We start from the raw sequence: 143,775 nt of genomic DNA on the forward strand, positions 1-143,775 counted from the left end.
TATTTATCCAAGTAATTAAAATGATGCTGTTAGCTAGGCATATTTGGTTTAAATCATCGTGACAGTATAACAAGTGAACTTTTTTTTTTTTTTTAACTATCAAAAGTAACCGCTTGTAATGAGTCGAACAATGTATCTAGGAAAGTTAAACAGGTAAAATCCTAGTATGATTACGAAGAGGTAGGTGGAATAGCATGGTCCATATAATGGTTCTTTTATCTTTCCTCTAACTTTGGAACAGGCAACTCCTGCTAAGCACGCTTTCGAGGACCTCCCCCCCCCCCCCCCCCGCCCCCCCTGCTACTTCGATCATCGACTCTCTGTAGTACGTGTTGGATCCTAGTAATTAGTTACCCCACAAATGTTATAGTATTATTTTTGATTTATAATTTTGGTGTCCAATTCGGTTTAACGACTAATTTTATGGAATATCTATTACGTTTCACAAGTTTATGCTCCAAGACTTAGACAGACACAAAGAATATAGTATGGCCCTATTTACGAGAGATGATCAAACGAAAGTAAAGCTGGAGATTTGTAAATAAAGAAACACAAATAATCTCTGCATGATTTGTTTGCTTACATTTAAATTATAAACGGACACGAGAGATTATTTTCTCTATATATATGGACCATCTCCAAGAGAGAAAATAGGGAAAGGGCAGTTGTGGTCACTAGCTGAGGCAGAAATTCGAATAAGGGAATCTAAAAAAAAATAAAAAATTACTGTACTTGAAATTCAAACTTGCATACTAAAGCAATTTTTTTACCATCTTTTGAGACACCAATAAGAACTTCTCTAATATGAGAGTAATTCAAAATTTATGTGTATATACACCGAAATTTTTATTTTCCTTCTTTGTAAGTGTATGATAAGCTACTACAGTATAATTTTTTTTATTTTTTTTTATAACTAATGAGATTCAAGTGAACTCCTGGTTGTGGTTGTGGTTATAGTTGTGGTCCTCACAAGCTTTTTTCACCTTTTGTCCTAGCATGCCTAGCTAGGCTACATTCATTATGTATTCTTTAAGCAAACTTCATCTCTCTTCTTGGGCTATTGGAATCTTCATAATTCAAGGAAAATATGGCAACCCAAATCCATGGTAGGCCATTGAAGAACACAGCAATTGCCACAAAGGATTTGGTTGAAAAAGACACTGAATTTGAGGAGGAGGATGAAGCAGAGGGTGAAGATGAAAGTGTTCTAATTGGAGAGAGTAATCACTTGAAGAGAAAAAGATTGAATCTTGAAAAGAAGAAAGGATCAATTAGTGATGGTGGCATTGATGGAGGGGTGGTGATGCAAGTGCAACACAGTTGTCAGGTGGAGAAATGTGGGGTTGATTTGAGTGGTGCTAAGAAGTACTATAAAAGGCACAAAGTTTGTCAAGTTCATGCCAAAGCTCCTATTGTTCTGGTTGCTGGTTTAAGGCAGAGGTTCTGTCAACAATGCAGCAGGTACCTTCTTCAAAACTCTTATCTCAATTTTGTATTTCTAGCCAATTTGGAGTGCATTTTGCTATGTCTCATGCCATTTTCATTGCTTAATCTCTCAATAATGTTAGGTCTTAGCCATGTGCAAGAGAAAATTTCTAGTAGCTTATGAGTATAATAATGAAAGGGGGTTCAATAGTTTAAAACAAAATCACTCATGTATAGATAATTTGTCAATTCTATTGACACCAAGTAAACTTATAGTGTAGTGCCAGAAGGTGTTGGGGTCACATGTTCAAATTAGCTTTCTTTAATTCTTCCCCTTGTTAGAATTCAACAAGGAAATGTTTCAACGTAACCCCTAAAAATTTGAATAAAAGGAAATGATCCTGCAAAAATGTCTGGTTCTCTTTTGAGATTTTTTAGATCTGTTGAAAGGTTTAACATAAAACTAGATTTTAATGAGCCAGAAAGCCAGTTGACCTGAAATCTGGTTATCTTCATCCTCTGATACTAAGGTAAAATGCAAATTTGAAGCTCAGGGTTCAGTCTCCGATGTCCTCTGCTCGAGATAGTACACTATTAACCTTACAAACTAATTACTACTCAGAATCCTTATGAAATTCACACGCATACAGGAGGCAGGCAAACGTACAATCCGTGATCTGATATGCTTATTCATGTCTCAACTTTAAGTGATCTTCCCTATAGCATAGTATATTTTTCTGTAGCTACTCCTGTATCAGCATTTTGAAAGACTAGCTTTTTGCAACTTACCAATTACCACATAACACGTGGGATACACGAGCATGGACTGAGAATGAAACTTCACGTCAATGCAACTTACCAATTACCATAACATCGTTTCACATCTCAAAGTGCTCAACCTCTTGCTAACCGAATTTCTATTCAAAAACCTCCTCAGAAAAAAGGATTTCCCGCGGCACAGCAGCTTAGCATTTGAAGCTCAGCCAAACACTGCGTGAATAAGAGAAATGCTCAAACGAAAAATCACAACCCCCCCCCCCCCCCCCCCCCACACCAATATTACCAATTTGCTTGGAATTTTAAGCAAAATACCACTATAATTTCTGCTTGACTATTCATTATGTGACAGGTTCCATGAGCTCTCAGAATTTGATGGCACTAAAAGGAGTTGTCGCCGGCGTTTGGCTGGACATAATGAGCGGCGTCGCAAAACACCACTGGCCATTAAGCTGGAAGAAAACCAATGCAGGCAGATCAATGGGGAACCCAGGCCACAGATGGAGACCTTGTCCAGCAGAGATACCTCTTTCAACAATTATCACATCCACTAAGATGAATGCTTACTCTCTTCTGTCAAACCGTGGGATCTTTCTTATCCCTTTGTGTTGTTAATTTGTAGTCAGACCTAACGCTAGATGTATGTTCAGTTACTACTACAACTGCAGCTGTCACAAGAGCTCCTATCTTTGAGTTCTCATGGATGAATTCCAAATATGTATGGTACGATATCAGTGTATTACGCCTTCAATGCTTGTAATGGAACTTTCTTGCATGCATTGTCATACGAATAGTGCTAGTAGAACATGTATTCACTACTTTATTTGCAGGATTCAGATAATGTTAATACTACACCGGAGAAGCAAGATGATTGTAGCAACAACATTCCCTTTATTTGCAGTTTGCAAACAGACCTAGATGGTGGAACATAAATGTGTATTTAGTAACATAACCATTGACAAAAGCAAGAACTACATTTTAAACAAACTCTATGTCGCACAGACATCTACTTGGTTTTCAGCAATCCAAGTTTTAAGTTGCGCAGGTTTCTTCATTTCCCAAGAGTCCACACAAGCTAAACTTACTGGAATCTTACAACTATACAGGATATATCATCAGTACTTCCGTTTGCAAGGGCTTGTTCAATGAGGTGCTTTGCAGCTGACCTTGCATCCTTGATATTCTTTATGCACTCCGCAGCTTCCTCATTTGACAGTACCTGTCATTTCACTCACAAGTTAGAACAAGTTACACAAATAAAACTAGCAATCATGTCATGCGCGTCAGATTATAAAGGGACAGTAATAAAAATTATGCCCTGTTAATATTTGTCACAAAGATTGCATTCATAAGCTGTATTGCAATGGATCTCATTTATGAACAAGCCAACATATGTACTCCAGTCTTGGTAACTAACTTTTCTGAAGAGAATATTATATTTCTTCTGTCTAAGGCGACCTCCTATTTTGAACCTGTTCATATAGTTAAACAAGACGATCGGCCATAATTCACATAACGAGGGGTCTGGAAATGGAAGTAGCTAACCTTCCATACGCCATCACTGGCCAAGATGAGAAACTCCGTATTATCATCTATGAGCTCTACCACCACATCTGGCTCCGAACTAAGATGAACTTTCAAGCTCTTGTCACCAAATGCTCTTGCTACTGCTAACTGCCCATCAACCCGGGGAACATCACCTGAAGAGAGGAATGTTTAATGAAAAACAGAAAAACAAAAATTCAAGCACAATAGAAAAGAAGCACCGGCACTCATGCCCCTGCTTCCATCTCCACTTCTGGTTATCAAACGAGGACATGGTCCAGAACCACTTGCAAACTTTCAAATGTCAACCGGAAAAAACCTGTCATCCAAATACTAAATAGTTGAAATTTCTCAACAAAGTTCAAGGAAAGAAGTTCCACATGCTATTTGCCCTTTTTCCTAAGCAACCAACCCTGTATTTGCAAACATACTACGCCATTAACTCCTCTAAAATGACAGTATTATTGTATTAATATGTTCGAAACAACATTCACATTTGCATCACCAACTTAATGTCGATAAGATATTGGATTCAGCAGATCTCCACATTCTCTACATCCAAAGCTATTTGCAGAGCTTTCTAATCGAAGTAGTCTACAAACGTAACCCTTCGCCCAATAAGTACATAAGTAAGGTTTTTTCTCTCAGAAATGTTTCTCCCAGGCACATTTTTTGAGGAAATGTCTTAAAGACACTTTTAGACTCCCCCCTCCATCTCCAGTGATCCCTCTGATCACCGGAAACCTCTTCTCTCTCACCTCTCTCATCTTTTCTCTCTTTCTTCTCTTTCCTTTTCTTTTTATTCTCTCTTGATTGCTAACAATGGATGATACCATTTACTTTGCAATAGGTTACAAGTCTTATGATATCACAAAAACCACTGGTATGACAGGAGAATGGTACGACTGGACTGAAAGAAGCAGAAATGCTATAACAAGAACAACTTTCAACAAGAAGACTATGGAATGGATCACTATGACTCTGCGGGAAGCATCCAAGATGAAAGGGAATAGGGTGAGAAGATGGAAGAAAAAGGACAACTTCTCAGAAGTCTTTTGTGCTAGGAACTTCAACAAGTATGGGAGATATATCAGTCTGATTAATGTAAGGGAAAAAAGGAGGTCGGTCATAATTATTCCTGAATTGACATTTAATTCAGGTTGGGTATTCATTGCGGAGAAAGTCGACAGATTCATCTACAGTCACACAGACAGGAGAAAGATGGAAGAAAGCAGACTGGCTGATAGAAACATTCCTTATGCAGAAGTGATAAAGAGCAGTAAATGGACTAACAGGCAGGACAATGTCACAAAAGCAGATTCTACATTGAAGAAGGGAAAAAGAATTTGCATTAATGACAGCCCAACAAACCACAGTGTAACATTAAAGAGGAGCTTAGTAGGCCTATTCGAATTTAAAGCAGGTGATCCACCAACTTTATCAGAGATTAGAAGATGGGCTAGCAGCTTATGGAAGCAAAGCCATGGTTTGAATATATATGAAATGGGTAATGGGTCTTCTCTTCGAGTTTGCTTCAAGAGAGATTGCAGAGCAAGTTATTGTAGGAGAATGGGCTTGGAGAAATTTTAAGGTCAAGCTACAAGGGTGGAACCCAAGAATAGGTGCAGTGGAGAAAAATAATAGACCGAGCTCAATTTGGATCAGAATAGTAGGTTTACCCCTACATTTCTGGTCTCAGAAAGTATTTAGAACCATCGGCGATCACTGCGGAGGCTGGATGGAGACAGAAGAAGAAACACAGCCAAGGAATCACCTTAAATGGGCTCGGATAAAAGTCAAGGGTGATGGGTCTGACATTCCAAAGGAGATGAGTATTGAAGATGATGATTTTTGCTATACCATGCAGATTTGGACTGAAGCACCAGTAATGGTGATTACCGGAGCTGGAGGTTCAAATCATTTTGCACATCAGTCAAAAAATAAATATCCAGTGGATAAAGAGGTGGGTGACTGCACCTTTGAACAATTGACAGATGGAAGTGATGGGAGCCCATGTGAGAGCACAGGGGCACGTGAACAGAGAGAGAAAGCTGGCAAAAAGCAAGTGGGCCTGGGGTTTTTGGGTGCAGTCCCTTCACAGAAACCAAGCCCAAACTTTCTTGTAGGCCAATCATCCACAGCCTAAGCCAATGTTCCATTTAAACCAACAGGAAAGACATGTGAGAGGCATGAGGAAGCTGTTAAAGGATTAAAAGAGATCCAAACACTGGCCTCAAAATTTCTACTGGCTTTCAATGAATGGGAAAGCACTGCTGCTCCCAACTCTTTAACTGAAACTCAGTTGAGAGAGGAAAATAAGTCACATTCCATGGAATGGAGCAAAGAAGAGAGGAGAGAATTGATCCTGCTCCCTTACAAGAGAGTGAAGATGCCTCAGACAAAGGTGAGTGCCAAACAGAGGATTTCAACTTACAACTCCAACAAATTCATGATGTTGTACCTGTAGCAATGCAAGTTCCAAATTATCAGGAAAGTAATGAAATCAAAGCTACAAATTGGGTGAGAGGGGAAATTCTGGATATAAGCAGCAACTATGGAGTAACCATAGAAGGGCTGAGGGAGAAAACTCAAGCCTTGCACATGAAACTTGATGCAAGGAAGGCTGCAAGTGAAAAAGATCAAGAAAGGAGGAAGAAAATAATTGTCTCCCCAAAAAGCAGAGGAATAGGGAAAAATGAACTGAAAAACCTACAATTCAGCCTGAATGAAGAGGTAGAGGGAGTTAGAAGTAGAGGGAGAGTACTTGCCTTGTCTTTCAGATGAATGTCAAAATAATCACTTGGAATGTGAGGGGACTTAACAAGATATCCAACAGAAATCTTGTTAAGACTGCTATGCAAAAATAGAAGGCAGATGTTTATTGCTTTCAAGAAACAAAGGTGGAGGCTATTGCTAAACAAGTGCGGCCTTGCAGGTGGATGAAGTGTGGTTTCATTGAAGCTATTGGTAGTAGTGGTGGGATCCTGATTATGTGGGATAGCAGGGTTGGAGCGGGAAACATATAGAATCTGGGCAATACACTATTTCTTATAAATTTGAATCAGTCCAGAGTGCCTTCAGTTGGCACCTAACAGGGATTTATGCTCCACATACAAGAATGGAAAAACTGGAATGCTGGGAAGAAATTGCAGCTGTCAGAGAGTTTTGTGAAGGGCCTTGGGTAACCTGTGAAGACTTCAACACTGTCCGATTCATGGTGAAAAGAAGAGGCTGTAGCAGGATCACAAATGTGATGAATGATTTTTCCAGCTGGATAGAAGAACTGGTACTGCATGATCCCCACTTAAATAGTGGGAGCTTTACTTGGTTTAGGGGAATTAATCACCGCAGTGCAGCAAGAATAGACAGATTCCTATATTCTATGGAATGGGAGGAAAGCTTCAAGAACATCAGACAGAGAATTCTGCCTAGAATTGTATCTGACCACAGTCCCATTGTCCTTGAATGTGGGAACTGGGAACAGAAGAAAGCAAGTCTCAAGTTTGAAAACTGGTGGCTAAAGGTGGAGGAATTTAATGAGTTGATCCAGAACTGGTGGAATGATTTCCTGGTAGAAGGGTGCCCTGATTATATTTTTTGTTCAAAGTTAAAGATGCTCAAACAGAAACTCAAGGACTGGAGCAAAAAAAAACCTTTGGGGAACTCACAAACAGGAAGAATAGTCTTCTCAATGAACTATCCGAGATTGACTTGGCTCAGGACCAAAGAGAGTTGTCTGAAGATGAGATGATGATAAGGGCAACAGTTCTTGCTGAATTGGAAGAATTGGCTAAGAATGAGGAAAGCAGTTGGAGGCAGAAGTCTAGAATACAATGGCTAAAGCAGGGGGATAACAATACAAAGTTTTTTCAGAGAATAGCAACGGCTCACAGGAGATAAAATAACATAGACAGATTGGTGGTAAGGGGGGAGGAAATAACAGAACCAGCAGAAATCAAAATGGAAATGATAGAGTTCTACAAGAAACTTTATTCAGAAACTGAAGAATGGAGGCCATCTTTTGAACTTGTAGACTGCCCAAAGATTTCAACTGAAGAGAAAAACTGGCTCCAAAGGCCATTTACAGAAGCAGAAGTTTTGCAAATTGTAGACCACTGTGATGGTGACAAAGCACCTGGGCCTGATGGTTTCACTATGAGTTTCTTCAAAGCATGCTGTACAACAATAAAAGATGAACTGATGTTGACTATCCAAAACTTCCATCAGAATGAGTTTTTTGAGAAATCCCTTAATGCTACATTTTTAGCTCTTATCCCCAAGAAGCATGGAGCAAAGGAACTAAAAGATTTTAGACTTATTAGTCTGATTGGGGGGGTGTACAAAATAATCTCCAAGTTGCTTACTGAGAGGCTGAAAACAGTGATGGATAAATTGGTGGATGTCCACCAAATGGCTTTCTTGAAAGGAAGACAAATTTTGGATGCAGCTTTGCTAGCAAATGAGCTGATGGACTCTAGGGTGAGGCAGAATACTCCAGAAATTCTATGTAAACTGGATATAGAGAAGGCTTATGACCATGTAAACTGGAGATATCTCTTGAAGATTCTCAAGGATATGGGATTTGGCAACAAGTGGTTGAATTGGATTAAATTCTGCATATCCAATGTTAAATTTTCACTTACCATCAATGGAAATACTGAAGGATTTTTTAATTCTCAAAGAGGACTGAGACAGGGAGATCCTCTCTCCCCTTCCTCTTCATTTTAGCCATGGAGGGGCTCAATCACATGATCAAGAAAGCTAAGACAAATGGTTGGATGAAGGGTTTCAAGGCTCTAACAAATAGGGGTCATGCCATGGAAGTAACTCATCTGCTGTATGCAGATGATGCTCTGGTCTTTTGTGAAGGTATTACAAGTCAGGCATCTGAGGGTTATTCTTACCATTTTTGAAGGTATTTCTGGGCTGCATGTAAACTGGCACAAAAGCCATCTTTTTCCAGTGAATCAAGTTGGGAACCTACAGGAAATAGCTGAGAACATAGGCTGCCAAGTGGGATCTCTGCCCACAAAATACCTGGGCCTGCCCTTGGGTGCTAAAAACAAAGAATTGAAAATTTGGTGTGAGGTGCTGGAAAAATGTGAAAGGAAGCTGGCTAGATGGAAGAGCCAGTATCTATCTTTGGGGGGTAGAGGACACTGATAAAATCTGTGATGGATGATCTTCCTTCTTACATGATGAGCCTATTCCCAGTCCCAAAAAGCATTGAAAAGAAGTTTAACCAACTGAGAAGAAATTTCCTCTGGCATGGTTACAAAGAAAAGAAAGGTCATAATCTGGTGAATTGGGATCATGTGACTCTTAGTAAAACTCAAGGAGGTTTGGGGATAAAGAACTTAAGTATACAGAATAATTGTCTACTACTTAAGTGGCTATGGAGATTTTGCTTTGAAGATAGGGCCCTCTGGAAAAGATTCATTGCACAGAAATATGATCTTCTAAATCAGTGGACCACTTTAGAAGTTGATGGAACCTTTGGGTGTAGTGTTTGGAAGACAATTAGAAGGTTGTGGCCCTTGCTAAATAGTAAAATGCACATAAAAGTGAGGAATGGACTAAAAACATTTTTGGAATGAAAACTAGTCTAAAAGAGATGTTCCCAGACTTATACATCATAAGCCTTCAGAAAAATGTCACTGTCTTTCAATTGTGGAGCAATCAAGGGTGAAACTTGATTTTTAGAAGAGCCTTGAACGATTGGGAAATAGACAGAGTAACAAACTTGCTCCAGATTTTAGGTACCTTCCAAGGCACCTCAATTGGCCCTGATAGACCTATCTGGGAGTTGCATAACAAGGGAGATTTCACAGTAAAATCTTGTTATTGGAACATGAATAGAAATCAGTTAATACTAGCAGAAGGCCTTGGAAACTAATTTGGAAGGTCAAAGTTCCTCATAAAGTAGCCTGGTTTACATGGTTGGTAATCAGAAGAGCATGCCTAACTCATGAAGCTTTACAAAGAAGAGGTACTCAGATTTGCTCAAGGTGTTTTATGTGTGGACAAGAAACAGAGATCAATGGTCACCTGTTCCTACATTGCAAAACAGTTGTAAATCTGTGGAGCATGTTCTTATGTTTACTTGGAGTGAGTTGGGTTATGCCAAAGACCACTTTTGAACTTTTGAACAGCTGGAAAGGAATTGGAAAAAGAAGATCTAAGGAGAACTGGTGGGAGAATATACCAACATGCATCTGGTGGACACTATGGAAAGAACGGAATGCAAGATGTTTTCATGATAATGGCAGCAGCACTCAAAAGATCAAGATGAAGTGCCTTAGTTTACTTTATTTTTGGTGTAAACAGGATATGGTGGGGGAAGTAGAATCTTTAGTTGACTTTATAGGACATCTGTAAGCTCTAATTTTTTTGTTGTTTCAGGGTAGTCTCAGCCTACCAAGGGATGTAAGATTATACCTCATCACCATATGATGAGTTTTTTGTGTGAATACAAAGCTACCTTTTACTCAAAAAAAAGTACATAAATAAGTCTAGTAAAGGAAAAACTCATTGGAACACTAGGGGAGCTTCCCTCCCACCATTGATGCATAAATGAAGGTACCAAATTGGTAGTGATTGAATTTCTTGTATTTCCTCCGGACTCTACAATAAAATTACCAACTCAATAATAAAACTACGAATTATAGTTTCGCACCTGGAAAATTGGTCACAAAACCACCTCTATCCTCGATGATCTTCCTTTCTCTGTCAGCATCATGGTCAATGGACAGCTGCTTGGCTACTCCATTCTTGTAAATGACAGCACGAGAATCTCCGACATTAGCTACAACTAGTTTCTGACCATTAATCAATATGGCTGTAACCGCAGTGGACCCTCCTTTACCCAAATCAGCAGCCTTATCCAAGATAGTTGTATCTGTTATGCGGTATGCTCTCTTGATTGCAGACGCCGGTTCAGCCCAGAAGTTAGGCTACATAAAGCAACAGAAAATACGATGAGAAAAATCACATTTTCTCAAAGGAAAGTAATACATATAAATTGAAACAGAGGGAGTAACATGAAAGCATTACCTCGTTCAGAATAGTGTTAAACAGGTGAGATCGGAGGTAATCAGGAATCTCATGGCTTAAATGGCCATCAAATATTGCAAATAGTCCAAGCTCGTTATCGTCAACTTGCTTAAACTGTGCAAAAACATAGTCTTCCATGGCGTGATGCGATTTTCCCTCAACCATGTGATACCCATGGGTTATGTGCTTTGACATTTTGCTCTTTCCTCTTCCGGTATCAGATGAACTTAAACCGACCTTTTCCTGCAGAACGAAAGAACCGTGTCACAGCACTTATATGCATCAGGAAATTCACGATACAATTTGGAATAATACACCACAATGGCAACATTCTGCATAAGCTGAGATATACTGAATAGGCACAAACCACAATCGAACAATCATATATAGGCAATGCCACTTAGGTTAAAAGGCATAAAGCTTAAGATAGATGGTTTGATACAAGAGGAATAAGTTCTTAATGCAACTATTCAGTCCCCCTCTTTTACCAACAGCAATTATGCCTCAATCTCAAACAAGTTGGTCCGCTATATGAATCCACACGTTTTCATTTAAACTCATACCATATCATCAGCGGCGGAGCTAGAGGAGTGGAAGGGCTCATCCGATCCCCCTTAAAGTCATTTTTTTAAAATTATAAAGTAGATGATGAAACCTTTATTAAAATTCCTGCCTCCGCTGCTGCATATCATCATCATACTAAATACATAGTCCCCCTCTTTTATCATCAAAAAAAAGATTCTACCTACTTTGTCTAAGCCTTAAGTTCTCATTATGAGATTTATTAAACTCCCATACAATTCCATTTCATCATCATATATGGCTGAGCAGTGGGCATAAACTTCTTCTTTTTTTTTCTGAACAAAATAACACCACATAACTGCTCTATACAAGGATTTCCATCTAGAGAGGGATATTTCAAATTTCAAGAGGCAAATTGTGACACTTGCTAGCCAACTGTTCAACTGCTAAGCTATTTGATTTTTAAGGAAGCCACAGATCATTTCAGTTGTGTGACAATTTGTGAAATTTACCCTAAGTTTGGATCACCAAGTTCAAAACGCACACTTTGATGGCTAAATTTATAAGTTATTTTGAAGGGAACATCATAACAAACGCAAATTATCTAATAACTCTAATTTAACAAAATTAATCACCGAACATAACTAATCAATCAAGATTCCCTCTTTAATTTTACATAACTAAAACTAATGAAAAAAAATAAAAAGATTCTCTATACGGATCACATCAAGCTAGTAACCAAAAAAAAAATCAAGATCATAGCCATTCTGAGTAATATCAATATCCAAAAACGAAATTAACTCTGTTGCTTCACCCTTAGGCTTTAAAAATACAACTGAATTAATTAAGATCGAGAGTAATATAGATATATCAGGGTATTAATTATGTTTAAGTACCTTAAATTAGATAAAAGTACCTTAATTTTGTGCATGATGTCTGTCATGGTGCAAAATTACGCTGAATAAATACGTATAGTATTATAGCAATGGAGTAGAAAAGGTGGAATACGTAAGAGGAGAAAGAAAAAACACTGAAGACAAAAAGTATAGAAGAAGAAGATTAAAAAAGGAAAGTGACAAGTGTAGAGGAGAAAAAGGATGACAAGGTTCCTATGATTGACACGTACTTGTTTCTACAGTCACATTGGCTACAATTTTGCTGACTGTTCTCCATCCTTTGCTTTCTTTCTTCCAATTAGCTTTATCTGTTCGGGGAAAAAATGATAGTCATCTGTTATTGGTTGGAATTGTCGGTTACGGATATCAGCTTGTTACAATCGTATTCTGGTGTATTAGTCTGACAAATACAATATTTAGATAGATTATATTATTTTTAATCATTTTTTAATATCGTCAATAATAACCATATCCTCAACGTAATTTCATAAATGGGGTCTGGAAAGATTAGAGTGGAGAAAAGAACACACAGTGGCCTTTCAACCCGAAGTAATTTCACGTTTGGGCCTAATACCGCAAACTAGCCTTTCGGCCCAAAGTAATCCCACGCGCTAGCCAGTCCAACAGCCCAAACACTTTTTAAAAAAAAAAAAAAAATCAAACTTTAGTCGCCAAAAAGATAAAAAGAGTCGCCACTAAAGGGCTTGCTATAGAAAAATCAGACTGTATCATTCTTGTATAGAAAGTGTATATAAACTGTATCATTCTTGTATAGAAAGTGTATCATACGTATAAAAAATGTATCATACATATACAGTAGTGATACATATTCTATACAACATTGATTATATCCCAAAACATGTATAATATGTGTATAATCAACGTATGCTTACAAACTATACACATATTATACATGTTTTGGGATATTTCTTGAAGGCTCAATCGACATATAAATATACACATATTATATATGTTTTGGGATATTTCTTGAAAGCTCAATCGCTGTATAAGTATACACATATTATACGTGTTTTGAAATATTTTTCGAAGGCTCAATATGAATTTTGACATTTAGTGGTGACTTTTGATCTTTAGTTTCCACTAAAAAGTCTGATTTTTCTGTAGCAAGCCTTTAGTGGCGCTGATTTTTCTGTAGCAAGCCTTTAGAGGCGACTCCTTTTATATACTGTATATGTATGATAAATTGTCTAGACGTATGATACACTTTTTATACAAGAATGATACAGTTTATACATAAATTATACAACAACGATACATTTTCTATACTTATGTATGGAATATGTATAATATGTGAATCATTAGTGTATAATCAATGTATAATGTACATAGTAATGTATAATATATGTATAATTAGTGAGTATACATTGATGATATATTTATTATACACAAACTATAAAACAATGATACAAACCTATAATGCATTTTCTATACATATATAGTAGGTATACATATTCTATACAACAATAATACATTTTTTATATGTATGATACATTTTCTATACGTATTTGATCTTTAGTGGCGACTAAAGTTGCCACAATAAGTCCTTTGTTTTAAGGTCTTTTTTTTTGTAGTAAATGGGCTAGGGGTGGGCGTTCGGTTCTTCGGTTCGATTTTATCAAACTTCGGTTCGGCTATTTCGGTTTCGGTTTTTAAAGGTGGATACCGAACACCGAACCAAACTAGTTCGGTTGGGTTCTTTCGGTTTCGATTTTTTGAAGTTTGGTTCGGTTCGGTTTCGGTTTTTTCAATTCGGTTTTTTTGATATGATATTAGAAGCGATTCTATTTACACTAATAAATATTCTCAAAAACAATAAAACATAAAACTGATAAATTGAAATCAAAATCAAATAAACAGGATACACAAGAACAGAAAACCATAACCATGATATAGGATTAGCAGGTGCTATATACATACCGTAAGAATAATTAAGAAAACACATAAAGGACATACATTAATCCTAAAGACACATCCTAGTCACCTTCCTTTGTTAAGGATATTTGATTTTCTCAACTGAAGTGGAAAATTAGGGATATAAAAGCAAAAGAAAGCTTGTTACAATTAAGTTTTTTTAGGGGCTTAAACTTAATGGGTCTGGATTATTTTAAATTTTTGGGTAATGTATTAAATTTCAGTGGGCGTTCGGTTCTTCGGTTCGGCTATTTTAGTTTCGGTTTTTTTAAGGTGGACACCAAACACCGAATCAAACTAGTTCGGTTCGGTTTGGTTTTTTGAAGTTCTGTTCGGTCCGGTTTTTTGATTTTCGGTATTTATGCTCAGCCCTAAAATGGGCTGGGCGGGCTACAAATTGGATCTGGGGAAACTTGGGCCATGGGGTGGGATTAATTTCACCCGGTCGACCATTTCTGTCCTTTTCCCATTATAGTGTACGCAGACCTTACCGCTATCTTGAGAGATAGAGAGGCTATTTCTGAATGACCTTAAAACATAAGCTTATAATATTATTAAAAAAATACGAGTAGAGTTATTATAAAAAATGTAAGGTAAAAGCTAAACAAAATTATAAATAATAAATAAGGGCAAGATGAGCATAAATAAGCTAACGATGTGATAAGATCAAATCCATGCATATATAAAATGACACTTTTCAGTTTTCATTGTTACATGTCAACAGTTTTGACAATTCGATACAATAAAATTTAAATAAGAATCAAAACAAATATTTATATTTAAATAACAATACAATTAATGCAATACAATCTGTAACAACCATCCAAACAAGCAGTAAGGCTTCTTCTCTTACGGGTTGTTTGGTAGGAGTAAAGAACAACAATCCCGTATAGATCATTGGAATGTACTAAAAAGATGGAATTAGCTATCCATATAGAAGGTGAATAATTCCGTACAATTTTCAAATCCTGAAATATTCTTATCTATCCAATCCCATATGGCAAATGAGTTCTCTAAGAAGGTCAAATAAAATTTTAAATAAAAATTTGTCTAAGTTCACCCAATTTCAAACTAAACTGTTTTGGATTGTATAACATGCATCTCATTTTTAATTCAACCAATCAAAGAAAATACAAGTATTAAAAATTTCAAGATTAAATACGAGTGTTAAAAATTTCAAGATTCATTAATCTCCATATTACAATTCCTATATTATAATTTCAGTTTAATTTTATTTGTGAACAAAGCAAGCCAAAGTTTAAGCCTGACTCAATTCCATAAACTCCAAAAGAAATATTTTTGAAGAACTCAAACCTTCTTTCTTCTTCGAAATTCTACTATATAAAAGACTTTGAAATATTTGACTTTATTTTCTTTTTCCAATTTCCTCAGGTCGGATTCTTCTCTGCAACCCGGGAAGATGAAGAGGAGAGTCATCAAAAGGATCAATAGTTTTCCTCTAGTCTTCTTATCTGCGGTGGGGAATGCATTCCGGTGCGATGTCTCCGGTTTAGACACCAGGCGCCAACCTTCCTAAAGGACTCAATATATAGTCTTTGGAATAAAAATTAGGGAAAAGTACATCATAAGTCAACCTTTTAGAGTTAGGCACATAAATAGCACAACTTTTAACGTTCTTAAAAAATGACAGAGTTTATACCTTTAAGGAACATATTATACGAAAAGGAATTCCTCTAAATTAGGCATTCAATAATATTTACTTCTTATTTATTACCATTTATCTCCCTACTTTAGGGAATAAATCCATCTCTATTATATCATTTATCCCTCTTCTTCAACAGATAAACATCTATTTTTCTCACTTTTCTTTCTTATACGCTCCTCAATTGCTACTACATCTTCTTATTCATTTTCACTTTTTCATATTGATTGTTGAAAGTTTTCAAGGATACCTACCGGATGGTAGATAGTCACCACATTGCAACGCATATAAATATACAACTTTAATTAAGATAATTATAATTAATGATTCCATCGTGGTAACATTTAAGAGTAAATACAAGTCTCATTAATTATTATTAAATAAAGGTGCCCCCAAAACATAAAGTGGATTGGCATCGTCATCCTAACAATATATAGCTATAAGTTTGCAATTTATAAACTGTATCTATTTTTTATGTGGCTTCGGTTGTATTTTCGTATTTTTCAATACAGCGAAACACATGTATCATAAAAACATAGTGGAGTAAATTCTTTAAATACACGAAGGATTTGTGTATTTCATTGTATTTATATACTGATAATCCTTTTATTTCGGCTGTATTTAAATGTATCCGAGTTCAGATCAGTAAAGTCGCCGCCTGACGTCACATCAGTTGAATGTATTTACACTCAAAAAATGACGAAAATGAAGAATACAGTCAAATCTGGTCAGAACACCGGCGAAAATATAAAAATACACTGTATTTAAAAAGGAAGAATGCAATAACACCAATCGTATCTCCGATGAAATACAAAAATACAAGCAAATAAAAAGCATAAACTTTATTCAAAAAAATTCAAGCGAAATACAAAATACCATTGTATTTACACCAAAAGAATATGAATACATTCAAATTCTTTTAAAAAATACATTCTATTCGGGTGTATTTGATTATTCAAATACACATTTTCTCCTTCGAAATACAAGCGAACACAAAAAAATACTAGCGAAATACATAAATACCACTATATTTACATCGAAAAAAGATGAATACATTCAAATCCTTTTAAAAGCTACAGATCTAACAATGAATTTATGAATTGGGCATCAAATTGGACTAAGAGTTGAAAGTTGACAACACAACGAACTTTTCAAGGCAAAGGTTGCCGACGGGGAAAGCAATATAAAGACTAATTAATGTCTTCTATTACCCTTTTTAAGCACAAAAGAAAACGTAAAGGGGTATAGAGAGGTATAGAATAGAGATGCAAGTGGGCAAATCCCCTAATTGAGACCTCTTCAATCATCCTTATTATTTTATTTTTTACTCTTTTCTTACTTTTTCTTCAATTGATTACAGGTATGTAACATTTTCCTGCTTCACCCACTGTTTTTGGTACTAACGGCGGCATTGGTGGTGGAGATGGAGGAGGGAGGGAGGGAGGGGTAAGGGGAAACGAGATTTGGGGGTACCGATGTTTTTGGTGTTGACGGCGGTGTTGTGGTGGAGATGGAGAAGGGAGGGAGGGTTAAGGAGAAACGAGATCTGGGGTAGGAGAGGGAACGGAGAGAGAGAGAGGGGTGAGGGAGAAGATAGATTTTGTAGGTGAGGGAAAATCAATTTAAAAGAGAAACTTGTGAAATACAGCATACTAGTTATGATGTGTAATTTAAGAAAATATTTTAGTTAGAAAAAATAAATAAAATAAAAGATAGTTATTATTCATAAATAGGTCTTATAGATAGCTATGACAAGTAAATTTTCCTATAAAATATTGAGAATTTTACATAAATGACTAACATTTAGGGGTTTTAAATTGGGCATAGCTACATTTTAGCTAATTACATTTCGTAGCTACAGTCGCGTGCTACAATAGATTGTATTCAAAAATCAGATTGTATTCAAAATTCGGTTGAGTCAGATTTCGCTATATTCAATTCAAATTTCGTTGTATTCAAGTCAGATGTATTCAACTAAGTTGTATTCAAGTCAAATGTATTCAACTCAGTATTCATTTATAGCTACTTTTACACAATATTTACTTTATTATATTTAAAATCAGTTGAATACAAAAAAATATCATTCAAAATACAAAAAATAAAATACACCCCAAACAAAATTTTGCACTAAAATTTAACGGATACACTCAAATACTAAATACAATAAATAAAATACACCTCAAACAATGGATGTATGATAAAAAAAAATTAATGAATGCACTGGATTGTATGCTAAAAATTATTGAATACACTCATAAAGAAACATTATTTTCCAGATCCGGCAAAAATTAATGGATACACCGTATTAATGACCTTATGATCTGGATATGCCGTATTTTGAAGTTGTGGTCCTTTCAAGTACTATAGAAAGTCTTCAAATACTAAAGACCAAATCATTCGGAGGGCAAACCATGCACCGGATTAAAGGTCTTCAAAATACGGTGTATTCATTGACCTTCTAAATACACAGTTCTAAATACACTGACACCGGCAAAAACATGTAAGTTTTGCCTAAAGTTAAAGACCAGCCTATTTGAACGGAAAATATTAAAGACCAAATCATTTAGAGGGTAAACCGCGCAATTTCTTCAAAACTTGCTTTTTTTGGGTCAGATCTGTAGCAAAACGGGGAAGACGACTGACGTTGGTTAGATCTAGACGGTGAAGACGCCGAAGAAGACGACTGGGCAGTGGCGGTGGTGTGGTTTGGCGGTAGTGTGGAGTTGTATAGTTCGCCGGAGAAGACGGATGCTCCGGTTCACCGGAGCTGGAAGCTCCTCGCCGGAGGAGTGGGGGAAGAGGAGAGAGGGAGATGGGAGGGTTGGGTTAGAAGTCAATAATGGTTATTCTACCTTAAATATATATGCAGCTATTAATTGTATTTAACATATTACTTTTAGCTATAGGATGTAATTAATCTAAATTATAGCTACTAAATCTAAATATGTACTAGAGTTAGTTATGCCAGGTAATTATCCCTAAAATATTTAGAGGCCCAAACTACATTACTGACAAAGCATTATTTTGCGTGGATTGTCCTTCAAAAGCACTGGCTTTAATTTTTCCTCTCAAATTGCTGGTCTTTAAATTTTGTCCTTCGCCTAAAATACCTCGAGGTTCTGGATTCGAACCCCGACTCAATTAAAAAAAATTGCAAGGCAGAATTTTGTAGCAAAACTAGGCCTATTCGGGCAAAAATTAGGCCTATTCGAACAAAAGTGAAGTTTGCAAAATTCCAACTGAGTAAAACCAAAACAAAAAACAAAAAAAAAAAAAAAATTGAGGTAGAGGTTTGTCTGATGCTTGAAGGTAAAACTCTGCCTATAATGGAGAGTTTGTCTTATGCCTGAAGGCAAACTCTGTCTTAAGTAGAGTTTGCAGGCAAACTCTGCCTCGCAAACTTTTACAAAAAATTTTAACTGAGCGGGGGCTCGAACCCAGAACTCAAGAGTTTAAGGCGAAGGACAAAAATTAAAGACCACCCCGAATAAGGGAAATAGTGCAAATTTCATTGGACAAAGTGGCATGCTGATGGTCCCAAAAGATGGGCTGGTTTACGCAAATGTCCCTTTCTTAAGTGATTGTTTAGATTTATCTCTTTAAAAGTTTTGGAAATATAACTCTTGAGACTAATAAAACATTAGACGATACTCTAATGTCCATGCATGGTTTAAGTTTTCTCATAAGCTTTTCAGATTTCTCAAAGAGATATCTAGATCAGTTTCAAAGGTCCATGAGTTAAAAAAAAAAAAAAAAACAGCATCTACTATTAAGTTGGCGTTTGGCCATAAAAATTATTCACTTTTTTCCGGAGTTGTATTCCGGAATACTAAAAACAAGAAAAACTTGTTTTTCAAATTTTTTCAACTTTTTTCACCTTTTTACACTACATTTCACCAAAAACTGCAATTTCAAAAACTATGGCCAAACACAACTCCAACTTCAAAAATTCCAAAAAAAGTGAAAAAGTTTTTGGTATTTATGGCCAAACGGGCCCTAACTAGCTGTCCCAGAGAGGGACAAATGATTTTTTTAATAACTGGACGTTTTGATCTGTAACACCTCGTAGCTTCGGGCGAAGGTTTGACTCATAAGATGATAATATAATGGAACCAATATGAGGGTTATAGGAAGTGTTTGAAAACTAATCAAGTCATAAGAAATGTCTTTGGGCAAAGCAAAGTTGGAAGCCACTCTACGAGGCATGTTTGCAAGTGAGTTTGTAGAAAGTCTTACTTCCTACGACCATAACCCCGTTATTAATTTGGAATTTGGGAAAACTTCCTGAATGAAAGTTATAGCCCTTTGAAGTACCTTTCCAAAGGTATATTATGGGGGTCAAGGGGACATCTGTACAAAAAGTTATGGCCATTTTACTGAAGGAGTACAGAGCAGTCCGTTCACTGGTCATGTTATACGATCTACTTATACGGCCCATATAATTTTATACGGACCGTATAAGTCGTCCGTACTTCATGATGCTCCAAATCGACGTTCTGTTCAGCCATGATGAAATATGGTCATATTATACGGACCGTATAACTTTATACGGACCGTATAATACGTCCATATAACTTCCGTCTCACTTTTGTATAAATTCAAGTCTTGAGTTGTTTTATTTCATTATTCACAATTCCAAGTCCTAACAACAATCCAAAACATCAAGGTAAGTCAATCCAAACTCTTCCAACTCAATTCTAACATATATTCTAATAATCTAAGTAATAAATTATTGTTCCTAATCTAGGGTTTTCAAGAAAACCCATCTCAAGGTTCAAGAATCAAGATTTAGGAAATCTTCTCCAAAACTCAAGTCTTTAATTCAAGTTTTGGAGCAATTAAGGTATGTAGAACTTCCATCCACATGTGGGAATCCTTACGTTCTTCCCCATGCTCCGTTTCTTGATATTCATGAAGTTCAAATCCTAGGGCATTAAACCCAACATATTGGTAGCCCGTATTTATGTACATGAATTTTGTATCTATATTCGTTATTGTATTCCTAATCTTCCATTATTGTTATTAAGAACCCTAGCTTAATCCATGAATCATGAATTCTTCCTCATGTGTTCTCATTATGTTTATATGAAACTTTATGATTTTATCTAGCAAGTTACAAGCATGTTTTCAAGTCAATTATATATATAATTATGAACTAGTGTTATTACTCATGAATCAAGAACATGTTTGCAAGACTTTGACAACGTATCTCAAGAAACCATATTACAAGATATTTCATGAAACCATGTTACAAGTTATTTCGTGAAATCATGATTACAAGTTATTTCACGAAAATTATGGGCTTCTTAGCCAACTATATCATGTTCATGTTTTTGGGAATTGCTTAGTTAACCGAGAAGGCTCAGATAGCCTGAAACTACGTTGCCACCGTAGGATAAGGGTTGTCAGCAAGGAGGCAACACCTTCATTATGCAATTTGGATCCTTACATGCTTATTATTACTTAAATCTCATATCCCTGGCAAGGTGTGAGTGTTCTGCTGGTAGGACGCAAGTACCAGATCATGTTGTCGGTTATACTATAGCATTCCCCACGTTACAAGCAGTTTTACATACATGTATTTCCATTGATTTCATGTTTTCAGACTTTACTCACGTTTCATGCTCATGTTCAAGTTACATTCAGTTTCAATTCATGTCCTATACCTATGTTGTGCCATGTTCTTTATTTCAGCAGGTTTTACATACTAGTACTATTCACCATGTACTAACGCCCCTTTTGCCCGGGGCCTGCACTTCACGGTGCAGATACCGGTTTTCAGGAGCATACATCTGCGCAGTAGGATCACTTCAGTTATCAGCTTATTGGTGAGCCCCACTCCTCTCGGAGTTCAACATGGAGTCTGCATTAGTATTCAGTTTATGGTAGTCCAGGGCCATGTCTTGGTAGTTAGTATTCAGACATGTTTTAGAGGTTTCATAGACAAATGTTAGTCCACAGAGTCAGTTATGCTTTCATGTTTGCAGACTGTTATGTTTTCATGATATTTCATGCTACGAGATAATTTCAAGACTTTATTCCGCAAATTACATTTCCATGATTCATTTAAATTGCATCCTATAGATTATATTGTTTTGATGCCCATGTTGACAAGCAAGCCATGTGGTTCGCTCGGACACATGCAAGCAAGGCCCGAGTGCTGTATTACGCCCAAGCCATGGTTCGGGGCATGACATGATCTTTGGAATAACTCAATGAATTTAGTAGATCATCGAAACATTTGATGTATATAAATAAGGGCAAAAACATATATGTACATGGTAAGAGGGTATATTTACAAAACATGACGATATTTTTCAGTTTACAAAATATATCAATAGACTTGTTACAAAATCTATACGAATTAGGTAAATTAAAAAGATGCAAATAAAACACATTAAATAAGGTAAGGAAATCATTTTACTTATTTTATCCACTTTTCTCTCTCCATTCAAAATTTAGAAATATAGTTCCCTGATTTTCTCCAACTTTTGCTTCGTTATTTCATCCATTTTTCTCTCCCCCTTCAAAATTAAGAGATATTGTTACCTAATTTTCTCCAACTTTTACTCAAAAAATCCATTAGAATCGGTAATTTTTATGTCAATATTTCTTTTACCAAAAAATATATATGTATAATTTTCGTATTCAATATGTATAACTGTATAGATTCTTATAATTTTTATATATGAAATGTGTATACAAATTTTATGTGTATTTTGATTATCATAAAGTACATATAAATAGTATAAAATCTAATCAAAGTATGTTAAATTTTGAGAAAAATATGTATAATAAACTTGTAATTGATACAAATCAGATTCCATACAAAGTTCATACACCAGAAAATAAATATATATTAGTTTTTGCATACAATATGTATAAATGTATAAATTCGTTATAATTTCTACGTATGAAATATGTATAAAAGTTGTATGTATATTGTGATTATGATAAAGAACATATAAATTGTATAAAATCTAATCAAAGTATGTATAGATTATGAGAAAATATATATGTATAATAAGTTTTCTGATTGATACAAACCAAATTCCATCCACATTTCATACATTTATTAGTTTTCTACATTTTTAAGACTAATTGATATCGAATTTGTTCGCATTTCATACACATTGTGCCGCATATATCTAAAAAATGGCATATAGCAAACTCCATACACACTTCATACATATATTAGTTTTCAACATTTTTTAAAACTATAGTTTATATAATTTATACAGATTTTCAAAACACACAATGATCATATATATATCTCAAAACGATACAAATCAATTTTTATATACAATTAATACACAAGTTAGTAATCAAAAATACTTTGTAATATTGGTTTGAAAATTTATACTAGGAGAGAAGATGAATTTTAGGTATGAAAATGGTGTCTATCATAGAGCGAGAAAGAGAGAGAAATGTGAAAAGAAGAAGAAGTTGAATGGTAAGTATTCTAAAATTAAGTCCATATTTAAAATCATATTTTCTTCCTTAAAAAATGCCTAAAATCGTTAGTACCCCATTAAGCTCAAATCTGGTATACTTTGTAATTTTGTTAGTATATTTTGTAAATAAGAAAAAGCATCTTTATATTTTATAATATGAAGTCTTAAATAAGTATTATTAGGTCATTTTCTCTATAAATAAAGCTTTGGAACAAAAAGTATATAAAAATAGCCCTTCCGTGTACCTTTTTTTTTCAAGTGGGCTCCAATCCAGGTCAAAAATAGAATTAACTGACCGAATTTTCTTCAAAGTAGCCGTACTACGAAGACTGAAGCACACTTAAAGGCCCAGATCCAAATCGTATTAAAATATTTAGAGGCCCAAATTAAATTACTGGACAAAGTTGCACACTGGTGGTCCCAAAAGAAGCCATGAGGTGGAATTGGTTCCCTAAGTGGTCGTTTCGAAAACAGAAATTTCGGCCGATTATCAATTTCGGGATAATTATTAGGTAAATAAATGCCCTTTTAAAAAAAAAAAAAAAAATCATGTGATTTATGAGCCTTTTAGATCGTGGTTTAAACTTATTTTGAGCAAATTGAAAATTTTATGAAAGAAATACTAGATTATAATTTAAAATGTATAGACGTTAAACGATAGTCAAATATTTGTCGGTCCCTACACTATATTTGCATAATTTTTAAAATAAAACAAAATCTAAAAGATGAACTGAAGCAACACAAGTGGGACACACTGAAAATTTCAAATAACTTTCATTGTATCTTGGTTTTGGATTTTTTAATGCTATGATCCAAGTGGAAGTCCTCAGTAGTTGCTTTTTTGCTTCGTTAATCAAAGAGACCAATGTTGAACTCATCATTGTATTTGTCTTGGGATTCTAAGACATCCCCAATATGTTATCACTTGAGTTTTTTGGGTCCCCTCTTACTTTACTCTCTCCCTTTGATATCTGCTTTGCTTAAAATCTTCTTTTACTTTACGTGAAAGTGTGCTCATAGAGTCTCCTATTCTTTCAGGTATAAAGCAACAAAAGCAATAACATAAAGTTAGTCTATCGACCATAGAGTAAGAGAGTACTGTTCTTTTTTCGGATAACTGTGGCGATCTGGTCAGTTTGCTGCACCTCGACTAAGTTTACAGGGTATTTGCTCTTTCAGGTAGCATAAATATCAGAAAACTCTGTCCATCAAGACTTGGTCAACAACAACATACCCAGTGTAATCCCACAAGTGGTGTATGGGGAGGGCCGGATGTAGCCGACCTTACCTCTACCTTTGTGGGGTAGAGAGACTGTTTCCAATAAACCGTCGACTCAAAAGAAACCACCAATACTTGGTCAAATGAGAAAAAATCACAATATTATCTGATTTTAACCTAAGACCGATTTTTAAGTTTCAACCCACTTTAGATGCTCAACCGGAGAATATTCATTCGAGGAAGCAAATAGTTACTCCACTATATAAGATTAGTTGTTCCATCTTAGGGTTACTAAATATGCTCTTCATATAACAATTAGAATTGGCTAACTCAAAAACGCAACATGCTACAATATGTTAGATTACACCAATAGTATGAACGTCTCTTTCAAGTCGGTGCATAAAAGTTAGTAAATTTCTTCATTTGCAAATTTAAGTTAAATCCCCACTATGTTGTGTACCATGCTTGTCGAGTTTCCTTTATTGATCCAAAACCTTTAATCTTGTAATGCTACAGCATGATCCTACTTTTTCTTCTTCTTTTTTTTTTGTAATGAAAAGGAATATAATTGTATTTCACTGTCAAAGTCTTGAGAATCGAAGTTCTTAAATCCTCCAGTTAGAGTAGAGTAGGTGGTAAATCTCAATCTCTTTTCATTGACTTTTAAGCCGTAGGACATTGATCTTGATTATGATCTGTATCAAATTAATAGTGGCAGTAAACTAGGTATTATATAATATACACTACATATCAACATAATTTGATACACTAATATTCGGGAAATATACACGCTCCTAGTATGATTACTTATCCCTATAACTAATTAATCAATCTATAGTTGGCAGCTTAAAGTATTCAAAAAATATCACATGATTTTAGTCATTTAGACCACTATGCTTCACTAGCAAGTCCCAAACAAGGGGTCCATTTAACCCCTCTTTAGGGGGAAAAAGCCAACTCCTTACACCTTATTCATATCAACAAACACTTTTATGACTTAGTATATAACCATTCATCCATCTACCAATTCTCAGATCATCGCTTCCCTGAATCTAACAAATTACAACAAAAATTCCGATGGAAAATCGTCGTAGAAAGAGCAATTCAGGTGACAAATTTTCATTTCCAATCATAATGCCAGTTCAAGAAGGACAAGAACTAGAATTTGAATTCTCAGGTAGTGTTTCACCAGGATCACCAAAATCACCAGCTGATCATTTATTCTTCAATGGACGTTTATTACCGCATTATTTTCCATGTCAACCTGCTAGTAATATCAGTAGTCCAATTTCATACTCGCGATCAACGAGCAGAACAAGTAGTGTTAGCAGCAAGGATTCGCTCTGGTCCTCGCGCAGCAACAGCACGAATAGTCGTAGCAGTTGCAGTAGCAGCGCGAGGACCAGCACCAGCGAATCCTCTGAAAGGAAATTGATAAGTCAAGGAAAAATATCAGCTTTCACCATGTATATGAACTCGTCGAATAATATGAATTCTTCGAGTACTCAAAAGTGGCAGTTTATTGTGACACCAACACCAGTTATGAAGAAAAACAAACATCAACTTTCAGCACCAGTTATGAAGAAAAAGGGTCAATTTGTTTGTAAATCAAAGAAACAGAGTGCTAAAGGAAGTAAAGATTTTAATAAGTCGAGGAAACAGAGGAAGGAAAATGGTAAGAGGCAAGTGAGATTTTGGTTTTTGAGAAGAGTTTTCAGGAAGTTTATGTCTGCATGCAGAGAGTGTCATGCCATGGAACCAACAAGAAGAGAGAGGTTTTCTTGTCATTAAAAGATTGACATTGATTACTAATTTCCTTCGAATAATTACTGGCTAGTTGTTAAATGTGGCTAGTGTGGTGATAATTGGCTAAATTTTTAACTTTGGTAATTATTGATTTATGATTTTGGGGGAGAACATTTTCCTCAAGTCACATAGTGACTAAGCTTATGCTTTGATTGTGCAAGGATTTTTCCATCCTATTTCTATCAAATAGATTGATCATGTTTGGTATCCTGGTCTCATTATTTGTTGGCCGAAGAACCATAGAACTCAATTAACCTGTTATAAAAGTCTACCTGCAAAACAAAAATATATACTCCTTTTTTAATCATCTGGTAGCTGATACTCGCTGACTCGATTAATTTAGATTCACGTCGTTAAATGTGGCTAGTGTGGTGATTGACTAAATTTTTAACTTTGGTAATTATTGATTTATGATTTTGGGGCAGAACATTTTCCTTAAGTCACATAGTGATTGAGCAAGGATTTTTCCTTCCTATTTCTATCAAATAGATTGATCATTTTTTTTTTTTTAATAAAAGTCCACTAGGCTTTTGGCCTAGGGCTAATTTTATAAATTTTATCAAAAAATCCAGAAGTTTGTACAACTCTAGCCAAAAGGCTAATGAAAATACAAAATTTAAACTAATGATCAAATTAAGACTTATAACTTGTCTTAATTTGATATTACAAATTGTTAAAAAAATTACTAATAGAATGAAATTTGAAATAATTGCTCCATAAAGAACTTCTGTTTCTATATCTCACATGCTCTATATTTGGCCTTCTCTATGCACCAAGGCAGTACATTTTCTAACTAATGACCAGTTCTCAGTAGGATGAGCATCCCGGGGTGCTAATACCACCAACTAAGAAACAACCACTAACTAGAAACTGTATGCCCATGTGTACTCAAGAGGTCTGTTGTGTTCCATGTGCTCAATCATTTGGAGCAGTAATTCCACTTCATGTCATTTGTCAAAAGTGCCTCCAACCAGTTGCAATTTATGCTGGTAAAACTTCTCAACATCCTGATTACATTGTGTTTCGCTGCTTGTTGGTATTCCTTCAGTGTGGTTGTTCTGTGGTACCTGTTGAATTAAAATCCTCCATTTATGTTAGTTTGTGTACCTGCAACCATTAGCAAACAATTAGTGTAAACCAAATCCTTCACATTCTCCTCCCAAAGGATTTGAGTGTGAGGACCTCCTTTTCTCCCACCTTCCCCCTATATTCAGTCTCCTTAACATGATCTAATTCTTAGACAGGGCAGCTGTAATTTGTCACTGTTCACAATTCTTTTACAGTGGCTCTCCATGTCATGAAAGGAATTGAATTGTATGTCCCCTGTGTCCAAAGCTAAATTAGCCAAGTGATCTGCTAATTTGTTTCCTTCCCTATAAATATGCTCTATCACCACCACTTTTTCCTCACTTATTCTCCAAATTTCTTCCACCATAGTAATGATTTGCCAAGGAATTTCCCATGTCCTTTGAATAGAGTTCTTCAGCAAAAGTGAATCTGTCTCTATCCTTATTTGATCCCATTGACTGTCTTTTAAATACCTGAGAGCCTGTAAAATGGCTAGGGCCTCTGCCTCGGTGTTGGTGCTTTGAAGATCCTCTATTTCTCTAGCCTGTGCTTGTATCACATCTCCCCTTTCATCCCTTACACAAAAGGCCCATGAACTCCTACACGGGTTTCCTCTTGAGGCTCCATCAGTATTGACTTTTATCCATCCAATATCTGGAGTTCTCCAAGTCACCGGTGTTACTCTTATCTTTGGAGAATATCTCTGTAATGCCTCAACAATCACACTCCAACTATATGGTGCATACCTAAAATTTCTCCTTCTCACCTTCATGAATTGAATCAAAGTATGCATCACCTGGTAAATGAGTTTTGTGATTGACACCTTCCCTTCATGTCTCATAGTGTTTCTCCTCTTCCAGAGTTTCACAATAATAATAGCAGGGACAGCTTGGTTGATGCATTTGGCATGTAGTCTACTAGGCATATCCCACCATCTGTTAATTATTTGGGTAACTTGCAAATTCTCAGTATTTATTCCCACTGGTCCACAAAAAATGGCTTGAGCTGTTGGTGAGTGTAAAAAGACATGGGAGGTATCTTCCACTTTTGGATGTTGACAACAATAGCATCTGGAAGGGAATTGGTGTCCCCATTTCTTCAACTTATCATCCAATGGTAGCTTGAACTTCCAAAATCTCCACATAAAAAAAAATATCTTTATTGGTAGTCCTTTGATCCACATCTGCTTATACAAATTACTGGGGTCTTTTCTTTGTCTGAGCAATTGAAATGCAGACCCAACTGTGAATTTCCCCCTCGAATCTAATTTCCAGAAAGCCTTATCTGCTTGGCCATTTTCATTTGGTGGATTAATGTGCTGCACAATATGGTCTGCTAGATCCTCAGGAAGGATTCTTCTTAGCAACTGTTCATCCCATTGCCCCACTTCTGCAGTTTCTTTTACAAGGATGATTGTGGGATCACACTCAAAATCTGGTGGAGTAATATGGTATAGGGCTCCCAGTCCTGTCCAATTATCAAACCAAAAATAAGAATTACCTTGTTGAAGCTTCCACCATATCTCATGTTCCATCTCATCTCGGTATTTAATCATCTTCTTCCACACATAAGTACCTGATCCGCTAGGGGCTATCACAGCATGAAACTTCTTTAAGTACTTATTACTCATGAAAGTTCTCCATAAGGATTGTTTGGTTCTCATGTTCCACCACAGTTTAGCAAAGAGGGCTTTAGATATATCTTGTAGGCTTCTAAACCCCATGCCACCTTCTTCTTGTGGGTGACATAAGGTTGTCCAAGTTGCCCAGTGCTTACTTGAATTTCCCACAGAGTTGCTCCAAAAGAACTTAGCAAACAATCTATGAATCTGAGCAAGTATAGCACTAGGAGGGTCACAAGCGGATAGTAGGTGTATAGGCATGCTCTGTAAAACATGTTTAATCAGTGTTGTCCTTCCTCCAATAGATAACAGCTTACCAGTCCATGAACTCAGTCTATTTTGAATCTTTTCTATTATCTCCTTGTAGTGAATGTTCCTTCTTCTCCCATAGTAGATTGGTACACCCAAATATGTGAATGGAAAATCCTTTTTAGGAATCTGGGTGACAGAAAATACCAGCTCCTTAATGTTATGAGATGTCAAATGATGCATATAAACAGCACTTTTCTGCTTGTTGATCTTCTGACCACTCACCTTCTCATAATTACTCAAAGTCTTCATCACTAATCTCATAGACTGTTCATTAGCAGAGGTGAAAATGATAGTATCATCTGCATATGCCAAATGATTGACATATGGACTCCATTTTGGCATCCCATATTCCTTGTACTCATCCTCAGTATGCAGTGTATTGAGAGCCCTAGACAAACATTCTGCAGCCAAAATGAATAAAGTAGGGGACAGTGGATCTTCTTGCTTTACTCCTCTAGATGATTTGAAGAATCCATGAGGTTGCCCATTAATCAGAATGGAATACCAATTATTTGAGATAACTCTAAACACCAGATCAATAGTAAATTCACCAAACCCCGTTCTCCTCAGGACTTTAGTTAGAAATAACCATGATACTCTGTCATAAGCCTTTTCCATGTCAAGCTTAATGACAACATTTGCAGGCTTTCCTCTAATCCTAATATCATGTACAATTTCCTGAGCCAACAGAATGTTTTCTACAATACTCCTGCCTTTAACAAATCCTGATTGCTGAGGTGAAATGATCTCAGGTAGCAGATATATCAGTCTTTCATGAATGATTCTTGAAATAACTTTGCTAGTGATGTTACTCAAGCTGATTGGCCTCATATCAGAAAATGTATTAATTTCTTTCTTCTTTGGTATCAAAACCAAATTGGTACAAGTTACATACCTTGGGAGTTCATGCCCACAGAAGAATGATCTCACCATGGTCACCAAGTCATTTGCAATAATTTCCCAACAAGCTTGGAAAAATCTTCCTGTGAAACCATCAGGACCCCCTGCATTGTCTCCATTTAAACCAAAAACTGCTCTTTTCACCTCTGCTTCATCTGGCATTTCATAGAGTTGTTGATTTTGTTCTTCTGTAACCATTTTAGGAATCTTATCAAGCATAGAGAAATCTGTAGGGATATTTTCCTCTTTGAATTGGTCTGAGAAAAATCTGATTGCTTCCTGTGCAATCTCCTCTTCAGTGTCCAGCCATGTACCTGTATGATCTTGAATTCTTTGTAATTGTAGCTTTCTTCTCTTTCCATTGACATGAGCATGAAAGAATTTTGTGTTCCTATCTCCATCCTGAAACCACAGCATCCCTGCTTTTTGTCTCCAAAATTTTTCTTCAATAGCATAAAACCTTATCAGATCAGCTTGTACCCTTTGTAGCCTTTCCCTGTTAAGCCCTGTAGGATTCTGTTCAAATTCTTGCTCATGCACCTGTACCACTTCCTCCAGAGTTGCAATTTGCTTGAAGATATCACCATAAGTGTCCCTACTCCACTTAGAGAGAGCTCTTCCCACCTTTTTTAACTTATTATGGAAGTTAAAGAAGGGGTCTGAGCCATAAGATTCCACCCAATTTTCTTTGATTACATCTAGAAAAGATTCATGCTCCACCCAAAAATTAAGAAACCTGAAAGATTTCCTAATTGGTCTACTATCTGCTCTCATATTTACCAGCAAGGGTTAGTGGTCAGAACCTTGTTTAATGAGATGCTCTACCTCCAAATTAGGAAAACAATTCTGCAGAGCCTGATTTCCCAAACATCTGTCCAGTCTTTTAAATATACAAGCCTCATCCGATCTCCCATTCCACCATGTGAACATACTTCCAGTAAAACCAAGATCCATCAGTTGACAAATGTCTATACATTGTCTAAAATCCTCTGTTTCTGCAAACTGTACAGGAAGACCCCCAAATTTCTCAATGTCATCTGTAATGACATTAAAATCCCCACCCACAAGCCATGGGATGGTGATGTGTGAAGACATGTCATATAGATCCTCCCATAGAGCTATTCTCCCACTTCTATCAATACTCGCATAAACAACTGTAAGCACCAACTCTTGCCCATCACCCAAATGAGTGAATCTACAGGATAACAGTTGTTCTGTATCTCTCATTATTTCTACTTGAATTTCTGCATCCACAAAAATCCAAATCTTCCCATTCACATTATGCCATGATGTCCCCATATTTAACCACAATTTGTACATGTCAATATGTCTAACATGCTGGAAAGGCTCTAGTAAGGCAACATAATTAAAATGTTTCTGTCTATGCAATAGTACTACCCTCTCAAAGGCCTGTTGAGTGTTTACAGACCTTATATTCCATATTAATGAGCTATTCATTGAGAAACTCCTTTAGAACATGCCATCCTTGTTTGTACTCCTCCCATTGTCTTAGGAGGAACACTTTTATCTCTTGGCTTGTGACCTTTTTTAGTTTTTGTCAAGTGTTTAGGGGAAATATCTCCTTTATTGTTGCCCTCCATTAAATCAGAACTAATAGTTTCACCTGCTTCCTCCTCTCCAATATCTATTTTATTCTGATTCACTTCTTCTTGTGTTGTGTTTTCATGATCTTTGGCTACCAGTTGATACTTATGATTTCCCGAAATTGCCTGCATTTCTATGGCTGTATCTCTGTTGTTTTGATCTCTCTGATCCCTTGCTTGTGTTTCCCTTTCATTATTTTGTTCCTTATTTGCAGATGATGCTGTATCTCCTTCACCCATATTGTTTGTATGAGGAGGCTCTTCCGGTAAGTCCTTCATTTGATCCACTTGTTGTCTAGCTGATTCCACTTGCTGATATGAGCTTGAATTAACACTGTCATGTACTTCTATGGGTTGAAGTACGTCTTGGCCTTCAGTAATCTGTTTGTTATCATTTTCCACGATATCTGTAATTGTTCTTTCTGAATCTTGTATGGCTATCTCCTCTGACTGATTATCCCCTACCCCTTTCTCATTCTTATTATCTTGCTCTTGTCTGCTATCTATCTTTCCCTGCTTTTTCATAACTTTGTTATTTTCTGTTTGTTTCCCAAAGGCAGCATCCACCCATGGCCTAGCTGTCTCTTTAACAGGATTACTACTATGTGTGCTTCCTTCTTGTGTTTCATTTTGTTTTTCTTGTTCCTCCTCCAAGTCCACCAAAGTGTTAAATTTGTTGCATGTATCAGTGACTGTTGTCTCTTTCTGTTTGCTATGATTTGCACTTCCCTTCTCAGCATTGAAGTTTCTGTTGTCTTTGATGGGATTCCAATTTCCCGAATTTCCTAACACTCTTCCACCTGCCAACACTCTAGCAGAATAATTGTATAAATTATTGTATCCTCTATAATTGTATTTTCCATAATTCTTTTTCCCTTCATATCCTTGTTGGTTTCCATCCTCTTGCTTTTGTTTGCCTTTGTCATTAGTCTGCTTTTTATTATGTTGTTCCTCTGCTTGTAATCTCTTGGCCTTTTTTGCTTCAATTTCTTTATCCTCTTGGAGATCTTTATTGCTTTCCTTACTATTGTGCACTTCATCAGAGCTTTTATGAGGTTTTGTCTTGCCATTCTCCTTTGGCATTTCCTCCCTTTCATTGTCATACTGAACACGCTCTGGATTTATAATTCTACAATCATATTCATCATGTCCCTGTAATTTACATTAACAGTCCTTATTGCTCCTGTTTTTTCATTTTCAATATCCATCCTCACCGTTTTGGGTAAATCCGCTACCAGATCTACTAAAACCTTGACCCTAGCACAACTAGGTCTAGTCTTGTTAATCGTAGCCATATCCAATTGTATAGGAATACCCACTGCAGATGCAATTGAAAAAAGAGTTTCCTTCACAAAGTATGTAGGCAATAACTTTGGGAAGGAAATCCATGCCATTGTCTTTGATGTTTCTTCATCAACCTTGAAATTCGAATCATAGATCAGTGTTCTCATTTGGTACGAGTATCCCTCTCTATCTTGAATGTAGTATACAGGCTTTGATGTGAAATTCACAAAGTCTTCAAAAAGACTTAATCTGATAAGCACATGGTGGTTTCTTAGAAAACCTGTTCTACACTCACCTTTTATTTCACATTGTGTAGGGATTATGAGACGAAGTTGTTCAATATCTGGTTGGCCATATGAGAACTTTCCTACCACAGCATACTGAAGATTTTCAATGATATTCATCTGATCAACTTCTACTTCAGTGTATTTAATGTATGGCACCCCATGTAGGTAAGTTACTGGTTTCATTGAAATTTGGGGCAGTGATTGGATCTGACTATGTAATGTATCATTCAAGGTTTTTGGTTTGAACAGATCTGAATATTGTAATGGATTAGGATTGGTTTTTGGAATAGTCGTATTTAGTGAGGGTTGGCCAGCCTCCATTGTGGACTGGCCACCGGCCATCACTTATTCCACAATTGAGACGGAAAGTGATGCAAAGTACCAATCTTTAAGGGTAAAATTGATTCAGATCTTGAGTAAATCTAAAAATAAAAATTGATTGCACAATAGAAGTAGCTAAAGAATTGTACCACTAAATAGAGAAAGAGTCAGATCTGATAAATTTGCAAATAATCTAAAAGAAAGAAGGTAGGTGTACCTTCAGATCTGCTTTTTCGGACAGTTTGAATTTTTAGTAATCCTGGTCTCTTTAACTTATTTGTTGGCCGAAGAACCATAGAACTCAGTTAACCAATTATAAAAGTCTACCTGCAAAACAAAAATATATACTCCTTTTTTTAATCATCTGGTATCCGATACTCGCTGACTCGATTAATTTAGATTCACGTCTTGTAAGACTGATTAAAAGGGAAAGCTTCTTACCTTCTGGAGATATTGATTCCATCCCACCACACTGCCTAGTGGTACAGACACGTTTATGCACTAACTTACATACACGTTTATGCACCAACTCATACTCGATTACCTCAAACAAATGAATGGAAGACACCTATAAGCTTTTATTAGTAGCATCTGAAGATAGTTTTTGCCCTTCCATCCAAGCATTGCTTTTATTACCATTTAAAGATGTTCTTTGCCCTTCGGCCCTTCCATGCAAGCATTGGATAGATAGAGAGAGGTTACAACTTTTGATTTTTTCATGATGCCAATGATTTGAACAATGAAAATAGACAGCGATCGATTGTCCGATCAAATTGATCAGCTCATATAGGAACAAGGTTCAAGTCTATCGGTTTATTAGAATGTCTTAGCTGCATATGTCACGGTACTTCAACTTGTCATCTATCGTAATGATAAACGACTCGTTTTGTCATGACCTTCTATTGAATTCTCAAAAGAACTTGTGTCGCTTCATCCACGCAGGGATAGAAAGTCCGACTACTGGTTCGACTATACCACCCAAGCTTCTGAGAAAGTTGGAATAGAAGAGAATAGTCAAGTATTCACAGTTTAACTTGTAACATTGTCGTTGAATTAATTAATTGATTTAGTGTAATATCTCAAGGTCGAATAAGTATTTTTCAAGTGAGAATGTCCAATCAAAATAGGCGTGAAAGAGGAATAGAATAAGTGAAAGTGATCGCTCGAATGAATTATCGTCCATTATTATATCTGGGGCAGGTGTCTTATCTTTTTCCAAAGGCAAGTAATTAAAAGGAAAGAAAAGACTTGCTGCTATGCTATTGCCGCCATAACAAGGATACGTTTCATTACAATCACCAATAAAGCGGCTATAAAGACGGACAAAGCTGGAGTTCTTCACAAAAACGATACCACTATTAAGATTATGAATGAAAGTCTAGATTTTCCAATTTTTCACGCCTGAAATGACCACTTTCGTATTTTGTTGCGTATCGTTTGGCGCTAATTGAGTCTGCTGATGTATAGTGCTCTCTTAATACTGGGCTCTGGCCTGAATATAATGAAGGTAACTTCCAGAAAAATCCAATTCATTTAGCAAACATACATTCACAATACAGGTAAAATATGTATTCAGCCATATACATGTATATAAATGCACATACAATTGTAATACATTCATAATACAATCAAAATATGTATTCATCCATATATATATATATATATGCATATAAATACACATACAATTGTATCCAGCTTTTACAGTACGTAAGCCAAATTCATTCAAATACATATATACAACTATATATAGCTACGAAATGAAAATTGTAGCTACCAAATGTAATTAACTTAACTAGTAGTTATTAACCATAAATACGTCTTAGAGTTAGTTATAGCAGGTTAGTTATGTCAGGTAAATTTTTCTATAATGAAATAAAAACAAATGATTTATATTATATACACCATCTCCAACTAGTTTAATAGAAATTTAATCAATTACTCTCTCTATTCTACTTTACGTGATCCTGTTTAATTTCTTTTTCAGTTTATTTCGAAAGGAATTCCTCTTTTCTAAATTTAAAAGACTTAGACTTTTCATTTATTTTTTTTTACCTTTAATGTCAGTTTTTTATAGCCGCACAAATGTTATGGCAAGTTTAAGATTATAAATTTTAAAATTTATAGCTACATAAACATTTATAGCATATTTAAAATCATAAAAACGAAGAACAAGATTAAACTATGAGCCTGTTTGGATGGGCTTATGCCTATAAGCTCCAAACAGCTTATAAGCTAAAAAAAATAAGTTGGGGTAGTCTAACTTATTTTTTTTGGTTTATAAGCTGTTTTCAAACCGCTTATAAGCTGCTTTAGATAAGCTAAGTCAAATAGGCTCAATTATTTTTTTAAGCTTATTTTAAACACAAAATAACTTTAAGCTAGTCAGTTAAAACTCAAAAAAAACTGAAAGTAATTTATAAGTCAATCCAAACGAACTCTATGTACATTCACATAAATTGATATTGAGGAAAAAGAAGGTCGAGTTCTTTTCTTTGGATTCTTGTAAACTCGTCCTCCGTGCCCATGCAAAAATTAAGGAATAAAGAAGATTCAGTACCAATTCACGACCAAAAGCTACTCTCTTCTTCCCGCCTCCCAAAATATGCCCCCTGACAAGACACCAAAAGCAATCCTTCTGCCAAGCAGTTGAAAACAAAGAAAAAAGAAGACATCATTTACTTCTCTTTTTCTAAAATTTGATATTATAGACTTTAATAATTTGAATTCGCGCGTAAAATTCATTAAACGAAAAGATTTACTGAAAAGTCTCGCATTGAAGTTAAGTGACTCTCCATTATGCCTCATTGGGGTTAGCAAGTAAGGTTTAGCTCCCCTTGATTGTACTTTTTCATTTGAGTTTTGTTTTTATTATATAGATAAAAATCTAACCCTAGGTATCTCATCTAGGGGATTTGACGATTCCATACGCAAGAGTCGGACGCAAAATCTCAAGAATGAAAAAAGTGCTTACCTCCAACCAGAACACTTATTGGATCACATCATTTACTATCGAGTGTACATCTTTAAAACTTATCTTATAAATTCCTAATGATTTTGTTAAGGTATCGTACAAATGGGTCCTCGCTAAAAAGTCAAAGCATCACTGAGAGGAAAAGGATGGACTAACACAGTTCGTTTTGCCAACTAGAGATGTCATTTCACATTAAGTAGCTTCCCATCTACAAGTGTCCTATTCTTTTACTAATTTGATATGTAAAATATTTATTCTCTTCTGGATATCTAAATTTATATTTAGGAAATGAATATCTATTTTCGATTTTCCTTCTAAAATTGAATAACTTGACCCTTGGTAAGTTGTCGAACAATGTAACTTGGGACAAAGTTTGTACTAGACATATAGAGAGATCAAGACTAACAAAGGTTGTGGAGGAATAGATGTGATCCCTTCACCCTTAACGAAAGGTCTTGGCTTTACGTTGTGGGAATATGGATTAATCGAGCCTAATGTAGATACCGAACATCGGATGAGAAATAAAAAATATAGATGGAGAGAGCCCAAGCAGTATTGTTATTGTAGATCTTTACATAGTACTATTCTAGATATTTTTGGGCTCCTTAATTGCGTAATGTCAACTGACCAAATGTCAATAGGACACGATCTATTTGTCTTCATACCCTAATTTTCAAAAGTTGATCCACAATAGTAGTAGTTACACTAAGTTAGCACAAAAGACTCCTCAACTTGACCCTTGAACTAACTTTTATGTTGCACGGATTCTACAATAAAGCCGTTAAACCATGCTAGATCCTCCAAAAATGCATGATATTTGAAGGATGCGATATGGGTGTGACAACATTCTTGAACACACTAATTTTATATCTACTAGACATTCATATTCTTCCTAGAAAAATCCAGAGAGAAGCATAAATTTTCCTTCATTTCTACATGAACTGGTCAAAAAGACTACAAGAAACTGTGGAAACGTTCAAAGGTCCAAACGATGAAGGAAAACCAAACTATTAAAAGAGCACTAAATTAACCAAAGCACAGACACACCTTCTCTTAAGTACAACTTCTCCACCATAACCCTAGAAAGATCATTCCAGGAATCGCTCCATGACATCAGGGTACATACCTCCTTCATTCCTATATTCTCCTGGATTATTTTGGTGCTGATCGAGTGAAGTCGATGAATTAGAAGACGACGCCATCCTGGCAGGAAGCGTGTAGCTCCTCTTGAACTTGTCCATCTTCCGAACACTATCAGGGTGGCTGTCCAAGCTCAAGAAATCGTTCGGATTAGCACCTCCATTATTGTGCAAGCTAGAAGCATCTGAATTATTCGGATTTGAACTCTTCCCATCCGGTTTGGTTCCTAAGCTATCAGGATTGAACAGAATCCTGGAATCATCATTCCTACCAGTCAGAGCACTGAAGAAAGTCAATCCATTAGGCCACTTGATATCATTCTCATGATCAGCAGTACCTCCCATCATGTCTTCCATTCGAGGTTCGGATGAATGAGGAAGCTGGAGGAACATATGTGATTCATCTTTGGACTGTGGAATACCGAGTCTTGCAGAGTTTTGGAAGTTGGGAGAGGATAGCAGCGAAGATGCTGAAGGCATTGGCCTCGGTCCCCAGTTGAAAAGGGGAGGAGGAGCGCGAATTGGCATAGTTGGCTGCTTCAGAGGCATCGTGGACGAAGGTGAACTAGTCCTCGTTGAAGAAAATAGCTGTGACAGATAGAAGCCGGATTGATAGCCTAGAGACTCGAACGTGTGCCTCATTCTTAACACGAAATGGAGATCTTCCGGTATCTGAGAAAGATACAACATTCTCATCCAAATTAGATCATAGCGCTTAAGTCGTTTTAAGTGATCAGCTATGTGGCTCGGACTCCCCAAAAATATTGTCGCACCCGTGTCAGATCCTCCAAAAATGCACTACTTTTGGAGGATTAGACACGTACCTATTAACATTTTTGAAGAGTCTGGGCAACATAGGTGATCAGTATTTGAAAAAGTTCATGAATAATTGTTTTGGTTGCAAGTCTTTACTCTGCATTCTACAGCAGTAATCACATGTCCATACAGAAACAAATACAATTAAAATAAACAAGACTTTAGTATTTTTTAAGGCAAAGAGAAAATGAGTCTTACAATCTTGCAGGATCCCAATTGCAGAAGGCCATGTCCAGCTTGAATTACAGCAATAGTCTGCAAGATAAAAGCAGAACACGGTCACACCACACATAAAGCTAAGCAAATAATGGCATACAAAACAAGCCAAGAACCACAGGAAATTGATTTTTTTTTTAATATAAATAAATAAGAAACAGAGACAATTATTGTTCTAGAGTTTTGAATCTGACCTGAATCCCTGACTCAAACTGGTCAGTCCACTCAGGTGGGAGCTGCAGAAATTTAGGTCAAAGGAAGAAGAATCATCAAACCATTCAATCATTTCCTAATATAACCAAATATAAAGGCAAGTAAACTTCTGGTTATTATACATACAGCATCAAATGAACTCTGCCAGTAGTTGGATATGTTTGGTTCACATTCAGTAGGCTCTTTGAAAACCCATTTATGACACTTATCAGAGGCAACTTTCCCCATCAACCTGCAAACCAAAACCCAACCAATCAAAATAGAAAAATAGTAGTTACAAATCTTTGTCTACTCCACCTTTTTTTGGTTCTCTATTTATACTAATACTCATTAACTACTACTATATCAGTGGTGAGAGAGTGTGGAATCCAATACCAACCAAATTCACCTACCCAGTACCCACCCTTCTCCATAATTATATAACTGAATGGACATTTTGCTGAAGGCCTTTCTCACAAGATCTTCACCATCCATCTCTTCCAAGCAATCTGCACTTCTACCTCTGCAGAATCCATCTTCCCACATCAACATCCTTCATAAATCAACACAAAAAGAAACCAAAGTTACAATCTTTCAGCTAAAAAGGAGCTTTTAAAAAAAAAATTGCTTTCTTGACAACAAGAGCAACTATGTCTCCGTCTCAATCAAGTTTGGTGAGCTATATGAATCCTCACTTCTTGGTTTATCCTTACAAAGCTAAATAAAAGAGAGAGAGAGAGAGATTGAAGTCCATTCTATTGAACAATAATAACTACGCCTCAGTCTCAAACACGTTGGGTTGACTATATGAATCTTCATTTAAGCTAGTTTCTTTCCTTATTGAAGTCCATTTTCTTGAACAATAATAACCACGTCTCAGTCCCAAACAAGTTGAGTCCCCGATTTAAGCTCATGTCTTTGATGACACAGCTAAAAAACAAAGAGATTGAAGTTCATTTCCTGTTTCCTTTTAGTGTGAAAATGGCAAAATACTTACAAGCTACCATTGTCATCTCCAACTTTGCAACCATTACCACCTCTAACTCTCCTGCAAAATAAATAAGAGACCACCAGACAAAAAGTTAAGCAAAACATGAGGACCCCAAAAAGACAGGAAAAAACAGGCAAGCACGGAGAGAAAGAAAGCAAGAAAGACAACATACGGGCGAGGACGAATAGTCCAGAAGACAGAGTAAGTCCAGTCTGTGTTAAGACAGACACTTCTAAGTGCTTCATGAAGGGCCATCATCCCAACTGCTTCTTTGCTCCTATCTGTTCCTGCTCCTGAGCCCACCATTTTCCTTTCTGTCTTTAACTCTCTCTCTCTTACCTTCTCCTTTAACTAAGCTAAAATTAACACCCCCTTTTTTTGATGAAGTTGTAGAAACACTAATTTTTTCTCTCTCAAGACTCTTATTTTTATCTTGTTGAGCAAAAGTATACAAATGCTTATGAACCACAAAGATAGAGACCCTTTTTCTTTACATTCCCACAGACCCCCTTGTGTGTTCTACTTTTTACCTTCCTCTGTATTAGATTACCAAATCTGACTACTTGGGTGAAACCAAGAAAAGGCCAAAAGAAAAAAAAATTGGAATGACTTTAGTAAGGAAAGTGGAGTAAGTTTTTCATTTAGTTATTATAAGAATCCAGTTCTCGGAGATAAGTATTCTTTTATTCTCAATTAGAAGTTTCTAACCCGTGGAGTACAAACTTATTTTTATTAGGGAGTATTTTATCTTAAATTTAAAAAAATTTAACACGAATCTAAATTAAGTAAATCCCAATATGAGTATTGCATACCGAATACTCTCTCCGTCTCAAAGTAACTGTTATCTTAATAAAAATCACTTATAGTAAGAAATCAATAAATATAATAATGAGTTTTCTAAACTACCCTTATTGGTATTTTTTTAGAATTGACCAATATTAAAGAGGATTATTTTTTTAATGTTAGGTCATAGTTGAAATACATGCTAATTATTATCTGGAATTTTTAATGTGACACTTACTTTGATTTTTTTTTTTTTTTTATCTTTATTTTGGGATAAAGGGAATTAAAAATTAACAATAATTATTTTGGGATGGGGTGAGAGCGTGCGTGCATGCGTGTGTGGGTGTGAGAGTGTGAAGGATTGGGTTTGGGTTTTGTTTGCTTTTGTATTTTGCCAGGAAAAAATGAGAGTGTGGGGGGACAGCTTTTATCTTCCCTCCCTAACAAAGCGCTTACATTGCACCAGGGCAGGCGAAAAGGAGGCTCGTGCCTTCAAATTTGAAATTACTACCTTAGCCTTCTCTGGCTATTCCAAAGAAAATAATTATTTTTTTTCATCTCCAATATTTAGGAGCCGTTTGGACATGGTTTGAAATCATGTTTGGATATATAATTTGGATATCTTAAGTTGTATTTTCTCGTATAGACATAAAAATCCCAAAACATCCTCAATTCTTATACAATCTTACCAAATGAGCAACTCATAGTTCATAACAAAATTAATACTCTACTAGAAGGTCTTTCTAAAAAATGCAACATCAATTGATCAAACTTTAGTTCAATAAAAACGAAAATTTAACATGAATAGTAATGAGGTTGGTAGACATAAATAAAGGCTGGTAGACATAAATAAAGGTTGGTAGAAATTAATGAGGTTGGTAAACGGTTGATGAGAGTAATTGTTAAAAATATCTACCAACTTATGTTTTTTTTTATAAAATATAAACTTATGGGTCAAATTTTATATTTAAAATTTTTGAAACCCCAAATCATGCCTTTTTGGATGATTTGGGGTTTCAAACCGTATGTCCAAACGCCTACTTATTGCACCTTACAACCCAATCCTATTATCGGGGAAATTATTATTTGAATTTATTTTGCACATGATTTTAAATAAAAATCTATGCATTCAACAGTGTTTGAAGTCCATTCATGTACCATAGGACAAAATAACTTAGAATTAACCTAAATAGTCACTTATTTAACCGCTTAAATTAAAAATAGTCACTCATCTAACTGCTTAAATTAAAAAAAGCTTGCATATATATATATAATCTATGTACACGACGAAAAGTAAATAATGGATACGATCGGCTATTTGTGAAAAAATCCAAAATAAACTCCTGAATTTACTTGCAATTTGGATAAGAATAATTTTTTAAAAGAAAATTTGTATTTTATTTACAAACTTTTGTGTTATTTTTTTTCAATAGTCTTTTGTGGGAAAAAAAATCATATAGCTAAAAGCATTTGTAATGAGATGTAAAATTAAATCTTTCGTCTTGTAGTAGCATCACATTTAATCTCTTTAAAATGCGAGAGTTAAATTTTCAAACTCACGGGAGACATTCATTCATCTTTTGATGTAAAACGAAAACAGTAATCTCACCTCTACACATTGATATCCTCCTTACTACTATATTTTATCGTTCTTTATGCTATTTCGTTTAATTTTTTTTGTCGAAAGATGGAAATCCAATAAACACGTCTAGATTCGTTTGGAAAACCATCACAGGTACGAACAAAATACATATGCACCTTTCTTTCAATTACTTCGAAAGTATACTTTGTTAACTAGAGCTTTCGGGTACGATCCGGAATGAAATCACTTCACTATTATTAATATATTCTCAGGGGTCATTTGGTACGCGGACTAATTTATCCCGGGATATTATAATTCAGGGACTAATTTATACCATTTAGGAGATGACATAAAATAATCCAAAGGTTAATGGGATAAGGTGAATATCCCATCCTTGAGGTTGAGCTTCATTTTATATCATGTTTGGCAGAAGGTGCAGAAGGTATAAATTTATCCCAAGATAAATTTATACCTTCTACCAAACATGGTACAAAATTAATCCCAAAGTTAGTGATGGAATATCCCACCTTATACCGTGTACCAAACGACGATCCCTTAGTGTGTCACTTTTTGATGAATCAGAGAACCCTAAATTGAAAACCAAACACCAAATGGAAAACAAAAAACAAGCAAAATGTTGAATGAATTGCATATGTACCTTCGTTATTTTGAAATGAACTCCAGACGTATAGTTTATTAGTTATAGTTTTCAGATTTGAGTCTTGGGAATAGAATCGTCTTTAGTATGGTAAGGAGTATTTTACTCCCTTCCTCCCAAAGCAGATACCAAACATCGAATAAAAACAACAACAACAAAAACAAGTAAAAGGTTGCCTACTTCTCCAACTTAGGCATTTTGCATGTAAGACCAAGCATCCAATTTCAAAATAACAAGTAAGCTCTCTATTTTTAACGTTCATACTTGTTTATTTAGAGCCCGTTTAGATTGGCTTATAAGTTGCTTATAAGCTGTTTTCAGTTTTTTTGAGTGTTTGGTTGGTCAGCTTAAAGTCATTTTGTGCTTAAAATAAGCTAAAAAAAATAATTGGGTCCATTTGACTTAGCTTATCTAAAGCAGCTTATAAGCTGAAAACAGCTTATAAGCCAAAAAAATAAGTTAGACTACCCCAACTTATTTTTTTTAGCTTATAAGTTGTTTGCAGCTTATAGGCATAAGCCCATCCAAACAGGCTCTTAATCAATGGTTCTATTACCCAGTGGGAAAATGAAGATTTGAAGGGCCACTGCCGACCTATTATACAAAGACAAATTTGTCATTGTATACTCTTCAAATGTAAAGGTCAATAAGCCAGTCAAACTAGAAATTGGAAGTTCAAATTAAAATGCCAAACTTGGAGGGGTGAGCACATGATATGTCTCTTGGAGTAGAAAATGTACTATTTAATACAAGAAAAAATTTCAAAAATTTGTGAAAACCTGGTGCTGTAATCAATTAATTGAAGGTTTCCATGATTTTCATGACATATAGAATAGGGAGAGAAGATATACCATAGGACAATTTTCTAATCCAGTGAACCGATACCCTAGCGATGTGGTCAAAAGGCATATTCACTGCACCCAAATGATAAAAAAATGTGTCATTTTCCTAATTTCTATGGCACAACAACTCCGATGACTTCTGTAACCCAAAAAATTGAAGTAGATATAACACTTCAGCATTCAATCAGCACTCTTGTTGATTAGACATGAACTACTCAAGACTTGGACCATGCAAAATGTATATGAAGATATTGATCACCTAAAGAATAACGTGGATGTAATTCGTTTTTGTCATTACAAAAGAATAAAAATAGGTGTAGTCCTCTTCTAGCTAGTTTCTCGAAAACTCTAGCACATGAGAATTTTTTTGAATGAACGGTTTCCCACATGACTCATACATGTAGCTTGTTTTGCTTATGCGTGAATGAGAGAGATTGATGTTTTGATGAGAAAAAAAAAACTACATGGCAGTGTCACAAATACATACAAACAATTTTTATTTTTTTAAAATATCACATTTAAAATTTGAACTAGCTAGTGACCTAAACTAATTTTTCGACTCTTTAATTACCACTACACTAAACATTTCCTCGTGTCAACCGTCGAAGGAAATCAATAATTCATATATAACAAAAAAAATATTTTATTTACATAATATAATTATTCATTGAAGAAAATTCAATTGAACCTTTTACTTATAACCTGTAGCTTCGCCCTTGGTTGGAAGAGAGTTGATCTAGACCGTTTCCACGAGTTAACAAGCGACTAAAATGACATTGTGTTTAGCTCTTGAGCACGTAATTCCTCGTAATTAATAAGTATATTTTCCATTAAAGGTTTGATGATTAAGAGCCTTTCCTAACTTTCTAAGTGTGATATCCACTAGAGATGGTCAAAATAAGAAAATGAGTAACATAGAAGACCGTTTCATAAATTAATAAGAAAAGCTCATATTTTATATAGTATATATAAGAGTGTTTTTGATGATGCGTGCTGTATAATTAAATGTTCTGCTCTCTCTTTCTGCCCACCTCTTCCATTATCCTGGTACTAATTAGGCTTAGGTGTCGAGCCAAGCGAGATGAGCTCGAGCTAAATTTAACCAATCGAGCTCAACTTAGCTAATTATAAAAGGTTTCTTTAGATATTTAAAGTTCATGACTTTTTCATTATAAAAAAATAATTCATTAATTTTGAGTTAAATACTAAAAAGTTGAGTGATCATTCATAAAATCAATCCGGAAAAAAATTATCACAGTGACAACTTTTGCTCATTTTTTCATTTCACTAGAACAAAGACCTTACTGTGATTAAAAAAAAAAATGTTCTAGTGAAATGGGAATTACACTATTTTCATCCCTTTATTAGAAAATTAACGTGTTCACATGATTTATGCAATAATACATGTAAGAATTGAGTATGTAGACAAATTATAAAATACAGTATCTAGAAAGAATTGTGCAATTGAGCCATAGACATCTTGATGTTTGATTTTTATTCAAATTTTATTTTCGTTTGTTTTAATTTTTTAAATTGGAATTTCCAAATTTTAAATTCATATTGGAGAATGTTTACACTACAAAAATGAGGAAAGCAATACTAATGCATCTGAAAAGCAAACATTTCCTTTGGTTATAGTGATCTGATCTCTATTACTTTGTGAAAGAAATGTTCAGTTTTTTTTTTTAACGTTCAATTTTATTTTCTTTTCAGTTTCATGAAGGGTATCTACGGAAATACAATGGTATACAGAATCTTTTTCCAGTCAAAAGCAAAACTGGTAAGTACTCTGACTCTCTGAGGGATTAGATTTGAAATCATTATAAAAATTGGATTCTCAGTTGGTAAATATAATAAATTAAGGGTCATTATGATAATAAAAAAGACCTTTCTTTACCACGAAGCAGTTATCTCCAGAGAAAAAAGAACTCGAAGTCTCCAATTTCTTTTATTTTTTTTTCTCTAATTACGTATTCTTCAACTCAACAGCGTCAGCTGCACGTGAAGGAATCTCAAAATAGTAAAAATAAATTTAAAATATTGGTACTCTAAATTTTGCTTTGAATAACTTATTAGTCTCATTCTAGTTGCCGAAAGTCATTTAAATTAACATTCCATTGAAATCAACTTTTGCTATTGAAGCTCAAAACAAAAACGATTGAGATAGTTTGAGAAAAGCAAACACTGCATATGTTTCTTTTTATTATGTGTCTAATTTAATTACATGTGTCAAAACATTCTTAAAATCTTGTGTCTTAACATGTCATTTGAATTGTTAGAATTAAAAAGTTACTTAATAGTGAAAGTAATATTTTCTTAAATAGACAAAAAATAAGTAAACTACATAAATTAAAATTATCTTTTGGACACATAATGCATACACCAGAGCATAAGCGCATGATATTTGGTTATATGAGTTTCTTCATGATTTAATTATAATTAGTTGGTAGTTTACTTTAACTATAACTTAACAACTGTTAATTAACATCATATACGTCTATTAGGATAATAATACACGAATTGTTTATTGTTTTTCACTAACTTCATTCTACATCTTATCAATATTTCATTTGTCAATATTGGTAAAACCATTTTGGACTCACAATCAATTATTTTGCACGGTTGTCGAGTTTCGAAAACGACGTGCATTTGAACAACAAAGTTTAGAAGGTAAGGATCTTTTAAGTTTTATGATTAAGGGGAAAACAGAATGATTAACCTTAAATAAGAGAGAAAAAGTAGACAACGTCTTTTAGGTTTAGAGATAATTTGATCTAAAAATTAAAGGGAAAGTTGTCAGTTCAATTTTGTAAAAGTATTTTAAAAACTCCATTTGTTGATCAACACCTCAGTAATGTATATGAATTCTTTAATATCTCTGTGTTTCGCAGCCTTAATCTTAATTTAATATTTTGAGAGGTTAGAAAAACTTGATTATGCCTTAGAGCCCGTTTGGATTGGCTTATAAGTTGGCTTATAAGTTGTTTTTAGCTTTTTTGAGTGTTTGGCTGACTAGCTTAAAGTCATTTTGTGCTTAAAATAAGCTCAAAAAAATAATTGAGTCCATTTGACTTAACTTATCTAAAGCAGCTTATAAGCCGAAAACAACTTATAAGCCAAAAAAAATAAGTTGGACTACCCCAACTTATTTTTTTTGGCTTATAAGCTGTTTTCAACTTAAAGGCAGAAGCCCATCCAAACAGGCTCTTAGTACTATTATCCGTTTGGCCATTAGAATTATTCACTTTTTTCCGGAAATTTTTTTCACTTTTTTCTTGAATCAACGTTTGATCATGAAAATTTCAAATACAACTTCAAGTTGTATTTGAAATTTGAAAAACAAGAAAAACTTGTTTTTCAAAATTTTCACTTTTTTCACAGCCAAAACAAGTACATTTCAACAAAAAAATACAATTTCAAAAACTATGGCCAAACACAACTCCAACTCCAAAATTTCAAAAAAAGTGAAAAAGTTTTTGGTTTGTATGGCCAAACGTCTAATTAGTTGATGGTGTGTGAATAAAGTCTCACATTGATAATAGAAAGGAAAAAAAAGTTACATACAGGGTTGAGAAGATGAAAGTAGCGAAGATGAGTAAGCTCAGGTGGATGTGCGGGCATACTAGGAGAGAAAAGATTAGGAACGAGATTATACAATATAAAGTGGGAGTGGCCTCTGTGGCGGACACGATGCGGGAGTAAGGCTGAGGTGGTTCGGGCATGTGAAGATGGGGTGTGCGGAGGCACCAGTTAGGAGGCATAAAAGTTTGACTATAGCAAGTTTTAGGAGAGGTAGAGGTACGCCTAAGAAGAACTGTGGAGGTGATTAGACAGGACAGGTCGCATCTTCAGTTTACAGAAGTCATGATCCTAGATAGGAAGGTTTGGAAGTCAAGATTTAAAGTAGAAGGGTAGCAAGTAGCTGGGGGTTGGAGCATTTTTACGAGAAATAGGCAGAGAGCTAGTCTCCTATTCTCACATTTTCGTTATATAGCAGTTGTACATAGTATACTAATCCTCAATTTTTTTACCATCTATTACTTTGTTTGCTTTGTTTATCTTGCTATGATGTTGCCGTTATTTTCCTGTCTATCCTGCTTTGGTTACACCTTTTTTGAGCTGGAGGTCTATCGGAAACAGCCTCTCCCCCCCCCCCCCCCCCCCCCCACACACAAAGGTAGTGGTAAGGTCTGCATACATCTTACCCTCCTCATACCCCACTCGTGAAATTACACTAGGTGTGTTATTATTGTTGTATATAAGGTTGATACGCTTAATGGGTGATATTTTTGAGGAAAACCATACGAGCTTGGCTCAAAGTGAGCAATATATCATGCTATATTAATAATGTCTTCGTGGTGTTTTAGTCCAATAACTGATATGAACGTTAATGATTTGGCAAGACGCGGTTTAGTGCCTTTGACAGTCTCTGTGGCTGGTTTACCACTTTTACCTGTAGGTTTAGATATTGTTGGTGATAATACAATGAAATTAAAATTACAACTGAAAAATAAAATGAAGAAATAAAAATATATTCGGCTGAGGCGCGGATATCTGGCTCTCTTTAAGGAGATTCAAGTTCACTGCAGCAAATCTACCGGTCCAGCAGTAATCTTTCTGACTTGTCCCCTCCAGGATACAACAGCCCGATCACGTTGTACAACTCAACAAACTCTGGACAAGATGTTGAGTCCAAAGCTCCACAAAAAAAAAAGAACACAATCCTTCAACTAATAAACTCTTTTTTTTTCTCACTTTTCAAGAACTCTCCAAAGTATATATTTTTCTCTCTACCCCCAAAAGCTAAGGAAGACTTCTATTTATAGCTTAGAAAATCATCCTAGAATTGAATAGGACATGAATGGAATAGTAAAATAGGTAGATAATGGAATTATTATTATATAGAGGTTACATGAGTTACAAAGGAAGAACATTGGACATATTCTTACCACTAACTGATGTGGTTTAAAGGAAAATTAAGGCCAAAAACGGAGAGGCCACTTCTGCCTATACGATACTAACTGAAAGGAGTAAATGTGATAAATGGATAAAGGAGTTTCAAAGGCATTAAACTCAACATTCTGCCATGAACTGAACGTGGTCATTGACCATTTCAAAGACACTTAAAAGCAGCACTTTAATCTATTAATTTGTAATATTAAAATGCTAAAAAACACTTACAGAAACTCATACACAAAAAAAAAAAAAAAAAAACAAATGACTTCATTAGTCATAAGTGTTGGGAATAGTAACAATATCAATTAGGAAATTGAATAAAATGATAGAATTGTTATAAATATCCCAAGTAGTGGATATCCATTAAGTTATAAATATCCCAAAATATCCCAAAATATCTCAAAATATCCCATGTCCTGTTGCTCCTATAAATAGGATGCACAGATGCAATGTTGAAAGAGCAGAAGGAATACAATCTGATACCTCTCTACATATATATTCAGTGTATTTACTTCATAGTTTTTATTTCATAACACGTTATCAGCACGATGCTCGCGATGAGGGGGTGTGTTGTGAACTTGAAGTTCCCACATCGCTCGCACACGGGATTGTGTGCGTGCTTATAAGTTGGGCCTGAAGCCTTTACTTATATACGCGTTTTAAAGCCGTGAGGTGCGCCAAAGCGGACAATATGTACAAGCAGTTTATAACAAGAATCAACTTATTGGATTAGATTGTTGCGTCGTGGCAAGTCACTGTCTTCAAAGCGATTTCGACCAGACTGTGGAGCAAATCGTTTAGACCGATTGCATCACTCCCAAACACTTATACTAGTGGCTGAAAGATTGTAGATTCCTCAAAACAATTGCCCAAAATAACTACGAAGAAGATGTTTTGGTGTGTTGTTACTCATAAAGAGAAGACAATCCAATATATAATCGTAGGAACTTGAAAGTTACCGTGAGGAATTAAACAACCTATCCATTATGAGTTGCATAATTTTCATTAAGGCAAAAAGTTACCCTATGTACAGTAACTTCCATTCTCATCTCAATGTTTTTTTTTTTTTTTTTTTTTTGCTTTGCATTCATCTAAAATTAAACGTCTATAATAAATACTCAATTTATGTGGGTAACACAAGTTAATCTCCAAATAAGCCCATGAGTTGATGAATAACGTGACACTTAATTTGAGGGTAGATTATTAGGAGCAGGAAAAAGTCTCACGTTAATACCGTTAACAAATTTTTGAAAAACATCGCGCGTGAATAACTTAAAGGGGATAATATTACACATACTTAAAAGTTTTAACACAATATTAACAACCAAAAGCTTTTTCCTTTTTGTGTTAATTTACTTGCACATAAATTAGGAGTAACTAAGAGGTGCAATATGCTATCTGACTCTGTAGAAGGCGCGTGTAATAGAACTATTTGCGTGTGTCAAATGTCAATCATTTAAGGATAAATGAAAAGGAAAATCGTATCACTAGTACTGGTTTCCTAAAGTTAATATTATATTAATAAAACAAAGCTGAAAATTAGTGATTAAGGAGTCACGTGTACACGTGCCATGGCAGTGAGTCGGTGCATCGTTTCTCATAAAGAAAAGAGCAGCGCACGAATTGCGGAGCAGTGTATATTTTCTCCTTCAACACGTCGCGCGCTACATACAGGCAAATCACAACTAGGCATTTGGACTTTGGATAATAGTAGTATTTGATTGAGGTTGAAAAAGTAGAGTAACCTATAGTTGAAATTGATTACTCTTTCCGTGCTAAAATAAGTGTTACTTTAGCAAAAAAAAAAATTATCTCAAAATAAATGTTATTTTAGAAATTCAACACAAAAATTGACAAGTATTTCCAAAGTAATCCTCTTTAAATATTGCTTAATTCTCAAAAAAACAAAAAAAAACATTTATTCCTTCTGGCCCAATTTACGTGATATAGTTTAGATTTCGAGAGTAAAATAGGAAAACAATTATCACGATTTATTCGTATGTTCTTTAAATACTTTAAATTATTGTTTATCGTGACTTATCGTACTTTTCATGTAATTTATATATATAAAAGTTATTTTACGGGAAAAAAACACAAAGATTGTATGCCTGAATTTACGATCAAAATAAAAAAGTTTGACTCTCGAAATCCGAACTGTACAACATAAATTGGACAAAGGGGGTAATAAATATAGATAGTTTAGTAAACTCCACATTGTATTTATTAATTTCTTAATGCTTGTGACTTTTAGTAAACTTCATATTGTATTTATTAATTTGTTAATGCTTGTGACTTTTATTAAGTAAAAAATAGTATTTGAAAGTTAATTTTAGCTGCGTGTGAATATAATTTTACCTTGAGAAGAAGTTGGATTTTAAGATTATAATGTAGTGTCAAATAATATTATTTAGTAACTCTGATTGGTTTTGCATATCAATGTTTCATTCATCGAATAAATGTCAACGATCGTATTTACACGTGTTCTCCTCTAAATAAGGGCAGACTAGTGTGGCATGTCTTCTCAAATTATAATTAGGTAATTCTCACCTTATAAATATATTTTTGATATTGAGTTAGGCTATAATTTTTTTGATCAAAGTTAGGCTAAAGTTTAATTTCTTTTTATCATGGTGTAAGAACTAAACTTATGTCTCTATTCTTGGTTTACTGAATATGGGCTCTCATATCATGTCATGATGCATGCTCCAATTGTTCATGTCACCACATCGGAAGAACGAGGGGTGTTAGATTGCTCATATTGATTGAGAGAATAAATTATTATTTCCTTGTATAAATTTTGAATATTCTTGAGTTAATTTTCATAATTGAGCTATATCCAAAATCTATTTTCTTCTCAAAATAAGATAAAAAGTTTGAATATTCTTGAGTTAATTTTCATAATTGAGCTATATCCAAAATCTATTTTCTTCTCAAAATAAGATAAAAAGTTATCTACTTATATTCTACATCACTTGGTTTTATCTAGTCACTATTTTGACTTCAAATGCAATAGAGTTGCCTACATCTGGAACTGAACCTTGGCCATCCACGTGGAGCGCATGGATGCTTCAAGGAATGAGGCAATAATTTCACAAGTGTTGGATATTGGTTTTGTGTTGGGTTGGGTCGTTCATATGGACTGGCCAAACCCAACACATTTTGAACGGTCATTTGCACGATTGTCCTTCTTTGGGATGGCCTTTAATTTTTGCCTTTTCGCCTAAAATACCTCAAAGTTTTGGGTTCAAATTTTCACTTAGTAAAAAAATTACAAGACAAAATTTCATAGTAAAATTAAGCCTATTCGAGCAAAAATGAGGCCTTAAGGCCTAATTCTGTAGAATCCTAGCAGAGTAAAAAACAACCGTAAAGCAAGTTATGTCTTAAGGCATAATTTCTATATAGAAGTTATGTCTTAACTCTTAGAGATCGTTTGGTTGGAGGATAAGTTATCCCATGTAGATGAAATTATGTGACGAAATTCAATTTGAATTTTTTAAGTTGCAGTTTTTTTATAAACATAAAAATTCGACAAGTTGTGAAAACCATTAAAAAAAATCAATTCTTATACAATTTTATCAAATGAGTAAATCATAGTTCATAATAAAATTAATACGCTACTAGAAAACCTTCCTAAAAAATACATCAATTGATCAAACTTTAGTTCAATAAAAAGGAAAATTCAACATGAATAGTAATGTAACTACTCTTTAATGTAATCCTTTCACATGGTACGAACAATCTCTTCGCGCCAATCATGTATTTCTCGGTTGGTGAACATGATTGGTAAATATATCTACCAATTTATGAATTTTTTTTTACAAAATATAAAACATATGGATCAAATTTTACATTTATATTTTTTAAAATCATGATTTCAAATCTCAAATCATATATTTTTAGATGATTTAAAATTTCATCTCATGAGATGAAACCGCATCTCCAAACGCCTTTTTAAAAAATATAAGAGTTAAGAGAGGTTACTTGGAGAAAGTAGTAGTTCAGTTTTTGTGGTAAGTTAACTCCCTCCCACATAACCTCTCACGTTTGCTGTTCTTTCTGAAAGAGAACGAGACCGTCTCTTCAGGTAAGTTTTTGGAATAGAAAAATTTCTCTTCTCCTTTCTTCTCAAAAGGAAAACACACAGGACTTTTAATTTGTGGAGTCAAATTTCAATTTCCTAGTGAAATAGAATTGGCAAATTTTCATTTTACAAATTTCAACGATCTTTCTTTGTTGTTAAAGGCCTCTAATTTGTTGTTTTGTTGTCGTCGTCATCGTAGTCTTAATTTTTGTTGCATTTGTCTTTGGTTTAAGTTAATGTTTTGAGTCCTTTAAGTGGTTTTAATATTCTGTCTGTTGTTCTTTCTTTTGGTGTCGAACATAATAGGTGGTGTTTACCATCTATGAAAAACATGTTCTCTTTTATTTTTATCTTGCAGTTTGTTAAATTCCATGTGGTGGTAACATTATTCTCTTTTGTAAATAAAATGGCTAATCTCTCTTGCATAAAAGATTGAATATGAAGAGGAACATGATTTTCGAGCCAATTACGGATTCTTTATTTTTAGTTTAAGGAGTTTTTTTTTTTTTTAAAATGTTTATGAAACTAATTACAAATATATGTTAATAAGGGTAAATTAGTCGATCACTATATTTTTGTATTAATAATAAACATATTAAATATTTTTTATAAATAAATTAAAATAAGGGAGGTAAGCGTAATATCGTAAACCACAAGAGAGGTCGGCGTTGTAAAGCGAAACCAAAGGTGAGGTCTCTGAAATTATCTCAACTTGATAAATCCTAATGTATATAATCCAGCTTTTTATTTTGATAGTTGCGTTTCAATAATTTCGAGCATGTTTATAAGTTGTTATAATTAATATATTATTTATGATTTCTTGGAGTGGTTTGGATTACGATCAAGGGAATTCAGATGCATTTTAAAACAAGTTGAAACTTGAAAATTGTTGCTAAGCGAAGCCCAAGATCCAATTGAAAATTAATTTAGACATCATTTAACAATTCAAAAATAAATATTTCATCTGATGAAACTTTTAAGGATGTATTTCTAAGTGTCGTAAAATTTTTTATCAGACATTTATCTAAATGTCAAAAAATTTATGACACTAAACTTTACGACATTTGCTTCAAATTTATCAAAAAATTTATGACACTAAAATTTACGACATTTGCTTCAAATTTAGATTAAATGTCATGGTAAACAAATTTGTGATATTTAAGCGGTATAAAACTCCATTTAGATAATGTCATCATATCTTCGCTTTCTTGCAATGACTACAACAATAGTGAAAACAACTTTGCATAGATACAAAAATCATAATAAAGGTCATGATGAGGACTAAAATAACATTTAAAAAATACTTTATATATATATATATGTACTTAATATACACACACTCACACACACACTCCTCCACTCTCTAAACATACAACACTTGAAAGTAACAACTAAAATTATTTTAATTTTTTCAAAATGTAGGGAAAATCTTGGCCTACCACTGTATCCATCACGGAGAAAGCTTACACTCAACCTAAGACCTAACAGACAATACAAAGGGTCATTTCAAGGATAGTTGGGTTAAGGGAACCATCAAAGAATGGTAACTTTGGCGTATCCGAATTATCAAGTACAACAGCAGGGTTCTGGTGCTGACTCATCAATTTTGCAGCAACAAGAGGTTGCATCAGACACTGACTCATCCTATTTCATCAAGTTGGTGCACAGAATTTTGAAAATCCGGTAGCGCAGCCTCCGTCGTCTCCAGCTTCATCTAGCAGACGATGATCACCGACCCGCCGTGAGATCGCTTGGGGGTTCGTGATATAAGATTCTAGCTAGGCTCATTGGTCACCTTACGAAAGAGGAGCAACATGTCGTGATGCGGCTTGTTGAATGTGCTAGGGAATCTGTTAGTTAATTAAGCATGCACTTGCTCGATCCTTTTAATTGGTTCATAACTTAAAAGATTGATATTTTTTTTCCTTCTGGGATTTCGAGTTTATGTCGATATCTTCTACAAATTCATGTATCGTAGCGATACAAGGAAAATAACCCGGGGGGGGGGGTGCACGTTTCCATATTTTTTTACTATTTTAGTTTTCAAAATATTTATACCTTTCTGGAAATTACTCTTGTACCCCTCCTCTAATTTTCTTAGGGATCATTTGATTCAAAACCAGGATATTCAAGATTATATAAATCTCATTTTTTATATGAGATAACTTATACTAAGATTATAAAAATAATATTGATGGTAGCTAATATCTTCAACAAACACGAGACAAATTTATATAGAATAACTCACTCTCGTGAACCAAACAACCCCTTAAAGATTTTTTTTTTAATACCTTACTCAAATGAATTGCCACCTCTTTGTAACTTTTGATTAATTTCCACCATGAATTATATTTACAATGTTGTAACGTTCAATTAATGTGTGATAAACTTTTTAGCCTTGCATATGCTCCAGACCCCATTTGTGGGTACAAGTAATTTAATGGTCGATATTATTTTGTTACAGGCAAAACAATCCAACACGAAGAGCACTGAATTGGTGGGGGTGATTTCAGATAATGATTCAGAAGTGGCACCCGCGATTGGAACTACCAACAAAGATATTGTCACCATTGAGGACTCGGATGATGAGTCCAAAAATATAAGCATATGATATAGTTTGATCTTGGTTGTTTTTTACTAGAGATTTTCTAAAGTTTGGTTTTCATCATGAGACATTTTCAAAGTTATGACTTTGTAGACTGTTATCAAATTATTGGTTAAGAGTTTGCACCATTGAGGACTCATTGTTTTTTACATCATCAGGAGTGTTAAATTAAATAAGGTGTATCCGTTATCCCCTTTTATTAAAAAGAAATGTTAAAAATATTATGATGAAAGGAATGAAATTCCACATCGGACCAAGTAAGAATGTTGAACTCTTTATATGTCTTAGGCAATCATTCTTCCTATGAGCTAGTTTTTTGGGTGTGAGTTGGGCCTAGTCCATATTTAACATGGTATCAGAGCCTGAGGCTGGGCCTCCAGACTACGTCGGGGGTGATGAAATATGTACCCCAGTTCATGAATATGCCCGCTTCAGACCGAACAGTAAAACTCTGAGTAAAAGCTTATCTGGAATTGGGAGTGATGCGTTTGGGGGGGGGGGGTGATGAACGGAACGAATCCCACATCAATAAAGGACAAGATCCCTAGGTTCCTTATATGGCTTGAGCAATCCTTCTCTCTTTAAGCTAACTTTTGGGTTGTGAGTTAGGTCCAAGACTTAATTTGACAAGGTACATTAAAAAAATGCATACACTATCTTTAATGTTTAATCCACATCTACTGAGAGACAAAAATAATACATGAATCAATGTTAGTTGAAAACTTAAATGGCTTCAATAGTTAGGAAGAAAGAAAGAAGGTTTTGGATTGGCACCTGATCCAGTAGAAGGAAAGCCCAGCATTACGATAACAATATAAGTTTGGGCTTTGGCTAATGAACACTGGAAAAGAACATTCTCAAAAAACGGTTCAATACCTTGTACCTGTGCAAGTTCAAGTCATTCACTTGTTCTGTGGAAAAAAATTATAAACACTAGGTGAGTAACGTTCGTTTTTCTCTATTAGAAATCAGAGTCATCTATTAGGATATACTATGAGTGGCAACAGAGCCAAGAATTTATATAGGGGATTTTAAAAAATACTCCCTCTGTTCACTTTTACTTGTCAACTATAAAATACATTTTCAATTTTACTTGTCACATTTAGCATGTCAAGAGAAAAATATTTTTATTTTCATGTTTTACCCTTGGTATAATTACTAATTCCCCAAATTATTTTTCAAGACCTAAGACTAAACATCAATAAATATGAATATTGTGGTAAAATACCATATCAATTATTATTTCTTAAATAGTATGCATAATTTAAACTGGACAAGTAAAAGTGAACGGAAGGAGTACTAGACGATCACACCTGGAATATGAACCTATAATCTAAGCTAAAACAATTTTTGAACTCCCTTTATAACTTTACTAGAATATCTCCTTATGTCAGTGTCATTACTTATATAATACGTACTGTGTACCTCGCAAATTAGCAACTGCCAATATGCTCTTACAGAAGCTTGACCTTTTAGTAGAGATGGATGTTATACAAGTGATTTCTCAAGGACTATTAATGGTTTAGAATAAAAACAGTTCTAAATGCTAAGTATTCCAAGTGACAATTACTCCCAAGTATTGATGGGAAACGGACTAAAGCCTTCCAGTCCACTTGGGTGATGGCCTGTATTTGAAAAATGGGCTTATTGATAGTCCACTATTCTATGTAAGAGGTTTTTTTTTTTTCCACGGATTGTCCTTCTTTTGGGATGGTTTTTAAATTTTGGCCCTCAAATTTGTGGTCTTTAAGTTTGTCCTTCGCTTGAAAAGGTGACTGAAAATACTGAGGTTCTGAGTTCAAATCCCTACTTAGACATAAAAATAAAAATAATTTCGCAAGGCAAGACTTTGAGAAAAGTTTGCCTTATGCGGCATAGGTTGCCTTAAGGAAGTTATGCCAGATCCAGCATAGATTGCCTTAAGGCATTACTAAAAGTTTGCCTTATAAGGCAATCTATGTTGGATTCGGCATAATTTTAGTTATGCCTTAAGACAAACTATGCTGTCTACGGCAGAGGTTGCCTTAAGGCATAACTAAAAGTCTGCCTTATAAGACAACCTTTGTCGGATCCGACATAACTTTAGTTATGCCTTGAGATAACTTATGCCGCATAAGGCATACTTTTTCAAAAGCCTCGCCTTGCAATTTTTTTAATTTTTTTTTATGCCTGAGTTAGGGTTCGAACCTAGAACCTCATGGTATTCTAGGCGAAAGGCGAGAATTAAAGACCATCAATTTGAGGGACAAAAATTAAAGACCACCCCGAATAGGGGTATTCTTGCGAATTGCCCCTGTAAGAGAGTACTGAGTTGTGCAATTGTGCCAGGTAACTTCTACTCCATATCAGCCCATATAGTCTTATTGGGAAACGTTGGTAAATCAATAGAATGTGTTGGTGAAAACATAATCACCTTTGAAAAATTAAATGAGGAAAAATATAACATTTTCAGGTTGACGCATGAATATCTCGCTATGCTTGAATAGATTCAAACCCACTGCAGTAAATCTTCACTGATCCAGTAGTAATTTGATTGGCTCGTCTCCTCCATGATACAACAATCCTATAACGTTGTATAACTCAAACAAACTCTGAATAAGTTGTTGAGTCCAGAGTTCCACAAAAATATACAGTTATTCAACTAATTAAACTTTCTTTTTCTCAACACCACAAGGTAAGAATGACTACTATCTATAGGTGAAGAATTTCTTTCACAGAGTAAATAACAAGGTAGTGAAAAATAAAATTGTAGAACGTGAATCGATAGCTATCAAATTTAAAATTTAGTGTATAATTAGTGGTAGATCATTATATGAGTTACACCAAAGAATAATGACCACTTTCTTGCCATTTACCTCCACTAACATGACAAGAAATAATTCACTTTAATAATATAAAAGAATGTACACTATCTTCCAACTAATTGTCAAAAATAAAAAAATGATACCATCTTCTTTCCTCTTGATCTGATAACATGTTCCAAATATCAAACTGAAGAACTTAGAAGTTCGTATATATGACTTCCTCTCTTTATAGGTTGCAAAATTTGTCCAAATTTTGCAACTCCCCATACCTATTCAAAGTTTGACGAGTTGATCAAGTTATAGTATGTTGACTACAAATTAATCCATCAAACTTTTTGGCTGAAGTGAGATTTGAATATATAAACACAAGTTATAAACTTCGTGTATTTACATTATCGGTGTAAGTTATAGTACTAGCATTTTAATTACTCTGTTAGCGACTAAACTTACTATGTATAGTCACGTTCAATTAGGTAACCTGAGAGCAAATCTCTTTTACGAAAAAAGAAAAGAAAAAGATTGATGTATACAACTTATATCTAATCTCTAAAAATCATAAACCAATAAATTGTTTCTTGAATTCCAAGCTAGAAATACAAAAAAAGTTAATTCTCCAGCCCAAAAAAATAAAAATAAAATGGTGACGAGAACATTTCAACCCAATTATTACTCAACACATATTTCTATTTAATCCATTTTGATCTGTCCATTGTTGACCTAACAAAAGGCGTGCAAGCAGTAACTCATTTTATCTATATTTATTCTTTGAGTCTGAGGTTGCAGAATGAATTCATCAAATTTTTTTTTATCAACATATCTTTGTTCTCGATATCTTTGATTAGTTTGGTGTTTACTTTTATGAACCAATGAAATACCTATGATTTAATACATAATAAATCGTCCATTATTTTTTACAGAGACAACTAAATAGGTTCGATAATCAATATATCCCCTATCTATATTACGAAATACAAAATACTAGTAGTACCTCCCTTACTACTTAATAAAGACTTCAATAAATCTAATCTTTTTTAAGAAACTAAAATCATTTTACTTATCATCACAAAAAAAAGTTTTCTTTTTTAAAAACTATCATCGCCAAACCCGCAAGAGTGGTTCAGTTGTTTGAGCATGAGGCTTTCATAATGGAGGTCTCAGGTTCGAAAACTCCTACTTACAACAGTAGGGGATTTACCTTCTAGGTCGTGCGTAGTGCGGGTTATCTCTCCTGTGTGGTTTGTGAGCTATTGCACACTGGGTTTACTCTGTGTGCACCCGAAGGATAGCGGTTGTAGTTCCGTGTCATTAAAAAAAAAAAACTACCATGGCCAACAGTAAAAAAGAACAAAAACTCAGAAGTCAGAAGCAACAAATCTGAATTCTCGTTGTGAAAATAGAGTCCAGTCCAGGTAGTACGAACGAATAAGAACAACCCGGCTGACCCAAAAACCCGGTCCAAACACAAAATAATTTTTTCCCCCAATAAATGAATTACAGAAAACAAAACAACACTCCTTCTTCTCGATCCCTTGTTGTACATAATAATAATTAGCCCAAAACAAGAGAAACCGAAAACAAGTGAGATCTATTTATTTACTGTTGAAATTAGTTATCAATCAACCGTTCTAATTTACATTTACAAAACGTTAGTCTTTTAGATTCGGTGAAAAAAACAAAAAGAAAAAAGAAAAATCCAAGCAGTTTTTTATTAGTATTTGTTTTTTTTTAAATTGTTCTTTGTTTGGCACCGTTTCGCTATCGATTTATTTTTGGAAACGTAGTATTTGATGAACTGTCATTATTATTACCTAACGAGTAATCTCTTTATATATGTATGTATATTTTGTGTTACTGAGTTACTTGCATTTTGGATTTAGTTATATTTATTGTAGTTTTTTTTATGCATTTCAGATCTCAAATTTTGCTTTATTTCGTGTATTTATGTGTTTAATAGTGTGAATATTATAATTTTGTGTTATTATTGGTTAATTGTGGTACTTAATGTTTTTCCAGATTGTTTTTCGGTGGAGAGAGTGAGATTAAGTGACTACATTTTATGAGTTGAATGAGAAGTGCAAGCTAGGTGATGTGGAGTGGTTGTATTTTAGTGGTTTCGCGGTATGAAATAGCTTTACTTCGACGTTTTCCAGTGTTCCTCGATAAGGACCAGTTCCTTTGAGCAGTTCATCTACTGTGAGTGTGTAAGGAAAAAAGATAGTTTTGTATATAAAAATGGCGGATGCAGCTGCGCTTATTGAAGCCTCAGGATCTAGATTTAGTGATTTGGAGCTTATTGGAAGAGGCTCGTTCGGGGATGTCTATAAAGGGTAAGGATGAGAATGTTTTATTTTGTTAATGTGTTTGCTTATTGGTTTTGTTACTATGCATTATCAATCAATGAATTACGCTTCAATCTCAAATTAGTTTGGGTAAATTATATGAATCTTACACGTCCATGCCACTCGATTCGGTCCTGTTTCATGCTACTAAATACTTTGCCTTTTAATGTTTTTATTGTGTTAGTATATTTACATCTTGCTTTCGCTACTAGGCATTATCGATCAATCAATTACACTTTAATTTCAAATTAGTTTGGGTAAATTATATGAATCTTCCACGTACATGCCACTTGATTCGGTCCTGTTTCGTGCCATTACATACTTTTTCTAATACAAAATTATGAGTTCTCTATAAGTAAAGATTCTCTTAGTCATACCTTTAATAGAATTGGATCTAGAATTTTAAATTTATCGGCAATTGGAATTCCACTTGGAAACTTTGAATTTAAGGGAGTTGAGATCTACATACAAAGCATTAACCACTCACTGTCTCAAAGAATGAACCTTTAGGGATGTTATACAAGTGATTTCTTAAAGACTAAATAGTTTAGAATTGGAGGTATCGGACTGAAGCCTTCCCACTCATTTGGGTGATGGAATGTATTTGGAAAATAGGCTTATTGATAGTCCATCAGTCTCTTTAACACTGATTTGTGCCAGAGAAACTTCTATCCATACCGGCCCATAAATTGTCCTACTGGATGTCGTTCATAAAATTTGGTAACCAAGTCATACTATGTCGAGTTCAATTTAATCTATCAAAACTTTTTGGCTGAATTGGGATAGAATAATATAGATATAAGTTATATACTTGACTGTATTTACAGAATCGGTGTAAATTAATAGGTACTAGCATTTCACTTACTTTGTTTTTTAATATACCTACCAATACCTGCTATGTTAAGTCACGTGCAAGTTGCGACTGGGTAACCTGGTAGTAAAATTCTACTTTACGATACCTATATAGACAACTTAAATCTAAAAATTATAAAGCAATAAATTGTTTCTTGATTTGCTAATTGAATTCTAAACTAGAAGGACATAAAAAAGTTAATTCTAACGGCAAAAAAAAAAAAATGTAAATAGGAGGAAGACAAGAACATTTCAACCCAATTGTTACACAACGCATATTTGGTATTCAGTAGTGACCCAAACAAATATTAGGTTGATTTTATCATAATACGTATTTCTACTTAGTCCGATTGATCCGTCCATTATTGAGTTAACGTGCACATTTGAGGTGAATTGAAAAACAGAGCGCGATATATTTAAAGGTTTGGACAAATGACAATATATACTCTTGGGAGACACTTAATTTAATGTACATTTAGTATAACAACTAAACCTTAATTATAACTAGTTGGTATTGCGTATATGAATCCCTTATTTTCATTTTTTAATGAAGATGAATCCCTTATTTTCATTACGCTTTGTTCTTTGCATCTGCATTAATTCTAAGAGATTGTAAGGTTTTTTAAACAACTTCCTTCCTTGTGAATTTAGATATACTATATCCCTTTTTAGCACCTTTAATCATTTTAGTTGTTGCACCTATGTACCGTTGCATTTAGAGATCGCCTTAGAACATGGACAAACCATTGGATATGACATTCTCGCAGCATATCTTAGCCAGTAGAAGAGTGCCGTCTGACAGTACAAAATTTGGTAAATCTATCAATGAGAGTTTTTTTCTTTGCATTTTTTTTTTCAAATAGCACTATAGAAATAGCACCGAATGATGTTAGATTTTTGAAGGACGAGCACGGGGAGAAGGGTGTGGGGCAGACACAGTAACTTAAAGATTGTCATTCGCTTCTTCCCTACCATGTTAAAACTGAGACGAAAAAGAATAAACCTGTTGGTAAATTATGTACTCCCTCCGTCCGAATTTATACGACACTCTTTCCTTTTTAGTCAGTCCCAAAAAGACTGACATCTTTCTATATTTAACAACAATTTATCTCTAAAATTCCCATTTTAATGAAATGATTTCTAGCCACAAAAATTTCTCTGACTTAACACCACAAGATTCAAAAGTCTTTCTTTATTTCTTAAACTTCTTGCCCAGTCAAACGCCGTGATATAAATTGGGACGGAGAGAGTATCCTGTTTCAACAGGTTGATAAATTGCTAGGCCAAGGATTTGGGTTCTTTTAAGCTGCTACCTCCTTATTTATGCAAATGGATATTAGATGTGCCATGCGGTTTAAATGCACTCTCTTTTACGTTTAACCTGAGCTGACGCTGGTAACGGCATTTATTTGATCTATTGCTACACAAGCTGATAAAGTATTTTTAGTGCATCTATAGATTTTAATTCTATATTTTTGGTAAGAAGCTCTCTAACAGCTCATGGGACTTGAATGCCGTTTTTTTTTTGATAGCGAACTTGAATGCCATTCTTTATCAGAAAGATAAGGAAAACCTAGTTGTTTTGCATGGTCCCTAATCTCAATCAGCGTCTTATTCTTTAGCTATGGAAAGTGGAAACAGGGAATAAGTGTAATAGGCCAGCCTTTGTCTAGTCTGGATTTGCATACTTATTAAGAGATATACAATAGTATGACAATAGCGATAAACACTTCTGTATCTGAGAAACCCATGTCTTGACTAAGCGAAAGCTATTCTATTTTTTTTTGAGTCAACTAAGCGAAAGCTATTCTAGCAATGAAAGGTTTAATTTTTTCTTTGTTATATCCACCTAAGTTGCTCGGACTCTTCACTTCCAGTGCCGGATATGGTCAACCGATTTTTGGTACTTTGACCAAAATCGATGGAGAAATTCAGACAGATACAATGATTTTTGTAATCAAAAGAAAAACTAAGGTGAAATTGAAGAAAATGGAATACCTTGTATATAGAAATTTCTATGTCATTCCTTCCTTATATCTCCTTCTGGGATTCTCCTCTTGATCAATAATTTCGCCTCGGGACATCTGGTAAGATTTGCACATATTGTCTCATCATAAATTTATTATTAGATATTTGAATTATTTTGCCGAATCCCCAGTGCGGTTTCTGGGAATTTAAAACCCGATATAGAAAGAAAGGACGGGGGGCAACCATGCACCATATCCCTTCCTAGATCCACACCCCGAATCTTAAAATTTAGATCATGTAGGATCCGACCTCCAGATCCGCACCCGTATCGGACACCTGCACCCTAGTCCGAGCTACTTTGAATTTTCCACCAGCTTGACATTAATTTTTTGTTCCTGAGATATCATCATGTTAATAAGTATTGTAATATATCTGGTTCGTATTTTTCTTGATTTGCAGGTTTGATAAGGAACTAAACAAAGAGGTTGCAATCAAGGTTATTGATCTAGAAGAATCGTGAGTATATGGCCTTGAGTACTTCTTTTGGAGTTTGATGTGTTGTTTAGCAGGAGCTGCTGTTCATTTACTCTCCTTTCCATGGAGAGAGAGTACAATGACAGCTTATATGGAAGCTGCAATGTTATATTTTACTCTTGTTCTGCTTATTTTGTATATCATCTGGGCAGTGCATCTTCTTTTATGTACTTTTAAGTTATGTTTCTATTGTGTGAATAATCAGTCAAGGATATAGAAATGAGACTAGACTCCCTTGGCAGAACTTCCAAATAGGTTGATAAACTATGAGCTGTATCATCTTTTGTCAATTTCGCGAAGTAGGTTGGAAATTAGATTAATCTTGTACAATCGATACAGCAGAAAATATGTTGATTCAATGGTTAGAACTGATACCAGGCACAATCAGTGCAATCTATAACTAGTGATTTCTGATTTTACTCCTTGCTGTTCTTATATGATTATCTTCAGGTCTCTACAAATTTGTATCAAGCTAGTTTAAGAGAAAGATGAGTTGAAAGCTTTCTTTTTCATATATTTGTTATGGAAGAGTGTTCCAAGAGTCTTTACTTTGATCTACTTGATTAGAGCTTGAATACATGTGGGCTTTGTGGCAGATAGAGTGATAGACTGACCAACTAAACATTTAGTCCCTATATGTTCTTAATTCACTTCATATACTTGTTTGATCAGGTAAAGGTAATTAATTTGCTTCGTATTTGAACTGTACCTTTTTTTTTTAATAAGTTTAAATGTTTGTACTGAAAGTCCATGAATTCTCTCAAATTTTTTTTGGTAGTTGAAGCACACTTTAACTTTTTGGTAAGTGGAGTTGGGCTATAACTTTCTGAATCATCACAACTGAGATATCGACAAAAATACTTTTGCCATTAGTACGACCTTTAAGAAAAAACTATTGTTTATAATTGGTTCTAGTTACGTAAAGCAGTCCAAGCTGGATGGAGAACATGGAAACTGTTGTTTCATACAATTAAATTGCTTCATTGTATATTTCTTGACTTTCTGTCACTGCCCTTGTTATAAATTGGTTACAGTTTTAGTTTATTCTAAATTGCCTTTTTGTCATTGTCATTCAGAGAGGATGAAGTTGAGGATATCCAAAAGGTATGCTCACGTTTTTATCGACTTATGTTATTTGTTGGTGATCATATTAGAACATTAACTGAGCAGGGTCTTATTGAATGACTTTTTCAGGAAATTGCAGTTTTATCACAATGTCGATCTCCCTATATTACAGAGTACTACGGGTCATACCTGCACCAGACTAAGCTATGGATAATAATGGAATACATGGCTGGTGGTTCAGTTGCTGATCTAGTAAGTGGAAAAATCTAAGATAATGCCAATCTTTCTGCCCTAACTAAACAATTATCCTGGATACGAAGTGAATATTCGTCATAAAATAACGGGATTAACTTTGAGTTTGAGGCGGTGAGTTTAGTACAGGATATAATATATACAAGTGTAAATTCCCCTGTAAATGATGTCATTCCCCTTTTAGATTTTATCAGCTCCCTCTCAGTGGCTTAGCAGCCTTGAGTTTTTGCTTCTGTTCTTAACTCCCAGCTCATACTAGTTTTTTTGCAGTATTTGGAGTTATAACCATATGAATTGTAATCATTCATGCATCTTCTTGATGCTTTTTTAATGCAACAGCTTCGTCAAAAAAAATATACAATGTGTAACTGCATCTTTGGTGACTTCCATACAAAGCATTTAAATGTGGCCCCAAAATTTTGAAGTCAAATCAGTCTAATATGTTGTTTCTACTTTCCTATGGCTATATGTATTATACAGCACGAGTAGCTCTAAATTTTGTGCTGGATATGTTGAGGTGAGAGGAAATCGGTGATATGAGATAGTTTAAGGTTATCTGTTACTTATCCCAGAAAAAAAGAGAGTTCTATGGTTTCTCCCATTCTGTCTGCATGTACCAGCAGTGGAGCTTTCCTGACTTTGATCTGACATTCGTTTGGAGTTTCTGAATCTTATTCTGCTTATTGAAGGAAAATCTATTTCACTATGTTAAAGCTTATAAAGGAAATAGTAATTTTAGGAACTCAAGGAAAATCCCGTGTTGACTGGTGGGGATGAACTTAAAATGCTTTATAGGTGCAGTTAACCAAATTCGGGACTTATGTAATTGAAGGATAGAATAATGGCCTCGAAACCTAAAAAATATCTCGATGATCAATTGAATAGAATTTAAATGTGGAACTAATTTAATTGAGGGATAGAATAACGGCCTCAAAAGCTTAAAGGTATCTTGATGATTAATTGAATGAAAGGGAATGTCTTTGTAGTGTAGTATAACGTCCTTCTCAACTCACTCTATGGACCTTAGCTATCACTAGCTCTTCCCAAACTCTGGTTGCTCACTGCTAAACATTTCTTGTTTTAGGGATCAGCTGGGCCATTGTGTCAAACGTAAAGCTTGACTTTCGACTTTCAAAACCAGGCTTAGCCAAATTGTTGAGTTAGTCTATGATACCCCACTGCCATAGCTATTTTGGTTATTTAACTTATACCTCCTCTGGGTTTGTTACTTATACTATTTGAATTGCCAAAACTAAAGGGACCCTCAGCTTCGTTTGGCTTATACTTGCACTACATACCTTTTTCGTTTGGTTGGGGTTTGAAGATAATAATGATTGCTTTGCCAACAAGAGAAGAGCCCATATACCAGGAGACAGGAGTACAGATAATATCCAGATATGACAACATTCCTGGCCAAGTTCATTTAATTATATATACGAGTGCAAAGATAGTTAGTGCCGGATAAATGGATAAAAGCTTGCTACATGCTCTGAATCTGGAATTTTGATTACTTCAAACACTATTATGTTCCGCTCTCTCCAAAGTTTCTACAACCAAAGTAACTTGCGCCAGACCTAATCATTTCGTAGTACTGGTTAGCATAGTGCGATTATCTTTTTTCTTATTAGGCTGAAATATCTGTTGATGTTCAACACCTCCAGCCACAACGTTACTACATTCCAGACCACGTATTATAGGCGCTTTAGTTTTGTTTCGCTAAGACATAGTGGTCCACCAGAAGCTAAATGTCTGTCATGTATTCGATGAACTTTTCTCTGGATACTTACCAGGATTCGTTTCTGCAGATTCAACCAAATCAGCCATTGGATGAAATGTCTATTGCATGTATTTTACGTGATTTGCTTCATGCTGTTGAATACCTCCACTCTGAAGGAAAAATTCATCGCGATATCAAAGGTTCATTGTTTTCTTTTGTAGCTAAATATTGATAACCTGGAGATATCTACACTGGTATTTTCTTTTATCTTCAGTTTTATTTGCTAAAAGGTTGGCCAGAGCTTTAGATTTTGAAACAACGGGTGGGTCAAACTTGATAATCAGTTCTTGCCGTGAGGTTACCACATTTTGAAATTAGATGCTTCTTGGTATTAAACTGCAGCAGCTGAGATCTACTTTATAAATTGTTAATTCTTCGGAAGTTGTCTTCATTTGTTAATTGCTTCTTCCCTTACTTTGCTAACAACTTATTTTTCAGTTTTGAGGCCCAATACCCACTTTTTATTGTGGAAATGACATAGTTCTATCGTTGTTTTTGCAGCGGCTAATATCTTGCTGTCTGAAAATGGTGATGTGAAGGTATACTAACATGATCCTTTGTTATGTTTCAAATTATATCTGAGAGGAAGATAACAATGTGGTTACTATCATGTCGGCGCGTTTCTTGTTTTCTGATCTGCTCTTCCACAGGTAGCAGATTTTGGTGTTTCTGCTCAGCTGACAAGGACGATCTCTAGGAGAAAGGTACAATTTGCTATACTTGTGGAATTGGTTTTTTGATAGCTCGATTTTCTTGCTCAATCACATTGCTGAATGCAGTATCATTTCTTGTTGAGTAGTTATAGAAGTCTTTGGGTTACATGTCACAGTTTTGCTGGAAGTTGCATTGGATATTGTTGGTTAGAAGTGGGATCAAGTCAGTAAAGTTTCGCTAATGTAATTAATATTTGCAGACATTTGTAGGAACACCGTTCTGGATGGCACCTGAAGTTATTCAGAACTCAGACGGATACAATGAGAAGGTATCTCTTGAACTGCAGCAATATATGGTGTCGATCCTTCATCTGATTGTTCCTTTTCCCAGTTCCTCCTTGTGTAGTTCTTAGTCTTAATTCCTTCTATTGCTGATTGAAATGATTCTTGTTGAAACTCCTGTATTGGTTTTTTTGCATACTTTTGCTTAAGGTTTCGGCCAAACACTAAGAGCTTTTTCTTCTGTACAGGCTGATATTTGGTCACTTGGTATAACTGCAATTGAGATGGCCAAAGGGGAACCCCCACTTGCTGATCTGCACCCTATGAGAGTACTTTTTATCATACCTCGAGAAAATCCTCCCCAGGTTATACTTTTTCCAGTTCAATGTTTCTGATTATTTTGTTTATCCGCTTCTGATTTACTAGTGTTTTTATTTGGTGATACTCTTTTGTTCTTTAAGAGGTAGCGTTTAATGTCTTTTCTGTTATTGTGCAGCTAGATGAACATTTTTCTCGTCCTCTCAAAGAAATTGTGTCCTTATGTTTGAAGAAGAGTGCTGCTGAGGTAGGTTCCACCTTTTGTGCTGCCAAGTCCTTTGTCTTTTTTTTTTTCTTCTCTCTCAACTTCTCTGTTCCTTTCTGTGCTTGATATCATCATGCTTCCATGCGCCTATAAGTGGTCCTCCGTCCATGCAAAGAAAAAGGTTGGAGTTAGATTCTTTTAAGTAGAAGTTGGTCCAAAAGGGGTAAGCGCTTTTAAACAACCAGGGCTTTCAGTATACAACAACTACACCTCGATCGCAAGCAAGTTGTGGTAAATTATATGGATCTTCACTGATTGTGTTTATCCATCTAAGTTAATCATAGACCAATATTATACAAAAAAAAAAAAAAACTAAAGAAGTTCTCTTATTTAGGTAAATATATAATGGGTAAAACTCCCTCATTACTACCCTTATGCCACAAAAAGTAGAGAACCTACGCAATCATATAATATGGTTATCTATAAATATCACCCAATAAGTAGACTCCACATTTTTTACGGGGATATAAATCTCTAAATGACTAAAAGGCTTCAAGAAAACATAACATTTAAAGTAGACTTATTAGCATGACTATGACACGTTCCTAACTAAGTCTTATCACCTTATAGATCATTTTCTTCTGTTGTGTCCTATTTTTCATTGAGCCTGTTGTAGATATTTGATATTTCGAGACAACTTCTTTCCGTGTGATTTTTTTCTACTTCGTCTTCATTAACTCCTTCACTCTTCATTAAACCATCTTGCTTTGATTGTTTTGTGTAACATCTTCATCTATCATACTATTCTCTTGGAAAATCGAGCATAAATTTCTGAATTTCTTGCATTTAGGCATTGTAATCCCATTTAATCTCACCTCAACATCACTCTTATGTTGATTAAACTTGCGGTGCACGTATTCAGTCTTACTTATACTTATGTTAAAACATTTACTCTTGAAAGTGCTTCTCTGCCGTTCCAGCTTCTGGTTGACACCCTGGTTTCGGCAATTAGCACTATGTCTTCCGTAGATAGCAACACTGTATGAACTCAATCTTAGTTCGCGTTATTTAGGTCATTCATAACTAAGGGTAAACAAGTACGAGCTCAATTCCAATCCCTAGCTGTGCATTCACAGTTATGAACTTCATCATATCTCCTACTATTCTCACTAGTGACGACTCTGTACATATCCTTTGACATCTATATATTTATTCTGAATTTCTTTCTTTCCCACTACCTACCTAAGGATTGTGTTGGTGCTTTATCTAGGTTAATAAACACCATGTATAGATCGTTTTTCATCTCGCAATAAATTTCTATCAATCTTCTTATTAAGAATCTCGCGTACATTACAGATCTACCAGTCATAAATCCAGACTGCTTGTTGGTTAAATCGTGTAGTGTCCCTAAGTCTATATACTCCATCATTCATTCCTAAAATTTCATCATATGGGTCATCAGTTGGAATGCCACGTTAGTTTGCACAACTTGAAATATCTCCTTTGTTCTTATATATTGAAATTGGGGTACTCTTTCTCACTTGTTGGGCATCTTACCACTTCTTATTATAGCATTAAGTAGCTTGATCAGATCAGCCATTCTACTCCAACTCTCCAAGACATATCCAAACCTCTATTATATACAATAGTGTGCCAGTTGGAATAAGCTGAAAAAAGTGGCGTGGGCAACCTTGGACGAGTCACTGTCTGCTGTAGTTTGATGTTTATATAATTTAATCTCCATTGTTGGTGCTTTATTTGTTGAATGAGCCATTGTACAAATGTTAAAGCACTTCAAGATGTGTTCATGATGGTCCATCTAATAAAGGTGCCTATATATCCTTAGATGCATAGATATAGTTACCAACTTGCTTGATACATTCTTATGAGTCACTCCAGCCTTATACTCTTAGAAGGAAAATGTTTGTCTATGACTCACTGGGTTACTAATAATCATTAATATTTGGAGTTTGGACATTTTACAAACGTAATTATTACAAGCACCTCAAAATTTGCACTCTAATGTAAGCCAATTGAAGACACTATGGATGGCTGCCAACAAAAAGAGAGTAGAAGCATGATCCTTCATGGATGATCTACATTTCTTAACCTCTGCCTTTATTCATCTTCTATCTTCTCTACGAACACTGAATTTATCAGGAAAAACGAAAATATGTGCAACGTTGGTTTTCCTGATGTTAGTTATCGAACTCTTATAGGTTTGGTTGATATATATATATATATATATATATATATATATATTGGTTTTCCTGATATTAGTTCTCTTATTCTATTCTTTTTATTATTCTATCCTTTTTATTGATCCTAGAGGCCAAGTGCGAAGGAACTGCTGAGGCATCGTTTTATAAGGAATGCAAGAAAAAGCCCCAGACTTTTAGAGAGAATCAGGTGCATCCTATTTCCTGACATCTTGTGCACCTACAGTTATTCTTTGCATGTTTGCTTTGGTAAAAGGAATTTAAGGTCTTGTGTGTTACCATACTCGGTATCATTTGATTCAGTGGTTCTCCTGTCTCCATGAATTAGATATATTTCCACTTTCCCAAAATAACTACTTCTAAGGTAGTAAGTCTTGTCTCATGTGGACAAAATTAATCGGGTCCCTCTTGTATACTTCACAAGATGACTTTAATACCAGAAAAGCAGAAAGAAACTTATGGTCGTCCTACATCTTTCCCTCTGTTAGCATAATATATTCACTGTTCAAATTTTCTTTCTCAACAATTGTTCCAAAGTCGAGTGCATGAAATTTTGTGACAAAAAGGAGAAAATGATAGATTTCCTGTTTAAAAAAAAAGAAGGGTGTAAATGATATATTGGCATACCATATTTTGACTAGTTATCAATTCTGAATCTTTATTACTGGTGTAGAATTTAAGGATTAGTTGCTTAATGATAGAGAGTCAACCATTGTGTATTCTTCCCAAAAAGATCAATATGTGTTTTCTTGTAGGGAGCGGCCCAAGTTTCAAATAAAGGATGATATGGATTCTCCTAGGAATGGCCAGAAACCTGTAGGGGAAGCATCCGGCACCATTAAGGTGACAAGAGATATCGGTTCTGAAGACACTGTTAAAGTCAGGTTAGTGAAACCTCTTGATGTGCTTTATTGCTATCTGTGATGATTCTTGGCTGAGTGTCATTGTTACAGTGGCCAGGGGAAAACCCTAAAAGCTGCTGGATGGGACTTCAGCATTGGAGGATCATCTAGTACTGGAACTGTCCGAAGTGTGAAACCACCGCAGGTTAGAGATAGGAAACCAGAAGTTCCATTGAATCAACCTGCTTCAAGAAAAATTATGGAGAGTGGTAACAATCGGTCCTCTGCTTCTGGAACTGTCCTTTATACTTCATCAGAGGGTTTCAACCAAAAAGATGGCGGAGATGCAAACAACAATGAGAAAAGAGATTATTCTCGTGAAGATGTATTGCTTTGTTCTCTATAAGTGTGTGTATTTTTCTCTATGCATGTGTGTACTTACATCTGTGTCTACTTCGATCCTTCTCCTGAAATTTAGAAGCTTGTATGAAGGAGAAAACTTGATTACAGATATGTTTACTCAGACATAATGATTCCCCAAAGATGAAGTAATTGATTCTGCAATGTGGCAGCATGTTAGGCTTTTACTGTCAGAACAATCTTATTTAGGTGGTTTTATAGTGCTCTTCATGCACTAAAATGTTGGAGTTCACTTTGGATAACCTGTCATCTTCAACAAGTTTTAGTGTATTGTCCAATGACAAATCAAATGCATCAAGCTCGTGCCAATTCTACCTTACAGATCTCCCAAAAGAAAACAATAAAAAAATTAAAAAGAAAAGTAAAAACCTCTGTTCTTTGCATTCTAGCATGTTTGTTCTTGATATTTGAAGTATCATAACTATTGGTGAAAACTGTTCAGCTATGTCGCCCTTTACATTTTTATTTTTTTCTGCGAGTATCTTCTTGTGACACAGTTCCTAACCTTCAATTTACAGGAGGAGTTGTCAGTTAGTGGTTCTGGAACAGTGGTTGTGAGATCTCCAAGAGGATTTCAGTCCTCTTCTCTGTTCAGCGACCAGAGTTCCCTGGTATTGTCAGCTTTTCTACCAAAATTTCCTTACAGGCATCTGCGAAAATCCCTTTGCTGTATTTGCCATTGACTACCGGTGTCAATTCACTTTGCAGTCCAGTAGCACACTTGCTTCTTTCGAGGATGCTTCTTCCAGTGGCACTGTAGTTTATCGTGGACGTCATGAGGACCCAGATTCTCCTCGAACGCCAAAATCTAGGTTAGGAATTCAAGAGAGATCTTCAAGTGCATCGCTTGAAGACAGCACAGCAAACCTTGCAGAGGTATCACACTTCAGAATTCTCCCACTTAATTCTGGTTTCCATTTATGGGAAATTTGTCTTGACTAAAATATGCTAAAATCTGTGGGTTGATTTTTGTAAGACTAGACTTTGAACTAGGTATAGTGACGACCATAAGGATAATAAAAACGGAATATATTTCCTAGAACTTTTATCAAGGAAGGATTATATAAGAAACCTCGGTCGTACATCTTTAATTCTTGCTAGCAATTGTTTATCCATTAGGCTGGGATTTGTTCTTACAATTAACAAACTTGCATTTTTTTATTCATTCATTGGTTCTGATTTATTATTCTAATTTTGTTAAAGTCCTTCCAATATGCCATCTCTCTATGTTTTGTTGCGTAAGGCTTATTAGCTGTGGACTTTTTTAGGCCAAGGTTGCCATGCTAGGAGGATCAAAGAAAGGAAACGTTAGAGACCGATCAAAATTGGGCGAGGTCCAACGTGATGGGCTAGGAAATAAAACAGAACAATCAACAATGAGCTCTGATACTTCTAGGTACGTAAGTTTTTGAAGCTGAAAGATGGTTTGAAGTTGGCTTATGCTAGTTCCATCATATCTTCCCTGAAAGCACCATAATTTTTCCAGGCACTCTCGGGACTATCTTGATGCACAGAAGGTGTTTTCGAGATCACGCCATACAAGTGATGACGAAGATAGTGCGAGAACACATGCTGCACCTTCATCTGCCACTTTATCTGTTCTCCTTATTCCTTCATTAAAAGAGGTATAACTTAAGCTTTAAGTTAACTTAGATATCTTATGGGTGATGTTTTATGGGAGTCGTGCTAGATGAACTTGAGGTCTGTTGAGCTATGCTTGTTTACATTGTGATACATTCTTATCTATCCATACAAGAGTATGTGCTGCTGATCCTTTTTCAGAAACATTTGTTGTAGGCCTGATTTCCAGCAATTTCTGGGGTTTAAACAGTGTATATTTGAAGCTGGAAGGGGTTCATACTATTTTGGGGTAAAGTGGTTTTCAGTAGGATAATGCCATTGAGTTGAATTAGAATGAAAGGGGCTGAAAAAAGATGAGAAAATAAGGTGGAAAGTGGTGGCAAAAATAAAACTTTAACTAACCATAAGTAGGCATCACCATTGCATTGAACAATTCTCAGTGTGTGTAACAATAATAGGACATCTGTAATTACTTATATTTTATAATTGAGAGCACTACAATGGCACTTGTAGACTTCAACGAACTCATCTCCACAAGAAGTTTTCGTAGATGAATTAGGAATCAAATACTAGCATGTATAAAGTCTAACTAAGATACTGATTTAAAAAAACTCCTGTCTGGACTAAGATAAGAAAGGGATTATCTTATCTAGACTAAGATAAGAAAGGGATGATCTCACTGCGAACTGCAATATTCAGAAAATTTCCAAAAAGAACAGTTGTTGCAGGAACAATTAAGATTTTGTAAGCTGAAGTTAGAAAAAAGACTACTTTTGTTGATTGCCGACTAAGATGAACAAACCTCCATGTTATGCTTTTTCTCCAAATTGTCATTGATATGCCTATTCACTCCATGAAATGGTGCTACGGTCTGATGTCATCTGAGGTATCTTGTGATTTAGAAGTTGAGAGTGAATCTAATAAATTTGACCTGAATCGTCTGATCATCCAAGAAACATGTTATTGACTATTGGCATTTCGCCCTGAGTGAAGGCGGCAGATTTCCTGCCACATTTACATGTCATTTATACTTTATTTTTTCAGAGGAAGATAAAAGAAATGCAGATTTCACTATTGATTATCCTCTGAAGCGGATGAGATCCAAAGAAGTTTTCAGACTTAAAAGTCAAAGGCCTCGCATATAATTGTTCTTCTGATAATTTGCTCACCTTTTCTTCATCTACTTTGGTGTGTAGGCTGCTACTAGTGAATCAGATGGTTCACTCATGCAGGCGATGGTCAGCTCTTTTATGGATATGGAGCGCATGAAGCCTGGTTCTTGCGATCTGTTCATGACTAGGTTGCTCCAGCGACTGGCAAGGTTATTATTTATTCCACAATTTATGCTTCCCTTAAATGTATAACTCAAATCTATTTGTTTTTTAAGTTTTCTCAAGAGAGTAGAAACTCATTGCAGCTCAAAGGATTCGTCATTGAAAGATCTGCAAGACCTGGCCGGTCGCATCTTTTCAAAGGGAAAGATTGAAGCAGAGAGTACAAGTACCGAGGATAGCAAAAAAAAGCAGCAGAGTAAAGAGCTTAATTCAAATGCGAATTTGAGTCCACTAGCAAGGTTCTTGCTTTCAAGGTTTGTCCAAAATGTCATCAAATAATAAGTTCCTGTAGTGCTGTGAAACACTTACTATAAGGCATCAAGTAAGTTCCTCATCGAATCATGCCTATTTTAAATTGTGAGATGAGAGACCGGATATTAAACTTAACATGTATTCTTCCTCCATTTCATGACTATTTTGAGCATATTTTGCCTAATTGTTGTGGCTATTTATCCTTATCAAAAAATAAAATAAAAAAATTGGGGCTATTTATTAAGTGATGTCACAGTGATGGACAGAAAATTGCTGTGTTATTTATCAAGAAATATGAAATACATATTGCATGCTTCTGTCTGACTCTGGGCACTTTGAAGCATTGGGTACTCAGGTCTTCCTAAACAACTTTGACCTTTCAATTACAGATGGCAAGGACATGCTTCTCGAGATCAAAATGCCTAAACATTGAGGTTAGATTATTGTTCAAAATTTTGCTTTTCTGATGTTACTTGTTCCTGAATTATTTTTGATTCTGTGTACATATCATTGTGAGGACATCTGTAATTTTCGTCCTCTGATTCATTTTTTGGGGTTTTCCTAGTTGAAGAAGTTTTCTTCTGCTTTTATTTTGCAATTTGTAATTTAAAGCTCTATATTCTGTTAGAATTTGTCGCTTTTATTGGGCGTTTTTGTTGCTCGATGTAATAGCAACAGGCTTTTAAATTTTAGTGCTAACCTCCGTGTTGCGACTTCCCGAAGCTGTAAAGGACATGTTGATATATTGTTAGTTGACTCGTTGATTTCTTCTTCGTACTTGATACCTATACGAAATAACATTTTTCCTTTTATTCATCCTTGTGCTTGTCTTTTTTCTCCTAAACTTGTCTAATGTAGCTGGTTGATTGACTAGTTCCCACTTAATTTGTCTGGAAATCATATATTTAGTTGAAAATATATTTATGCAACTGAACTCAGAAATGGGATTTTTCCCTGCGAGCCTTGTATGGAAAGATAATTTTGCTGTGTTAAACAAAGGAAAAAGGAGATAAAAATAGAGGGGTAAGAGAATGATAAAGTTAGAAGGGTGCAAATCATCTAGCATACTTTGAGGAGGCAAACGTTAATGTTAAAAACCTTTTGTAGTTGCACTAAGAAGATCAATTCGGTCGAGTTTTGTTAAGTTTCAAGGGTCATGGTTGATTGCAATCAACAATTTAGCTGTGTTAAAAACTTTTCTAGTTGTATCTTGATTTATCGGATTGTTTCTTTATGCATTCACTCTTCTTGATCGGCCAGGCCGAACTGGGGCATCACTTGGGATAGGAATGGCTCAGCCCACATGTATCATTTGATGCCATGCAAACTCCAAAGCATCAATTTACGACACTAATTATTGGCAAAATGAGCTTGTGATACACTCGGCCACCCGCTCATCTCTTGATGAAGATATAGTTGTCGAGGATAGTGTAGCGTGTAAAAGGATTAACATTTATGTGAAGGGCCAAAGGCTTATGACGCGGAGAGGTTTGGTCTAGTCTGTTCATGTCAATTTGTGCCCTAGTTGAGACTAAAGCACTGGGGTGGTGACCTCGTTACAAGATAAGAATATAAGGTATAGGCAAATGTGACTTTAAGCACACCTGAGTGCCAGCTATAAAACTTGTCATTAAGGGTAATTTAAATTATATTATTTTTAAATTTAGAAAGGTGTCATTCTTTTTTATACATCGGAATGGATGGAATACTATATAGAACATTTCGTGTTGGAGTAGCATTAAATTGTGAAAAGGTGATGTGAAACTTTGAATAGTCACTCGTGAGTTGCGATATTGATGGCCTAGTTATTGTGATGCTTCATGGTGCAACTATAGATGAACTTTTATCCTCAGTGACCTAAAATATGGAAATTTATGTGGCAGGATGTTTCCTCACAATAATAACCTTTATTACAATTGTATACTTGAAAAGTATAGACCTTACATTCCCACTCTGCACTCACAACCGCTTCAGTATTAATATGACAATGGATTTGTAACCTTAACATGTCAAATATAATTTGTAAGAAAAAGAATTATCTCAACTTATTGGTTCAAAACTGAAAATCTGAAAACGAACTCAAGAAAATTTTCGGATTGGATTTAGATGGTGGTTTCTTGAATTCAAAAATTAAAGTTTTCATATCCAATTTGAATTGCCTTGAACGCTCACCCTTAATATCAAGTCACAACATCCTTTACACTAAAACATGTCAAGTAAGACAAGAAAAATAAAAAAGAATTCGCACAAAGGAGGTAAAATTGTAGTATGTGCAATGAAAAACAAGTTTCATTCAAAGGACAAAAAAAGAAAATAAAGGCAACTTTCTTAATTCTTAGGGGTCGTTTGGTACGATGGTTGGATATCCCATGAAGCGGGAAATCATATGGGATTAATTATCCTACCTTTTATATGCGATAACTAATCGCATCATTTTAGTGTAAAAGTTATCCCCAGGATTAACTAATACTCCAAATCAAATATGAGATAAAATTAATCAACTAATACTCCAAATCAAATATGAGATAAAATTAATCCCATATTTTATCCTGAAATTATTATCTTTATCCCGAGTACCAAACTAACTCCACGTACATATTAGTATGAGATATTTTTAACGGCTTTCCTTTCACTTTGCTGTCCACCAATAGTACTAATGGCGCAAAAATAACAGAGAGCTCAACTTTGATTCAATGACAATGGTATTAAACTTCCTTCGGGGTGGTCATTTCTTCAAACAGCTTTCGTGCACTAGAGCTACCAGCCGTTTTTTCAGCGCCCGTCGCGTTCACAGGCTAATTATTCCGTTCACTAAATCCTTTGTTGTGCTGTCCAAAGAAAGATACCACATTTCGTCTGTGGCCAATTATTCAACGTTATCATCGGAGACTAAGGCTAGTGATTCATTCACTTCACCTTACCTATCTGTTAGCATTTGCTGTCAAAAGGATGTTGCCGTAAGTTAATATATATCCTCACTTTTACTGTTTTCTCTCTTGCTCCTTATGCTAATTGCCTAATGTTATTGATTGATACAAGTGAACAATTTTGTTGTCACCTGAACTGTCACTTTTCCGCGAGTTTCACACTCCAACTATCACATGTTTGTTTTTCCTACTTGAACTATCACACCATCTATGTATTAAAACACACCTTGTTGAGTACATGGTGATAGTTCCGGTAGGAAAATAGACGTCGATAGTTCAGGTAGGAAAAGGGAACAACTGATAGTTGGGGTGTGAAACTCGCGGAAAAGTGATAGCTCAGGTGTGATTTTGACCATTAACTCATTAGTATATAGACTATAGTTGATGTAGCGTTGAGGTTGAGAAGGCTATTATTACTTTCAGGTTTTTCTCACGATTACTTTATTATGAGTTTCATAGGAGAACGCTGAATTTTGTGCAGCATCAGAGTGCCAAAAATCACTACACTCTGTTACTCCTTTACGGAATAGGTGCGAATTTAGTATAAGACTCCCTCCGTTCACTTTTACTTCTCGAAAGTCAAACTACATGAACTTTAGCCAACATTTAAGATGTCTTTTTTCATCATATTAATATGAGAAAAATTGCAATTTATAGTTGCATTTTCCGTATTTATTTTGAGCATTTAAATTTTAATTTAAAATATTGAATTAATCTAATTCAATTTAACTCCGAAAATTAGTCAAATTGCCTCTCGAGAAGCGAAACATGACAAGTAAATGTGAACGGAGGGAGTGTACTTTTGGCAAGACTTTTAAATTATATGCCGTTCGAGTCGAAGACAGTGGATGCATTTCCTACGCGAAATGTACATCCTCTTTTGCATATTAGGAAATTGAGGAGACTAAATATAAAGTGTAATGTTGGATTATGTGAATGTAGAGCTCTGGTGGTTCTTGCGCAATCCCTAATTCCTAAATGGAGTGAAGTGTAATAACATACATCAGACTTGAACTTTTATTTTTGTTTTTCTATCAGGATATGCTCTCAGAGGCTCTTTTGTGTTTTGGAGCCAGTTCAACTTCTGTGGATGAAGAAGAAAGCAGTGAGAGAAGTGATGAGGTAGAGTGTCCATTATTCTATTCATCGATGCTGCTTTTAGGTAGGACGAATCAAAAGGCTTTTGCTGTTCTGTGTCGGTTTATTGTGCCTGCATTTAACTTCTCTTTACAACTCAATATGCGTACCAATTCATTGTTATGTATCTTGTTGGAGAACTAGTAGCATAACTTTCTATTCCTGGTTATTTCAACTTGAGGTATTCAGCTGTTCCTTCTCATTTGTGTTTATTAATTTTTTCTCCTTCTCCTAATTTTCAGATAATCATTACTTCCATCTTTTCGGTATGCAAAGATGTGAAAGACTGCATTTCACGTGCTGCTGATTCTATAGGGTTGCAAAAGATACCTAGTTTTGAAGTTGCAATGCATGACCATACTGAATGGATAAAAGCTACACAGGTCAACATTCTTTCCTTTGCAGCTTTACTATTGATATTGAGAATTGTAGTAACATAAGAAATATTCTATTTATCTTCTGCCTGCAGTTATTTATGCCTAGCAAAGTAAATGCACTGTAATCTTGGTTTGAAAAGGCCCTCAAATCTTCTTCTCCAAGACTAATAGGAACCAGCAAGATGTTGCTTATCATAGTGATCACTTACCAACTTTTAGGGTCTTTATGGGCAGGCAATCCAGTTGCAGCCAATAGTCAATACTTGCAAATTTCATAGATGCTACTTGCCAACTGTTCTCTTTCTGTCAGCGATATTAAAATGAACATGAAACCGGAAACTGTTTGTGTCTTGTTTAGCCTGTCTATTTCTTGTTGAAAAGCATGACATGACAATGAGTTGTCTTGAAAAAATAAATTATACCATTCCGGGTGGGAATGCTTTGGTCAATATTGCCCAAGTGCCTAGTTTACTTATTTATGAAACTTTTATGTCATTTTTGAAAATACGAAAACGTAATGCATGCATCCATATGTTGGAATGCAGATGACTTCATAAGGATTATCCTCTTAAAAGGTCCCTTTAGATCATCTTTGGCATTCAACCAGTTTTAGTTACCTGGCAAGTCTCCTATGTTTAGTGAGTAGCATTAATAACAGGGGATCTACATAGTTGATTCTTTACCAATCCATTGAAAGCTTGCATCCGGCGAATTGATGTTACCATACTGGTGGATTCATGTATCCTCTTAATTTCAACTACATGTCTGGAAGCTACCGAGCTTTTGACATCATTCTATTACCAAGTCACGTGTATATATGCTGCACAAGTTATCATCTTGGTGACTGGTGAACCAGTTAGTTTAGATCTTTCAACTATTGTCAATTAATTTGCAGGAATCGTTTCATCCTGTGGAAGTTTCTGATGGACTCTGGGTGGTACCTGAATGGACAACTCCTCCAGTATGACTATACCTCTCTCTCCCTTTGTTCTTTTCACAAAATACAATTGGTTCTACACTCAGGCCTATAGTCCAAAGCATTCTGTTAATACTCAATCAAACTTTCACATTATTGTCTCATGATTCTGCAGTCTTCTCTTTTTTGCTTATATTTGGTTGTTGATCATGAGTCTGCACATTGTCATCTTTCCTCCATAAGAAATTATTAATACATGTCTAAAATATGTATATATATGTTTATGTTCTGTAGGTATATGTATAAAGAGCGTGTGCTTACTGCTTAAATTGTAGGATCTTCAAGCAACAAATATTATTCTAAATCCTGGTTTGGCATTTGGAACTGGGGAGCACCCAACAACTAAGTTGTGTCTCCTGCTGCTGCGAGATTTGATAAGAGAAGGAGAACTCTTCTTGGACTATGGAACTGGTTCGGGTGTTCTGGCAATTGCAGCTCTTAAGGTACTTGGGTTTTCTTTCAAACTTGCACTGCTGAAACTTCTAGTGAACTGATTCTTTATAATCGAAGTTCCACCTAGAACTTATCCTTTACTGACTCCAGGCCTTACTACTCTCTCTGTCAAAATAATTGAACTTTCTAGTCTAATAACATAATTAATAAAGCAAATCCCAACACAAAAAGTGCGATGAACGTCAAAACTTCAGGAAAACTTGAGTAGCAGAGATGTGAATCTCAAACAAAACTCTTTTGAGTTCTATGGAGTGACAAGTTGGCAAGGGTGGCTGTAACTGGTTGCAAAAGACCCAGGAATATAATGAATCTAGACGTAGGGATAGTGAAAGGGGACGATAGATAAGGAACAATTTTCAATTCCTATTTTCTGCCTTATTGCTGGATCATTTTTGGGATTTTAGGGCTTGATTCTTTCTTTCTGTTTCTGCGGAACTGCTTCCCTTAGCCTTTTAATTGCGCTTTTCACAAGTGGGTGGAAGTTGAGAAGATTGATGGAGGATGTTTTGGTTTAGTATTGGATCTAAGTTGGAAGTGAAAAGATGTTTTTAACCTAATTCAATAAAATAGTTGGAAAAGCACAGACATTAATACTTTGAACTACAACTTGATTTTTTTCGAAAAATAAAATCTCTGAAATATGTATTTGAACTATAACTTGATAGTTGTACCTGAATGAAAATAAAAATTCTCACTCTGTAGAAATTCCATCGAATTCATGGGCTATGTCTACTTCGTGCACAACTTAAATCTCATTTCCTTCTGAAACCTCAATAGTTTTTTTGTTTATGCCACTGTAGTATCATGGTGTTGCTAATATCTTCATTGTCAAATGTTTATGTGCAGTTTGGTGCAGCTTTTTCAGTTGGTTTTGATATAGATCCCCAGGCAATCACATCTGCTCGATATAATGCTACTCTAAACAACATTGGACATGAGAAATTGCTTTTAAATGTTGTTCCTGGCAAAGGAATTCTTCCGTCTGCAGATTTTAGTTCAAGTATGGACATTGACCAAACTGCCTATGATGCCGAAGTTTTAAATGAGAGGGGAAAATATGACATCGTTGTGGCAAACATACTGTTGAATCCTCTGCTTGAGTTGGCAGATCAGATTGTGTCCTATGCAAAGCCTGGTGCAACTGTTGCTCTTTCTGGGATCATATCTGAGCAGGTATGGACATTCTGTGTTATAGTTACTATACCATTTACGTGATTGAACTGTAGAGTGAAGAAGGCTTAAGGAAACATTTGATAATTGATTTGCTGGTACCACAAAGAATGAGAACTATAAGAATAACACTCCCATCTATATCCATAAAAGATAACTAACACCCTATTCTGTATCCTTCTTGCTTTCTTTCTTTCGGTCTGAAGTTTAAGATTCCATTTCATGCCAAACAATAAGAGAAAAGCATGTATACAACAGTACTCCACACTACCATATTTTTGGTAGTCACAGGTTCTATAACTTTTTCTATTTGTTCCTGGATTTTCAATGGCATGATTCTCGGTTTAATGATCCTCAGTAATTTAGTACCCATATCGAAATTTACATGTATGCTTAATGATTCTCAGTAATTTCCTTTCAGTTATTCGATTCATACCTAGGCAACTTTTTGTCGGTGAAATTACAAGTAGTTAAGCGCTTAACAAAGTAATTTACATGTCTGTAAAGAATAACAATCATGTGCATAAAAATGAGACAACTATGCATGTAGATATTATGGCTGATGTTTTATTCTTGTGAAACAAGCAAAAATGTAGATTACCTATTCTTGGTTTTTCAAAGTGAAAATAATCTTCTGCAGACTCCTCGCATCCTGGAAAGGTATTCAAAATACCTAGAGAACATTACAGTTACAAAGATGGATGATTGGGCTTGCATAAGTGGCTTAAAGAAATGACGAAGCAGCAGTTAAAGGAAAACAAGAAGTTGATTTGTGGAACTTAAGAGAAGTTTTGATTTGCTGAGGGCACTGAACTTTGCATGTCATTAACTTTCTGAGTGCAGTGCAGCAAATTAAGTGTATTATTCAACTCTGTTTATCTGGATTGTCTTGAAAATTGTTGTTAAAATCCACCTACTTCACTAATTGCGAAACAAAGTCATACTTCCTGAAGGTTGTGTGAAGAGAAACTACTTCAATGTCCTAACTTTATCGGCTATTTAGCTTTGTGTATGGAGTTCTGTAAGAGATATTTTGCAGTCTCTAAAATATAACTTTAGAAGTTCTGATGTTGTTTTAGAAGTTTAGACTGAATACATGTGGCACATTCATGTAATCAAGTTATGAAATGTAATGTTAACTTCCCTCAGCCCTTGCTGCTATGGAAGCTCCATCTAAAAATGGATGAGATCCGGAAGGCTTTAAAAAGGAAAGAAACAATAATCAATTTTTTAATTTCAAACAAGGGGCACTTACAGTTTACAGTCTAAATTTCTGTCTTTCTTTTTTAATTAATTAGTTAGCTATTGAGCTAGTATACCAATCCTTAAAAAATGAAAGGAAAAAAAAAAAAAAAAAAAAAAAACAGAAGCCTACTGGCTGCTTCATTACATATTTAAAACTTTTCAACCGAGTATAAACAAAAGAATTCCACCACACAACCCGATAATAAATTTTCACACGATAATAACACGTGACATTAACAGTTTCTCGAGTTGTAAAAACAAAGCAGTTTGTTAGAGAAAGAAAGTCCGAAACTACCAGAACATAACAAAACATTACAACATTTAAGACGTTTCAGTCAATCAGATGTTCCAGTAAATCTTTCACTGTCTGTCGCTGGAACCATTGCTTTAACCAAAAAGTATGAACTGACTCGGCTAAAATTATACAATTCAACACATTTAAGTGGAAAATAACATCTAAAATCTGTTTTCAATAATTATGGAAAGGATTAACTTCATAAAAAAGAATGATGCAGAAGGAAACACGAGAGCTCCAACGTAACAGACTTAAATTATACTGTATTATTTTTCTGTTCTACAGAGACTTAACTAAACATATCTTTGTCCATCAGCTTTCTTCTGTAGAATACAAGAGCTCATAGCTTCACAGGCAGGAAAACGCTTCATTGATACACAAGCATTCACAGCATAGTCATCCCAGGAACTTCCAGATTCAGCCACCTAGCACTTAAGTCCTGACTCAGTATACATTGCAGCAAGCCAATTCGATTAAGAATCTAAAAATGGACCCAAATGGCATGAAACTTGTAACTCGAACACACATCACCGCTTGAGCTGTCTCCTGGCCAGAGCAGGAACCCGCTTAGGGATGTAAACCTTGTAATTTACCTGGCCAACATGCAGTCAAACACCATGTGATGAGGTCAAACAAAATGGAACCGGAACAAATTGGAAATGTCTCAAAAGGTATTTGAGATGGTAAGAATACTCAAGCTTTGTAAAGAGTAAATACATTGAAAAAAATCCGAAAGTCCCAATAAGTGGAGACTTTGCATGCATATTTGTTTCTCCCCTTTAATTAAAAGCAGCAGCTAAAAGTAGGTTCAATGAGAAACTAGCAAGGGTGCGCCACTCTGGTACAAAAGATTTAACCAAAAACCTGAATCATGTATATATTACCAGATATATTTGGCAGAGCAGAGGCTAGAGAAATATAAACACACTCAAAAAAAAAAAAAAGAAGAAGAGAAATATGAAAGCATATGCAAGTTTTATCTCTAGCAATGAAATTCCAGCAGAGATTGCCCACAAGAAAGGATCACTTATTGTGTATTAGAAACATTAAGTCTGGACGAGAGAACAATGTTACTACTTGCTTGAAAGCCTTACCAAATTCTAAGCATGTTTGGTCATGATTACTTTACCAAGTTAAAACAGTTTTTTTGTCTACTCAGTTTGCTCCCCACTATTGGCTTTGGCTATTGCTAAAAGAAATCTATAGTTAGAACTACTTAGCAGTAACTATTACTTCAATAAAACTGATGAATTCTATCAATATCTCTAATAATCAATCATTTAAATAATCAGAACCAATTTAAAGAATCTAAACCAAAGAGGCCATTTATTTATTTACTTGAAGGATTATTAATCAACTGTGGAGTTGGAAAATCCCAGCCTGACATGCATAAATAATGGAATATGTAGATAATACCTGTACCATTTCACCACCCCTCATTACAGACATGGTCTTTTTTTCGAACTGAGAGGCATCCTTGGTTTCATCAGGCTGGTGTTCTGAAGTAAGTCCATCAGATGTGGATCTGACACTAGAAGTGGTTTCTACAGTAGAACGGACACTGTCATTAACAACTCCTTTGTCTAAGTTATCGCTGGTCCCAGTGCTAAGAACTCCAGGTCTCAAAGGAACTGGTGTTTTAATTATTTTTCTCTTGGAAGCCAATGAATTTTCCTTTTTATATGTCTGTACTGTGGTACTACATGATAGTTTACCAGGTTCCAGTTCATTGATAAGAACTGGTCCAGTGGTATGGTCCTCCTTTTCTGGACTCTGTGAGAGCGCTGATCTATCAGCAGGTTGTGTAACACTCTGCTCAATGGATCCAGATCCTTTTCCATTATTCTCTTCGACTGGAGTATTTATCTCAATCTTTGTGGAATGAGAGAACTCCTCAGTCATTACAAGCTTGCTTCTGCATTCTTTAACTTGATTTAAAGCCAAACCCTCTTTTTTCTCCTGTTCGAAAGACTTGTATGGTATAACCTCAGTCTTTGAAGGGGATAACTTATTAACATCACTGTCATTCTTCTTTTCCTTGGCACCAGATTTCAAATTTGGTTGAAGCTCTTTACGAAACTTCTGCAAGTTCTCCAACGCCTTTTTCCTTAAGACAGTCTCAAGATCTTCAACCCCTCTATTAGTAATATCATCAGACACCCCACTCTTACCTCCATAATCATTACTTACTTCTTTGACTCTATATGGACGAGGATCCATAGCACCACCAACTTTTGTGGGGCCAAAAGTTTCACTATTGGGAGGAAATGCATCATCAATTATCAAATTTCCAACCTGCATTGTTTGATTAGACGGGAAACAAGAACAAGAAGCTAATTTCGGTTTAATTTCCAGGTCATTATTGTCATGGTTTCCGCATGAAGGGCAATCATGGTGCTTATTCAGAATCTCTTCTTTAAGCATATCTGGTCCCTGTTCGTCTCCCTCTTTATCACGTGTCTTTTCTGGAACAATAATAACAGATCTTAAGCGCTTAGGATTATTCTCTTCCGCAGATCCCTTCCCACCGAGAGTAGTATTACAAGAACACGAATGATCGTTGCATAAAGAACAACTTGGCCCCCTACTTCCGCTCCTTTTTTCAATGCTTGTCTCACTACGAATTCTCTTTTCTTTCATCTTTTTCCTGGACTTAATACTCGGAATCTGAAGATCAATATCCTCACTACCCCTATTAGTTTCATCTTGGCAAGTGGAAAAGCTCCTAGAATCTCTACCTCTGGAGCTAATACTATTTTCACGTTGGCAACTAGAACAACTTCCTGAATCGCTGTTCGTGGAGCTAATACTAGTGTATCTCTTTCGCTTCTTCTTCTGCACTTTCCTTCCATGGCCAAGACTCTTTCTCTTTGACTTTTTTCTTTTCTTTACAGGGGGTGAACCCTCACTGACATCTCGGCTTGAGGATCTTTTCCGTGTTCTTTTCTTCACGCGTTTCACATCACGTGAGTGCCTACGGCTTTTCCTACTATAATCATCCTCTGAACTGGAGGATGAAGACTGTGGACTGCTAGAATAATCAGAGGAAGCAGAAGATGACGTGTCATCTTCAGAACTGGAAAGCTTCTTGGATTTGTTTCTTCTGCTTTTTCTCTTCCGTATCTAACCACACAACACATGAAGATGTATAATGAAGGATAATAAATTGGGGATGCCAGCGATAAGACTGGAAAGTATTATAAGAAAACAGAAGGGGGATTAAGTAGCCTTACATTCATGCAAAATTATTATTAAAAAGATGATTGCTATTTCTCATCAAAGCAACTCCATGAATACTTAGTTGTTACATACTCCAACTATGGCATTCAAAATGAGTATTGCAATGTGACTTTACCCTCCCCACAAGATATCATGAACTATATCACAAGCCTTATTATTTGTATATTAATGTACTTTTAACATATTTGCATCAAAAGAATCCCTTCTAAACAAACTGGAAGGAGTATGATTATTCTCCCAGTTTATTAATGTCAACTCATATAAGTTCTGTACCCAAAATAAGCAGCCTTTTGAACAACTCTTTGACCCTTATTCATTCGGAAAACAGATTGCTTTTTTATTTTTAGCTAAAAGAAAAGCTTTTGTTTTTGTTTTTGTTTTTATCCCCAAAAAACAGTTTTAACATCCCTTGATGATACACTCATGAAAAGACCTAAAAGTTTAACCAGCTAATTACATTACTAGCAATACAAGACCACTAATCTCAGATTTAACAGATAACTAACCATTAGTTTTAATTCTCTTCCCTATCAATAACAAAGGACCAACTAGCATCATTACACAAAGACATCATATTCCATCACAAGACAAAAAACAACTCAGTAAACAGAAAAACATAAGCCCCTAAAAAGCAAATTAAAGTAAGATGAACATAGACCCTAAAATACATAACTATACACGAACACTAAAAACAAAACAAGAATCAATGCATACAACATACAAGAACATAACAATTTATAACCATAATATTAAGCAAAATATGAGAATGTGTTGGTGAACAAAAGAAACCTTAGAGGAAACTTTGAGTCTCTTCTTTTTTGATGATTTTTTCTTGGATGAAGATTTCCTGTCACCCATTCGGTTCTTGATTTACTTTTCTTCTTTGTTAACAATATTGGAATAACAAAAAAAAAAAAAAAAAAGTAAACAAGAGATAAAAGAAGGAAAAGGGGTTAACAATAATTGTGATCAATATCTGAAAATCTGTAGATTGAGAAGCATATTGGTAAGATTTAGGATTTGGTTTAGAGTATTTTGACAAGGAAGAGGATCTGAATGGACGATTGTGTACTTTATCGCAAGTATTCTACTTGCAGTTTAGCTTTTACCGTCTGTTTGGATGGTTGTTTCCGTGGTTGATTAATGTATAGTATGCCAGGCTACAATATGGTGTTAGTATTATATTGTATTGTATTAATAAACATAATGTTTAGATAGATTGTATTATTTGTTGTGGTTTAATAATATTTGTATTATTTGGTTTGACTGTATGATACTGTTTAATAACTTGTAAGTTTACTAAAATATCCTTAATTCTTAATTAGAAATTAGTTTATATATATTAATAAAATTCAGGTAGAGAATAAAATAAATTTTTTTAAAAATAAGTAGGTAGTGAGTGGGGGTGGTGGAGGGGTGGGTGGGATGAGGGTGGGGGTACTGGGTGGTAGGGTGGGGTTGGGTGTTGGTGAGGGGTAGTGGGTGGTGGAGGGGTAGGTGGGGTGACATGGGTGGTTGTGGGATAAGGGTGGGGGTAGGTGGTAGGGTGGGGGGTGAGTGATAGGGTGGGGGTGGGGTGGATGGTGGAGAGTGGGAGTGGGGGTGAGTGGTGGGGTGAGTGGTAGGGTGGGGGTAGGGTGGGGTGGATGGTGGAGGGTGGAGGGTGGGGTATAATGGGGAAATGAAATATGTAATCATGGAAAAATCACCAAATCCATAGTTACAAAAATTGAGACTTTTCATGATTATATACCCATGGGGCCCATGAACTACGGGTTTACAACACCATACCACATAATTTTAAGAACAATAAAAACAAACATGATTTCGTACAAAACCATACATTAATGAACCACGGAAACCACCATCCAAAGAGGGGGTCAAAGTAAAAGATAATAATACAATGTCCATGTCCATAACAAAGTGAAATAATGTATTTTAAAATCAACCTAGTGTGTTAAAAATACTCTCAATACTGTAAAAAAGAATTACCTTTTTGCATATATAAATTCAATCTTTTTCCTGTATGGACTATTACGTTTCTAATGGGTAAATGTTAAATTTGCAGTCCAATTTGAAATTAAAAATTACTTTTTTCTCTGTTATGTTTTTTGTTTAATACTTCGGTTGTTCCAATTTATGTGATACACTTTTATTTTTAGTCTGTCCCAAAAAAAAAAATGATACATTTCTATATTAAGAAATAATTTAACTTAAAACTTCACGTTTTACGCACACAGATATCTATGACTTATTTTAGACCGTAAGTTTCAAAAATTTCCTTTCTTTTTTAAACTCCGTACCTAGTTAAAACATATCACATATATTGAACGGAGAGAGTAATCACTATTGTTCGGAAAAGGTATATTTTTGTCCCTCCAACTTGAAATAATTTTAACTAAATCAAACGTCATAAACTTACAATTGAGCCTTTTTCTTGAAGAATTTGGACACGTACATTTCATGGAGAAGCTCCTAATAACAAGAGCAAATACGAGCTAATTTGTTAACAAAAGATATGACTTGACCAAAAGTATAATAACAGCCAAAATGGAACAATTTCAAATAGTATTAGCACAAATTTACTGAAAATTATTTTTTTGTTTAAGATAAAAGGGTTATAAGTTTTACGATTTTTTCCATCTTAAAAAATAACATAATATGTTTCAAATGTGCAGTCAAGAGAATTTCTTTCCACAACTATGAGGGAATAGAGGTGGAGTGAGATTCTGAGATATACAGAGTATTATAAGCCTGTGCATCATTAATTCTAAATTTCTAATTCGAATACTTTATCTCCATGGTAAAACTTCAGGATAAAAGTAACGTATCTACTTTGTTTATTTTTCATTGGGAAAGTATAACGAAAAGCAAAATTGAGCAATTTCAACTACTACATAGCCAAATTTTGGACATCTTCCTCTTCATTATTTTATTTTTTAACATTTACTATCTTTTATTGATCAGTATCTGACATAGAAAACAAAACCATTATTTTCATCAAATCCGCTCTTTCCAGTATGAGGACAGCCACTGCCCACTGAGACATGAACTTTAGTGAATCAAATTATATTAAAAAACACTTTACGGCAACTTATTTTTTCCTATATCCACAAACTTGAGGAGATCTTCGACAAGATACAATTATTCTTTTGATAAGCCCTACAAGATACAAAACCATCAAAATTATCATTACATTTAAATACAATGGAAACCAAGGCTATGCATCTTCACCATCACTTAGATTTGGACGAGTATCAATATAGAATTCAGAGTCAACTCCATCAATGATCCTGCCTCTGTTCACACACGTTATCAACAACAAATAAATGTTATATTGGGAACATTTAAAATGAGCATACTGTTTTTAAGGAGAAAATGGTATTGTGAATTAACATAATAATGTTTTTTGCAAAAAGAGAGATAATATACCTTTCAAGGACAAATTTCCCTTCTTTATACTTCTGGCTTCTCTCATGGGCTGCCTCCTGTATCAAAGAGACACCAAATACTATTCATTAACAAGTCCAGCAAAACAAATAGCGCGCTACATATATTGTTCGAGTTCAACTATGGTTCAGACACTGTACCTATGGGATAGGGATTGAGGAAGGGGGAAAACCGAAGATCTCACATGGTACTTTTACCAATCTGATTTATTTCTTACCTTTTGATCAATGAGAAAATTGGTCAAATTTTACAGGATCAAACCTATGGGACTTGAGGAATGATAATACACTGACAGTATAAAATAATTTTTATCTGATCAAAGATAACTAGAGGTAGGTTAAAGCGTATTTAAGTGAAGAAATACTTTATTAAGTCAGTGTCTATATAAATCAACTGCAAGTGTGTGTATATTATTTATGTGCATAGCAGAACATGTGTAAGGTGACATGCAGGATGAACTATGTTCCTCCTCTTTGATCTTGTGTGTGGTTGTGTGTTTTGAGACTCTGTGTCAGTGCCTATATATATATATATAGAGGGAACACAAAGAAGAAGAGAAGGAATAAGAGGGTTTACATATTTCCAGCCAACAATCTGCCCACAACAACAACAAAATATATCTGCTACAGTGTGCATTCCAGAAAGCATCATCCTCTCCTCACGAGGTCCAAAAGTTATATTTACCCTGAGTCACAAACAGACGGAAAGGTGAAAACTTCCATAACATATAATTGGAAAAGAAAAATAATCTGATCGGGCTGCGGAAGGAAAAAGAACAGGAAACGGTGATAACAACACACATCTAATGCTCAATCAAGAAAGCCAAGTAAAGAAGATCATTGAACTAGATGAATGCGAATTTGAAAATTCGACGTTCTCAAGAAAAAATTGTGTCCCTGGAAAGTGATCACTTCCCAAACATGACATAAACTAATCCATTCAACTCCTATTTGAATAACCACCTTGAGCTGTAAGATGATTCAGCTTAGCTTCCTGTCAGAAATGAACTTCAAAAATAGAAGCAAGTAGTCTTCTACCAACTGCAGCTACTCAAAAAACAGCAATAGAAGTACAGATTCAGTCCAGCATGCTGAATTGTCTTTCATTTTGACTAGCTAGGTCGATAGCCCATTAATTTGCCAAACTAATGACATCAATAATGAGATTTGAACTGTATATAGTTGCTAATGACAACATACCATCTGGACAGCCAAGCTAGTCCAGGGAAGCCAATTCTTGAATATAGATGGGCAAGAAGAAATGCAAATATACATACCTAGTATATAATAGTAAATACCTTGAATAACCGAGCAGAACTTATATCCAATTGTGGCCTAAGCCAAACAGCCATGCTCAAATGCGCATAAGAACTAGTTGAAACTTAGTGGGCTCTTAAAACTTAAGTCAAATGTGAAAAGTTCTGATATGCCTTAAGTTCGTTTCTTTGCAATAGTTATCTATGTACATTTTTGGTAGAAAGATCTCAAACTTCCCTTGTACTGCACTACTACGTTGTTCGGACTCTGGGTGTCCGATACAGGTGCTGATCTAGAGGTCGGATCTAGATGCAGATATGGGTGCGGGGATTCGACTAAAAAAATATTCAGACATCAAAAAATAGAGTTACACGGGTGCATTACCGAAAGTGAAGAGTCCAAGCAACTTAGCTCCAAAAGAATGGTCGATGATACTTGGTTTTTATTCTTATGTAAATTCAGAACGCAATTTAGATTTAGCTCAATAGCCGACACATATGTACGAACAGGGAATATCATATATTCAACAGATACTTGTCACAACTGACATTGCGTTGAAGAGAAGTTATTGTATTGCCAATAATTCACTACAAAATGGAGGCAGCAGGCAGTCAATGGTAAAGTGAGACTTAATCTATTAAAAGAAACACCTTCATTTTGAAACCTATTTTATCCACCGCGTCCTAATGATCATCAAATATATTAAACACCAATTTTCCCCTGACAACAGAAGCACTCACATATCAGCCCCAAAAAGGGAGCACCAGTTGTCACTCACGAAGGATGCAGGTTTATCGACAAATTAAATCACTTGTAGAACAAAAAATTTGATTCATGAAAAAGCGGTAGCATGCTATCAATCTATTGTTGAGAATAATTAGAAGGCACTCACGCATTACTGAACAGGTACGCTTTTCCCCTGCGGCAATGAAAAGCCTGACCATAGTATAAAAGAAGTTCCGTCAGACATAATTAACCATACACACTAAAGTACAATTTGTGCAGAAAATACAAATCAAAAGCAATTTTCTCATGCAATGTACCACGGCAAAGAAGGTAAGCTAACTGTTCATGCACAATGAGATAAAAGAAACTTCTTGAGTTCCAGTTTAAGAAGTTTCAATTAATTCTTCCCGCTTCTAGATTGCCCCACTTAGATCACCTTTTGGCGCGAGATAATGGCAACAACGGCACTAGACAATTCTTATGCATATTTTACTTAGAATTGAAAAACGGAGCGAGAAGAATCTGTAATTGAGTTCTTATAAAAAAAATCAGTGTTCAATAGGTCATCACACCCTACGACATTTCAAAGTCCAAATCTTTACTCCAAAGAACCAAACAATCTTTATTGTAAGGATTCATCACCAAACTCCGCCTGTCCGAGCTTTGCTCAGATTGCCCATCCCAAGCCCGGACATAGGAGAAGGGTTGTGGTAGACTCGCAGCCAGCTTAAAACTTGTAAATTCATGATGATTCCTCATTATACTTCAAACAACCAAATCGTAAAATTTGAAACTACTTAATTAACCAGAAACACGTTACATTTGCAGTCATCAACACAAGCTTACTCATTACTAACTATAAAAGCTGAGATTTTTACTTGTAGCTAAAGTGATATATAACCATGGAAATGAAAGATCAGCATTGCCATAGCTATCTAGTCTGAGGAGTTATAGAGTAATTCAACAAAAAAAGACTTTCCCTCCATTTTAATTTGTTTGTCATAAATGTTTAGAAAAGAATGTCACTTTAGTAACTCTTTACACCTGACATATTGCACAAGATTCAAAGGGTATTTTGATACATTAATTAAGACCACAAAATTGAAAACAGAGGGAGTAATAAAATACAGAAAAGAGAAGAGAAAAGGGAGGTGAAATAGTACCTTGGAAACAATGTCATCAGCAAGGGCAAGTTGGGTTTTGCAGAATTTGCAATTGTAACTTCTTCCTTCAAGATCCACCACAAATATCCTCCCCATTTCACCCTACTGCAACTCAACCCCAAAACAAAACAACCCTTTTTTGATAAGGAAAAAAAAAAAAAAAAAATTGTCAGTTACAAGGTTTATAGAGGTGGGGTTTAAGGAAGAGAAGGGGTTTGAGGTTTTAGAAACAGAACAAGACAGAACAAACCAGAGGTGTCCAGAGAAGAAAAATAGAAAGAGTAGACCGACTAACATGTGGACCACATTTTTGCGAACTTCAAAGCTAATTACTCCTATCTTATCTCATCATTATTTTAATTTATTTGTCTTAGTGATCTTAAATTAAATTAAAGAGATCTATCAAAAAAAACTTTTAATATTGTGTCTTAAATATACTATGTTGAATGTTTTATAATTAAGAAATTGCTAAATTAGAAGAAAGATTTTTTAAAAAAAAAAACAAACTGAAAAAGGAAGTAAAATTTGATGTGATTCATCTTATTTTTCTTTCAAACTTATTTTGCATCTCTTAAGAATTATTTCAATATAAAATTTGGAATTAATTTTATTCGATGTTTGATTAAGAATATTAGTTAAAATCAAGAGTTCAAGATAATTTTAAGATATTATTAAAACTTTCATCTCATATGGAAGGTGGAATAGATAATGTTGATTGTCATTCAAGGATGATAAATTTATTTGGAGCAAACATTACACCAAACTATATACAATTATTATAGTTAAGTTATTTAATGGAGGTGAGAATACATATTAATTAATCAGGATTGGTGTTAAATGACTATGCGCAAACACATATCATGTATTTATTGTCTTGATTTAAATATTGGGTGCAGATATTTTTAATCATAAGTATACTTGTTTAAATTACTTTTTGTTTCTCTTAATATGGCTTGTTTAATTATACTTTAACAATTAGAATAGAAAATTTAAATTATTAAAACAGTACTAGTAACTGATTTCCTTTTTTATTTTCAAAGGCGGGTGTTTTAAGACGAATTCAACTTATTAAAATATTATCAAGTAACAGATGAATTTTGCTTAAAGAAAACGATTTCGTTCATTGTATAGAATTATAAATTTTGCTTTAAGAAAAGAGAAAAGACATGTTTTAAGAACTTGGCACGAAAACTCAATTTAGCAACTAAACTTAAGTTGTATTTATTTATCCCTTAACAACTTACGTTTCAATTATTTTCCACCTCAAATGCTGACGTGGCAAAAGAAAACAAAAACAAAAAATTAAGAGAGTGAAAAACAAAAAAGTGAACCCGCTCATATATATATATATATTATAAATTAAAAAATAAAATAAATCTCAGATTTCTTTCACTTTGTTAGTGCATTTGTTGACTGTAGCTAAAATTTCCATGGCTGCCCTGTTGGTTTCTTTTCATCATAGATGTGTTAATGTGATCGAACACAATAAAGGAAATCTTTAAAAAGTTTACATTTTTCTTCCGAGAATTGAGATCGAAAAAAACGGAAGAGGTTAAGTCCTCTGAAAATTGAAGAAGAAAGGGAGAGAGGGTGGAGGGAAAAATAGGGATTCAATATTCCATTGCCATAGCCATGGCAGGAACAATTAGGAGACGGGAGACGTCTTCTACACAGCCCCCAGCTGCTTTTCTTCTTCACAAATTCTTCTTTCTCTCTATATTCTCATCATTCTTTTCTTTTCATTTTCACCATTTTTTGGTTTCTTGATTTTGATTTTAATTTTAATTTTAATTTCTTTCAAAAATAAAGTTATGGAAGAAATAGATTTGCTAATAATGGTGGTGATTGCGGATGTGGGTTAAAGATGATGGTGGTGATTTTTTTTTCTTTTTAAGAAATTTGATGAAATTTGGTGGGGAGATGATGATGATGGTGGTGGGTGTGGGTTAAAGATGATGGTGATAATTTTTTTTTTAAAGGCAGTTCGTCCTATTTTTTGCGGCAGCGGCGTAGTGATTGATAAAAGTAGGATGAGGATGAGGAGAAAGAAGAAGAAAGAAAAAGAAAAAAAAATAATAAAAAAAATAATAATGTGTTGGTAATTTTGACATGGCAACGACGTGGCAATGACGTGACGCGAGTGTAATACACCTCCCATTGTGAGAGTGATATTATTTTTTTAGGGTGGAAAATATTTGAAACGTAAGTTGTTAAGGGGGTAAATAAATAGAAGTTAAGTTTAGTTGCTAAAGTGAGTTTTCGTGCCAAGTTCAGGGTTAAAACATGTCTTTTCTCTTAAAAAACGATTGAACTATGTTTAAAATGTAATAACAGATCATACACGTTTAACATCAACTTCCTTACTGATGTAGCAGTTAGCAAGTTGTTTTCATAGGTTCATTTTAAAAGGTCAATAAGTACAGTGTTTGAAAAATATAATAATGTAAGAAGTACAACTTACGACAAGTACAGTGTTTAGGACTAAATATACTACAAAGAAAATGAAAATAAACCTGTAATTGTTACACTTCTAACACTGTAGATTGTTTTACATTACTGTAGTTTAACATCCCAAAAAATGTCCATTTGAAGAGGAAAAGATCTCCGATGCCTACTTACAAGTTGAATAGAGGAAAATGACCTTACAAATGTTTTATTTTTAAGTCTCGTGTTATTTTTTCCTGCTTGTGAAAATGATCATATAACTAAAATAGCATTTGTAAAGGCCATTACTTTCAAGAAACAAATTGAAGGTAAAAACAATTTAACTGAAGAGCAAATGAAAAAGGAGAAATTGATTGCACAACCAGGTCATATACAATATCAAAAATGAAGTGATCTGATCATACTCTAGGAATCTGAATTTTCCACAAGGTGCCACTGCTTTACATTGAACATGGAAAATGTGGATGACTATCAAGCTGTGGCTACAAGATCAGGTTCAGTGACTGGAGCTGGAACATACCAGCCATGATGGATCTCAACTGCTTTCTTTCTTCTAGCAAGTCGAGACTTTCTTCTCGCGCCAGTGTTCCTGTGAAGTGTTCCAGCTTTCACTGCTTTATCGATTGCTGAATATGCCTCCGCAATCAACTTCTCAACAGAAATAACTTCCTCTGCCTGTGCCTCGGTTTTCTTCTTCAAAGTTTCCAATGCTTCCAAAACCTAGAAAAGAACAAAGGTTAACTTTCATATGCCAAGATGAAGAAGCTTGCGTTAGCTATATCAATTTCTCGATGTGTTTGTCAACGTTTCCGGACATACTTTAATCTTACCCAAATTATTAATTTCATGCTGTAAAGCAGGTGCAGTCCATGAAAATTAACCCAACTCAACAGATTCATTAATATTTGTGATAAAAAGATAGATTCGTGGAACTTAATCAGCATTACTTTGTTTAGCAATGACTTTATCTTTATTACAAACTTCTCAGAATAGCTGATTCTTCATCACTCTTAGTTACCATTTAGATCTCCACTAATCAGCCAAATCTCGGTTCCAGTTCAAGTTTCAGTTCAGAAAGAAACAACTCTGGTTAGATATTGAGCCCTTCTTCTCCTATTATAGTCCACGATTGTTATCTCTTTGTCAATTCACTTTGCCAGATGGTCAAGGAGATATCAGAGCAGCTTCTTACATGTTTTTATCTTAAAAACTAAGTAATAGCAGGATCACCTAACCTAGTGCACCATTTGTCTATATAGATGGAGGGAATAAAAGACAAAATTGTAAAGAGGAACTATCTCCATATCCTACATATCAAAGACCTCCACAAACAATATTCTTCTTCCAGGACTCTGAAATTGAGGAAAACGGGTGAACGGAAGGAAAACTAATTAAAACAAGCTTGCTCACTCCATAAGAGAGCTCAAATAGCCTCCAAATTGCCTAAACAGTTGAACCTATGATTCAGCCACAAAAGCTGGAGGTTGAAGCCATGCTGACTGCAGAATTATGACACTCCACTGCAACCCAAGGCACAACACTAGTCTTTGAGGTTATTTTTTTAATTTTTCACATCTTTATCCAATAGATTAGGATAGCTTTCACATCTTTATCCAATAGATTAGGATTAGCTAAACTGAAACTGAAGACAGTACTCGCAGCTTCAGAGAGTCCTCTGAGATACTCATGAGTGGGAAATGGCATTTTGCTCAAAAAGTTTAACTTCAGTACCTTAAGATATTCAAGAGACATCTTAAGAGCAGAGAGACAGCGCACAAAGGTGATAATTTCGACATAAGTAAAACTCATATTTCCTGTACTGGATAACTGCTATTTAATAATGGACAACAAAAGCCTATGCAAGAGTGCTTAAGCACAAATGTCCAAAATCCCTAATGCACTGTCTATCGAAATTTAACTTTGGTCTACCTCCAAAGTTTCAACTTCGACCCTAACTTTTGCCTCAAAAGGTCCAACATTAGAGTTTCATGTCTCAGCAGTTCGTCAAGACAGCAATTCATGCAGAAAAACCAGGAAATAGTAACTAAGACCTTAAAGATGAAAAGGGAAGAAATCGGACCGACATAAAATGGACTTCTACCCCAACTCTCAACTCATCCACTCACTCTTCCCTTGCTGCTTGAAACATTCAATAAGACTTGGTGTACCATATGAGACGTATATGAAAATGAGAGTTTAAAAATGTTAAACATGCACTCAAATAGGATCAGTAAACAAATATCAGAACTAAATAAAATCAATGCTAAATCATTTCCTGGGCCATGTTCACAGGGACTTTTTGTTGTTGTAAAGCTATATTGAGATTTCTCAATTTCCATTAAGGGACTATTAAACTCCATTAACACTTCAACCTACAAAGACAACAAGCAACATCATTGAAGATTCTTTGCGCCCATTCATACAAACTTCGGTTAGGAGGGCCAAGAGAACAATTTTAAATAGTCAAAGAAAAAGTGACTCAGACAGTCCGTCAAAATGCTTGTCGTAATATATTTATGACTAAACAAGTGAACAATTTCATCTAGTTTCCACAGGTATGTGGAAGGGAGAGCAGGTGACCAATTCTGTTGTCTCATGGTAGAGGTGTTCTGCTCATAATTCTAGCTCCATTTTAATGTCCCTTTAATTATCTACAAAACTCATTCAAATCTTTAGATCAACTTCAACCAAACTCTGAAGCAAGGTCTTTTTTTTTTAACTAGCCTTTCTCGACACCCACAAGTGAAACTAAATAAAAAAACACTAGAGCAGAAATATAAATGGCACAGTAAAAACCACATTATGAAAAAAAAAACTCAACAAACATATTGATTTTGACAATTCCAACTAAACATCATAAAGGCCAAACTAGAAGTGATTAGATAAGCAACTTACTGTCTTCATCCGAGTCTTAACCTCAGATTTTTTAGCCTTGTTGTAAAGTCTCCTCTTTTCAGCTTGTCTTGCCCTTTTGGCTGCTGAATCCGCCTTCTTCGTTGGAGCTGCTTCGCAAACAATGGAACGACGCAACGGCATTCCCACTGGACTCATTGAACCACTCCCTGCAATTCAAAAAAAATCACCAGGGCCATAAAGCTCTAAATTTTACCTACCATTGAGAAATTAGTACACCCTCTATCCCAATTTATGTAGCACAGTTCGAATTTCAAGATTCAAATTGTTAACTTTGACCGCAAATTCGGACATAGAATCGTTAAGTAAACATAATTTACATATTTGGAAACTACATAGTGCTATCTGTCCCAATTTATGTGGCACCTTTCACCTTTCTATATCTAGAAACAATTTAACTTTATAAGATGATTTACAACCACACATTTATCTAAGGCTTATTCCGGACCACAAATTTCAAAAGTTTTTCCTTCTTTATTAAACTCGTGCCTAATCAAATGGTACCACATAAATTAGGACGGAGGGAGTAAGCACTGTAAGTCACAATAATTAACAATCCAAAATATTTAAAAGTTCCGGTCAAAACAAAACTTCGTCTGACTCTGGTGCCACATAAATTGGGACTGAGGAAGTAAATTAGCACTACAACAAAAAGAACTTTCTGAATTCCTATGCCTACCCAAGTTAGCTTAACATAACAAAAAATCAAAAGGAAAAATAGGATTCTTGAACTGATTAGTTTGCTGTAATAAATGAAGTTCATACCTTTAGAGAAGAGATTGAGAGAAGTGTTAGCAGAGAAGCTGAGGGGCTTAAATGCATTAGTATATGGGTTTGGTCTATTGAGAGAAAGGGTATTGAATTTTGAAGTGAAGCTTAAACAAGAAGAAGATAAGCAAGCTCCTGCCATGGTTCTTTCGCTGTATTTTTCTCTCTACAGCAAATGCTGGAGAAGCTTGGTATCTCATCTTATCCGCAGACACTTATTTTCTTTTGATTTGATTATGGGCTTGTTTGGTGGAGGCTGATGTCTTTTCTGGGCCACAGTTAGCCCAACAAAAATAGGAGGACCATTAAGAGTGAAATAGATGAGATAAATCCACTTTTGGTACCGGTGATTTACAAGAATGGCCTTGAAGGTGGGTAATTTTGAATTTTTGATCCCGCTTGTCCATGATCAAAATTTCAACTTCAGCTCCATGGATAACACTTACTTTTGACCCTGAAGGTTTGGCCATGACGCAAAGGGATGACAAATGTTCAAGCCCACTCATTTCTAAAGTCATGGGAAAGCTCTATAGAACTATTGCAGGAATTGCACCAGGCAGCCGCTTATAGCACCTCTACTTAAAAGTACTTAGTTTTTAAAAATTATTTAAAGTTTTCAGTTTTGACAAAATTCAGGCTGGACCTGCTTAGTTTCACTCTAACTTCTTACTCGAAGGTCTGGAGTTTAAAAAAGGGAAAGGTCAAATTCAAACATAGGTCTGACGTTAGGGTTCTACCAAAGCCAAACTTCTGATCCTGTGATCAGGAAATTGCAATTCATAGTCTTCAACGAGGTTCTCACTAATCCGAATCCAGTAAAACCTTTTGGCCAGTGCATTCCAATTTATCTCCTCCCTCCTTTGTTAACTGTATGTGTATATATCAAAGTGTAAAACGCACCTCGATAAATGATTTACACTTCTCCAAATGATTTACATTTCTCCAATTTGACTCTTGAAACAAGATTAAGCTATTGGTCGGGCATAGCACCAACACGCAAGATCTTTCATTATATGGAGCTTGAGTAGACTCAAATCTCTAGCTTGGGCATAGCACTTCCAATCACAAGCATTATGACTAATCTTCAAAGTTTCTTAAAAGAAGATTCTTTATGACCAATCTTCAATGTCTGTCTTGACAGTAGACATGACTGTTGCAGTGCTCATTATCTTTCACTTAACAGGATAAAGAAGCAACTAACATTTCATGCGCAGACACTACGACTTTACATATAAAGTCCTAACGAAAAGAAGATACTACATAGTAGAGCCAACCAAGATTCAACATAGATATTTTAGCTCAATATCGGCCCGTCTAAACAAGCTCGAGTTCAAGCATTTATCAATTCGGCAGGAGACATTCCAGCATAAAGTAATGCAGTCTCTTGGATGAAATCTTTTGAAATGTACTAGGCCAGTGAACTCGAATAGCTAAACCCAACTTTAGCAGTTAACGCCAAATGCCTAGACATCTAGTATACCATCTTTGTTGCTGGCCTACAGAAAGGGGGACATTTTACAAGGGAAGTGAGCAAGCAAGTTGATCCACTACAGACTACAGGGAGTTAAACATCTTAAAGATGGTACATCATGGCTGAAAATAGCACTTGTAGATAGTATCTATGATGTCGAGAAAGACTAAAATCTCTGCTCAGTCATCACTGCAGGTTGTGCTTCCGAATGCTTTCTTCCTAGATATGGACCTCTTCTGATAGCTTCCTCAAGCTGCAGAAGAGCACAACATTATATAACAAATGTAAGAAAGCAGCACACATTGACAGAAGAAAAGTAAATGAAAATCAAGAATCCTCAATCGAACTAACACTATGTCACTGGGTTATCAGTCCTCGGCCATCTTAAAAGACATTACTTTGCTAAAAGATTGTGTTTATAAAGATTCAACTTGGTCTTCTGTAAATTATATCACATTCCTTTGGTTCTCCAATTATTTCCCTAGAAAAACATTTTTCTCTTGCTGCTACCATCGTGGTTGATTTTAGAAGAGCTGTCTAGAACCATATTAGTTGACATGTGTCCCTACTATTTACTTTACTAAAACACTATGTCCGTTTCAGGAAAGAATGTACTCCAACCTTCTTCTATCCCCTACAAGAAGGGTGAGGAGAAAGATGAATGATGTGTGCATCTTGCATTCAGTTTGACCTTTTCTAGTCCTACGTCGCCAAAGGGCTAGTCTCATTCTTAAATTTTCCGTGCAGCTGAGAGTATAAATATGTAAATTCACTTAATGAAATATCTTACTTCTACAATCCCAAAAAAAAAAGGCAGTTCACCAGCGATACTTACACAGAAAAGTAAAATGCAAAAATAGGTTGGACACCTGACAAGTTTGTCTATATCTATAGTAGTAGGTATAAATAGACGTATATACAGGAGTGGAAGTAAGGACACATCAGACTTCTATAACATCAGTAGCCATAACGAACCAAAAGTAGATCTGTATTGGATTTGAACACAAGCTATAAAATCAGGAAAGACACACCTTTGTGACTACACCAGAAAGTGCACTGTCAGCGATCAGTTTACTAGATGAGGTGAAACCTTTGTAGATTGACTGGCAACATTTGTGTCTAGCTTCCATACCTGAAAATTAACCAACTTCAGGAAAAGCCAAACTGCTTCTGAAAGGTTCACAGTTATTTTCTCATATATAATCGCTCTTCAGGTGGTTAAACCATGTCATCAATGATACTTGTGGCATAATTTTCAATATCTACGAAAGCCCTCGAGAGTTTTCTTTTATAAAACAAAAAGAAGAAATGCTGCAATTAACTCCCAGGTTCAATTTAGGTGATTCTGAATCTCCATATAGCTAGAAAGAAATTTCATGTCCGTAACAGATTTAAACATAAATATTTCTCAGATCTTAGATATATATTTTTGTAACAAGAACATGTATTATGCAAAATCGTTACAGCTTTACAATAGAATACATATTAAGATATAAATGAGGATGCATGCAACTTCAATTGAGGCATAAGTGAGGGTGGTCTTTCAATCTCATCTGTCAAAGTCCTGCTAGCCAGGTGACTTAAAAGATCAATTGCTGATAATGTAACTTTTGTAGTATGGAGATATGGTAAGTTAATAGACTATATTTGTTAATGGAATTATCAAGGTGAAGGATGAAGATATAATCAAAACAAGTAGTAATACACTAACTTGCAGTTTCACACGAATATGGGCCAGCAAAAGGTTGAATGAGAAAATGCAGTAGCACTAAAGTCCTTTAAGGTGAAGACACGAACAATCAGAGATAATGCCAGAAAAATGTCATCAAATAGCCGCATTTAGATATGCAAACAGCAGATATTTGTACCCACTAAAGAATGTATGTGTATACTGTCAAGCAAATTGGATAGTAGCATACAAACCTATCTTTTCTGTCTCTGTAAATGCGTCAGTCACTATATCTATTATTTCTCGTCTGGAGATAACCTCCATCAGGCACCAAGCTCGCATCACCAACCCAGTTATCACTCTGTAGCCCTGTAAAACGTAAGAGGATACTGCCTTCAGAAGTCCTTCTTCAACCTTCATTTTCTTTTCTTTCTTTCTTGGTTTGTTGGGGGAGGGGGAAAGGGAGCCGGGGGGTTTTTTTTGGGGGGGGGGGGGGTATCAAGAATTTGCAAAAATCTGTCTACCTTCATGTTTATGAATAATAGTGATGAACATACATTAGCACCAAAAAGAAGAAAACGGATACTTCAGCAAGAAGATCTAAAGGAAAATGTCCTGATCTCCTGATCATTAAGGACGTGAAAGATGCAACAAATAGAAAATGAAGTCACCACAAGATAATTCAACCAAACCAAAAACTAACTACCAATAATAAGGGAATCACAACAAAACTGTTGCTGAAGTTTGTGACCATCTCATCTAAAAGTTTACGGTTAGAGAACACAATTTTATTTACTTAATCATATTCTCAACGCGCCCCTCATGTGCGGGCTTGATTCTTTTTGATGAGCCAAGCACGTGGAAATGCTTTTTGATTAACGGTGGCGAACTCAAATCCAGGACCTTTCCCTACTCTGATACCATGTTGTGAAGTGTGTGACCATCTCATACAAAAGCTTAAGTTATTAGAGAGAGAACAGTATTACTTAATCATATTTTAAACAACTACTAAACAATAAAGGAAAAGAGTGAAAACCACAGAGGCAAGCTTGGTTTGTACTTTAACAATGTAAAGGTATATTCAAATGGTTGTGCAGAGCATTGACATTTTTAAAGTTTGCAATCTATTTTAAGATAGTTGTTCTATGGATTCGTTCTCCTTTACTTCTTTTTTTCCAAAGAAAAATCATAGATCTTATCGCTTTACTTCTTTTTTTCCAAAGAAAAATCATAGATATTATCTGCTTCATAATTTGTTTCTAAGTGGAACATCAACACGTCCAGCATCATGAAATGGTTTGCTTTACCTGCGATCTACAGGAAGACATGAATGAAGAGATAAGAAAAGAACAGAATATTCTTTTTATAGCCATTATTCCTCTACACACTTATCAATTTGTAAAATCCAAATTAAGTTGAAAAAATTCACATGCATCAAACATCTCACTGCGCAACTAAAAGAATTAAACTTTACACGGAGATAGCTAGCTACTTCAAATAGTAAATTTTAAAAGGAAAACACAAACAAGGAAAAACTTTTATCAAACTGCTTCTATCTGTGAAATGAAATAAGTCATTAGCTGCAGAGACTTGTCTCACCGCCTTACGAATTTCTGAATCCTGTTGAAGAACTGATAAGAGGAGACCCTGTGACAAGGAACAATTCAGATAAGTAACCAAGGTTCAAAAGAAAGACCGGCAAAAAACCATCATGTCAAGAAATTATATTAGAAAAAATTCAAAGAATTTGAAGACTTATAGCCTATATGGCCAACCTTCCAAAATCAGCTTATTTTAAAAAGTGTTTTTTATTAGAAGTGCTTTTAAAAAAAGTACTTTTAGAGAGTAGTTAAAAGCACTTTTACCAATATTAGGGCAATAATTTGTGTTTCGTCAAGGTTCCAAAAGTGCTTTTGAGAAAAAGCTACTTCTTTTAGCTTCTGAAAATAGCTTCACCTTTTTTTTCCTGAAAAATAGCTTCTTCTTTTTGTGGGGTGGGCCAAAATTGAAAAATTGCTTCTGCTACTACTCAGAAGCACTTATTTTGTTCCTTATTTTGTTCCTGAAAGCTTGGCCGAACACCTCAACTCCCCAAAATAAGCAGTTTTGGCTTCCCAAAAGCTTGGCCAAACAGGCTATTAATGCTGAACATAAGTCTAACAACAGGTTCATGCACATCAAATCCCAATAAAAACTCTCCTACCCACCCCCACCCCCTCCCCCTCTCTTTGGGAACATGGAGTGCTGACATCAGGGTTGTTACTTGCTAGCTTTATATAAAAACAATTTCAAGATTCCAGTATTAGATATAGCTTTATACTGAGAAGTTTCAAAATTCTAGCAGTGAGACATAAAGAGGCAGCTAACTAAAGCATTTTATCATGAAGCCAGACGTCACACAAAAATTAAACTCACTGAAGGTGTCAGCTTTGAAGTCTTGGATGCTGTTTCATAGATCAGGCGCCGAAGACTCTGCTCTGCGTCACCATTCAGCAATACATCATTTTCTGCACGAGTTTCTCCAACAATATTTGCAAGAGCATGTAATGCCGCCTGTTTTTTGCATTCAAAGAAAATCTCAAGTAAAAATTAAGTCGGTCACAAATTTCTGTCTCTTTATTTCATAAATTCAGAGTCTTCATGAGTTCCGCATGGAATTTAAGCAATACATAAAGATACTAAATACGTCTCATGTTTGCTTCTGGCTAAATTATATTAAAAAACAATAATAAGTTGACATCATCACACAACATTCACAAGTTAAAGCTCGCCCCTAAGGAGTCTCAAATTCAATTTTTATAGCAGCGTGGAAATGTCAGCAAACAAGATGTGCTTACCAGCTGTTTACCATGCTGTTGCCGATCAAAAGCTGCATAAATCACATGTCTTCCTGCAGGTTGTGCACCTGAGAGAAGTGATGCTGCCCCTTTGCTGGCTGCAAGATGTCAAGGACGAGAATTATTTTTCTTTCAAATACGATGTAATCTCTTAACCAAGTGAACATGGGTTGAAGTGGCATGTGCCACATTGAACTACACAGTGCCCGAAGGAAATTCCAATGGTCAAACGTGCAACAAGAAATATGGACATAAATGTATTCAAGGTATTCTTCTGTCAATGAGATACTGAGCTACATCACATGGACATAAATATAAAAAAATTAAGAACTTACACAATCCAATTTGTCCCAATGCTTCAAGAGCACATTCACATTCATCTGCATTTTGACTTTCTAACAAATCGAGTCTCCCGTCAATTGCAGAAATAAGATCCCTACAACCTGAAAGTCAGAAAAAGATTTTCAGTCAAATATGATTTTGCCCATCTGCCAGAGTGTTTTTATGCAAGCAAACAAAACCTGCAGTGGAACAACAAAATATAAGGTGGGATATTTTCAACAAACTATGTAATACCAGATAATTTCATAGAAAACACACCCCACATAATGAGACCCTATCCTCTTTTGATACATATGAATGGGTTGTTAACTTGGACAGTGATGGGGAAGAAAAGAATACCAATCAAGGAATTAATTATGCTAGAGTGATTATGTGATATAACCTTCCTACTTAAAATCAACCAACATCTTATTAACTGCAGTTGTCATACCACTTCTACCGTGCGTGCATTAGAACCTGTTGACTTCTGTCGTTCCACGTGGGTTGAAAACGGGCTTCCAAATGATGTTTATAATGTCTTGGGCGATTGACACCTTTCCTTAAGGGGCCTTGAGGTTTTGAGTTGGATGCTCACATGGTACCAGAGCCAACTTTTGGTCAACCAATTCTCACACTTGTGAGTCCGCATTATAAGTTCAAGCGCAAACCCAATTTCAAGTTCCACGCATGGAGGGTGTTGTCCTATAGTCATCCTACCTGAATTATGTAAGGGCTTCCAAAGGGCCTAAAAAAGTTTTGGGCCACCCATCCATTGCCTCAAGGTGTCTTAATATTGACACCCAAGTTCTTTCACAAAACCAAAGCATACCTATATACTTTGGACATAGGTATTTCCTTACCTAGAATACACCATAGATCTTGAGGATGAAATTGAGCTCCTCCTACATTCTAATCAAAACATGCCAAACCGCGACGCTAGTTTTGTTGAATACAAGAATTTCTGTACTTAACGGCTAGAATCAGATCGAATTAATTGATGGAAAGAACTCTACTTGGAGTCTTGGACACACGAAGCCATGTAAATGTCTTATTTATCAAACTATTGATAAGCTAATAAAAATGAAAACTTTAATACTCGATCAACATACCAACAAATTGTAAAGATAATAAATTTCAAACATAAAACAAATTTGGGCTGACCATTAAGACTTAGAAGAAGTATATGTGAGTATTACCAGATTCACCGATGAACACGAGGGCATTCTCCCTTGCCATCAGCCTTCCAGTTATCATCATTGCTCTTGATCGCAAAATTGATTCAGCAGAAGCATCACTAGGGAAGATAGGCAGGTGAAAGAAATATGACAGTTAGAATCATTGAATCACTAGAACATCAAATTCAGAATCATAAGCAGCAATTCTCATGTGCACACCTAATAATAGAAGTAAGAATTTGGGGAAGTTTAGTCCTTGACAAGAACTCAGTGCTGTGCTGAACATCAGCCAACTTCATTCACCCAACACATACAAGAAAAACAAGTGAAACATCAATCAGGAACCAGTTGCAGAAAAGGGTATCAAGTGATTATAAGTGGTTGTAGACTAAAAAATATAGTAGCTTAACACACAAGCACACCCCCTCAGAGAAAAGGAGAGTATTTGATATATGTCACCAATAAACCCAATATAGCTAGAGAAAGAACATTATTCAGGAAAAAGCTCTTAAATTATGTAGGAAACTTCAAAGTGTTAGCCACCTTTCCTCCACACCTGATGAAGTAAAGTTCTGATATAGTGCTAAAGGCAGACAAGGAAAATCTTGCATTCGATAAATACCTAACCCTAGCTGTCTACCTTATTTTTTCAGTATCTTACCTGATATTTTCATTTTCTTCTAAGTTTACTATAGACTACGGGACCACATCTCAGAACAGTAGGTGAAGGCACAAACATAAAAAAAGCAACAGGTAAAAATTCTCGATGGCTGTAGAAAAAGAGATATAAAGTGTTTGGCATAAGGACAAGTTTGATACCCTAAGACATGGTAACATAAACAATACTACTAGATACTTATGGTTCAGATTCAGCACATGTTATTCTGCTATCAGAGAAGTAAATGCTCATTTTGTTCTGCATTTTCTTTGTGTTATGTCACACAGTAATAAAGAGTTGATACTTTGCATCAACATTGCAAAAATTTTATGACATGGGACCTCCTGAGTTTCTCTCAATTCTCAAATAAATGAAAGCACAATGATATGTTTTACCACTGCTAAACAAAATATGCAAAATTTATAGCTGATAAGACTGTACGAAGAGACAAACAAAATGCAACTGCAATGATCACATGTAGAGGAAAATTTTATAACTAGCTAGGAGCAAACCTCATATAGGAGTTCCAAGCTGTTCAGAGTGACTAATGTGTCATTTGAATTGCTAATTTCTGCCTCCAACAGGCTAAGAAGATTTGAGTTGTAGCCTCTTGACGCCACAGAAGTGGAAATGGAGAATAACTTCACTATCAAAGCTAAAATTCTAACTCTTCCCTTAGCAAAATGAAAAGCCAAAGCACTAGCAATGAGATAATAAAACAGTTGACAGAGGACAAAAGCATACCGTAGCTCAATGAGGTTCAGATGAATTAGGAATCACCATACCCACTGACATGGTTTCCACGTTAATTACTTTATTTCCTCTTTCTTGGACCTTTTTTTTTTTTTTAATTTTGGTGGGATGAGTAAGAGAAGTTCTATAATCAAGACAGACACACCAGTGCACCAGCTCAATTACATCATAGATAGAGAGTAATAGTTTCTATTTAAATCAGAGAAGAGAGCACGCACTATAGATATTAACATTTTTGGATTTACTTCATGTAGATTTTATGCGCAATTGATACAAAAGTACAACCAAGTTTGGATTTGAAAAGATATTTCTGAAGTATGATTCATTTCTTATAAAGTAAAGTGAGAATGTTGGAGAAGCTTCACCAAAATTAGGAAAATAATAGAAGTATGATGGGTAAAAGAATAGGAAAACAGACGGTAGTAGAACCACCACTTTAGCCTTATCTTTAATCGAGCAAAAGGAATTTGGGAGCAGGTTTGCATTAAAACGTGAATGGATGACAAAGGAAATTATAACTTAAGGGGTTGGGGTTTTAATAGTAGTATAAAGAGAAACCTAGTGCACCAAACTCACGCTATATTTTTGGTGCAAGGAAGGGACAGACTGTTGGGTCTATTTTATGTAGCTTTGCATTGCATTTTTGCAAGGGAATGTTCCCACGACTTGAACTCGTGACCTCCTGGTCACATGGTAGAAAGAGAAACTCCTACCATTCCCAGGGTTCCTTGGTAGTACATATAGATTAAGATAGTGTGTTTGTCTCATAGCTTCTTTATGTTAAGAATTAAGTTCACTCTTATGATTAATTGGATGGCAACTATAACATTTTATCTCAACATGACAGCGAATAAAGCACTAAATTCAAAAGAGAAATGCTCATTTTATAGAACACATGTTTTCAAACTAATTCAGCATGACTTCAAGTGAAGGTCTAATTTCAGAAGAAAGCTACTCATTGCACAGAGCACATTGTCCGCCATAAGGCACACAGAACTTTTACCATCCATTAGAAAAAAACGTACCAGAGGTGAACAGTTGGTTGCCAAGTTCACGAGGTTTGTCGCTTCATTGCCACTTCCCGGAAATATTATATCCTTCAGAAAATTTTATCAGATTCAACAGAGATCCTTGTTTCCAAAATGTCTGGTCAAATTATCACCACAGGCACGCAGAAATGTATGTGCATTGACCAAGATAAGAAGAAGAAGAATACTACATACAATGCCTTTCGAATGGCTAGCCAGTTTCCTAATTGCATCTGTAGATGCTGCAGCAACTTCCTCATCCCTGCCGGAAGAATAAACCCTACATGACTACAAGCAGAACCAATTCTAGAAGAGGAAAAAGAACTGATATTGGGGTGCATATTTTTCTTGTTGTTGTGTGCTAATCACATGTTATCATCAATACAGAGGATATAAAATTCTATTTTAGGTAGTCACTACAAGCATATGGTGCAGCAAAATCACACAAATCTAAGCACGTAAAGCCTCTCCACTAGGATATGAGGAAATAAAGAATGTTGTACTAAAAGATAACAGGTCCTAAAACATAAGTAGCATGGCGTGACAAAATCAGTTCACCAGCAAGCTCCCCATGGGGAGCCCAAAACTGACTAGTCAGCAATTTCAGGAGGCAGTAGAATGCAAACAAAGACAAGTAGTCTTGAGGACATGGCCCAGAAAAAAGTTAAAAGGGAAAAATAAAAGAATAGTCCGACAAGAAATATCGTCACAAATATCAATGTTTCTGTTTCCAAGAATAAACATAGAATCCCAAATAAACAACACATTTGAGAATGAGTTTCCGTGGTGAAAAGGCATGTAGGTAATACAACAACCATTCGTCTGCATGACCCAATTAAATTTTAAGAAACGAAAATTCTTGAGTCAGAAGCAGAATCGGAAAGAGGTCATACTACCTGGTAGAAGTACTTAAATAGAAGATATCATGCTTGCAGATAAAATGAAATGACGAAAGACAACGGTTAGTTGCCTAATCTAACTCATGCATGTATTATTTTTCTAACTCATGACCACAACATATTCTCTTACTTGAAATCAAATCAACTACTACAAAAAGGCCAGCCACACAGCAGGACCAGTACACAAAGCAAAAAAAATTATATATATATATAGACAGTTCGGTCTGTGATTGCGTATAGCAACAAAGTGCATTGTGTCTTACCCACTGATAAGGCAATTAAGCAAAAGTTGATAAACTCCATACTCATTAATTAGCTGTATAATAATTGCTTCATCAATATTCTCCAACAGGCAAGATACCTGTACACGGTCACTACTGCATGAGAGTCAAACTTGGAGAACAAAAAAAAATTGCCCATATTCATGGTTTTCAGCAAGGTAGACAAAGACAGCTAAAAATTAGAATGACATGGAGTACACAATGAGGAAAGCAAAACGGAAAACAGTTACAACAATAAGTGAATTCTCCAGCACAATAAGAATGTGTAACAATGTATATTAGAAAATTCAGCAAGTCCAATAACTACTTCCCGTATTCTGTTTCTCATAGGAAGAAAAGCCTAGACTTGCCAAGTAGTCAACTTCAGATTAACATCGATCCTGCTAAAATAGAGACACATATACGGAAATACAATAGCTGTGAAATCCATTTGTCATCACTATTCAGTTCTCTCATACACCCACCTCATCCTACAGACTTAACTACATCTTTTCAGGATAAATTATCATTCATACAGAAAGGGTCTCAATTGGATGGAAACTAACAAAATAATAGCAGACAAAATCTTAAATTTACTTCAGAGGCACATACCTTAGTGCTTAAAAAAGGTTTGAAATTATATATAGAAACACTTACTATTTGGCATGCTAAACGTCTGACTTTCTGAGAATCTGCACCCAGACCGACAACAACAAATGGCTGCAATGAAACAGAAAGCAGACCAAGCAATTTAGGAAAAGGTAATGATTTACCTCAAAATCTATTATGACGGACACGTATCCGAGTAAGTGTAAATGTAGCACAGAGATGGATAAGGGAATAAATGATTAACGTACATTGACCTACAATTGACTGGCTCTATAAGACCATACAAAGGATCCCTACACAGATAAATTCCAAATCTATTTCTTCATTGCTATCTAAAATCGGTTCTCTGGATTTGGTTTTGGCTCAATATTGAGAGGCCTAGATTTTCGGAAAAGATTTTGAAATTTTTTAAGGGGAGACGTTAGCTGTTAGGAGAACCCCACTATTTGGATTGTTTTCGCTTTCGGAAAAAGGTTTTGGTTTGATTTCTGGAAACCAACAGATACTGTTATCAAAATGCTTCTGCTTCTGGTTTTTTTTTAATAGTTTTTGAGAAACTCTTTTAAACATTTTATGATGTTTACTTCTTTCTTGATTTTCTTCATTCCATTTTTAAGCTACTTTTTTGGTCCTTGTAGTCTTAACAATAAAAGAAAGTCAAATCAGTGAAAAATATTGGGTGTAGTTTACATGCTTACAATGAACAGAACTTTTTGTAAAAGACTAAATCATCTTGATAACTACTAGTCAGGATCCTTTCACAGTCATGAACAGAAGTTAACATGATTATAAGATAAAGCACTATTCAAATAGCTGGAAGCAGAAAAGAAAAGACAGCAAGAAATAGAACCTTCTTTATTCCTTATGTTGCTTTAAAAAGGAAGCTATACCCCTATCGCTATAAGCTGATTTAAATTAATAGCTATCTATATTGCACGACAACGACCAACTTCCTTCATACACTCCAAAACAAAGACTGATAACAAGTGTTGGTTAAATTTTATAAAGCTTCCCCATTCACTGTGAGTAAGTTATTCTCTTTTGCTCTCCACTAGATAGAACCCAAAAGTCCCTTTACATGTTCAACACTAAAGGGAAAACTATCCCACAAAAGTAGGGGTAAGGTTTGCGTACACCCCACCCTCCCCGGACCCCACTTGTGGGACTATACTAGGTATGGTGTTGTTGTTGTTTATCAATCTAATGCTTCACATCCCCCCGTGATATTATGGTTTAAACTGTAAGTAACCAAATAGTTGACACATACTCCACGTCTCCACCACACACTTATGATACTAGAACCAAAAAAAACTCATTCCAATATGAAGATTCAAATTTAGGTATTTAGTACTAGCACTATGGCCATACCATGTAGTGTGGAATGAGTGATGCTCCATATCTTGTTTTGAAAAGCCTTTCTAAACAATCAACCAAGGCATTTTCTAGGCCAGGGTAATCTGCTTTTGTTTGCAAAGCACTGCGAACAATTCAAAGTTAACAGTCAGAAAGCCAATTATTCACAACCAAAGCTCCCTATGCCAGGAGAATGTTAACGCAAAAATTCAAGCCAGTAAGAGCACTTCAATTTTAAAAAGTTGAATACCCCCTCCGTTCCAAAAAGACTCGAACACATTTTTCTTATACGTCAATTTTCTCAAACATTGTTTAACTTCTCTTAAATGTAAAAGATGCAAATGTAAAGTAATTTTATACTTCCTCCGTCCCAAAATATATGTCATGTTTCGCTTCTCGAGAGTCGAGCTACATTAACATTGACCTAACACTTTAAGATGTATCTTTCGCCATATTGATATGAGAATGAATTGCAACTTATAGTACTTTACATATAGTTTTTGAATACCTAAATTTTAATTTTAAACATTAAATTAATCTAATCTAATTTAGCTTCAAAGATAAAGTCAAACTGACTCTCGAGAAACGAAACATGACAACTATTTTGCAACGGACACAGTAGGCCCCCGAGAGAGTATTATTTAAACATTTCATTTCAAAAAAAAAAAAAAAATCTCCACAGGATTAATGCATTAGCCCTTGCAATTTAAAGAAATTTGCATAGTTTCTAACTCTGCCACACATATTCAGTAAAAAAAAATTGATACAGAGTACTTATATTGTAACCTGAAAACTCATGTACAAAGCGGTGAAAACACATAGAAGGAAAAAAAAAATAGATATAGGAATACTTGATAATGGCTGGAAGAGGAAATCGATTGAGAAAATCTTGAGCTGAAGCATCGGAATGAGCGCCTGCAAAATTGTATGATATGATACACAAGAATTAACCAATTGCTTATTACCAAAGTAAAAAAACAAAAAACAAAAAAAAGAGAAATAGTACCAGGATGATACGCAAAGTCAGTAGCTGCTTCGAGTAACTTAGCCGGATCCACAGAGTACTCTTCTTCCATTCTTACTGTTTTGTTTTGTTTTTTTGCACTGCGAAAAAAAAAAATTGAGTACAAAAGAGGTTTTTGAAACTTTGGTTTACTTGCATAACACTCACGCAACACTCTGTGAGTGCGGTGTCGTTTACTGTGCTTTTTTTTTTTTTTTACTCCTTACTTTTGTGGAGTCCGAACCTAAATGACCCTAAAAAAGAACAAACGAGCCAAAATATCCCAAGAAAAAAAAGTAATATCAAAATATCTTTAACGCCGTTTTTTTATGCGTTATCTAAAAGTGAGTTAACGTCACCCGTTAAAATCTATTACCCGAATTTTCTTTTAAAAAAAAAAATGAAGTAACGCACTATTTTAGTGTGTTATGTAACCATGTCATATATACTTACAATTAGGTATCCATTTCATTACTATGCAAAAGTTTCCATTTCTAAAATATAATAGCAATATATGCCCGTCCGAACATATTATTCACTTTAATTAGTCAGTCTTTAAGGTTTGTATTTTAAAAATAATTTTTAAAAAGATTCTAATTGTTATTCTATATACAAACATATACAAAATGTATTTTATGTACCATCAATTTAGTTATAATTAGAAAGTGGAGTTTAAAAATTAAAAACATATGATGGAATCAAGTCTTTGAGATGAAAAGAGTCGGACTTTTTTCTCATTGCCATGACAATAAAAGTTGTTCATCGATGTGAAAAAGAAAATTATTAAAAATATGAAGGAAAATTAATATTTTGATTCTAGATTTTTTTTCTTTTAAATTTTTTAATACCTTATATGTATATCGACAGGTTGATATCCATCTCAACTAACTAACTGTTCAGATCCAAACATAAAAATCATTGTTGTATATATTGGATTTTTTAAAAGCAAAACTAATAAAGTATTTTTATGAAATTAATTAAAAATATATTATAATTTTTTATATTAACAATTATAGATAAAAAGAATTGTTACAAAGATATCAAAATTAGAAAGATATATGTTATATAGTGAATCACCAAATTTTAATTCCGAAATGAAAATATAAAGTAATACATTTTATAAATGTAAAGAAACAATAATCAGAGAATGCAAAGGAGAGTAAAATAAATAAAGTATTGACAAAGAAGGAAAAAGGGGATAAAAATCACTCCCTCCCTTCGCTTTTAATTGTCCACGTTGACATATCAGGAGAAAGCAATTTTTTTTCTTATTTAACCCTTCACATTAATTACTCATTTTCAATCATTTTCTAAGGCAATTGAGACTATACACCAATAAATATGGATATTATGATAAAATATATACTTCATTTATTAATTCTTAAAGAACGTGAAAAGTCAAAAGTAGACAAGTAAAAGTGCACGGGCGGAATAACTATGTGTAGGAGAATTAAAATTGAAGTGCGTATGTGTATACATGAAAAGAGAATAAATACTCAATATTGTGACATATGTCCAAGTAGGATAAAAAAAAGTAGTTGGTTAAAGTATATAATGTGTATAACTTTTGGTCCAAATTTGCATGGCTATTGGTCGTCCTCTCTTCACGTTTAAAGTATTGACAAAGAAGGAAAACGGGGATAAAAGTCACTCCCTCCGTTCACTTTTACTTATCCATGTTAACATATCGAGAGATTTTTTTTTTCTTGTTATTAATTTTACCCTTCACGTTGATTACTCATTTTCAAATCATTTTCCAAGGCTATTGAAACTTAACATCGATAAATATGGATATTATGTTAAAATATATACTTCATGTATTAATTGGCCACATTACTAAACTACTTTTTTATCCCACGTGGACATATGTCATAGTACTGAATATTTATTTTCTTCTCATGTATACACGTATGCACTTCAATTTTAATTCTCCGATTCATATTTATTTCTTCCGTGCACTTTTACTTGTTCACTTTTGACTTTTCACGTTCTTTAAGAATTAATAAATGAAGTACTCCCTCCGTCCCATATTACTTGGCCACATGACTAAAAATATATGTCCAAATTACTTATTCTTTTACAAAACCAAGATAAAATTAATTAAATCTTTCTCATCTTACCCTCTCCATCCCATATTACTTGGCCACATTACTAAAAATATATGTCTAAATTACTTGTTCCTTTATAAAATCAAAATAAAAGTAATTAAATTTTTTCCATCGTACCCTTAGTAATAAATGTTCTTAAAAATAGTCAATTTTTTATGAGAATGTATTTATTTGAGAGAGATAGGAGTGAGATAGTAAAATATATCTTTTATTTATGATTTCTTAAGGGGCGTGCAAAAGAAAAGTGGCAAGTAATATGAGATGGAGGGAGTACTTCATTTATTAATTCTTAAAGAACTTAAAAATCCAAAAGTGAACAAGTAAAAGTGCCTGGAGGAAATAAATGTGTCGGAGAATTAAAATTGAAGTGCATACATGAAAAAAAAAATATTTAATACTATAATATATGTCCACGTAGAATAAAAAATAATTGAATAAAATGTATAATTTATATAGCTTTTAGTAAAAGCATAAAGAGAGAAGCAAAGGGACACAAAGAGAAAGCAGCTCGGTCCATTTGGGGGGAATGAAGAGTACGCGTGGCTTGCTAAAACAGTGGTGTTATACACGTGTTCATAGTAGAAAGCAAAGAAATTCATTAAAAGGGCCTAACTTTTAAGTACAGTTGAGATAGCTTTTTGTATAATGTGATATTGCTGTTTTTGTCCAACCCCACTCCCATTTCCATATAGTAGAAATATTTTTTTGGTAGCAAGCAAATCAAACTTCCTAAAATATTTATAATTAATTTTTTTCTAAAATATTTATAATATTAATTTAATGTTCTCATACCATAAGAACCTTTTAACAAATTTTTATTCTCTTATCTTTGATATTTATGAAAAATTATTAATTCTCTTGTTTTTTTATAATCATATTTTTTAACCTCTAGTTCATTGACTTCTTGCTCCCTTTTCTTAGTTAGTGTTTGTTTAGCTAACTCTAAAAGCAACACGTGTATGATCTATTTACCACAAACAAAAGTAAATAATTTTTTATTATAATTGAAGTTTAATTAACTCACTACCAGAAAATGGGCCTATGGCAACGAAATCTATTGTAACGATTGTAAAACTGTTGCTATAAATATTTTATGGCAACGGTCATCGCCGTTGCAGTATCTTCTGGGTACTATAAGTACACTTTGGCTACAAAACCGTAGCTATTGTGTAAGAACCTGTCACGACCCAGCTAGGGGCCATGACGGGTACCCGAGGCTAGCCACCGAGCACCACTCGTTCTAATACTCATCTTACTCATTTAATACCCTTTTACCAATTTTATACACGAATTGTAGGAAAATCATATTTTATATAGAAACATAAATACTTATATACATTTGTCTCTCGGCCATCAAAATAATATATACATAATAATAACATCTTGTGAGACCATCTGACCCACACTGCGTATCTACGAGCCTCTACTGACATACTAAACATATAGACGGAACAAGACTCCGTCGTGCCCAAAATATGCATATATACCAAAAGAAGAATCATAAGCACCTCCGGACAATGGAGTGCTCTCAATCAGCTGACAGCTACTAAGGGTCTGGACCAAGCTCACCTCCCTGTCTACCTGTGGGCATGAACACAGCGTCCAAAGAAAACGGACGTCAGTACGAACATTGTACTGAGTATGAGAGGCATAAATAATAAAGAAAGACAGTGTTAATATAATGTGAACATCAATATGAAACATCTGAATCTGAATGACAATCATAAAAGAAGTAATGCATGATGTCTTACTCATACTCATCATAATTTCATATATGCATAATATGCAAGCTGCCCGTCCATATCGGAACGGTGTAATAATCAATAACATTAGCCCGTGTCCAGGCCTCCCGCGTCCGGGGTACCATCTCATGCCGCCCACTAGTGGTGTCTGCCCATGCCAAAAGGTCATGGTGTATCCGTATAGCTGCCCGCCTTGGCGGTGACTGCCCGGCCAACTAGGCGCGGTGTAATATGATCATGACATGCTCATAAAAAATACTTGTAATAATATGCTTATCATAATATGCTTATCATAGTACATGCATAAGACTCAAGATCAACTATACTCTGTCGGGGTGGCGTAAGGTCGTGATCCCCCGATTTCATTATGGAGCAATTATTGACATTCTGCCTCACCTTGAAGGAATTAGTACATAAGGTGTGTCACGACCCGACTAGGGCCGCAACGGGTACCCGGGGCTAACCACCGAGCACCGCTCGTTTCCTCACTCGTCATACCCATTTTACATTTAAAAAAAACACCAATGATTTTATATACATGTGCCCCTTAGGCTATCAAAATATCATATACAAATATAACATAGTAATCTTGCGAAACCATCTAACCCACACTGCGCGTCTACGAGCCTCTACCGACATATTATACATATAAACGAAACCAAACTCCGTCGTGCGCGAAATACATATATGAACCAAAAGAATAAGCATAAGCACCTCCGAACAATGGAGTGCTCTCCATCAGCTGACAACTACTAAGAATCTAGATCAAGCTCACCTCCCTGTCTACCTGTGGGCATGAACACAGAGTCCGAAGAAAACGGACGTCAGTACGAATATTATACTGAGTATGAGAGGCATAAACAATAACAATATATCAATGAAATAAGAAGGCATCAATGAAATAATGAAGCATCAAGAAAGAGCAATCTGTATTGGCTGTCAAATATAAATGAAATAATGCATGCTGACTTACTCATAATCATTATCATGTCATGTATGTATACATATATAAGTTGCCCGTCCATATAGGTACGGTGTGATAATGTGTAAGCTGCCCGTCCATGTAGGAGCGGTGTGATAATCATAGCCTGCGTCCAGGCCTCCCGCGTCCGGGGTATAAGCTGCCCACTATAGTGGTGTGCACATCTACGTGCCTGCCCGGCCGACTATAGCGCGCGCGGTGTGAGAAAATACATACGTATATATATAAAGCATGCATAAGAGCCCAATCAAAAGCCATAACTATATCGGAGTGACGTAAGGTCGGTGGCTTCCGACGTCATTATGGAACATTCATTAACATCCTGCCTCACCTTGAAGGAATTAACATATAAGGTGAGTGTAAGCAATAAATAGCATCATTAACATCATAGGATCATCACAACATGAGTATTGGGATTTCTATACTTTACTCATTACCTTGTGTGGCTAATTATGAACATAGACTCATATTTTCCGGAACTTAAGGAAACTCATGGATAAAAAGAGAGTCAAACTATAAGATTCATGCCATAGAAAGAAAGGACTAGCCTCACATACCTTGAACTCTATCTAATGTCCAACGTCTACTTCTCGAGCTCGCGGGTCTTATATGCCAAGAAATAATCTTCTTCCACCTTACTTCCCTACGAAGAAATATTCGGCTATCACTCGGGGAAAACCGATACTATAATCATGAAATCAACGTCGGAAAATGACTGTATTTATATTGAAAAGAGGAAGAGATCGTAACAAAATTGATGTACTGCGTTAGTATAGAAAAGAGGGAGAAACGTTATTGCACTAGAAATTTTTTGTAATAATGACATTGCTTATTTTCCATTGTTGCACACGTTAGAGTTTTTAAGGAAGAAAGTTGCAATATACTTTATTTATGAACTTTTGTTCAACAAAAGTGAGATATACGTGCATGTCTAATATCAGCGGATTATGGGGTCCACACAATTAGCACTTTCATGCCTATAATGCATTCCCTTCCTGTCCACTAAATTAATTTGCACCTAATAAGAGTCGTATATAGAAATAAACATCATGATGCCATGTGGATTTACACTTATCCACTTTTTCTTGTTGTTGCCAACATTAATCATACAATATTCATACTTCCAATTTCACTTAATATAAATTAATCTCTCCACTATAATCTCATTAATTCCAATTTCATGACAAAAGAAGAAATCTTATCTCAAATTGGTTAGGACAGATCCTATACTCACTTGCACCACTGCTTCTTTCTCAATTTAAATCTCAAGGTTACCGCCTCCTTGAACGTATAGAACGCCTTCTTGAATTTAATTTCTCTTCCAAATTTTGAGCTCATCCGTGAGCTTCCATGGCCGTGAGTGCCATGGCTATGTGCTGCTCTCTCCCTCTCTCAATTTAATTGAGATTGCAAATGAATGTATGACTAACATTAGTCATTAAATATGATTATATATGCTGCCCCACTCTAGGACACGTGCTCCTCTATAACTCCATTTGCTAACTTGTAAAATATATTAGAGGATATATCCGTTTTTTTCTCTTAGTGAACAGTGGGGGCCACCTCCTTTGCATTATTTAACTTAATTGATTAGTTCTAAAGGTGCCACCTAAAGATTTATTTAGGAATAGTCACAAATATATTATAGTTACTTAGTGGACCATGGGGTCCACGTGCCTCTTCATTATTTTAGGTAGCAAGCTGTAAAGTTTTCACCACTCGTATATGCATGGTTAGTCACTAATTGACTTCTCCGCCAGATCCCACGTGAAGAGAAAAAAAAACATAACACCTGTCCATATCATCTTAATTAATACCATAATTAATTTCTTGATCTCAACTCACTTAAATAGTAGTTATTTTTTTAACATACTTCGTATAACCATTACCATGATCATGTGATATAACACTAGTTCATAACCTCATTTGTCACACATAAAGTATTATTTCCAGTCATCACACTTTTCCATCTTAATCATTTCGGGACTTCATCCCTTGTATACACTGAATTCTTGATTTTTCATGCTTGAATATTCTCATATTGGACGGTTTAATTTCCGGGTCCAAAATACAGAATATTATAGCTTGGACTGTATTTTATTCAAATAAATGTCGAACCTCGACGAAATTTATTTTCTTCGATTGGAGTAACCTTTAATCTCCACAACACTTGGTTATCACTTGCTACGCGTCGCATAAATACTTATATCCAAAAAAAACAAACAATTGATCTTGCCCATGAATTTATGTCGATTAACTTACGATAAATCAAATGTACAAAAGTACGGGATATAACAAGGTGAGTGTAAGAAATAAATAGCATCATTATCAATATGGCATCATCATATCATATCTCTTATCTCTTATCTTATATAGACATTTATGGACTTAGGCTTCTAGCTTTCCGGAAAATAAGAACTCATGAAGAGGAAAAGAACTTATGCTGTAGGATTCATGCCATTAGAAAGAAAGGACTAGCCTCACATACCTTTGTCGTTTAGCTATGTTATCGTTCACTTGCTCTTCCCCAATGTCACGTCGTTACCTTCACGGGAAAATTCATATTAACATTAGTTAATAGATTATAAGGACGCGTCGTAAATTTTAGAGAAAATTGGGCAGCATTTCCCCTGTAAACTTAACAATCCTCGAAATTCCAACTTAGCCAAACATCAATCAAAATACCAACAACAACAATACCAACAATTTCATATCAAACTAGACTTAAATCCATTCTTAAATTACTTCCAAAACAGCCCAATATACATTCGGATGCCAATGCTTGTATACACTTCTTTATTTCCGTATATCCATAATATAACAACAACAACTACAGCCAATCCTTCGATATTCCAGCCCACAAAAAACAGTCCATAATGACCATAAAACAGTCCCCAAAATATCATCGCAAAACAGCCACAAATATTATACCAAACAGCTCCAAAATATTGTCACAAAACAGCCACAAAAATTACATAAAACAGCTCCAAAATATTGTCATAAAACAACCACGAAAATTACATAAAACAGCCCCAAAATATTGTCAATAAACAGCCACGAAAATTACATAAAACTGCCCCAAATATCGGCACAAAACAGCCCGGTATACGCTTTGTATACAATATCTTTATACACTTTATTCTCCCAAATTCAAGAACAACAACTTATCAACAACATCAACAACAATGTCAACAATTATTATACATCATAACTCAGCTAATTCCATCCATTTAATCCACCTAAAACAGCCCCTTAATCCATAAATCCCAACAAAACAACAAACGAGTTTATAATGCTATTTTCTCCGTTCTAATCCGTTAAAACTCTAAATAAACGTGTTAACAATGAAAAATGGACCTTAATCTTACCTTAAATATGCAGCAACCACTTCCACCCTCTCTTTCTTGGCTGATTTTTAGCTCAAATTGAAGGCAACGCGACGTACAACACTTTTCTCTTCAGGAGCTTCGCGATTCGGGGCTTAGATTGTGGTCAAAATTTGGTTTCTTTCTCTCTCTCTCCTCTCTCTCTCTACCTCTGAAATTTCTGGGTTTGTTGAGGTCTGAAAATGAAAGAGAAGGCCGAATTTTTTCATTAAATGGCAAAGAAAATGGGCCTGACCCGACTTGGAATCGGGTTGGGCCGAATTCATTGCCCAGCTTGACCTTTCTGCCTTAAAATGTTCATATCTCCTTATCCCGATGTCACATGAAGACCCACAACCTATGGTTGAAAAGATATTTCAATTATCTACAACTTCTATCTCTTGGTATTTTTCCAAATTCCAAACTTATAATACCATTCTTTCCCCTCGAAGTCAGGTCACCCGAAAACATTTTCTTAAAAATATTATTTTGGAGGGCTTTCACTTTGATTTGGCTCAAGGGTCCTTCTTGGGTTGTGTTTAACTTCGCATATATTATTCATATAACTTGTCATATGTTCTAAAAAAAAATCTCGACATGTGGACCCCACCTCAGCTTATGAATAATTCATCGTACGAAAATACGGGATATAACAGAACCGTTGCCATAGGTTTAGGTATTGGGACGGATTTTCTAACCGTTATAGTAGAGACGTTTATTCCAACATTATTTTTGGGAAATTTTCTATTGGAACGGTTATATAATTCCCTCCTTAATTATTCCCCCCCCCCCCCCCCCCCCCAAAAAAAAAATTTGATACACCCGCCAATATTTTTATCCCCGTAGCTTTCACCTTTTTAATATTAAATTTAATTGGTTTAATTTTTTTCCATTTCCCCATCATCCACACTTAGCAAACAAAACCCACTTTTTAATATCTCAGTTCTTTACCTTTCTCATCAGTAGACGTAAATTCTCTCATTACATACGTGAAGAACAACTGGACAAAATACAATTTTTTGTTGAACCCAGCTGATTTTCTCTCTACAAAAACGCAATTTGTTGATCTTTGGTGGGTGTTAAACACAATATGCTTATAATTTTACATATTCTGGTCGAATTTTGCCTCTATTCTTTTGGTGGGTGTTTGATGAAAATGGTGATTTGCGGTTATTGTGTTGGTTTTTTTTCGATTTACATTTCTCTGAATTTTTCCGTTTTTACATGAAATTATTGCTCTTTGGTTTTGGTTATTTTCTTGGTTAGAATGGAGATTTATGGTTGATTCTTAGTGGGGGTTTTCTCGTTGGATTTCATGGTCATGAATTATTTGTCAAAATCTAATTTTATGGTCATGGGTTCTTTGCATGTTTCCATTTTTACCTGAATCTTCCTTCTTATTTAAATTTTTGAGTTTTGTTTGACTAAATGGAGATTAATGCCTTATTTTAAGTGAGGTTTTTTGGTTGGAATCCAAGTATCAATTTTTCAGGTTCAATTTTATATCTAAATCCAAGTGTTTCATAGTTGCAACAATTTTGCCTTTTATTGTTTTATTTTTTTTGCTTTTTTTGTTAGTTTTGGGAGATTTCTTTTTATTAGATGTAGGTATTTTTTTTTTTTTGTGGTTTTCCAGTTCTAATTTTCTTTCAAGATTGTGGCTTGTTTGCTGAATTTTTCCTTTGATGCTAGGTAACTCGATCGTGGGGAGAATCCAGAATTTGGAGCTTCAATCAGTTGGGAGGTACTGAGTGTTGCTCTCGTATTGTACCCTTTACATTAGAAGGTCATCAATCAGTTGTGGGTGTTTTTTTTTTGGAGTTTGGTAGAGTCGAGTATATGCGAAATGGTCTTAGAATACATATGATTTCTTTTGCTTGTTGTTTGAGGTTTGCGGTTGTCTTATTTTCTTGTATGGACAGGCACGTATAGGCACGTGCGTGTATGTATGTTTTTCTTAATGGCGTTTAGAGTTAAATTGTAATTCTGAGATTTTTGCAGATGCATAAGATGGTACGTTGTTAGTTAAGCTATCTCGATGGAGATGCTTCTCTTGCTGTTTCCATGTATGAATCACTAGAAGCTTGTAAATGCTTTAAACATTGTGTTAGGATTAATGTTTTATCCATGGAATGATTCAAATTTTTAGTGTTGTTTCAATTGTGGAAAGCATTTATACTTGTTATTCCCACTTAATTTCCATTTGGATTCGGAATGAGCAGAAAATAGCAAAGATTACGCCGTGGCCCGTTACGGCGTCCCGATAGATCTATGGCAGCGGTTTTCGTGTCTATTGCAACGCTTTTGTTTGTGTTGCCATTGGCCCATTTTCTGGTAGTGACTCATGTAATAAAAATTAATTTGAGATACACCTCTTTTCTTTAAAAATCGAACATTTACGCCACTTATACTATGAGAATAGTGGCTCTCTATGGGGTATGCCGTAACTAAATGTATTTAGTAAAAGATAAATTAAAATTATAAATAACACAAATTACTTAATAAAACGTGTCAACTATTGTTATTAACTTTCTTGCACGTTAGGCAGCAAGTTATTTTAGTTATATTGAATTATAATATTTTATTATATAAGAATTCCTCATCTTTATTTTCTTTATTTATTCTTCCGCTTTAAAATTATTTATTCTGATACAATTTCATTTGCGTAATATTTCTTAAGAAGTTTATTTTTTTGTTTGAAATATTGGGAATACATCACTATAATTAAGATTTTTTAGAAAATTGTTTTTGCCAAATACGTTAAAATTCTAGTTATCTTCCCATTAAATACTCATGTAATAAGAACTAATTTGAGATACACCCTTGTATTTTAAAATCAAAGGTAGGACTTTCACAGTATAAGTGGTGTAAATGTTCGATTTTAAAATACAAGGTATGTACCTCGAATTAATTCTTATTTACATTAGTATTAATGTAATTAATCCTCACTTATATAAAAATTATTTACTTTGGTAAACATATCTTAGAGTCGATTGTTTTTAGAATTAGCTAAACAAACATTAATTAAGAAAAAACCAACAAGCCAATGAACAAAAGGATAAATAATTTGTTAAAAGATAATTATTACAAAGTAAGAGAATAAATACTTTATATAAGAAAAAATGTTTTTCATAAATATCAAAAGATAAGAGAATACATACTTTGGTAACAATTTGTTAAAAAATATTCTTATAATATTAGAAGATAAAATAATACTCCCTCCGTTCACTTTTTTACTTGTCTAGAACTTTGCACATTCCTTAAGAAATAATAAATAAAATGCATAAATTTATCACGATATTCATATTAATTGATGTAAATTTTTAATGACTTGAAAATGATTTGAAATGAGTAATTACTACTATGGGTAAAACATGAAAAAAAAAATATTTTCTCTTAATATACTAAAAGACAAGTAAAAGTAAAAATATATTTTTAGAATACTGAATAAGTAAAAGTGAACGAAGGAGTATTATAAATATTTTAAAAGATGGGAACTTTTGCATAGTTTTTGAAATGGATACAGTTAATTCGCCCAGCTAAGGTAGATTTAGCTTGCATAGCGCACTAAAATAGTGCGTTATTTCATTTAGTTTTTTTTTTCTTTTTTTTTTTAAAAAGAAAATTCGGGTGACGGATTTAACGGGAGACGTTAACTCACTTTTATATAACGCATAAAAAAACTGCGTTAAAGGTATTTTGTTATCACTTTTTTTTTTCTTGGTTCATTTCGGTTCATTTCTTCTTTTTTGGGGTCATTTAGGTTTCGGACTCGTTTTTGACTTGACTTGAAATTTAAGAAATAAAAGAAGACTTTTGAAACTTGTAGTCTAAAACAAATCATAGAAATTTATGTTGCTAAATATCATTTCATAAAGTTAAATTGTCACTATATATAGAAAAATATTTTTTTTTTTACACTGACTAAAAAAAAAAAAGAATTTCATATAAATTGAGACGGAGGGATCGTCATTGAAAACATCTTTTAGCTAAGAGCCTATTTGGATGAGCTTAAAAAAAGCAGCTTATAAGCTGTTTTAGATAAGCTAAACCAAACGGGCTCAATTATTTTTTTGAGCTTATTTTAAGCACAAAATGGCTTTAAGCTGACTAACTAAACACTCAAAAAAGCTGAAAATAGCAACTTAAAGCCCGTTTGGATTGACTTATAAGTTGCTTATAAGCTATTTTCAACTTTTTTGAGTGTTTATCTGGCCAGCTTAAAGTCATTTTGTGCTTAAAATAAGCCTAAAAAATTAATTGGGTCTGTTTAGTTTAGCTTATCTAAAACAGCTTATAAGCTGGAAACAACTTATAAGCCAAAAAAATAAATTGGGGGTATAAGGGCTTTTTTTAAGCCCATCCTAACAGGCTCTTATAAGCCAATGTAAACGGGCTCTAAGTCACCCGCGTCTCAGCCCTTTTCCGAATTGAGGGTATTTTTGTCTAAATAAATTTTTAGATTAAAGATAATTATTATTTACTACTACTATTTACCTTTTTTTTGACTTCGTAGCTATTTCCTCGTCCGGGTGCCCTTTCTCTATTTGGTCCCCTTGTTTACTGGGTAGCCGCCAATCCCTCTTTGAGCCCGTTTGGATTGGCTTATAAGTTAACTTATAAGCTGTTTTCAACTTTTTTGAGTGTTTGGCTGGCCAGCTTAAAGTTACTTTATGCTTAAAATAAGCTTAAGAAAATAATTAGACCCATTTGACTTAGTTTATCTAAAGCAGCTTATAAGCTGAAAATAACTTATAAGTCAAAAAAAAAAAAATTGAACTATTTTTTTCAGCTTATAAGCTGCAAACAGCTTTAAGCGGTAAGCCAATCCAAACGGGCTCTTTAACTGCACAAAACATTCAGTAAAAAAAAAAAAAACACGGAACTTGTTATATTCCTTAAAACCCTAAACCCTTGGCACACACAGTTTCACAAAATTCGCCATGGGCAGTGCTTCAGATAGCGATAGCAGCATGGATTCCCCAAAGTTAGAAAAAGTTTCAGTTTGGGATTTGCCTGATGTCCCAAAGGGAAAATTGCCACCTCACCTTGAACTCCGAAGGACTCGTGTTCTTTGTGCTTCTTTAGCTCCCACTAATGTAAAAACCTCTCTTCTTTTTTATTTTATTTTTCCTTTTCTTGATGAATGTTGTTGTGTTGTGTTTTTCACTTTGCTACTTCACAATTTAGATAATTTTTTTCGCGAGTTTCACACCTCAAAAAATCAACTGTTACCTTTTCCTACCTGAACTATCACATATATGAAATTATTGAACGGAGGTGGATTGTGCCAAAGGGCAAGTTGCCCCCTCCCCTTGAGCTCTCACTAATGTAAATATCTCATCTTGTTTTTTTTTTTTCTCCGTTTTCTTGATGAATGTTATTGTGGTGTGCTTTTCACTTTGCTAGTTCAGAATGTAGATAATGATTAAAAAACACAGATGAACTACTCCGTCCCCCCAATTTATGTGATATAGTTTGACTAGACGCCGAGTTTAACAAAGAAAAGAACACTTTTGAAACTTGTGGCCTAAAACAAATCATAGATATCTGTGTGGCCTTAATTCATCTCATTAAGGGTAAAATGGGAATTTTAGAGGTAAATTATTGCTAGATATAGAAAAGTGTCATTCTTTTTGAAACATACTAAAAAGGAAAGAGTGTCATAGTATCATTTTTTGCGAGTTTCACACCCAAACTATCAACTGTTACCTTTTTCAACCTGAGCTATCACCATCTGTGTATTAAAACACACCTAGTTGAGTAGATGGTGATAGTTCAGGTACGAAAAGGGAACAACTGATAGTTGGCCTAGTCAGTTTCGAGGTGTGTTTTAGTACATAGATGGTGATAGCTCAGGTAGGAAAAGGGAACAACTTATAGTTGTCCTAGTCAGCTTCGAGATGTGTTTTAATACATATATAGTGATAGTTTAAGTAGGAAAAAGAAACAACCGATAGTTGGGGTGTGAAACTCGCGAAAAAGTGATAGTTTAGGTGTGTTTTTGACCATTAACTATTAAGAATTTGAGGTTTCCTTTACTGTTCTTATATTTGTTATTTTTTTTTGTTTTCTTTTGGGGAGTGAAGACAGAGAAGGTACAATACTCAGGCGCCTATGCATCTATGGGTGTTGATAACAGCGTGCGCTTTGAGCAATTCCGCAATAACTTCAAAGTGGAAGTTGTGAGACTTGACGAGGACGAATTGGAGTTTGACATGATTGGTATCGATCCTTCTCTTGCCAACGCATTTCGCAGAATCCTCATTGCAGAGGTGCTCACCCCTTTTCGTGTTTTTTATCCCCACTTTTCTTCAAGGTTTCTGAATTGAATTTGTGCCGTGGTTAGGTTTTGTTTTATTGTTTGTTTCGTGCTTTTAGATAAACTATGAAGCTATTCATTGACTTAGTGGGGCTACATGGTAAAATTTCATTACTAATTGTTTTTTTTTTTTTTTTGATAATACAACAACAACATACCCTATGTAATCCCACATGTGGGGTTTGGGAGGGTAGAGTGTGTGCTGGTGATAAGTAAGGTAAATAGATGAAAACCAGCATCAAGTGAATGCTGGTGATTAGAAGCTATAACAAAAAAGAGCCTTAATGACTGGGAAGAGAACTAATAAAATCGAGCAAGGACTCTACATCCTGTGTTTCATGTACATCTGCCATATTGCTCCAGAAAGAAAGCGTAGAAATGCAAAGAAAATTAAGACTAATTACATTTTCCATTTTGTCTTAAAAATTTCTAGTTTGACGCTAGTTTGAGGTTCTTTCCTGCTTATCTATCAACAAGATGAACTCAATGATTGGGACATATGTATTTTTATTCCTCATAATAGATGCTGGCTTGTTTTGTTCCTCTACTTGAACTCTTGCTTGAATTGTGTCGGGCATTTGAGATGTTGATTAAGTTCATTTATTTCCCTTGGTTGTCATGCAGGTCCCGACCATAGCTATTGAAAAAGTTCTTATTGCAAACAATACGTCCATTATCCAAGATGAAGTGCTCGCTCATAGACTTGGTCTCATCCCAATTAAGGTCGATCCAAGGCTTTTCGAGTATATGTCAGGTATTAGATCTTCTTGTAGTATCGTATGTGTGGTTACTATTGAGTTTCCTTTTAATCCCCTTCCCCCCTTTTCTCAAATAAAGGGTTTGCTTTTGATGGGAATTATGATGGCTAATTATTACCTTGTTTTTTTCCCTTCCAGAAAATGATGTCCCTAACGAAAAGAATACAGTTGTTTTCAAACTCCATGCTCGTTGTAAAAAAGGCAGTGAACGACTAAGAGGTACTATTATATGCTTATATCATGAAATTTTTCTCATCATTTATTTTTGCATTATCTGTTCATTCATGTGTGTGGTTCTCCATTTGATTGCCACTAGTCATGCGGGCTAATCAATTTTTCTTCATTTATGTGTAAAAAATTGCAGTCTTGTCCAGTGAGCTGAAGTGGTTACCCAATGGAAGTGAATTGATACTAGCAACAGAAAGTCAAGCATCAAATTCGAGTGCAAAACCAAAAACTTACACTTCATTCAGCTGTAGTCAAGATACTCGACCAGAATTCTCGAATGACCCAATTGCCCCCAAAGATGCAGATATCATTGTAGCCAAACTCGGACCTGGTCAGGTAGACTTTGTGCCTTGTATGTTCTTCTTTGCTTCTTTCTGTTGAAAAAGAAAACAGAGGAAGAAAACTATTAGAGCAAATGTTTGAATGGTCAAACATTGTAGTATTGCTATTTGATCATCAGCTCTATGCTCTTTTATTATTTCACAAACTCTCTATAGGTGCACTTTTGCTAGTGCTTTCGTATCCTTTTCCCGCTTTGCATATTACTAAGTGATGATACTGCTAGACAACCATTTGATACAGAAGTTTTGAAGATCTAAAGTACCTATATCACCATTTAACTAAGATTCACAAAATTGTACCAACAACTTTTGACTCTTTGTATGTAGTGCACTCACTCATTCCACAAAATTTTGTTAGTGCTTTCTGGTTTGAACTTAAATGCTAATACATATTTGTCTCTGTTAAGCAGAAATTGTACCTTTACAAAATGCTTAGTGGTAAATTTTTTTAGAATTAAGGTGTTTAATTTACTTCTGGGGTATTTTTATGCCTCCTTTGTAGGAAATCGAGCTAGAAGCTCATGCTGTTAAAGGCATGGGTAAGACACATGCAAAGTGGTCTCCTGTGGCTACCGCTTGGTACAGAATGCTTCCTGAGGTGACTAGAGATTTTTTCACAATATTCAATTTGATGTATATAGAATACCTTCTGACTATTAGTTTTCAGATTTCACTTCTTAAATTTGAACTCTAGCATATTTTTGGTAAATGCTGGGTTTTGATCTTTTTGTTTGCGTGCTGAAGGTTGTATTATTGCGAGATATTGAAGATGATGAAGCAGAAGCACTTGTGAAGAAGTGTCCGGTTAAGGTGTTTGACATCGAAGATATGGGTAAAGGTATAGCGACATATATGTCAGTCCTTGATTTAATTAGGTCACCAACTGCAGTGTTCGAAGCGGAAAAGCTGAAGCAATATTGATCTTTCCACTGTTTCTAACAAGCATTAATGTATAGGTAAAAAGAGGGCAACTGTTGCACGACCAAGGGCTTGCACACTTTGTAGGGAATGCATCAGAGAGGAAGGGTGGGACAAGAATGTAGCATTGAGACGTGTAAATGACCATTTCATCTGTAAGTTGCAGAGACCTCCAAACCTCTTGGCATATCCTTTAAATAGAATAATATCTGTATCTTTGTTCCCTTATTATCTGCTTTCTTGTGAGCTTAAATTCAAAAATTTTGGAGTGAATAGGTTAAAAAAATCCAAAACTATCATTATTTTGCGAGTTTCATATCTAAACTATTGGGTGTTCATAGAACCAAAAATATACCCTGGAGGAAAATGACATGCTACGTAAACATCAAGCTCCAAAAGCTTCTCCAAAGAGTTCCAAGTGGCGGTACATATGAATAAACATTGAGAGAATAGGTTAAAAGTTAAAACCCCTCCAAACTATCACTGTTTTGCGATTTTCATACCTAAACTATTGGGTGTTCACAAAACCCCCATAAACTCAATGTGTCAGGTTGACTCATTTTAAGACTTATTTCATTCCCACACACCCTCAGCAAGTTAACCCAAACATTTTGCCATATATTCAACCGGCGGTTTTTAATCTAAAGGCAGTTATAGTCCGGGGGGTAATAGGAACACCCAATGGTTTAGGTATGAAATTCGCAAAATAATGATAGTTTAAGGGGTTTTTAACACATTGACTCAGTTTATTGAGTTTCAATTTCTGTTTGGATTATTGAGGTAACTCTGATGAGATAATGATAATAATATATTACTTTGTCCAAGAAAATACTGGTAGTAATATATCAGCATTTTTTAATTGATTATAACTGATTAATTTTATTTCAGTCCGTGATGTGCTTAGAGACTTTAGGGTATTAAGAGGTTAACCTGATTTACTCATCACATCGAAATTCGGCATGTTGAAGCGTTAGGTTAAGTGTAATATGTTAGAATTTGGTGCATATTTTGAAGTTGCAGAATGAAATAGATTCTTATGCTTCAGGTTGATTGTAACATGAGAAAAAGTCATGCATATTTTTCAGTTGCTGGATTAACGCAATTATGTGCTTCTTGGTGATAAATGATTTACCATTCCTCGGGGCTTGATCTTCGGATAAACTTGTGTTATTTCTTGTGAATTTTTCTAGTTACCATAGAGTCAACTGGAGCATTGCCACCTGAGGTGCTGTTTACTGAAGCTGTAAAGATTTTGGAAGAAAAATGTGAACGGGTGATAACGGAGCTGTCATGATCAGGTCTAAAGTATATCTGGATACCTACTCCTTTCCTCAGAGCCAAGGCAAGAGTTCAGCTTGGTTTCTTATGTGTATGATAGTGCAATTTTCTCTTTTCCTACATTCATATTTCCAAAGTTTTGTTTGTCAATTGTCTTCGGACACATATAGACGGGAATGGTAAAAGTGGGTGGTGCTTGTATTCCTCACTGCTTGTCTTGGGAAACACGAGTACGCGACATGTTAATTTAAGTATCTAATTTTGTTGAGGATGTGGTAAAAACTAACAAGTTTATAGTTCCTCCTGTGTTTGTCTTGCTTTATAGAATTTTTTTCCTTTTTCCCAATCATTGTTTGGTTATACATTGGACTAATTTTTCGGTTAGTTTCAAGATGAGTTTTTCAAACTGGTTTGACTAGTTTTTCAAGAGAAAAATCTTTTTCCACTCACAAAACTTCCAACTTAGTTTACTGGTTTTACGAAATTTTGGTTTCTAACTTTTTGCAATATAATTCGTTTCTTTTTCAGTCATTCAAGTGTGGAATAAATAATAATTCATCTAAGTTTCAGTAGTCTGAACAAATGCTTCAAAGTTATGTCAGCGTGAGTTTACAGCTTACCACACGACCTGTTTGATTGAACGAATATATAGAGTGAATTTTATACTGTATGGCAGTGGTAAAACACCTGACAAGGGGGGGCAAGTTTTGTAAAATCTCTTCTATTCAATTATTTTCCAGACCTGAGTTATAACAGAGTTAACATAAAATGAGGTGATATCTTCACATTTTGAGATGTAATAAACCCAAACATTTTGTAAAACATGTTATGATATGCTTAAGATTACACTATTCATAAATTCATGATAACCATAACGACGCCCCTCCGTATTTTTGGTAAACAAGATCATCATTTGGGCTCATATACTAAAACGATAGTCCAACAAATAGTTCATACACACTTGACACTTCTAACTAGGAAATAACACAATCTTAAAAAGTAATTTTTAAAAGTTTCAATTATTTTCAAAATATTATATAAAAATAATTTATGTTAAGTTTTTTACTGTTAATTATAGGCACTACAATCACATGTAGCTTGTTAACTTGGATCTGAAAGGTTTAAAATATTTGGTTCTAACAATACTCGTAAGGAGCATGCATCATTGTTCTTCGATCACTTTCGTTTCCACATTAAACACGACATCTATATATCTTAAATGCTTGAATTAAGAAGCTAGCTCGATGGAAAGTATGACTCTTTTAATTACACTCAGTTGATTCAGTAACCAATTAGAAAGATGGCAAAGTATTAATTGCTAGCAATGCCTACATAGCTTGTCACTTACAACTAAATTTATATCAATTTGTAAAAAAACAGCTGGTGTTGGAAAATTGCTATTGGGTCGGGTCCACCCATAAGGAGTGCTAACTAGCTCTTTAACCCTTTAGCTAGTCCTCCTCCTCCTAAACCCTATTACTATCGTATAAATACACCATTATGGGTGTAGGAAAAAAAGATGATTTTTCACAATAGAAAACGGCTAGGGTTAGGATATAATTTATGCATCATCCGTTAGAGGGATATCTAGGTTGTGGACAAAGGGAGTTCATCCACTTTGTGAGGATTCCCAGCGATCGGTGACACGAGTCGTGGTTGCTGCATATCTGTTTCCGCTATGGAGAAACCTGAAAGTTTTCTAACTAGTATTTACGCTTCAAAATACTTCGTTGGTATCAGAGCCCTAGGCTTGTGTTCTGATTGGAGACTTGATCGTATGCAATACGTGAAAATTAGGGTTTTTATGTTAATCTCAAATCTTAATTGCATTATTTCATGTCTGTAAATGCCTAGTTTTTGCATGAAACGTTAGGGTTTTTATCGATATCATCGAGAGCTTTCCGTCGATATTTTTTGGCCTTGTAGTTTGTGAGATATTGAATTTTAAAGTTTTAGGGTTTAATTATTACGAATTTAACCCCAAAAATTCAATAAACTTGGTTTTATGCAATTTTGTGCGAATTGACTTGGGTAATATGTTACCCATATGTTTTTCAACAAAACCATATAATCAATTGTGATTTTCATCGAAAATTTGGGTAGAATTTTAAGGAAAATCCACTAGGATTTGTTTAGAATAAAACCCATCAATTTGTGATCATATAGCCCGATTTTTGGACAGTTTTACTTTGACTTGATGGTTTAAATCAATCCTAAAATACGTTTAGGATGTAAACCAGTGATTTAATTAACAAAAATTGGTAGGAAAACATGGTTGGCCGGAAAATTAATCTGACCCATCGGAGAAGAAAAAAGAATAACGATTTTCAATTTTTGATGATTTTTTGAGCAATTGATGCTTGAAATCAATCCTAAAACACGTTTGGTACAAAATTTAGTAGTTTGATTAGATTAAAGTTGCCAAAAAGTGAAGAAAATCAAGCAAAAACCCGTTTTGTTGCACTGGGTGACCCATGAATTGGGGAAGAAGGCCGTTTTATTCTCTTATCTTTGATATTTATGAAAAATTATTAATTCTCTTGTTTTTTTTATAATCATATTTTTTAACAAATTTTTTAACCTCTAGTTCATTGACTTCTTGCTCACTTTTCTTAGTTAGTGTTTGTTTAGCTAACTCTAAAAACAACGAGTGTATGATCTATTTACCACAAACAAAAGTAAATAATTTTTTATTATAATTGAAGTTTAATTATTTTAAATACTCATATAATAAAAATTAATTCGAGATACATCTCTTTTCTTTAAAAATCGAACATTTACCCCACTTATACTATGAGAATAGTGACTCTCTATGGGGTATGCCGTAAGATAAATTAAAATTATAAATAACACAAATTACTTAATAAAATGTGTCAACTATTGTTATTAACTTTCTTGCACATTAGGCAGCAAGTTATTTTAGTTATATTGAATTATAATATTTTATTATATAAGAATTCCTCATCTTTTTTTTTTTTGGTAATTAATTTTATTATTTACCAAATGAACACTTTACAAAATAATTCTCACCATGTGCAGTACTTGGACAGAAGGCCCCAAGTCTGCTCCTCTTGATATCTATGTTCCTCCAATTTGGCACCAGTACCTATATTCCATACACACGCTATGGATAGAAATTCAGTTCCTCCAACTTCCTATCTAACCGAGTTCTCATGGTTCCTCTTCCAACCACCTCTCGGATGATTTGTCTAATTATGAGATCTGGAGTCCTGCTCTTACTTTGGAAAATCCTCATATTCCTCTCTGCCCACAATTGATATATACTCGTAGCAATAGACATCCTATAGATGCACGCATTGATCGAGTTCCCGCTTGCCCTTGTTGTAGCATATTGTAGTTCATCCTTCCATTCGAGTACAACCCTTCTAATTCCTTGCCATGCCAATATCTTAACCCAAATACCTTCTGAAAATTCACAGGCCAAGAATTCCTCATCTTTATTTTCTTTATTTATTCTTCCACTTCAAAATTATTTGAAAATTATTTATTCTGATACAATTTCATTTGCGTAATATTTCTTAAGAAGTTAATTTTTTTGTTTGAAAAATTGTACTATAATTAAGATTTTTTAGAAAATTGTTTTTGCCAAATACGTTAAAATTCTAGTTATCTTTCCATTAAATACTCATATAATAAGAACTAATTTGAGATACACCCTTGTATTTTAAAATCAAAGGTAGGATTTTCACAGTATAAGTGGTGTAAATGTTCGATTTTAAAATACAAGGTATGTACCTCGAATTAATTCTTATTTACATTAGTATTTAGTGTAATTAATCCTCACTTATATAAAAATTATTTACTTTGGTAAACAGATCTTAGAGTCGATTGTTTTTAGAATTAGCTAAACAAACATTAATTAAGAAAAAACCAACAAGCCAATGAACAAGAGGATAAATAATTTGTTAAAAGATAATTATTACAAAGTAAGAGAATAAATACTTTCTATAAGAAAAAATGTTTTTCATAAATATCAAAAGATAAGAGAATACATACTTTGGTAACAATTTGTTAAAAAATATTCTTATAATATTAGAAGATAAAATAATACTCCCTCCGTTCACTTTTGCTTGTCTAGAACTTTGCACATTTCTTAAGAAATAATAAATAAAATGCATAAATTTATCACGATATTCATATTAATTGATGTAAATTTTTAATGGCTTGAAAATTATTTGAAATGAGTAATTACTACTATAGGTAAAACATGAAAAAAAAATTATCTTCTCTTAATATACTAAAAGACAAGTAAAAGTAAAAATATATTTTTAAAATACCGAATAAGTAAAAGTGTACGGAGGAGTATTATAAATATTTTAAAAGATGGGAACTTTTGCATAGTTTTTGAAATGGATACAGTTAATTCGCCCGGCCTAAGGTAGGCTTAGCTTGCATAGCGCACTAAAATAGTGCGTTATTTCAATTTTTTTTAAAGAAAATTCGGGTGACGGATTTTAACGGGAGACATTAACTCACTTTTATATAACGCATAAAAAAACTGCGTTAAAGGTATTTTGTTATCACTTTTTTTTCTTGGGGTATTTTGGTTCATTTCTTCTTTTTTGGGATCATTTAGGTTCCGGACTCACTTTTGTGTCAATTTTTTTTTTTTTTTTTGTGTGATGTACTGGCTGAATGACAACAAATGTGGATTTTTTTGAAGGGTTATTGAGTGAAAAAAATTGGACTGGCTGAATGACAAGAAATGTGAAATTTTTTGAGGGGAAATTTACCGTATGGCTAGGCATTAGTACTACTTATTTTCTTAATTAAAATAAAATTCTTTGTTTATTTATTTTACATTTCATAAGAAGAAAATCTTTGTTGTTGTTGATTCTCATAACAAGAAAATCTCACTCCCTCGTTTGTATCCATTCCGAAATTTAGCGTGAAGGATTTAAGTGCTTACTCACTATTTTTTTAGTTATTTTTTCACCTATGTGTTTGTATTTTGTATCACAAAAATTAAATTCAGTCGAACCCGTAACACTAACAGTACATTCCCGTTATGTATAAGCCAAAACCAAGATTAAACTAGTGTAGTCTGAGGATTATATTTCTAAAGTGTTATGTACTTGGATAACTTCACTCTTATAGTATATTTTTTTTAAATAAGTAGGATTAGGATGAATGTTATTGGACCTAAGAGATGGACCGAATGGATAGGCGGCTCAGGTGAGCAAATTTCTCAAACGCTTTGAAAAGGGCACGTATGTTTAAAGTCATGTCGTGTCTATTCCGAGTTAGCCACTCCATGGACAAATGCATAGTCCATCAATTTCAATTTATGTGACGCCTTTTTTATTTAGTAAATTAAATTTTATGTTATAAATATAATTTATTTATTGTGAATGTCTATCTTTAAAAGAAAACTACGATTTGTGACTTTGAGAGCAAGCTATTTTTATCTACTGCAATTGATTCCCGATTTGATTGGTTATAATATGTTGTTATGGACTCTTTGGAGTACTTCTAACCTAACCACAAAAAAAAAAAAAAAAAAAAAGTAACCATCACTCGCTTACAAAAAGAGACAAACTTCGTATGATAATTTTTATTATTATCCATTTAATACTTTGATGAGTTTATGACCAGTAGAATTGGTACTATTTTCATACCTTTTTAGTGTAATTGAAATTGAAGATATGTTAGAGAGAAAAAAAGGAAAGATCTCCAGAGATTCTTATCTCATTCCATTCCAGTGGCTCAACCAGTAACCAATGGCGAAAACTCAAAAATCGATGGTTTCCCTCTACATTATATACATATATTGAATATTTTATCAAAGTTTGAAATACTCTAATCAATATTTATTTTGTTTACTTTTATGTGTCAGTTTCACTTTTACAAGATTTTAGATGCAATTAAATTTGCTCTCGAAGAGCAATATTATTAAAAGGACCCGAGTAATATTGCGATATTAATTTCATGATTTATTTTAACTCTAGCAGAGCAGGAATCTGAAGTGGCTATACTTTGTATATCTCATTGTAACATAATTAATTAACCACCAAAAGTGGTAATAATATTTGTTTATATCTATGGCTAACAGAAGTTGTAATGTTTTTATATGCTTGTTATGATTAATTTGTTTATGCGTATAACCACCAGAAGTGGTAATATATTTCATGTCTTCGTTAACCACCAGAAATGATAATATTTGCATAGTCTTGCTATGATTCAGATTAAAGATATAGAGAAATTCTCTACATTACATGCATGACTCGATTTGCTCCTGAACTAGCATATCTTAAAAGAGGTTATATGGTTAAGACACGTTCAGGTGATTATGTTCCATTCCAGAAGAATGAGAACTTTTGATAACTACAAATGCAAATTCATTTCCTGAAGTGAATGTTAGTAAAGATCATAAATATAGACGTAATATTGGTTGTGAAGATATCACCCCTCACCTCCAGAAGCGGAAGAATATTTTGAATATTCTATATTTTACTCCTGAGGTAGTAAACTCTAGAAGTAGTAAATCTGAAAATTATCCCCGAAATAGTAAAACTTTAAACTAAACTCTTGAAGGTAGTAAATCTGAAATTTACTCCCGAAGTAGTAGAACTCTTAAAGTTTACTCCCGAAATAGTACAACTTTAAAATTTACTCATGCAGTTCTAAAACTTTAAAAATTATTCCTGAGGTGGTAAGGCTTTGGATTTTACTCCTGAAGTAGTAAGATTTTGAACTTTACTCCCGAAGAAGTTCAACTTTGAAATTTTCTTCTGAATTAGTAAAATATTGGAATTTTCATCCGAGCAAATTTTTGTTTTTGGAATATATACTGAATAAGCAGTGTTTTCTTGCACTTGAGAAGTATAATGAGCTATTGAAAGTTGTGTATAAAGTGCATCTGATCAGATTTCATTCCCCGGAGTGAATGAAGAAATGCTGCAACGCACCTCCTGCAGAGATAGAATAACAAATGATATATATGTTATTTTGTGGTATGAAGGTCATTGCCGCACGTACCTGTTGTACATCAAAACATCTTGTATACTTTTATTGTGTATCATTCTAAGGCAAAAGGATACATATTTTGTCGAATACTTTCTACTATAACCACATTAATATATTATGGTTACTTACTGATTTTCCATAAGAAAGCAACATTTTGTAATTTTTTCCCTGAAGAAAGAAATAATGTGGTTGCGCTGTGACATATTCAGATGTTAATGACGAATCTCCTTGAAGGAGATGTTTGAAATGCTGAAGTTTAGAACATAATGTTTACTTTTCGTTATTTATGAATTTATTATTTTTAAATGTCCATTCGTTTACTGTTTTCTTTCATGACATCAGAAATATCTAATCAAATTTTCTTTTATGACACCAGAAGCATCTAAGCAATATTTGATAGTACAAAATTAATGATCAAAGTCCAAAAAAGCCTAATTGTTTGTCTTCAATAATCATGACACTAGTAGTGTCCAAACAATATCTGATTATGGAAAATAAATCTAAATCTCCCGAAGAGTTTATTTATTATTATTATTATGGCATTCATCATATATCGTAATATACAAAGTTGTTATGATCGCAATACAAGTTGCAGTAAACCCAAAGTTTACTAAAGTAAATGACTATCACATTGAAGCTAGAAATGATAGAAGGATTAAATATCTTCAAAATCATAGTGGATATGAAATATGTACGTGAAAGGTTACCCTCTCTATTTGTCAAATTGTACTACACAAATACAAGCATGATGAAATCACATGTATCGGTAAACCACATGTTTATTGATACGAAAAAAATTTCATGTTACGGTATACCAGAAGTTTATTGATACAAAAAAGAATTCATGTTACGGTAAATCAGAAGGTTACTAAAACAAATGCACATGGCATAGTAAACTTGAAGTTTATAATCAGTTGTCAATAGCAATTTAGCCATTCGATTCAACTATGATGTGCAGATTGAGTATTCGATATATATTGAAGAACGAATTCTTCTATTCATTAATATCAAGTCATTCAGTCAGCTTTGAATCTGAACTCAATGATTGCAATTCAAAAAAGGGCATGAAGCTTGGGGGAACCTGTAGGAAGGGGGGACGACCCGACAAATTTACATAAAAAATCGTCAACATGAACACAAACGAAATCTTGAATTACGTATAGAAAGAAAGCAAATCACTTCTATTTTCGGAGCTGAGGTATATGAAGAATGACTTTTTGGTCCCTTTCGTCCAGTGGTTAGGACATCGTCTTTTCAAGACTAATAAGTTAAGACGAGCTCTTACTTAGAGAGAGTTAGTTAGGTAGGGTCAATAGCTCTAAGATCATATCGGATTCTAACCCTCTCCTTCCTCTTGAACCTCGAACAAAAAACTGACTCATTAGAAAGTATACAAGTGTTGAAAGAGTGAAGTCTGGGGACAATGGTAAACGTGAGGCACCTCCGCCTACTAAAGAAGTTCGCAAGCAAGGGACATGCCGAACACCTGCCTTTCCAACTAAGTCCAAGGAGAGGACCCTTTAATTAACGATACGTTCCGTCATCAGCAAACGGTGGCTGACAAGGCCTCTTTCCTTACAGTCAAGTGGTTGAACGCCCCTTTCCCTAAATATCGTCGGGAAGCGAAGAGGACAGGTTTGAAACTCATTCAGTAATCTTCTCCTGAATGTAGGCATTTCCCCAAGACACTAATATGATGACTCTCTCAATTACACGTGTTTGGAAGATATCTTAAGAAAAAGTTTTAGCACCGGCGTATCCTATATGTACTCAAGTTTATTCGAAGTATCCCAATGTTTATTTGTGTTACTTGTTCTCATGATAAGTTGATTATACTAGCTAATGTTGGGATTGAATTTCTTATTTTCTGAAAATATATAAAAGGTGAATATAGGCCCGTTCACCTGTTATGTGATATATTAAATAGATGCATCAATGAGATGGTCACATGAGCGTTTATTGTCAACCTGCAGTTTGTCATTTACAAAACTACTTGCTCAAAATAATTGAGTTAAGAGCACAATTTCAAATAACGTAATTAAGGCATTCCATCGTGTTGGTTTATATCCAAACTAGGTTGGCATTAAATGCCTCTAATAAATAGCTTAACCATTGCTTATGAGAACAAAGCTTCATGTGCTGGTCTGTGATATATATGATATATTGTATACAACATCACTTGTATGCTTCAGGCCAATAAATTATAATAAATTCTCTCCTCACAGTTGGTTCAGGGTTAGAACCAGATATTTCCATCTAACAGTTTTTTATGTGTGCTATATGATTAATTAATCTATCATGATGCACAAAGATGGATTCCCCCAAATAAGATAGGATATATGTTAGTTTTTCTAATGTAAGAGGGAGATAATAAGTAGCTAGGAAATATGTTGTGAATTATCATTAGTATGACCCTCATTCAAAAAGCAATTCAAGTTAAATGCTTGAAGCATTTGCTGACCCAAAACTAATTTCATATTTCAGCTGCAAAATGCTCCTATTAATATTAATGTTCCTGAAGGACAGAGGCTACAACATGCATAAAGCATGGTAGATCAAGCGATTCTAAATACAATAATTCTTGAAAAGGAAAATTGGAGCAAAAGATCAAAATGTTCATAATAAGGAGGACGTGCTCCCGAAGAGCCCATGACATAACATTTCATGAAAACCTCATGAGAGGTTTAGGTACCTAAAAATGTTAGATGTGATGAGATCTCAATATGTTATATCACATTGTGAACCGATACGAATGATATATTGTCGACGATATCTTTAGTACAATACATCGTAAAAGATTGTGAGGAACTGAATTATACGTCTATAAAGCATGTTGACGTAAACTTATTACCAAGTGAAATGACTCATTTTGGTAAGCTTCAAGCTAATTGGACCTGCAGTCCAGACAGCAGAAAATGTCACACATTTAAATATTACTAATAGATATTGTCACATGACAAAATTTATGTGAAAATTCTTGAAGAATTTTAAATGCCTGAAGCATATACAAGTTCTAGAAATTTATTCATAATTATTATTTGATCACCTTAATGAATATTTACTAACTAAGGGTACAAATTAATCTATTTATCCTTACGTTTTTATGAAAATTAGAATCTGTTAGTATATTGTTGTGCAAGTTAATGACTTGTATATTAGTGAAAATTGTTGAAGAGTTTCCAAAAGCAATAGATTATCTGCTGAAAGAAGCTGAAATGAGAAACTTGCAGAATTCTTTGGTCCTGAAGTGCCATATATTTATGCAATTGATGCATTTATATATTTGCTATGACTATGAAGGATTACAGTCATACGATGTTGTTCTACATGACAGTCAAATCATATATAGATAACATTTGTTTATAAAGCAAGTCAGGAATACACTTGGAGTGATTTTAGCAATATTATATGCCGATGCAATTCTATCTAAAGACTGAAGATGCAAGCAGCATACATAGCCCAACTAAAGAGAGGACTCATAAAAGGACAAAACATATTTCACCAAAGCTTTTCTTCACACACTTTCTCCAAAAGAATGGTGATATCAACGTGCAATAGATTTGTTCAAGTGACAATATGGTTGATTTGTTCACCAAGTCTCTACCAACGACAACTTTTGAGCAGACTGTGCACAAGATTGTGATGAGAAGATTCAAGTTTTGGATTGATGTTCTCATCAAGGGGAGATAATACGCGTTATACTCTTTTTCCCTTAACCAAGGTTTTGTCCCAATTGGGTTTTCTTGGTAAGGTTTTTAATGAGGCAACCAAAATGTGTACTCTTTTTCCTTCACTGGAGTTTTTCCCACTGGATTTTTTCTAGTAAGGTTTTAACGAGACACATTATCTATCAAAAGGACATTCAAGTGGGAGTGTTATAAATATGATTTATTTATTGTGGATGTCTATCTTTAGGAGAAAAGCTAGGGTTTGTGACTTTGGGACCAAGCTACTTTTCTCTTATAAATAGAGAAGTTCTCTTCATTGTAAATTTATCGCTCAAGAGATATAAGGAATTATCCTCTCTTCTCTACAAATATTATTGTTCTTGCTTATTATTTTACAACATTCTAAATATTTTATCTTAATTTTAGTGAGATTCTTTATAGCCAAAAAAATTATAATCTACTTAGACCATGATCAGGTTTAGAAAAAGAATTTCTTCTTAAACTTCGTGTTCTATCATTCACATTTGCATAAATTGGAAGAACTGAGGAAGTAAATACCAGCTATATACATCATTAACGTAGGAATTTTTTGTGATGACTTATCTATTGATTTAATAGTGTAAATTTTTCTTATGTAGACAATGTACATGCATCTATAAACTACTTCGTCTTAAAAATACTGGATTTAAGTGTACACCTAATCAGGGCACTGCATCCGCAGGCAGGAAAATTGAGAGGTCACGTATTGACAAGAGGAAAGGAACAGAGAAGTGAATGGAGGATCCCATTCATGATTATAAGTTTCCTACCTAAGGCAACTTCCAACCTCTACTTTTCTCTGTTTGGACTTCTGCATTTCCTTATTTCCTCACCTACGCTATACACTCGCCTTTTCTCCTATCTTTTTTTTTTTAAAAGAAAATACATATTTCCTGGAACAGTGAAAAATATCCAACATGAAATTATTATTTTTTATGAATATATGATCTCATAACTCACGAGACTGTTCTTTAGTGTGCATAACCAAAATCAAACTAATTTAATCGGGTTTTTAATTATTAAAACCAAACCAAACCAAATACAATACATATCCATCGGTTTGGTTTTTGTCGGGTTGGTTCGGTTCTTAGGTTTTTGAGAAACTTGATGGTATTTTTCTCTTTCATTTTTTTTCCCATACATTAGGAAAGACTTTTTCATTCTTTTCCAATTTATAATCAGTTATTATTACCTTTTTATTGTGCGAGCTATAATTTTCTTGGATTATGGAGAAAATGTCT

General features: G+C 34.7%; 11 protein-coding genes and 1 long non-coding RNA gene across 17 annotated transcripts; 5 read left to right on the plus strand and 7 right to left on the minus strand.

The window, feature by feature from the left end:
• Positions 1-990: 990 nt before the first annotated feature.
• Positions 991-2,987, plus strand: LOC132616753 (squamosa promoter-binding protein 1-like). The gene is made up of 2 exons (XM_060331402.1): positions 991-1,461; positions 2,555-2,987. The coding sequence occupies exons 1-2, from the start codon at positions 1,088-1,090 to the stop codon at positions 2,754-2,756; spliced, it is 576 nt and encodes a 191-aa protein (XP_060187385.1). The 5' UTR covers positions 991-1,087; the 3' UTR covers positions 2,757-2,987.
• A 12-nt stretch (positions 2,988-2,999) lies between these two features.
• LOC132616752 (probable protein phosphatase 2C 39) lies at positions 3,000-12,470 on the minus strand. Of its 3 annotated transcripts, none has more exons than XM_060331401.1 (5): positions 12,449-12,470; positions 10,801-11,043; positions 10,424-10,700; positions 3,748-3,902; positions 3,000-3,421 (listed from the first exon to the last, which is right to left on the minus strand). In XM_060331401.1, the coding sequence occupies exons 2-5, from the start codon at positions 10,993-10,995 to the stop codon at positions 3,284-3,286; spliced, it is 765 nt and encodes a 254-aa protein (XP_060187384.1). In that variant the 5' UTR covers positions 10,996-11,043; positions 12,449-12,470; the 3' UTR covers positions 3,000-3,283. The 3 variants fall into 3 exon arrangements, with proteins under 3 accessions (XP_060187384.1, XP_060187382.1, XP_060187383.1); XM_060331399.1 differs by lacking the exon at positions 12,449-12,470 and adding an exon at positions 12,239-12,398; XM_060331400.1 differs by lacking the exon at positions 12,449-12,470 and adding an exon at positions 12,219-12,356.
• Positions 12,471-25,396: 12,926 nt separating this feature from the next.
• On the plus strand, positions 25,397-26,529 carry LOC132618231 (uncharacterized). Its single transcript, XM_060333293.1, has one exon. It carries the CDS (start codon positions 25,564-25,566, stop codon positions 26,275-26,277), a length of 714 nt encoding a protein of 237 aa, XP_060189276.1. The 5' UTR covers positions 25,397-25,563; the 3' UTR covers positions 26,278-26,529.
• Positions 26,530-37,569: 11,040 nt separating this feature from the next.
• On the minus strand, positions 37,570-40,556 carry LOC132618312 (protein RICE SALT SENSITIVE 3-like). 2 transcript variants are annotated; one of them, XM_060333379.1, is made up of 7 exons: positions 40,187-40,556; positions 40,021-40,071; positions 39,448-39,576; positions 39,171-39,276; positions 39,026-39,067; positions 38,814-38,870; positions 37,570-38,471 (listed from the first exon to the last, which is right to left on the minus strand). In XM_060333379.1, exons 1-7 carry the CDS (start codon positions 40,318-40,320, stop codon positions 37,749-37,751), a joined length of 1,242 nt encoding a protein of 413 aa, XP_060189362.1. In that variant the 5' UTR covers positions 40,321-40,556; the 3' UTR covers positions 37,570-37,748. The 2 variants fall into 2 exon arrangements, with proteins under 2 accessions (XP_060189362.1, XP_060189363.1); XM_060333380.1 differs by lacking the exons at positions 40,021-40,071; positions 40,187-40,556 and having other exon boundaries at positions 39,437-39,574.
• Positions 40,557-59,723: 19,167 nt separating this feature from the next.
• Positions 59,724-75,994, plus strand: LOC132620429 (uncharacterized). 2 transcript variants are annotated; one of them, XM_060335104.1, is made up of 21 exons: positions 59,724-59,906; positions 60,342-60,655; positions 63,947-64,003; positions 65,098-65,125; positions 65,216-65,338; positions 67,144-67,255; positions 67,617-67,654; positions 67,766-67,819; positions 68,029-68,097; positions 68,299-68,415; positions 68,547-68,615; positions 70,903-70,982; positions 71,548-71,676; positions 71,746-72,019; positions 72,576-72,665; positions 72,763-72,930; positions 73,323-73,450; positions 73,541-73,679; positions 74,832-74,956; positions 75,053-75,223; positions 75,611-75,994. In XM_060335104.1, exons 2-21 carry the CDS (start codon positions 60,561-60,563, stop codon positions 75,645-75,647), a joined length of 2,103 nt encoding a protein of 700 aa, XP_060191087.1. In that variant the 5' UTR covers positions 59,724-59,906; positions 60,342-60,560; the 3' UTR covers positions 75,648-75,994. The 2 variants fall into 2 exon arrangements, with proteins under 2 accessions (XP_060191087.1, XP_060191086.1); XM_060335103.1 differs by having other exon boundaries at positions 59,726-59,906; positions 72,573-72,665.
• Positions 75,995-77,467: 1,473 nt separating this feature from the next.
• LOC132620431 (uncharacterized) lies at positions 77,468-83,409 on the plus strand. The gene is made up of 7 exons (XM_060335106.1): positions 77,468-78,178; positions 79,187-79,270; positions 79,528-79,668; positions 80,558-80,623; positions 80,914-81,081; positions 81,938-82,264; positions 82,902-83,409. Exons 1-7 carry the CDS (start codon positions 77,915-77,917, stop codon positions 82,995-82,997), a joined length of 1,146 nt encoding a protein of 381 aa, XP_060191089.1. The 5' UTR covers positions 77,468-77,914; the 3' UTR covers positions 82,998-83,409.
• Positions 83,410-83,813: 404 nt separating this feature from the next.
• Positions 83,814-88,197, minus strand: LOC132620430 (uncharacterized). Of its 2 annotated transcripts, XR_009574898.1 has the most exons (4): positions 87,831-88,197; positions 85,218-86,924; positions 84,519-84,665; positions 83,814-84,394 (listed from the first exon to the last, which is right to left on the minus strand). XR_009574898.1 is itself a non-coding variant. In XM_060335105.1 (3 exons), the coding sequence occupies exons 1-3, from the start codon at positions 87,897-87,899 to the stop codon at positions 84,329-84,331; spliced, it is 1,842 nt and encodes a 613-aa protein (XP_060191088.1). In that variant the 5' UTR covers positions 87,900-88,196; the 3' UTR covers positions 83,814-84,328. The 2 variants fall into 2 exon arrangements, 1 of the variants encoding a protein (XP_060191088.1); XM_060335105.1 differs by lacking the exon at positions 84,519-84,665 and having other exon boundaries at positions 87,831-88,196.
• A 1,897-nt stretch (positions 88,198-90,094) lies between these two features.
• On the minus strand, positions 90,095-93,933 carry LOC132618270 (protein yippee-like At5g53940). The gene is made up of 5 exons (XM_060333334.1): positions 93,637-93,933; positions 92,640-92,683; positions 91,068-91,176; positions 90,474-90,529; positions 90,095-90,340 (listed from the first exon to the last, which is right to left on the minus strand). Exons 1-5 carry the CDS (start codon positions 93,730-93,732, stop codon positions 90,262-90,264), a joined length of 384 nt encoding a protein of 127 aa, XP_060189317.1. The 5' UTR covers positions 93,733-93,933; the 3' UTR covers positions 90,095-90,261.
• Positions 93,934-96,416: 2,483 nt separating this feature from the next.
• LOC132618198 (small ribosomal subunit protein bS20c) lies at positions 96,417-99,959 on the minus strand. The gene is made up of 3 exons (XM_060333263.1): positions 99,760-99,959; positions 98,977-99,143; positions 96,417-96,801 (listed from the first exon to the last, which is right to left on the minus strand). The coding sequence occupies exons 1-3, from the start codon at positions 99,902-99,904 to the stop codon at positions 96,553-96,555; spliced, it is 561 nt and encodes a 186-aa protein (XP_060189246.1). The 5' UTR covers positions 99,905-99,959; the 3' UTR covers positions 96,417-96,552.
• Positions 99,960-101,026: 1,067 nt separating this feature from the next.
• LOC132618197 (uncharacterized) lies at positions 101,027-113,964 on the minus strand. The gene is made up of 17 exons (XM_060333262.1): positions 113,802-113,964; positions 113,647-113,710; positions 112,811-112,919; positions 111,491-111,553; positions 110,837-110,934; positions 109,870-109,936; positions 109,672-109,743; positions 108,406-108,567; positions 107,455-107,528; positions 107,257-107,354; positions 106,075-106,182; positions 105,740-105,837; positions 105,318-105,455; positions 104,502-104,549; positions 103,157-103,271; positions 102,265-102,365; positions 101,027-101,486 (listed from the first exon to the last, which is right to left on the minus strand). The coding sequence occupies exons 1-17, from the start codon at positions 113,869-113,871 to the stop codon at positions 101,400-101,402; spliced, it is 1,572 nt and encodes a 523-aa protein (XP_060189245.1). The 5' UTR covers positions 113,872-113,964; the 3' UTR covers positions 101,027-101,399.
• Positions 113,965-117,512: 3,548 nt separating this feature from the next.
• On the minus strand, positions 117,513-122,305 carry LOC132619280 (uncharacterized). The gene is made up of 4 exons (XR_009574653.1): positions 121,999-122,305; positions 121,119-121,175; positions 119,188-119,273; positions 117,513-118,435 (listed from the first exon to the last, which is right to left on the minus strand). It is a non-coding gene; the product is annotated as an uncharacterized LOC132619280 (long non-coding RNA).
• Positions 122,306-126,867: 4,562 nt separating this feature from the next.
• Positions 126,868-132,139, plus strand: LOC132617996 (uncharacterized). Its single transcript, XM_060333065.1, has 9 exons — positions 126,868-127,094; positions 128,085-128,270; positions 128,942-129,071; positions 129,214-129,294; positions 129,440-129,639; positions 130,147-130,242; positions 130,389-130,482; positions 130,601-130,717; positions 131,753-132,139. The coding sequence occupies exons 1-9, from the start codon at positions 126,939-126,941 to the stop codon at positions 131,854-131,856; spliced, it is 1,164 nt and encodes a 387-aa protein (XP_060189048.1). The 5' UTR covers positions 126,868-126,938; the 3' UTR covers positions 131,857-132,139.
• Positions 132,140-143,775: the final 11,636 nt, after the last annotated feature.

This window comes from Lycium barbarum, chromosome 11 (assembly GCF_019175385.1).
Source record: "Lycium barbarum isolate Lr01 chromosome 11, ASM1917538v2, whole genome shotgun sequence".
NCBI classification, from domain to species: Eukaryota; Viridiplantae; Streptophyta; class Magnoliopsida; order Solanales; family Solanaceae; genus Lycium; species Lycium barbarum.

Coding starts and splice junctions, on each gene's coding strand:
- LOC132616753 (XM_060331402.1), top strand. CDS start 1,088: ATGGCAACCCAAATCCATGGTAGGCCATTGAAGAACACAGCAATTGCC. Junction 1,462..2,554: donor TTCTGTCAACAATGCAGCAG/GTACCTTCTTCA, acceptor ATTATGTGACAG/GTTCCATGAGCTCTCAGAAT.
- LOC132616752 (XM_060331399.1), bottom strand. CDS start 12,265: ATGACAGACATCATGCACAAAATTAAG. Junction 10,701..10,800: donor TTAACACTATTCTGAACGAG/GTAATGCTTTCA, acceptor TGCTTTATGTAG/CCTAACTTCTGGGCTGAACC. Junction 3,903..10,423: donor TTTTGTGACCAATTTTCCAG/GTGCGAAACTAT, acceptor TCCTCTCTTCAG/GTGATGTTCCCCGGGTTGAT.
- LOC132618231 (XM_060333293.1), top strand. CDS start 25,564: ATGGAAAATCGTCGTAGAAAGAGCAATTCAGGTGACAAATTTTCATTT.
- LOC132618312 (XM_060333379.1), bottom strand. CDS start 40,320: ATGGTGGGCTCAGGAGCAGGAACAGATAGGAGCAAAGAAGCAGTTGGG. Junction 40,072..40,186: donor TGGACTATTCGTCCTCGCCC/GTATGTTGTCTT, acceptor TTTATTTTGCAG/GAGAGTTAGAGGTGGTAATG. Junction 39,277..39,447: donor TTATATAATTATGGAGAAGG/GTGGGTACTGGG, acceptor TTTGGTTTGCAG/GTTGATGGGGAAAGTTGCCT.
- LOC132620429 (XM_060335103.1), top strand. CDS start 60,561: ATGGCGGATGCAGCTGCGCTTATTGAAGCCTCAGGATCTAGATTTAGT. Junction 67,655..67,765: donor CTGAAAATGGTGATGTGAAG/GTATACTAACAT, acceptor GCTCTTCCACAG/GTAGCAGATTTTGGTGTTTC. Junction 71,677..71,745: donor GAAGACACTGTTAAAGTCAG/GTTAGTGAAACC, acceptor TCATTGTTACAG/TGGCCAGGGGAAAACCCTAA.
- LOC132620431 (XM_060335106.1), top strand. CDS start 77,915: ATGACAATGGTATTAAACTTCCTTCGGGGTGGTCATTTCTTCAAACAG. Junction 78,179..79,186: donor GCTGTCAAAAGGATGTTGCC/GTAAGTTAATAT, acceptor TTTTTCTATCAG/GATATGCTCTCAGAGGCTCT. Junction 80,624..80,913: donor CTGAATGGACAACTCCTCCA/GTATGACTATAC, acceptor CTTAAATTGTAG/GATCTTCAAGCAACAAATAT.
- LOC132620430 (XM_060335105.1), bottom strand. CDS start 87,899: ATGGGTGACAGGAAATCTTCATCCAAGAAAAAATCATCAAAAAAGAAG. Junction 86,925..87,830: donor GACTCAAAGTTTCCTCTAAG/GTTTCTTTTGTT, acceptor TTGTGTGGTTAG/ATACGGAAGAGAAAAAGCAG. Junction 84,395..85,217: donor GGGGTGGTGAAATGGTACAG/GTATTATCTACA, acceptor CATGTTGGCCAG/GTAAATTACAAGGTTTACAT.
- LOC132618270 (XM_060333334.1), bottom strand. CDS start 93,732: ATGGGGAGGATATTTGTGGTGGATCTTGAAGGAAGAAGTTACAATTGC. Junction 92,684..93,636: donor CTGATGACATTGTTTCCAAG/GTACTATTTCAC, acceptor TACTATGGTCAG/GCTTTTCATTGCCGCAGGGG. Junction 91,177..92,639: donor GCGTACCTGTTCAGTAATGC/GTGAGTGCCTTC, acceptor TTTGTGACTCAG/GGTAAATATAACTTTTGGAC.
- LOC132618198 (XM_060333263.1), bottom strand. CDS start 99,904: ATGGCAGGAGCTTGCTTATCTTCTTCTTGTTTAAGCTTCACTTCAAAA. Junction 99,144..99,759: donor TCTCAATCTCTTCTCTAAAG/GTATGAACTTCA, acceptor TTTGAATTGCAG/GGAGTGGTTCAATGAGTCCA. Junction 96,802..98,976: donor TTAAGACTCGGATGAAGACA/GTAAGTTGCTTA, acceptor GTTCTTTTCTAG/GTTTTGGAAGCATTGGAAAC.
- LOC132618197 (XM_060333262.1), bottom strand. CDS start 113,871: ATGGAAGAAGAGTACTCTGTGGATCCGGCTAAGTTACTCGAAGCAGCT. Junction 104,550..105,317: donor CTTCAAAGCTGACACCTTCA/GTGAGTTTAATT, acceptor TCCTTGTCACAG/GGTCTCCTCTTATCAGTTCT. Junction 101,487..102,264: donor TTTCTGGTGTAGTCACAAAG/GTGTGTCTTTCC, acceptor GCTCTTCTGCAG/CTTGAGGAAGCTATCAGAAG.
- LOC132617996 (XM_060333065.1), top strand. CDS start 126,939: ATGGGCAGTGCTTCAGATAGCGATAGCAGCATGGATTCCCCAAAGTTA. Junction 127,095..128,084: donor CTTCTTTAGCTCCCACTAAT/GTAAAAACCTCT, acceptor TGGGGAGTGAAG/ACAGAGAAGGTACAATACTC. Junction 130,243..130,388: donor GGTACAGAATGCTTCCTGAG/GTGACTAGAGAT, acceptor TGCGTGCTGAAG/GTTGTATTATTGCGAGATAT.